The 118418-nt window shown below is 42.8% G+C and overlaps 1 protein-coding gene across 4 annotated transcripts; it reads right to left on the bottom strand.

The window, feature by feature from the left end:
• Positions 1-8356: 8356 nt before the first annotated feature.
• On the bottom strand, positions 8357-68889 carry sema3fb (sema domain, immunoglobulin domain (Ig), short basic domain, secreted, (semaphorin) 3Fb). 4 transcript variants are annotated; one of them, XM_056401318.1, is made up of 19 exons: positions 68407-68889; positions 66382-66559; positions 31670-31830; positions 31289-31351; positions 30658-30777; positions 29206-29295; positions 27422-27515; positions 24234-24353; positions 23895-24034; positions 22629-22743; positions 16959-17028; positions 16722-16866; positions 16275-16497; positions 15054-15142; positions 14840-14881; positions 13732-13889; positions 13279-13346; positions 12839-12972; positions 8357-11104 (listed from the first exon to the last, which is right to left on the bottom strand). In XM_056401318.1, exons 2-19 carry the CDS (start codon positions 66497-66499, stop codon positions 10652-10654), a joined length of 2403 nt encoding a protein of 800 aa, XP_056257293.1. In that variant the 5' UTR covers positions 66500-66559; positions 68407-68889; the 3' UTR covers positions 8357-10651. The 4 variants fall into 4 exon arrangements, with proteins under 4 accessions (XP_056257293.1, XP_056257285.1, XP_056257311.1 ...); XM_056401310.1 differs by having other exon boundaries at positions 13279-13362; positions 13733-13889; positions 68407-68888; XM_056401336.1 differs by lacking the exon at positions 29206-29295 and having other exon boundaries at positions 68407-68888.
• Between the last annotated feature and the right edge of the window lie 49529 nt (positions 68890-118418).

Genomic DNA, 118418 nt, shown 5'->3' with positions numbered 1-118418 from the left:
TGCAGAGAGCTCACTTTCTGGGCCCTCTGGGGTTTAAATAGGCTGCCTCTCGGGAGCCTCTCTCTTTTTCATGCCCATTGTACAGTCATATGCATCCATCCATACAGCCTCCAGGCCTCAGGAGGATCCTAACTCTGTCTCTGTGTCATTGGATGACTTCATTAAGAGTGGTAGGGTGAGGGAAGTGTCAGTTTCCTGTTTCTCTCAACCGGCAATGCAGAGATGAAAGACCACTGATCAGAGTCTGTCCTTGCCGAGAAGAAAAGAGGAGTTTACAAGGAATACCAAAATATTTCATCCTGTGGGCAAAACCAAACATACATACTAATAAACTAAGTGAGTTATGCAGTGCAATCAATACAGGAATGCTAAAGCAACAGCAAGCAAGAATGAATCTACTCACACAACTCACTGAGCTCTCCACAGCTCTGCTTATAAGAAGCGTTTCCACATCTCAGCTCTATCAGATTCACACTGACAACAACAATGTTCCAAGTGAGGAATTATGATAGTGATGAATGGCTGTGGTGTGTGGTATTGATTTATTAGCATTCTCAGGTCAGAAAGCAATCAATCACAACAACTCTGCTTATCAGTTTGCCACCTCATCTTACTGCACACTGAAGTCCCACAGAAAAAAAGCACACTTCTACAACGTTGCATTTTTTTCAGTAATTAACTGTAATCAGTGTCAGCAGCTGTGTACAACAAAGCCTCCCCATTAATAAAAAATGTCTAAAGCATCCATGGTAAAAATCGATCTGCAGTTCTTCACTTTTCTATTGTAAGGCAGCTTTATGTAGCAGAAGAAACAAACAGTCCACAAAAATGAATGCAGATTTGTGTTGCAGCACTTTGTTTTTCTTCTCTCCTCTCCCATTAACTCCCATTAACTCCTTTCTTGACCCTTCACATTTATCTTGTAGCACTGCGGAGGGGACTCAGCCGCAGACTGAGAACCACTGAACTAGACTAAACTCTAAAGTTGTTAAAAGTAGCTCCACCTGAACCAGCTACAACGGTAAATACCAGCACAGTGCTCGTCAGCGTTAACAACATAACAGCCTAATGTAAATTAGTCATAGCTGTCTTTTTTCTGCAGAACGAGATTTTGATGCTGTGTTGTACCTAAATAAAAAAGATATGAGTGCTTTTCCTCCACTGAGTATTTTCCAAGTGTTGTTAAGCAAACATGTTTAAAGCAACAATACATCATAAACTGTCTCACTTTTATAGTTATGGGTTACTTTATTGGGTACATTTTTTTAAATGGAGCTATTCAACGCTTTGTAGATGCTGTTCCATATGAACAGAACAGTGCACACTGTTGCATCCTGCCATCTGCTGACTGATAACATGTAGTACAGCTGTATACAGGATACTTGTGATGGCATGGGTGCAGCAGAGGGCAGTGTTGCTCCCTCTTTTCTCCACTTTTGAAAGGCATTGGTGGTCCTCAGTGATTATTTCACACTCCCCTCCCCTGAGTCTCCTCCTGCATATGGTTACTGCATGAGAGTATATGAGAAGTGGGAGTTCATCAAGGCCAGAACAGGGTGGAGCTAAAATCTTTAACCTAGTTTGTGACTGCTCCCAAGTTGAGGCTTTAAATTAAAGTCATCTCATCATCTCTTCAGTGGACTGAGTTTCATTTTTAACAGTGGCCAAGTCTGTAGGTCTTCAGAGGGATGCCTGTGAACAAAGACCCAGTTTCATGGCATGCCAGACTTCTGCCTCTCACTATCTGACTTCAGAGTTTCTGCCCCAACAAAGCAGTAAGTGTCCGACCGCTCTGACTGCATCCGTGAGACAGACAGAGCAGATACCCACAGAATGCCACCGCTGCCTCTGAGCCACCGAGCACCAGATCAGACTCAAAGATAAGAGCGAGCTGGATTCCACATGTGATGTCAATTGAATGATGTTGGTGGTACCACTGCCTGGCATTATATCATGTGATATGCCACTGTGGAGATAACGTCCCACAGTAATACATCTCTGTTGTGGTGCTGTGAAGAATGGAGCACAGAGATGTCTGACCAGATTTTGCATATCCAAAATGTGGATCAGCTTCTTGGTTTTTGAATCAGAGACAGAGGTGGCTGGATTAGAAGTGATGTGGTGATGATGCAGATATAATTGGTGCCCTCTGTTCGCAACTATCAAACTCCCACCCTGACGCCTCTCGTCTGCTCTGCTGCAGGGATCAGATAAGCAGAGGGAACAGAACTCTGTCTATGGGGAGGAATGAAGGGGACAACAGATGTCATCTGACGGCTGGAATGCCCTGTGATGCTTTTCCAAACCATTTGACCTACTGTCTCCTGTGTCCCGAAGCAAACCCATGCTGGGTTTAAAAGGTGCCTCCAGACATGCTCTCATCTCCACATTTTGAAATGTGTCATTGAGGCTGAACTGAGCAGATGAATGTCTGTTTGTAGGACGGCATTTGTGACATACAGTACACTTTACATGTAGAGTATATTCAGATCCATAAAGGAAAGTATGTTGTGTACTTATTTGTGAAGTCGCAGTCAAATACAAAAAAAAAACCCCACAAAGGAACAAATGTTATCTGCACTCAGATCTGTTTTTATTCATACTTTATGCAAATTGAAACCGTGCTTCAGTGCTTCTTCTACTTTGCTCATTATGTTTTAAACTTGTGATGTCACAGGGTTGGTTTGCCCCACTGTATTGAACAGATGCACTGGTAGAGACAATGAAAGACAGAGACAGTGAAAGATAGAGATGTGATAGATAGAGAGGGTGAAAGACAGAGAGTGAAAGATAGATATTGAAGAGACAGCGAAAGACGGAGGCTGACGAGCCACGGGATATCAGAAGACAAAAGGGAGGCCACTATTGTATTATTCCTGGATGTAAAAATGAGTTCTACAGGGGTAAAGCCAATGACAAAACTGTCCATTTTCATAAAGTGCTGCTGAAACTGAGAGCGGTACTGCTGCGGCGGCTAGCAGTGCTGTAGAGAAAGAAGGAAGAGGAAGATTACATTGAGAAAAAGACCTTTTAGTCAGGCAAGTTAGTTGTTCACTGGAACAACAGCCTAAAACCTGAAGTTGCTCCGTCTGTTTTCAATTTCACTGCGTGATCGTGTCCTCCACTGACCACCCAACATACTCTAACAACAGTGATAAAGAGGCATCAGTCCGCCACAGGGAGAGGGCAGTAACCAGGCAGGGAAGAGACAGGTAGAGCATTTAGACTGTGAGTAAAGATGGACAGAGCTGTGACATCACCCACAGGTTTGTGAAGAGCAGTTTTGAAGCTCAAAGATGGCTGCTCCATCATCTCCATCTTGCCAGTGCCTGACTCCGCCGAAATCCCGTCTAATCCAAAAATGGACAAAGAGGAGGGACACGAATGAGGCCAAGACTTTGGTGCATGCCGGCTTGTGGCAAGCATATGCTCTCCCAGTAGGGCTGAACGATTAATTGCTATTGCAATAATAATCATGGTTAAAATGTCGACAAGGAGTGTGTCAAGTAAGCCAAATACCACCGGCCAAGGATTACTGACAGAAATGTTTGAAAGCATACTTCCATATGAACGTAATTCAAAACGGCTCAGAGAAAGTACTCAGGCAATAACAGAGTTCATAGAGAAAGATATGATGCCTCTCAGCACGGTGACCAAGCCTGGGCTTACGGCTTTGATAAATATACTGGATAAGCAGTACAGCATGCCCTCCCGCTCATTTAGCCAGGTCGCCATGCCGGAGCTATATAAAAAATGCAAGCTGAGAGTCGCAGTGGAGCTGAAAACCATTGAGTTTTTCGCTACTACAACTGACCTGTGGTCAAGCCGTACAGCGGAGCCCTATCGGAGTCTTACGCCGCATTTCATTAATGAAGACTTCAACCAGCTGGGATCTCCATGAAGAGAACCATGTCTGCATCATGTTGGACAATTTTACATTCTCACAAGGCTGTAAGTTAAACAAATCAGTCAATATACTACTGTGATGGAAGTAGTTAAAAATATGTAATTCATATCAATTCATGCATCATCTAATTTCATCATGACATATAGGCCTGGCCTACAAGAAAGAACAGTTTATGTTTAATGTATCAAATATTGTGTTAGTCATAATATAGAATGATTTATTGCTTGTGTTTGTTGAATAATACAGAAGATAAGGAACTTATCGCATATTAAAATCACAATATTGGTAAAAAAAGAAAAAAAAAAGAAAAAGCAATTGCATTATTTTCCCAAATCGTTCAGCCCTATCACCCACCTGTCACTCAAAGCAGCACGCCCTCAACTATGCAGAACTTTAAGCCTTCAAAAATCAAAACGGTGAGGCTGTAAACAAGTTTATTTCTGCTGCGAAGTTGAACATTTTAACATGGGAGTCTAAGGGGATTGACTCGTTTTTGGGGCCAGCCTCAAGCGGCCATTCAAAGAACTGAAGTTTTTGGTACTTCCGTATTGGCTTCATTTTTCGGCCCTGGAGGTTGCCCCTTGTTAGCAACCCACAAAAGTCATCAATCACATCAATTATGCACATACCAAAGCAATCAGTATTCACCAACATGTCACAGAAACATACAGTAGTTGTTCAACATCACCACTGACTGCAATAAAGTTCATCATGAAAGTTTCTCTCATTAAACTAATTTGTCACTCCAAACAGCAGCACCTATAAACACCTGTGGCCCCCACTCCCATCCTGATTCTAAAAAGCCTAAAGATTTCCACAGCATCTCTGCAGCACAGGAGTGATGATGGAAGATCGGCTATACAATGTAGAAGCCAAAACGACTGTCAAAAATTCAAAGTGAGCCACAACTATCATAAACACCCGGGCCTTAAAGTATTCACCTAAAACTCATGTCATGATTCCTAAGCTATAAGTCACAGCTGATGCAAACCCCCGAAATATCCTAAATATTTCTTACCTTGACTCCTCGTTTTCCAAAGCAGTCAGCCAGGACTCCAAACGTCAGATAATCCAACCACGTTATCCCCAATTCAATTATGTTCCTCACCACCATCTTATTTCTTCCATTTGTAATGCGTGCAATAAAGTTTTTTTAGCTAGCTAGTAGCCCGACTACAGAAAAGCCGTCACACGTGTGGCAAATTAAAAATAAAACAAACATATCGTACACATCAGGAACCAATGTGAGGACCAGTTGGAACTATTATAACATATTGGAATAATATATCTTTTTCAAAGTGCTGACCGTCAATTCAGGAAGCCGCGGAGGCCTGACTCGGGATTGGCTCGCAACAAAAGCGTTTTTGATTGGCCGATGTTGCTAATGCACGTTTTGTTTATGACCGAAATGTCCGTTACACAATTAAATCACTGTTATGACAAGTGACAATTTGGAGTATTTCATTCTAACCTAGCCTTTCCATTTTACTTAACATACGTCTTAGATGAATAGCACTGAAGCCCTCTATTGCACCTGCACTGCAATAACTTATAACAGTCACTTCATGACAAATACCTAAGCCGGACATATTCTATATTTTTGGTATTGTCAACAAATTCTATGAAAAGAGCAAAACCAACAAAACCAACAATAAATCGCTAGTATTGTCTGTGTAGGCTTTTATATCTTATTCCTCTGTGAGGAATAGAGTTCCACAGCTGTCCAAAAACTATTAAAACACATAATTGAGTCATACTGTTGCACTGGGTAACAAACACTGCATAGTGCATATTCATTACACATTTTGAAGATTTACATCTTCAGCAAGAACAAACTGGTTATGGGCTGAGATCAACAAAACTGGGGAAGTCAGGATGTGTTAAGGATGAATAAATTATGGGTTTAGCTCTTTTCATAGGATTTATGGACAATAAGAAAAATACGGAATATCTACAGCATTATTAAATTGCATGTCACTTACTTGTAAGCTGTCCAATCAGAGTCAAATAAAACAAATGTCTATTGGCTTGAACAGTTAAAACTACATAATGTTTTGCAAGAAAAAAACAACAATTAGTCATAGTTACTAAGACAGCTGAAATCCACAGATGAACTGTGGAAAGTTCTTCAAGATGCTTGGAACAACCTACCGGCCAAGTAGCTTGAAAAACTTTGCACTGAGGAGAATTAGTGCTGTTTTAAAGGCAAAGGGTGTTCACAGCAAATAATGACTTCATATACATACTGTATATATATTATTATTATTATTTTTATTTTTTTTTTTCTGTTAACTGGACCTTATGTGACTTTAATTGATAAATAAAAACTATCTATGACATTACTTTTGAAATCATCGTTGCATGTACTGTATATCTACAGTATCAGTATACACATGGTGTGTATAGCACTGAATAAAATCACATAGGCTACTTAAACTAAATATATTATGTTCATTTTAACAACATAATGATGTTTTGTGTCTTAATCTCTTCAGTACAACATATGGTGCTGCCATGAGGTAAAATGCTTGTACTCTACATACTTCTCTCCTCTGCTCTTTTCCAACTGCCCATTTTCTTCTCTCTCACTCTTCTTCTCTGCCACTTTACTCCTGACCTAGATTGTTGTGGGAGAATGTGAGTCACTCTTGTGCTGATCTGGGGTCAGCTCTGCCATCAAGGCTTTTATGAGGTGCAGAAACTCTGATGAGCTTGACTGACAATGCTCTGACCTGACAACAGCCTTTTTCCCTCGGGTGCTGTGAACCAGATTGGCCTTTGTGAACTCCCATCACATATTGCATCATTAGTCATTATAGGATGGAAACAATACTGATGACTAAGGGATCTTGGGAGTGCAGAGCATCATGAAATATTGTACAACCAATGAACAGTAACATTGGTGGTCCATAATGCCCTCATATAGGCATACAAATTACTGTAAGATGCTGTAAGAAGGTGTGAAATTCTTGGGGGTACTCAACAAATATGTCTCAGACTCAGCATCAACATTTAGACTGCATTTCTGGCTGTCATGAAGTAACACAAGGTTGGACCACTTACTCTGAAAGAGCCAGTACCTGAAGTGAGAGGGGTAAACATGAGAAGCAGAGTCCTCTGGCGTCACCTCCGAGACATGAGGTGTGTTACTTTCATTGACCCAAATGTACAAAAGCAAATAAGTTTACTTTCATGGTTAATCTGACAATAACAATTTTGTAACTTCTGTGTAAAATATGCTAGAAGTGAAATAAAATCCCATTTGTAACAAACTAGAGACAGTTAAATGTTCAAGCCTTACTAGGCAAATGTAATTTAAGCTACAGTCTCTGTAGCACTAGCACTTAACATTAGCAAGGTGTAAGGTTCTAACTTAATGCTAACATAGAATATTAGTTAGCTAATGTAAAGCGTAATTTGTTGTATATGGTGATATTTGTTTGTCAGCGCAGTTACGTTACAGTTCTCATGCTCAGCATTTTATGTTTTATCTTTAAGTTCTGAAGACAGGCTGATTTTAATGTTTTAATAATGGACTAAAAGAAATATTAGCCTCTCCATGCTAATATCACCTGCACATTAGCCAATGTCAACCAGGTTGTTTACATAATTTTGGATACCTTGCTCATGCAGCTCACACAATGCAAGAAAAGAATATTTAGCTAGTGGTTTTTACTTGATAAAAAACTTTATGTTGCCATTATTAAGACCTGAGCTATTAAAAGTAAAAGTGAAAGGTTTCAAATCTGGTTACATTCATTTAGCAGGAAGACCGCTAATGGAGGGAACACACATTATGCCTGGGGACTCTACTAATCTTTTCCAATTGGGTGGGATCCCCCAGACGCAAGTAAGTGTAATTCATCCATCATTCAATTTTTTACACCTGATGTGTTTACTACATCTCCTACTGCCACATGTCAAAATGGCTTCCATAAAAAGTCTCATTGGCTGCCATTGACTTGTAAAAGAAGAAATAAATGAGATTCTAAGATGAAAAGTAAAACTAGTTATGTTAACAATTATGTTAATGCAGATAGAATACATCTTGTACAATCACTGTTTTCTCAATGGCTTGTTGTACTATACCTCATCACTGACCAGATAAAAATGTGGGATGGTCTGTTTATTGAGATTTGTTAAAGGTAGAATGTCTTTGGACATTTTGTTGAGAAATTAGTATTGTTTAACAATCCTAGATAAATCTCCTGCAGGTATATTCTGATTATCTACTTAAGTATAAAAATCTGTGTTAATGAACCTTTAAACTGATCAAGCCTCATCTGTCATTAACTGATGGGGGTTAGGTTCTAACATAATCCATATCTATTAGGCCCAGAGGTAGAGACAGAGACAAACAACAAATCTCTTCCTGTGTCCTTTCATAACCAGTAGATCCATTACAAACACAAATGCAATGTGTATGTTTTATACAAATGTGCATACATATCTCTTTAACAGGTACAACTTTATTCCAAGGATCCAGAGGGTTCTGGGCAGAACATGGAAAACATCCAGTATCAAGCCAATCACAATGAAGGGGGGGAGCATTCCATTCTTATAAAATATAGAGCTTTAATTTATTAGTCAGCAACAACAATGGAAAGGGAAGATAAAGTAATTTACACAAGTCATTACAATAACATCACCTCTGTGCATTTAGTGTTTTTTCTTTTTTTTCATAAAGTCTGATGATGCAAAAAATACAAAACAAACAAAAACACTCAAAAACTAAAGACACATTTTTAAAAATACCAACAAATTGTACAACCTCTCTTTGCATTTTTTTTTTTTTTTTTGCTGTAGAAACCCCTGTTCTCATTTGGAGGAGACAATCAGGAGCTGTGATTGATTCTGGGAATGCAGACAAATCCCAACTTGAGGAGCAGATACAGATACCCCTGTATGAATTATGGATGCAAACTTCCCAGAGGCGTTCATGCTGACTTTCATATGGCCTGAATAGAAGCTAGACCAGGTGTGCTAAAAGCCACTTTCCCAGTTGTATAGTCTTATACATGGAACTCCATTAATTCATGTCTTGGGGAACTGCTGTACTAATATTTTTAATAGAATAGTAGAACCTTTGCTCACTTCTTAATATCACCCTTCTAAAATTCTAACTGCCTTACTCCATGTAATGAATGTCATTATTGTGCTATTATGTGCTGTCCAAACACATAAGCAAGATTCACTTTGCCAGAACTAAATTTATGCCAATGAAAAAATGCATCATGCTTCATACAGGGGTGTATTTGAAATGAGGGCATCTTTAAAGCATTTGTTTTCCCCATGTTGCCGTTCTGAGAACGTCCCTCAGACCATACTGTACACCCGTAGAGATGAAGAACAGAAAAAAAAATAAAACGACCACACAGTATCTTATCAGAATTACAGTACAAATACAGGTTCATGCACACAATGAAAGCCAGCTTCCCAATATTTTGGTTAGTGTCACAACATTGTTACAATGCTCTGTTGTGTATATGGGCAATTATTTTTTTTCCACATATGAATGTCAAAGGAAGAAAGAACAAAATATGCCTTGTGTGCTCAAAGCTAACAACTGCTGCTTGATCTGGGCACCTCTTTCATTTTAAACTGGATTTGTTTTTACACAATAGTCAACTATACCTTGCCCGAGTGTGCTTGTTGCATTTGGCCCCAGCCAATGTCCCTTGAAAGTAAAAGAATAATGCCCTTTGTGCAAAACCTTGACCCCTTTTATTGCACCTCACTCTCAGTTCAAAGGATGTTTGCATTAGAAAAGAACCCAACCATTATAATGCCAGATAGATTTTATTAAAAAAAAAAAAAAAAAAACTGATCTGATGCTTGCTTCTTTCAGTTATGTCTCATTTTTAAACTCGAGTTCATTGAGCCACAGGTTACTCAGAGTAGAGTACAAGTGAGAAATTTGTCATTCTTTTGTTTTGCAAATGTTATTCTCCTCAATTAGATTTAGCATCTGGGCTGACATGTAGCAAAGATGCTGAATCATTTTGAAATCAATCCTCAAATCGAGATGGGAATAGAGGGAAAAAAACAAGCATCAGCTTTCTATTAAAAGGCCCAATTGCAACATAGGTTCCAGTGGAGAAAGCACTGTTTCCCCACAATAATTGGGACCATGTGTCGATGGTCCCCTTGCATTATTAAGTCTCTGTCTGCATGCAGCCACGAGGAGGTTGCACCACCGGCGTTCCTGAAGTGTCCAGAAATAAAAGAGTCCTGGCATCGAGTCAAAGCAAGCAAGAAACAAAAGAAATCCCATCACCCCTTTATCAACAACTCATTTCCCGTCACAGAGAGCCTCTCGTAGCTCACTCCTAACAGCTTACATGCCTGATAACACATTCCAAACAGTCGCCAAAGGTCATATGATGCTGACAAATGAGTTTTTGTAATGACAGTAACAGCAACAATAAAATTAACAACATCAATAATAACAATAATATTTGCCCCAAAGGTACCTATACACAAAGAGCATGTTTTTTCTATAAGTACAAAGAAATCCACAGAATGATGCTATATACAACCTACAATAAATACTGTGTATCATATATCTTACTGTTTGAGAGGATGTATGTGGGGTTTTGTTTGTAAGCCTCTTTTTTCTCAGTTTGCTTTTTTTTCCGGTTTGTGGATTTTTTTCACGTAGCTACTCTCAATGAGTCTCTCCCAGTTTTCACAGGGTGGTGGGGGAAGGTGGTTGAGGGTGTTTCAGACACAAAGCTGGGCTCCTCATGTCTCTACCTCCTCCTGCTCCTCATTCTCCTCCCCCTCCCCGTGATGCCGGCGGTTGCGGGGCTTCTTCTGCTCCTTGAGCTCCTTCAGGTCTTTGGCCTTGAGGGCTCCCAGCAGCGGGTCTCCGAACTGCCAGTAGTCTTGGCAGTACTGATTGATCAGGCTCATCTCTGGCTGGCTCAGGATGGTCAGCAGGTCCTTGTACTGGCCTGCGCTGGGGGTCCACTGGGTGCTGCTGGAGTGGAGAGCAGACGGCACCAGCCCTCCCCCGCCCTCCACCAGCACGCTGTTGACGGCCCGGCTCGACAGCACCACCAACTGCAGCTTCACCAGAGTGTGTTTGAAGTTCTTCTCCGTGGCTGTGCACTGGTACATGCCGGAGTCAGAGGGCTGCAGAGACCGCAGGAGCAGACCTTGCTCTGTCTTTAAAACCCGACCATCAGAACGCATCTGCAGAGAGACAAACAGCTGATCAAACACCTGAGGTGTGACGTATTCATTAAGGATGTAATGCAAAGCAACTATCTCTATGTGTACCAGTTTATTATAGCAGATGTGGGTGTTGACTCCACCAGAAGTTGTTAGAAATCATCTGCACAACTCATACGAAATGGAGTCAAAATAATAAACTAATATATATACAAAATAAAATTTGAAAGACAATATTTTAATCATATGGCAAAAGCCATTAAAAATAAAGGAAACAATAAAAGAAAAAAGTTACTTTTATGGTCGAGGTAGACACCAGGCAGGAAGTTTTAACAGTGGCAAAATACAAGTCAGGACTGGTGCTGGGCCATAATGCACAATATTTCTGTCAAATCTGGAGGTAGTGTATACAGTATGCATACTCTAACAGGAGGAGGTCCAAAAAAATAGAAATTTAGACAGCTATTAACAAAAATCTGAAAAGCTCTTTTGACCATTTTGCACTTTTGAGATGCTCCCTAACTTCATCTCAGTTTCCCATCATGCAAGGGGCCAGGCTTCAGTACTGGAAACCCATGGTAAAAATAGCACCTGTGCAAAATCATTCAAGCTTTATCCTTCACTACATAATGAATCTGGTGAACTATATACACACCTTGTGTTTATAGCCTCTAGACCGTTTACATTTTGGCATATCTGTATCTGTCATTGAAAGTCCTGTTACTTCAGCCATTAGCAGTTCCTGTTCACACTGTACAGCCAACTGGATTAATGAAGATTTAGGGGCATTTGCCCTCTGGGACATCAGAGATCCTATTTCCACAGTAAAAGAGTGGGTTACTAGTGTAAGTACCGTATAATGTTTCTGGGTTTTGATTTGACTGAGTTACGAAGAAGTAGTGCAATGTTTGGTGGCACATAAATCAATCATATGATAGGTCAGTGAGGGGAGGGGGGTAAAAGACTATTCTCGCAAAACCTTGGATCCTGTAGGTATCTGTTTAGAGTCCATATCTGAATAATGTTCTCATATTTGTTTCCATTCCTTCTACCTTGGGTTGTATGGTGGATTAATATCTTTTATTTAAAAAAAAGGGGGACAAAAACATCAATTTCGAATGTAGTCAGACAGTAAGCAGTGGTGTAACTCTATGATTTCATTCCTGTCTGTACATCTACACTCAGGAATCTGAATAGGTGACGACAGCTTTTTTTGCTCTGAATTTGATGTGCAAGGCAGCAGCAAAGTCGGTTTCTGCTGGTGGGAATAGAGACCATCCAACAGAATAGTCAATAAAAGACAGGCAGCAACACTACATAGCTTCACAATAAAACTTTAACTAGTGCCTCAGGGTTGTATATCATAGCAGAGGGCTTTTTCACAGCTCCCCTTTATGTGTCCTTCCCTTGGGACTGAGGACAGTGGAGGTCTGCGAGAGAAATCAGGCATCGCTCAATCAGAGCCTGAGACATTTAATCATGTTAACAAATAATCTTAAAAGAATTACACTGGACTCAATTTTCACGTGTGTCATACTGAGCATACATGGCCAGCTCCCCATGACAACAAAGTAACAAAATGAAATGAAATACTGTGGTGGATGTGTCCAAAAGAAATTATTCATGTTGATCTGTGGAAATACTCATCCATGTCAGAAAAGTTCAAGCTAATTCAATTGATATTAAACTACCCCATAATACAACAAGCTTAGATACCCATTAACTTTGAGAAATATAGACTGTGTGATGGCTCACCTCTTTCCTGCGGTCGCTGTTGTCTCTCTGCAGATGCCATTTGATGACAGCATGTGGAGAGCGGGCCTGACACTCCAGGAAGGTACTGCTTCCCTCCACCCCGTACTGCACCATCTCCAGAGTGTTCCTATTGGCTGCAGGGCAGAGAGAGACAGGGATTTCCATGGCAACCAAAACACTCATTACCATGAGCTCCTCAGGACCAAAATCTCAGTTGTGGTAAAAATCAAAGTCCTTCTAGCAACACGGCTTCCACAGATTACCATAAAGCTGCCAGTCATACAGTCATTACAGCCCATAACAGTGGAAACCTTGAACCGTTTGGAGGCAGCAACAATGAGCCTTGTCATTATTTCCAACCCTCTGAGTTCATTAATGAAGAAATAGAAGCAATAAAAGCGGAAAAGAAAACTCAAGAGGTTGAGGATCATGCGTCTTACCGTTGGAGTTGAAGCCTCGGCACTGGCGGATGGGGTTCCCGTACTTGACGTCCTGCCTCCGGCTACGTCTAAAGGGGTCAGACCAGTATTGCCGAATAAGGAGAGAAAACATCATAAAGCAACCGCAAGCCATTCAAAGCCATTCAACAATACATGAAGCCATTGAAGTGTTCAATTCAAACAGAGGTAACCACAAACCACCACCCCATCGTGTTATTATGTCACTGCAGTATGCAAATTTAAATAATTTACTGTTTATATAATCATTAGTGTATTGTTAACCACAGTTCAACCAAACATCATGATGAACATATCACTGACACAGATTGGAGTGCCATTTTAAACAGCCATTCAGCCGCAGTCTAATTCATCATTCAACACAGCAGTCCAGTCAGTCAGTTAGTTAGTTGTGAAGTTAGTGTAACTCGTGCTGTCACTGCTGTTGGTGCTCACCTCTTCTGCGAGGCGGAGTAACGGGAGCAGGACTTGCCATCCCAGGCGCAGTAGGGATCTCTGGCCAGGCAGCAGTCAGCACAGGCCTCGCCGTACACGTCGCACCGGTGGAGAGCCAGCTGTGTCAGGCCTACCACAGAGGACACATACAGCTGTTGCTGTTGAGGGAAAGAAAGGGCAGAAATGGCATTAAACACAACACTGGATAACACTTTGATACTGAAATTGAGCCAAATATATGAAGGAAAATAGTGGCCATTACTAAAATTCTCAATAGTCGATTTCAAAAACATTCATTCCCAGTGTATTTTTAGGGTTCACAAATTTAGACAGAAAATGACAGGGCCCAATATTCAAAATTTGCATTCAAGCTGCTATAATCCAGTGAGCTCAAGTTGGATCTAAAAATGCAAAGTCAAGCCAAAAAATATCTGGTTTCTGAAAAAGGCTTAGACACTTAAAGGCTGGCAATTTTCTATGTTTGCAAATTATAAATAAAATCAGGAAGTTTGGAAGTCTTTGAAATTGTACAACTTGAAATTGATAATTGAAGACCACTGCTTTTCAAAGTAAAACATATAAGTCCTATAAATTCAGTGTGATTAAATTAATCACAATTAAGTGTTTGCTTCCATTAGAAGACCTAATGAACCCATGTGGATGTAATGAGATGAGACCAAAACGTACTCCTGCGCTGTGCTGAAACAGCAGCAGGCTCTGGATCATCTGGGAGAATACTGAGCTCATCTCTATCAGGTTGCCATCAATTTTATGATCAGCTGTTCAAATTCATCAGTTTGGCAGGCTGTGTGTAATACTAACTCTCTGTCTGAAGACTGATGTCATTACATGAAGGAAAGGCCAAGTCTTTTATTCACTTTGAAAGACAACGCTAAACTTTAATGTCTTTCCCACATTTCTGTCCTCATTGTCTCCCTCTGTCGTGCGTGTATTATGAGAATTATGAAGCAACAGGGAAGCACAGCTGTATACATGGAGCTTGTGACCTTTCCAAATTGTGCCATTCATTTCCTTTCTTTAGAAGGTGGCTTCTTTTCTCTATATGTCGGCATAGGTTAAGAAAATCTGTTGCACAGATAATGCTTACCCTTTTGGATGAGATCTTCATTGTTGTGATTGGAGTAGGAACCTTGATGGAGAAAATAAATTATTGTGAGCACAGTGTGTTATCTTAATAGCAGGTAGACAGCACAAAAAATGTATTATGGAGGAGAAGGGATTGAAGGACATGCAAAATAGAGAACAAAGACGGAAGTGCAAGGAGGTAAGATAAAGTATGAAAGAAGAAGAGAAAGGCTTACCTTGAAAACCTCTACCTCCTCCAGGACCAGCTCCTCGGTCTGCAGATCGTCTCTGGGCAGCACGATGACTTTCTGAACCGTCCCCTTGTCTGCGGACGACAACACACACCTGTCAGCCACACACCTGCAACCTCTCACCCCTCCGACTGTCAACAGCCCCTTGGATTCCCATTTTATTCTCTCAGCAACCTCCAACAGGGGATAATCCTCACATCAACAGGCTCCACTGTACTCTTCACCTCTGTCATGTGGTTCTCTCCAGTTTAACCTTTCCTCAATGACGCGAGGCTCTGTTCCACTTAGTGTGTGTCACTGCCGCCACCATGACAAACCTCCTGTGTCATCCACAGCTTCATTCTTACCCTGATCTACTCATTTGGATGCCATAAGGCCCTCTCTGGCATGTTTCATTTCTGCAAAGAGTTCGGCATTCCTGTGAGCAGGACACCTGAGATTTATTATGGCTCCTGCATAGAGCCTCGACGCGGGGCTGAATGGCTGCCTCTGACAGCAGCTCAAAGGACGCACATTCCTCCACAGCGGCTGCCATCGCACACAAACCCATTAGTGTCCTCCCCGTAATGCACAGATGAACAAAAGAAGCGAGTTAAGAGGCGTCATGTGCAATTTGTGAGGGCTGCGCACTGTGCTGTGGCTGCTGCTGTCACCCTGAGGTCTTATTAAAGGTTCAAGCCATGCAGACAAACAGATAATCTTTCTTACACCAGTGGGCAAGATTAAGGTGATGGATATACTAACTGTAGCCCCCTCCTGCTCCTCTTCTCCTCTTCTGTTTCTTTTCTCTCCCTCCTGCTGTTGATCCACCCCTGCCCTCCAGGTACAAATCTCCTGTTGTTTACTTCATGTGAACAGAGCGAGGTACAAACCCTTTGATTGGTTAAATTTCCACTCGAGCACAAAAGGCAAGAATGCTTTTCTCTTGATGATAAATGATTGCAAACGAGACAAGCCCTCCACTTACATGGGATTTATTTCCATGGGGGGGATATTTCTTCTCCATTATTCAGCTTCCCACTGACACTGTCATTCACTGTTCTCACTCTGATCAAAGGGTTCACAGGTTCACGCTGACTTCATGTTCACATTAGTCACTTAAAAGTGGCCCCTAAAAAAAGCTATGACGATTTTATAAGCAGACAAAAAACAGAGATCTGACTCCTTCCCTCATTTTTATGAAATTTAAAGTTTATAAACACTCACCAGTTCCTAAGAAGAGCACTTCGTAGTTGCCGTCTGCTGCTGTCACCTGGTCCACAGTGATGGTTGTGAACTCATAGTCCACGTTGGTCCGAACCACCAGGGGGCGCTTGTGTACCGGGTACACGGCATTGTACATGGCTGGATGATTCCTCATAAAGTTAATCACCTCATCTGGATAGTCCTTAGTGGACTTCATGTTGGGGGTGAACGTACCTCCAGGGCACTGAGAGAGAAGCATTTAGAGTCTGAGTATCCATGAAATAAATGGATATAATCATATGAATAAAACATAATGAGAGCTTGCCCTGCAATAATATTTTTAGTTTAGTTTGTTCATATGGTTTCTATTTGAAGTCTAAGTCAGAGAGAAAACATTACGTTATGCCAGAAATTACTGTTATTGCTGTGGGATTTTCATGTGTAGGGTCAGTATGAGGTGAGGCTTACCGTGCCGGGGCGAGGGTAGGGGATCTTCCCAGTGTAGGCCACCCACTGGTAATTGGGACCCTCCTTGTGGGCAAAGGGTCCGTTGAAGACCATGCGGATGTCGGCCATGGAGTAGACACAAACTGCCGAGCCTTTGAAGACAGAACTGTGAAGCAGTAGAAGAGAAACGTCAGGAAAATTTATCTCAAGCCCATTATTACTGTTGTGCATATACAGCATATGTTATAGTACACTAACCCAGAGACAGAGAAGACTCCGTATATCACAGGATTTTTAGTGTCCTGTGTTGGCTGTATGTAAACATCTCCTGTAAGGGGAAAGAGAGAGACCATCTCAGTGTAAAGAACGAGTGAAGGAAACATCACGCTCTACAGCACAAGTGCTCGTCTTTACTAATATTTACACAGCTTTCAGTCAATCCAACCACTTTTAGCCAGATAGACCTTTAGGCTATACATCTCTGGAAGGAAAGGAGCGCTAACACAGAGGCTGAACCTTCTTTGTTGAAAACACATGGGACCCACTACTGGATTTGGATAATTAGCAAAGTGGGCTCTTGGGTTGTGTCTTTATGCTATTGTGAGATTCCCTGAAATTAATAATTGCACCATAAGAAAAAGGGTCAGGGTTCATGTGAGAATTTTCTCCGCTTCTTATTAAATGTTTGTGTGATTGTGGAGGACTATTTGCCTTTGGATTGGCTGTAATAGTTCATAATAAGAGTAAGCACAGCACAGTTTAGTACTTTGAGCTCAATGCTAATGACAGCATGCTAAAATGCTGATAATGACAGTGATCACATGTTGCTGCTTAGATGGTGTGATGCCATGGTAACCATCTTAGTTACATACAAAGTATTATAAAGAGGGAGGTGTTGGATGAACAAATAAACAAAAGCAAAGATACCAGCATGCTAACATACATACACATACACATAATGACAATGCTAATACGCTGCCGCTTAATACCATGCTAACCATCTTAGTTTAGCATATTAATTATTATAAAGAGGGATAGGATAGGATAACCAAATTAAAAGCAAAGATGGATGTGCAAAGAGGGTAAGGTTAAGTATAGTGCAACAAGACTTGTGTGGGTGTATTTACAGGCACATTGGTGGTTTGAGCTAAATACAAACAGAGTATAATGTTTAGCTTGTTAAATATCTTAGTTCAGTATGCTAACATGCTTACATTATACAACTAAACACAAAGTACAGCTGGAACTAATGGGAATCTATAATTATTTTTCAAATAATAAATAAAGTCTATAATTATTTTTCAAATAATTATAGACACATTTCACTAAAAACTGACTGACTGACAGGCCAACATTTGCTGTCCTATAGAGTCATGTTGCTAGTGTGCCTTAAAACTAAAAGGAAGAGAAACATTAAACAACAGCCTAACAGAACTAATAATAAGTAAAAACTCTTCCTCCTTCCAGAGAGCCCTGCTGCGTTTCCCATATCCTGCTGACAGAAACGGTAGATGTAAAACCACAGCAATCGACTGTGCAACAGGAAACTGAATCATTGCCTCGGGAAGGACATGTGAGGTGAAGGCTTTATTGACAAGAAAACACATTGAAACTAACCATCCTAAACGAAGCATTCAATACAAACATAAGACACAGAGCCATAATATTTAACAGTAGGCCTTTTAATTCAAACAGTCTGGCCCTCTACAGTCTAGACTGGAGCACTGTGATTGCTGAACCTCCTGAGACAGAAAATGTGAGAATGATGTTCCAGGATTCTCCTCTTCCTGCATCCATAGTTTATGTCTTCCACTTTGAGAGAAAGGAAATATCTCTTCGCTCCCAATGGAGAACTTCATCACAGACTCTTCTGGCCAATTGTGGAGGTCTGTAAATTATGATCGCTCACGTACTCTGTCCTACAGGGCTCTGACATCGGACACTGCCTGATTTAGATCATCCTTTTGTTGATACTCAAGGAAAGGTCCAAAGAAACAAATAACAAGGAGCCAAACACGTGATGGGTGACAAGTCTCTCTCCTGTTTGGTAGGTGACCTAAATACTAGTCCCAGTAGGTATGTTCATTGCCTACAATAGGACAAGGGCCTTTGAGGGAAACAGAGAGTGTTCTCTCAACCTAGTTGTGCAGGTACATGACAGAGGAGTAAAGACGCAATCAAGAAAGTCAAGAAGCAAGTGACGGAGAGAGAAAAACAAAAAAATATTACTATTAATGCCTTGAAAATGTGAAACAGAAGGAGAAGTAATTCAAATCCTGAAAAAAGTATACAAATTCAGATTTATGCACTCACAGTCCCTCATAGACCAGCATGAGAAATTAGCTGTCAGACTGCTGTGCAGATAGAATGACACATGGGGGGCAAGAGCATTGTCTTTTGAATCTGATCTACTCTGAAGTGCTGGGTTCTGCTCTTGTGGACATTAGAGAATCAGTCCAGCCTTCCTCCAGGGACTGTCTACAACTGCAAGCTGTTTCCTACAGAAAAGGATAAAAACTGAGAACCCAGCAGCCACATTGTCCCTTCTCCTCCAATTTAGCTACCAAATTCCCCAAAGTCACACCCACACGCACACGCATATGCACACGCACACCATCATGCCGTCTTCCACAGCTGTCACAGCTGGAGCAATGTAATGGTCATGGGTTAGCATGGACCCCGCACAAGGGTCTGTCATGGGTGTCACACAACAGATGATGACATGACATACAGCCGTTGTACTGCAGAAATTAGGGATTTGCACGCAGGAACACGCAAGTGCACGCATATGCAGAAAGATACCACCAAGGCCAACACAGAGCTATCACATACAATCGCTAAAAACAGCTCATGACTTCAAGAAAACATGGGGGGGGGGGGGGGGGGGGGGGGGGGGGGGGGTCGGCTACGTGATTTGCAATAAAAGCCATCCTGACAGGGCAGTGACGACTTAGCTCCGGGGGATCTTGCATGTTATTAACAGCCAGGAAAGGATCAAGATTCCTAAACCGTCTTTTCCACGCTTGCAAGGCCATAAAATCTCAGCGGCCGTACATCCCGTTTCCTCAAAGAAATTTTCTGCTTGATCAGCCTTCGGGTTTTGTCTGTTTTGTCTGTTTCTCTTTGCGCCTCTCCCTTTTTTCTCTATTTGACTCTTTTCTCTCTGAGTTTTCATCCCTCTAGCTATTGATCAGAGACCTCATCTAAAATGCATTTGTGTCTTCTATTCTTGTGATGATTATAGGAAAAAAAAAAACATTATTACACTGTTTCAAATCAATTTGTCTGATTCAGCCAATAAGTATTACATATTCCAACTGTAAAAACTCCCCAGGTCTCAGGCGTGCTTTGCCACAATGTCTTTCTACCTGAGACTACCAGGCCAGGAATACAGCTGGTCTGGACATTTCAACAAGCTTCTCAGTAATCACTTGTAAAGTCATTTTTAATAAAATTCTTAAAGAAAGGGGGAATGTTTAAGATTTTTTTTTAACTAAAATGTGGCGAACTTAACTTTCCAAAATTGTCCTGGCTTGAAACTGAGAGATCCAGCTAGCCAGGCTCTGTCCCCTACCAGCACCTCTAAAGCTCTCAAATGAACACAGTAGAGCTTGTTTGTTTAATCCATATGACTGAAGCATAAAACACACAATTTGTGATTTTACGGGAGGTTATGTTTGGAAATATTTGTTGGTCAGGCGCAGTGATTTCCTCTCCTGGTTGCAGGGAAACGTTTTGGTTTTTGAGCAGATTAAACAAACAAGACATGAAGGGTTAATCAATGAGCTTTGCAGATTTGGTTACCTCTGGACAGAGCCAGGCTTGCTGCTGCCCGAGTTTCCAGTCTCTTTGCTAAAAGCTAACTGGCTGCTGACCGTAGCGTCATGTTAAACTATGAGAGTGATATCAATCTTCTCATCTAGCTCTTGGCAAAAGAAAGCGAATAAGCGTGTTTCCCAAAATGTCAAACTAATCATTTAATGATCTACATTTAGTGCGCAGTAGTTAAAGACCCATTTGCCCTTGTGAAATCCTAAAATCTCTACTTTCCTCTGTAAAGACAAACCCTCCAGTGAGAGAGCTTTATAAACATTCAAACTAGACAGTAAATGTGAAGCCATTAGCATGAAACTCAATCATATCCAATTTACTGTCCCCTCTAGTAGTCCTTGGCAGGGGTGGCTGCTCCGCAAACTGGCGTGTGCATGTGTCTCTCCTTCTCATTGGACATGTCTACGCTGTCATGCCTGTCCTTCTTCATTCACCAGTCTGTTCCGCTACACATTTACAGCCTTATCCAGGCAATATCCTGACAATCCTCATCAGCTCCAACAGATGACGACTCTCCAGCGCTCACACAGAGCCGCTCCGCACCGCACGCCTGTGTCAACACTGACCTGACCGGTAAAGACACAACTCCCATTCGTAATGGCAAAGTGAGCCCATTCCCACTCAGAACCGCTTTCACGCCATTTGGGTGAAGTGGCCGCACACACGAAAAAGGCCACAGAGTTTTTCGAGTGTGTGTCACTTTTGGAGTTGCTGAACAAAACAAAACAGCTTTTAGAACGACAGGCAGGTTGAGTTAAAAGCAAGGAGTGCCTCAGCGAGATAAAGAGACAAAATTAACTATCATCAGATTCAACAGTCATGGCACTTTTCATTCTTGAGATTAGTTCAGAGTAACAGTAGCCTCACGCATCAGTCCCTTATCACTCTGTGCCTCTATTTTAAACCAGTGAGACAGAAAGAGATTCCTCTGGAGAGGCTCATAGTCTCACACAGTCACAGACATTCCTGCTCGGTGATCTGATCTCCCCGCCATCAGGCCACTCCCCCTCCCTCCCCTTACACACACACATAAAAAAAACAGACACTTTTGTTTAAGACATCTTGAAAGAAAATGACAACTACAGCAGTGGGACTGCGCGTGTGTCATTCACATTACAGCATGCCGTAATGCTGGGCCATGTGATGGGAGTGGGTTGCCATATGGGCGAAGAACTGAGCTCTGGTGTGTGTGTGTGTGTGTGTGTGTGTGAGTGTCTGTGTGTGTATAGTACACCCTTGGCAGGTGCTGTAGTAGAAACATCAGACCCTGCAGTGGACTGTTCTCTACTTAATATTTCAGATGTGATCATACATGACAGGAACCTGAAAATGAATATGTCTGAGATAAATCCAGTCGTGTCATTTTTGTACCTTTTCTTTGCCATTCGATACCGACTGTCAAAATGATTAACGACACAAAGAAGAGATTTGGTTTCTTTTAAAAAACAGGGTGGAACAAAAGGTCCTGGCTAAGGATGTATTAATAATACTAATAATAATATTAATCCTATAGAAAAAGTGGTATTTCTTTGTTAAAAAAATGTACTACTTCACTGATTGACATAATCATTTCCATTTATCCATTTATAACATAACATAATATTGATCTCATGAAATAAGGTGTTAAGAGCTGAAAAAAGTAGTCCATTAGTGGATATACAGAAAAAACAATTGGAAACTGGTTTGATAATCAATAGCATGTATAGGTATTTTATTTGCAAAAATACCAATGATTCTCTTGTTCTAGCTTCTCCAATGTCAGGATTTGAGGCTTCTCCTTGTATATGTTATATGATAGTAAACTAAATCTGTTTGGGTTTTGGACTTTTTTACCTTTTTCTGACATTTTATAGAAATCAATGTTTTTGAAATCAATTGTTTGTTGCAGCCCTTGATGTGTTTGATGTAATCTGTCAGAAGAAGAAAAATCCAAGAAAAAGACATCACAGTGCTGACAGCATGTCTGATTGACAAGGAAGTCAATACACACACACACACACACACACACCCACACCAGGTGACCCACCCATCACCCTTTCAGCTGAAAACAGTTAGAGGAACCACAGCATGATCTGGTCCGAAGGGTTTTGTACTCACGGAGCTCGTCGAAGTGCGTCTCCATGCCGTCGGCCCCGGGCACCGAGCAGATGAGCCTGGCCTTCAGGAAGGTGCTCCACTTGTTGACCAGACAGCAGTGGCCCCCGTCATCATTCTGTATTTGAAAGGGTGGAGTAGACACAGAACAGTTTCTCCATCACTCGCTCATACTCACATCCTCCTCTGTCCTCCTACTGAAAAAAAACCCAGGTGGAGCCACCCACACACACACACACACACGCACACACACTATACATGTTGGTTTGCAAAACCGGGAAGCTAAAAGGAGGGAGGGGGGATGAGATGGTAAACACTGTCTCCTCCTATTTAGACACATCCATCTGTGCTGGAGCGAGGCCAGAATCCATCCCAGTAAGAAAGAGCTGAGACCAGTATGTGCTTCCAGAGCCACCATCTTCAGAGAATGTCACACTTTGATGAGAAATCACATATATTTTTATATTTCAATTTAAAAGGGAGGGAGGTTGTGCACTTTTGGGAGTGGAAGTGTTTCCATACTTTGCAGTGTAATTACAGTACGGCTGAGTGTGTTTCAGGGTGCAGAGAATGGCAGTAAGAGTATCCAGATGTGTGGCGAAGTAAGAATGACGGGCCCGGGTCTCTGGAGGCCGAGGCCGAGCCCGCTGAGAGAGGGATGAGTGTTTGTGTGCCGGGTCAGCGCCTGACCCCCTCAAATAAATACAACGGTGAACAGCTGAGGCGACGAGCACACGTACGGCACATTTTCTCACTCATACCCGTACTCATATACCCACTGTAATGTTCACACATGCACGCACGCCTTCTCCTACAGCGCACACACGCTCGGCTCAGAAAGACGCCCCGCAAGCTTGAGCTCTGAGACATTTTGTTGCTCGCTTTGTATTCCTACGGCACACAGGCCTTTGTGGAGGGCGTCTACTTCAACAGGACTTAAAAAAGGGGCAGCGAGTTTTTCTCTTCTCTGTACACTAAAAGCTTCAAGTGTTTTAGGGCTACCAGGGAGAAGAGGTCAGGAGATCACGGGGTCAGAGCTCAGAGGGCAACCTCACAGACAGAGGGATGCATTGTAGACAGGAGGGTTAAAGACACATGTGGATTCCAGCACATCAGCGTTGGCCAAATACTTGTCCCGCGCCCCGTAAACATTCAAACGCAGTGGGTGACTCGCCTCAGGAGACTCCAGCCTGTTTTCCATATCGATGCAGGTTTTCTTTTCATTATGTTTACACCCTAAAATAAACACACTCCTCAATGTGTACACACCAGGCAGATGCGTCCTATGCGGGACTGGGTCACAGGACTCTGGCCCATCTCGGAGGACTTCTCCCGGAAGAAGAAATACAGCTTGTCGTCATTTCTCTCCGCGCTGTCGGGGATGAGGTGAACGCGGATGAAAGTGGGGTCTGTGGGGAGCAGAAATCATGAATAAACTGTCAGCACTTCCTGTTTTACTCTAAACACATGCGTGCACCAGGATCTTTCCTTGTCAGCTATGCATTTTGAGCCGTGTTTGGATTATATATTATAAAGTCATGCAAGAAAAATATGTATAAACTGGATGAAGGCCCTATGTATCGTTTACAGGCTAAATAGCACATTTACCATTCAGCCATCTGGAGTTATACTGATCTGTTCGCATGGCAGTCTTTGTCCCCAAAGTACGGAAAATGGCAGAGTCTGTTCCCATAAAGTCAACATAGACCCCAGCATACAGTTCACCATCTGAGAAAGAGAGAAAACAGCTCAGTTTAGCGAAATTCCTTGAGTCTGACATTTCTCCAACGCCACCCTTGACACTAAATACCAAAGGTTTTGTTTCAAAAAGTATATTTAGAGCCGAATATCACAGGACTCTTCATTCCATTAAAAAAACATCATCATTTACACATTAGCCTTCATTTAGACACGCAGTGGTCAGGATTATTATTTTCATCTCCTTATTCATAATTAACATTCTCATAATTTATAACACTTTAGTTTCCTTAAATTTCCTACAAAAGAACTGAGATTTAATTTTAATAACGTTTTCTGGAAAGGACCATGTTGGGAAACTACTGGGAAATTGGAAACTGTGTTTATTTGACTATTTGCTAAGGCCTGCTCCTGTTCATTACTGTTACTACACCTGTCCGTCTTTTCCTTCTTCCTATTCTACCACAGCGCATGATTAGTAAACTAATGCAAGCTCCTCATTTCAATCAAACAAATTATTACCTGTAAATAGCTAGCGGAGATGAAAAAAGTATGGAAGTCTGTTTCCTGCCAACATTTTAATGTTTCAATCTAACTCATTTTAAAACGAGAAGCCTGCACACAATGTGCAACATGTAATATGGAAGGTAAAAAGTCACTAAGTGATGATTCATGGAAATAAAGAACAACATTGTTCATGTATTTCATGATAGAAATACCACTGTTAGCACGGTACAAATAATAATAATAATAATAATAATAATAATAAATATAATCCTAATAAATTATAATAGTAAAGTTGTGATTTAACTGTTGTTCAAGCAATAATGTCAAACAGCGATTTACAAAATAAAGTATTTGATTATGAGGATTAACCAAGTCCAATATTCCAGTCCTGAACAAATAACTTTTATAATGTGACCTGTAACCTGTCCACATAATGTAGTTAACTAATAACATGCCCTTTACCTTAAATAAATAGAAATAACATTAAGTTACTTAAGTGCAGGAAGTAAGCCAGTTAGCCAGACAAGCTTACATTCATGGCTTCTGTAAGAGCAGATAAACACACTGCTTAATCATCCCTAACACTTCCTTAATTCCATTTAATAATGGCAGGACCTTCTTTTACTAAGTTTTACCTAAGTTTTAATCAGTGCACAGCAGGTGAGCTGAGTAAAACATTGACATTTTGTTGTAGTTGTCACTGCAGACAAGAATTAGGCCTCAATTTAACAAATACAGACAATTAAGTTTTCAATAATGAATGAATGTTTTCTGGGATTAAAGATGATCTCTGTTACTTTCTCCTGTCATTAAGAGTTTAGCATTTCTTTCAAGGAACTTCCTGTGGAAACTTTGACAACTGCTAGTAAACATCTGCTGACTATATAACCACTTAATCATTTTCTGGCTCTTCATTTGGTTCTAGCCTTAAAAAATAAAATAAGTGCAGTACGTTGACTGCCTCCCTTTATTTTCCTTGTACTCAGTCTCCTTTTACATTGTTCTTTCTTTGAAACTATCATTAAAAACTTAGAGGAGATGGAAAATATATCATTACAGAACCCAGCGGTCACACAGCCCTCACGTGCACTCCATAAACACATAAAATATGAGCACATCCATGTGTGCAGACTGACAAATGTACACAACAGCCTTGTTAAGCCACAGGAAGGCAAGGTGTTGGTGCTCCAGCTGCTGTCAGGGCCCCACTGGAGAGCAGGTGTGACTGTCAGAGCTCTTAGGATGGAGTACAGAGACAGCAGGAGGTAGAGCAGAGGAAACAAAAAACACTGTCCTACCACCATTATATTCAATGTCATGGTCCTCGGCAGAGCTACATGGAGATTGATGACACATCATTAAAATGTCCATGGATGATGGGATGTCTAATGTGGTGGAGAGCTGAGCAGTAAGTGGTCAGTGGTAAATCTATTGCTGTGGTACAGGGTTCTTAATCCCTATCAACACTAACAACAGCGTCCCTTGTACGATGCTAACTGGTGGAGGTGGGAGTTAAATCCATCTTGGATGACAGCACTGGTTCCATACTGGTCAGCTGGCACTGTGCTAATGTGGGAAAGCAGTGCCAGTGATTTACACCCGCTGTCTCACCCCGCAGAGAGATCGGCTTTCACTGGTGGCAACTGTGGGGTCTGGACCTGACTGAGTGACCTTGGGCAAAGGGACAGAGGACACTGACTTCATGAGTACTACAGCAGATGATAAGTTACAGTTTCCAGACTGGGCCTTGTTACATGTTATTTTACTGAGTCATGATGGATAGATACTGAGTGAAAATGGAGATATACAGAGGTGTTACTCAATTAAAGTAGATCACCTGAATTATTTTTGATATTTTGGTCCATTGACTTTCCTTGAATATCACAGGCTTCCAGAGAAGCTTCAGTGCTGCTTAGATTCTCCAAATCTGTGTAAGTGGTGGGATGACTGATGATGATGGTGGTGAGGAGTGTTGTCTAACACGTCAGTTCAAAATCTCAACTGGGTTGAGATATGGTAATGGCCTTTAATGGAACTATCTACATTTGTTATGTTTCTCTACTCATTTATTCAGGTTTTTCCTTTAATCATGATGATTCGTAAGTATGTGATTGACCATTAAAATGTGAAAATACTCAATACTCAATGGGAAATAAGACTGTGTGAACCCTGGTAAATATGGGAATAAAGAATTTTTGTTTTATCTATAAATAGTGACATAATCACTAAAAAGCTTTTCCCAAATATTTTGATTGCAAGCCATTAATTCCCCTGTGAATGATTCACATATTAATAGGCACATGTTATTCTGCTACACCCTAACAAGGAAGAATTCCTTAGGATTTAATGATTAGGCTGATTAGACTAAGCAGCTCACTGTGGGAAATCGGCGCAGAATGAAAGAGGACGCTTGGCTTGACCTTTCTGGACAAAAAAAATATAAATTATAAGCAGGGTGCAAGGGTCATATAAAAAAACGGGAGATAAAAGATGAAGAATCCATATGGGATGAGACCGCCGTTGCCTATGAAGACCTAAAATGAGCTGGGCTGGACTGTGTCCTCAAGTGACCAAACCCAGACGATACTCACTGATCAAAGCTGACACGCTGTTGAGCTTCGGGTCGTAGGAGCACTTTCCCTTCCCAGATTCCACTTTGCCTGGCTCCAGATGGAAGATTTCTTCCTAAAATGGAAAAATCATATGGAGATAGCAATAAATTCAGCACTCTTCATCTTGTCACTGTGATTCCCCTGTGTAGGCTAAATGAGCTGCCTCTGGCTCCTGTGGGACCTACACGGCCTGATGGGGGATGAAGTATTGGAATAATGAGCGTGCGTTCATACAGAAAAATACATGCGGGAAAAGCCAGGAATTCCTAATCCATCTCCATGCCACTCTACTGCGGAAAACAATGTGTTGTGGGCCGCTTCTCCTGGCATAATAAGCTGCATGCCAAATATCTCTCAGCTTCTTGGTGCCTATGGCTGTGTAGTCTTGCTGCTGACACCTGTAATCCAGCACAGTGAAAACAAGCCTGGGATGGAGGCTGGATGACTGATGCTCACAGCTCGTGGCATCGCTGCACGCAAGCACTGATAGGTGATAGGCAGGAATTTGTGCATGAGAGAAGGGGAAAATGAATCAGTGGCATGCGATGACATGTCCTGTAGCCCAGCCTCGCAGGCCGGAGCATGTCCGATCACCATTTTTCACTCCCAACGGGGACAGAGACGGAGACATCTCTGTCATTGTCCATCAGCACTAAATCGGGGGAGAGAATATGGCACTGTGCCAAACTCACCACAAAATTAAAATCACCACATGTGCAAATGCGAAGGTGCTGGCAGCTCACTCGCCAGATGTTGACGTGTAAAAAAAAGGTCACAAGCATTTATGTGTACCGGAGGGAAACTGTGCCCTGCACGTGTTTTTACAACCCTGCTGTTAAAATATGACCCTTCAGAAAAGTTGCAACATATTTAAAAAAAAAAAAAAAAATCAGTTAAAAAAAAATCAGAGAAGAAAAAAAGTTGCAACATTTTAAAAGTGTCCCACTTCACCTGAAGCTCTCACGCCCTTCAAAAGTCCCTTTCTGAGTTTCAAAGTGCTTGGAGTGATCAAACAGCGGAGACATGTTCAAGTATGTGGCTCTTTTATTTCCTTTGCTGCACAGCTAGTTGGCTACAGATGGCTGGTGTTTGCTCTGGGCTAACAGAGCCTGCTGTGGGAGTGGGTCAGATGCTGACTAGTCCTGCCGCCTCTGTGGGAGCGACTGCACCACATTCCTACAGAAGGTGGAGGGCTCGGTGGGGTGAGGGACTGATGGGTGGGACATCCTGCATTGTCTCAGATAAGCGGGATGAATGATTAGGCTGCTTTGTTGTTCATGTCCATTCAGATATATATGCTAAATAAATAATGAATATGCCATGCGTCAAACAGGAGTGAAAGCCTGTGTAATTAAATGTGTGCCCAGCAAAAGTCAACAGAATTTTGAGAAGCCATTTCCACTTGAAAATCCCGCTCTCATGCAAAATATGGCATTTAGCACAAACGCAAAAGCACAAAAAGGACAATGATGGATAAGAAAAGGTTTCTCAGACAATGAGGCTCACACAAAGAAAATATGAGTGAAACACGTGAGAAAATGACATGTAATTAAATGCATTTCCACATGACACAAAACTGAACAGATTGTGCACGGACTGGAAAGGATGCATGCTAAATGTTACGGAGATAAAACAAACGATGGTCAAGTTAAAGATGGTGTTGACAAAAATGAGCTGAGACACAAAGACAGGGAACATGCTGCTGGTGACCACGAGCCCAGGCAGTACGCAGGGCTGCGGTGCAGACAGGGCCCACATCGCACCTTTAGTCCGAGTGTCTCGTGCACCGCGCTGGGTTCGGCTGCGCGGCTAGCCCTTCCTCTGGCCTGGGCCATCTGTAGATACATGGACGTCTAAAACAGGAGACAGCAACACAGTCTGGATGTTACGCCACTGATGACGAAGGAGTAAGGACCTTCCTCCTGACCTCCCTGCAGATCGCATGAATCTGTCCTGACTTCTACACACGGTGAGAAACTCCCCGAACCAACACTACTGAAATTAATATAATGCATAAGTGCATGAGGGAAATGGTGTGTATGCATGTGTGTGTGCAAGATTGTGTGGGGAATGTGTGTAGCTTTATTTGACCAGATGGTGGAAAAGGCAACAATAATAGTTCTGTATCCTGTGGTTGAGTCACTAAAGGCTCTCACAGTATGCTACATACGTTCCCTTCAAAGCTGCTGCCAAAGTAAAACATTCAACTGTTACAGTTTACAAACGCTACAAGACTCATACTTGAGGCTCTTGAGAACGCACCCTGTGGATATACCCTGCAGCGGTTTAATCATATGACAACAATCCATGTGAATGTTGAATTAACTATGACAAAAAAAAAAAAAGAAACTCTCCTTATGTATGTCTGGGTGTGTCTTTACAGTTTATCATTTAAATCTTTTTTTTTGCAATCATGGTCCACCCCCCCCAGCCCAGCTGAGAGAGGTGCTCGCGGGGGGACGACTCAGACCTGTCTGTTCAATGTGACGGAGAAAATAACAGCCCTCTCATTAATGGACTAGAACTGGAACATTCCACTGGCACCCCATAATGGGAGCTCCCACTTCCAATTACCCAACGTCTCACATGGTAGCGGCTGGCGGGTGGCCTGGATGGATGCATGAAGGGGCGGATGGATAGGTGAGTGAATGGATGCAAGGCCTTCGTTAGTATGGGGTCATTTAGGATCCGTGCGCAACAAGGGGCTCGTGGAAGCCGCGCTTGTGGGCGCATGTTCTCTGCGCTGTTTTGTGATCTCGAGGGGAAAGTCCAGTGGGAAATTTACTTTTTATTTATCCCTTTTTTAAAAGTCCCCTGGTCATCATTAAGGAACAAGTGTGATATTTAAAGAAGAGTGAGGTGTTAAAGGGGAGTATGGCGAGGTAGTGATGCCTGGCTTGGTTTAGGAAATTCAAGAGGTCCCATTAGAGGCTGAGACTAAACAGAACAGCTTTAACAGCTCATTGGGGACGACAGCTGTGTGCTGGTGAGGCTGTGTTGGCTGATTTGCCAGACGCAGAGGCAAGGTACCATGAGCAGGCTTAATGATGGAGGGAAATCATTGTAAAGTGAACCAAATGTAAGGTGGATGGAGAGTAAGAGCTTGGGTAAGAGAAAGAAAAAAGGAGGCCGAGCTATGCTGTTCACGATGCAGATGGAGAAAGCCGCTGAGATATCACCTTCTCCTGTACAGTGTTCAGGTCTTTGGTCCTAACCTGAGGTTTGCGTCCACGGTTGACAAAGGTACAGACTGGATTGTAAGCTCCTGTCCCACAGACGTACAGCTGAGTCCGGTTCCAGGGCTCGATCAGACGGATGAAGTTTGCACACTCCTCCTGGAAGCACAAAGACTGGAGTAAATTAAGCTGCAATAAACATCTAATAGGCGCAGTCACGGCCTTATTTTACTGGTACACCTCCTGCAGATTTACCGAACGCTAAGGCTGAGTGACTCTCATTTAAAATACACCAGTAACACTGTGCTTCTAACTATATTTGGACAATATATCAAACTATCAGCCAGTGGTGTTGTGCTTCCCACCCTGGCCTGGCACAGAGGAGGATGGTGAGATTGGCTTCTCTGCTTCCATCCATTCCTGTCTATTTGGCTAGACAGAAGGGAACCAGCGTTTTTACTGGGCCAAGTCTGAGCCCCACAGGTGAGTGCCATTCAAGCAGGTTCCTTGCATTAAAACCTAAAGGCGCGATGGAGGTAGCTGTATGCTTTGAATGCAACGCTTTTGAAAAACTATATATTTTATTTTTTTCAAGCTATCAAGTTGATGGATATCATCTCAGCTGAACAACCCTGCTGAGGCTGCGCACGCTGTCAGCACGCGTACTTACATTGGCGTCCTTCCCACTCACAAGGCACTCCATCCTTCTTCGTTCGGACACTGGCCAGTGGATCTGCGAGGGCGGGAAACGTAGGACGTTTTATAGTTACAATCCAAACTCTATTTACCAGATTTAGGAGGTTAAATTGCAAATGGAAATCCACCCAGGCTAATATTAGTCCTGTTAGGATTGTCATAACCCAATTACACTTTTAATGACAACAAAAACTAAATGTGAGCTAACCAAAATGGCTGCTGTCTATGGGGCAAAAGAACAGAACATTTTGCCCTGGGGGCAGCTGCTGTAAGCACTGATCCCAGTGTAACAGCCCATTTAAGAGGCCAGAGGAGTTTGAGTTAAGAAGGGGGGGGAAGTGGGAATGGGTCTTACGATATGTGGGTCCTTGTTGATGTCATGGAGATCCAGGGACAGGATGTGGTCCTTGCTGCCAACATACATGCGGTCGTGGTCTTCGTCCATACGCAGGATCCGGTAGTCGGACGTGTTGAGGAGGTAGGCGAAGTGATGAGCGGTACCGGTGGATCTCAGCTCTGTTTGGAGACAGGAATATATCCATTAATGACAGCTGTGGTGCACACGCATATTTTCGCCCACATATGCATGCGCAACTGACACATTCCTCATGCCACTCCTGCATGCCCGTGTGGAGTTATCTGATGGTTTTCCACCAACACTGTTGTAACTTAACACCGCACATTAGAGACAAGTGCTACTGAGTGTCTGTCACGCTGTGTTGATGTCTTAATACCGCCTGAGTGGATCAGAAGATCTAGAGAGTCTCTCATCATCGTCTGTCTGTGACTTCCAGGCAGAAAAAAAGTTTGACAGTTAGATATGATGTTTACTGTTTTGGGTAAAGTGGATTTACTGAGGTAGACTTAAACTCTTGCATCCCTGTTTGGACGCCACTCTCTGAAGGTCAGAGGAGTACGCGCCTTTGGTATCACAATGCAGTCAACACGTCCCCTCATGTCGAGAGTAACCCTATCTTCCTCCTGCTCTGTGTTGGAGTGTTTGTTTGATATGTTCTTCTTGGTTCAGCGACTGTGTACAGGCAGGGCAGAGAGGCCACCGCTAAGACAGCACAGGCCCCATGCCACGCCATAGACAAACACACTCCCCCACTATCTATAGGGAAGAGGCATTAGAGGGTGGCATTCACATACACTGAGGTTTCAGCAGGAAAGTCCCTGTTTCACTGTTTAGCTTTATTCTACGACCAGCAGACCACCACAGAGAGCTGAAACAGGGAACCACACTTTGAGCTTTGTGTTGATTTAGCAGCCAAAATGTGGTGGAGAGAAACCAGAGGATAAACTGTCAGAAACAGTTTGTTTTGACTGTTTACATTTGACATATCAGAACAAAGGTGTGCCAGTGTATGATTAAAAGGAAGGAAGTGTGAAACGTCGTCAACGTGGGAGGTGTCGGGACTTCAAAATCAACACCCGAGACTTTTAAAAATAAGACGAAATGTTTCGGACGGTTGACAAACAGCCATATGTTTTGCAAGCTCTGCATGTGCGGTCATATTCAGTGTGTTTGAAGTGACTGGGAAACATTCCTGCGAGGTTGTCAGGTGGTTCTGAGGAAGAGGTCTGGACACCAAAGCATGCAAAGCCATCAACATGTCCACCATTGGGCCTTAAAATAGAGACCTTTTTAAACAGTCTCCCTATGGAATCTGATATTACCAGTCTTTCCAGCCAGATCTAAATTTAACGCGGGGTTACGTCAATAAGCAAAGATTAATAGCATTAGATTTGCTATATTTGTACAGTTTGATTTAATAACTGTGCCCACCGAAGGAATGTTTACAGGTCAGCAGAGTGATTGACAGCTGTCAGAGCCCAGCGCAGAGGAGCGGCAACATGTGGTCGGAGCCTGTGATTATTTTTGTTGGAGACTTAAGTTGAATGATGAGTCCCAATACACTCTAGCTGTGTTTATGTGTGTGTGGGGATAGAGTGAAACACACAGGACCGGATAAGAATGAGTTGTGCACACACACACACACACACACACACACACATTCCGAGGGCCGGTCAAAGCCCTTCCTGAAGCAGGTTGTCAGCGACTCCTCAGTGTGTGTTTGTTGTCGGAGAGAGAGGCTGGATGGGACCGTCTGTCAGCTGAGGAGGGAATGTGAACAGTGCATAGCAACAGCAAACCCCATACAGAGCTGCACGTTAAGAAACAAACATATGTAATCTAATCTCACAATCATCTGATAATGCACACACAGTCTGGTGTGGATGTACTCCACAGCTTGTCCAAATTCTACATCACCGCAAAAACATGGCTCACTGTAATGAACTCTTAATGGCACGTCTTTCCTCGCACTTATCCACCATATCTAATTGTGATGTAGGCTACATCACAAGAGAGCTACGCCTGTTAGATGATGGTGTGGTTGAAGAAATCACACCTGCAGAATTCCCCTTGCTCTTTCATTACGACTGGATGAATCAGAGCTCAAGTATCTTAAACCATTTAAGACTCTTCAGGGCTCTGTAGAGGCACTGCTGCACAGGATTTACATCTGGAGCCCAAGCCAAAGCCTAAATGCCACTGGGCCTTCTGACACCATAAGTATGAAACTGCTGAAATGAAAAATAAAAGACTTAAGGCGTTCCACCGTCTCTACATCATTCCCTATTCTGTCAGCCTTTCTCATCTCGGACCCAAAGTCAACCTTCGCCTCAGGCAGGGGCACATGGCTTTGTGCTCATATGAAATGTTGATGGAGGGATGTATAACAGCAGCAGACTGAGCTCTACGCTGCTCTGGAGGTCAGGCTGTCTGTGGAAAACAAGCCCAGCAGGTCCCTGGACTGAGGCTGCTGCCAGGCAAACACCGGGCCACAGTCAGAGAGACTGAGCTGCTCAAAGATGATGCTGAGGAGAGGCTCTTGTGGCATCTATGTAGAGAAGATAAAGAGCAATTTGTAGGATTGTGTTAAAGTGTTAAAGCAATTCCCAGAAGGAGGCTTTTGCTAAGCTACTTTTACTAAGTTTCAAATGAGCAAAAACAAAGGTTGGTTAAATTTGAAAAAGATCCCTACACTACATGCTACAAACTCGCTGCGGGAGATTACGTTTTCAAACAGGAAAGGCTCAGAGAGGCTGAGCTACTGTGCTCTTTGTGAGCCACATTAGGGCATGACAGCATTTTCTGCACACACAGTCTTATCCTGGAGATTTAGAGGCTGGGAGCAGTGTACAAGTGTGTGTATTAGAGCCAGACAAACTCTTAAAGTAGCCCATTACTGCGCGTACGGTTTAGGGTCACTCTGGGGGGTCTGCACACACACAGCGGCGGCTTTGTTTTCGGGACTGCACTGCACCCCGCACCCCCCCCCACCCCCCACCACAGTGGAATGGCAATGGCTCTATTAGAGGTGAAAGTAAGCCGGTGAGGGAACCTGATCCTCGCACTCAATGTCTCTGCCCTTACTCATACAGGTACTTTCATATGCGAGCACGCCCGCACTTGCACGGAAATAAGAGGCGGTCAGTGGTCAGCTTTGTCATTCATGTGCACAGCAGTGCACGTGTAAAAGTGCACAGAAAATAAAGTAATTACGTAGGAGTGGGAGCTCAGAACTCTAAGTCCACTAGTGAGAGGTGATCCGGTCCATTTTCCTCAGTCTGCTGAACTCAGACAATCCTCTCCTCTCTCCCAGCATCTCGAGGTGCTGCAGGCCGACACGGCCCGCTGCCGGTTCCCACAAGTCACCGCTCTGCTCAGGCCGCAAGGAAAGGTTTGGGCCGGTGTTTGAGGACAGGGGAGCTGAGTAAGATGAGTCCTGAACACAATCTAATTTAATGCTATTATCAGAGCCAACTGCTCAATGTTGTGTATAGCTACAGATGTTTCGGGACCTCATGAGAAACACACGAGTGGGGTTGCACTGACATGAGATCAGATTTATCGCATTACCATCAGAAGTGCCAACTGTTGCCCGAAAAAAATTTTTTACAGATAAGTTTGCTTTCGGAAATATCTCTAGTGTGTATAGTCGGGCCCACTGCCACCCTACTGACGTCAAGTGCTTTTTTTAGAAGCGGATCCTCCTTTGCTATGCTGCTATCTCACTTTGAATAGTTTTTCAATCACGTCACACATAAGAGATCCTCTGATAGAGACACGTGATATAAACTGGCTGATGAGCACAGCTGTCTAGTAGGAAGTCGGCTTGTGAACGTAGACCACGTACAGTACATCATGGACGTCTTCAAGATCCATCACAATATAAAATCAGATTGTCACATCGCCTGGCACACTTTTGGCGTACAGTACATGGCGCTTCCAGGGAATACTCACGAGACTCTCAACAGACTTAAACCGTTTAAAAAGCCCTTAATCCTCACACACACCACGCCTTAACGCATCCATCTAAAATGCTACCGGCTTGAGGTTGAGAGTTAGAGGTTAACTGTTTTATCTCTCTGCCTGCACAACTGCAAAATCTCAGCCACAAATACAGTGTCTGCATGAGAAAACACTGATTGTGTGAGCGGTGAAGTCTATCCAGTAGCACTGAGGCTGGGCCAACAGTAAAACGAGCAGCCAAATAGCAAAAAGTACACAGATGGTTTCTTTTATTTTATTGGCCTATACGTTTTTATTGCAGTGCATTCGATTCATTTCTTGAGACTGAGTTCTTCATTTGCTGTGTGAGGCTGCTTTGGTAAATGCAACACTGTCCTCGTGCAGATCTGTGCAGGAGTGTTTCATGCTTAAACCCTCAGCTGCTGCAGTGGAGCTGGTCACTGGCCTGCAGTACAATATAGTGTTTGTTCTGGGAAGTGCTGGATGTGGTCCACTATCCTATTGCAGCCCCTTCCTCAGACCATTATAAATAACAATGTATTCTTGTAAGCCTGCCTGGTTAAATGAGGTATAGTAACATGGAGGAGAAACATGCCTCACTGTCAGACTGAGCGTGCCCTCCTCCTCCTCCTGAGAGAATACTTGGCTGCTGACGGTGATCTCCGGGGCTGCAGGCCTGCATGTTATAGCATATCTCTCCATCTTAAATTAATAGCCAACGGGCCAAGTTTACTTTGGAAATATGTTTGGACAGGAAAAGTTCACTGGCACGCGGTGCACTCTCAAGATCACGTCTCCAGAAATAAGAAAGCCCGCTAGTTAATGCCGTCTTATACGCAATGGTTTCCCACCATCCTGTGACACAAGGGAAAGAGGAGACTGGATTTTATGTATCATATTCAGCTGTTAATGCATCCTCCCCTGCCGTGTGCTTCAGTAACATTAGAACTTCCTCTCATTAAGGAGCGATTACTGCAGTCAGCGTGACTTAACAGTACACAACCCACCCCGCTCATAACTTTTCCTGGCAAATTCACAAGAAGCATCGGCTGACGATTGGATCACGGAAAACTCCAGAGCGTGTGTGTGTGTTTAAACAGAACATCGTAGAGAAAAGAGAATTAAGAGGGAGTAAATATACACATCCTGGCACTTGACAGCGCAGCGCACACTCGCTACCTGACACTGATATGGGTGTTCCACCCCGTTGCATATTTCTCTGGTTTCAGATTGGGTAAATTAAAAGTGCAAGCCACTGCCAGTGACAGCGCAGAGCGTGTTGCTGCTTGAAGCCTGCATTGCTCCCTGTAGAGCACTGCTGAAGTTTAAGAGGAGGATGGGTGGGGGGGTGGTGATGGGAAGAGACAAAAGTTTGCAGTCTGTTGCTTTGACACAGAACAGGGAGGGAAGCGATGAGCAATGTGGAGCGAAGTGTGTAGCAATCACCTGCTCACTTCACGGGTCTGTGGTTTTCCCTTGTGGAACGTGCAGCTGATAATTAGAAACTGCAGCCACTGCATCAGCGCGTCCTCCTGTCAAAAGATCACAGTGAGATCAGAGTGAAGCGCCAGAGCTGCAGCACACAAGCTATGACCTATTTGACACTAAATTGAAAAATGTGGTGTTAATAGGGTTTGATTCAGTCTTCTGAGGTAGTGTAAGACGGTGACACAAATATCCCGTTAGCCCCTGGCACATTATACAAACAAGCTGCACAACCTGAGCAGTGTCCCCAGGCTGTTTCCAACCCGCCAGAAAGAGGTGTGTTAGTTCACACACACCGAAGTGGCAGGAGTGATAATTAGGGTGTTTAAGAGGGGGCGGGAGAGGTGGCATGCTCTCACACATCAAAGGCAGCACTTGTCAGGAATCCTGGCCAAATATTTTGAATGCTGTCAATGCAGGAGGAGGAAAACTCCAGTATTACTCTTCATAAGACAAACTTCATTTCAACTGCAGTGATGGAGCGCCGCACAAAACAGCCTCAGAGACTTTTCTGTGGAAAATTGCAAGGGTCGCCTAGTTGGGAGTTGGGTCAACTTTTAACAAGGTATAGTAATGAGTTGAGACACCGCAGGCGACAGAGCCGCAGGTCTAAGAGACTGACTCGACATGATAAGTCTCAGACACAAGTTTTAGTCAGTGAAATATTCAAGTGTCCATGTATGAAAGTTAGAGATTTTGTCCTTGTTGATACCTGAACCTGCGCATCAGCTGATACTGAGTACCGCTCCGATACCAGTGCGTTCAAAAAAATTAAATAAAATTACCAGCATACTACTAACCCTGTATGAGATACGGTTGCTGTCATTGTTGTCTGGCATGGCTCAGGTCAAATCTTTTGTAAAACATGAACAGATACATGAATACCATAGAATATTTATTTTATTATCTAATTTAACTGTACCATAAAAAAAAAAAATTAATAACACTTCCTACACTTTCTAACATTCCTGTCACCCCTTGAAATGAAAGCCTTGCATACTGAGCAAAATGTCCCACCAGTAAAAAGGCAATGTGCAAACAGCTGTCGTTACATTATTTATCTGAAACACCACTCTAAAACAGTGTTTGCTAGTGGCTGCACAGCGCAACTTCCTGCGTAGGCTACCGTTTTAGAGCAACAAAGAAGAATCGATTTCTTGGAAAACTGCTGCTTTGTCCGAGTGTGAAACTGTAAAGTTAACTAAAAATGATGTGGTGTTGGCTCGGCACATTGACTTGCATTCTCGCTGGTACCCGATAACGTATTTTAGCCAGTATCGGAGGCTTTTCTGACACTAGTATTGGTATCAGAACATGATGAAGGTGTATTTATTCTCTTGCCCACAGTTTCCCTTGTTGTTTATTAGGTTTGCCAAGAAAGGTGAGATGTTCCTGAGAATCAGGGTGAGCGTGAGCATACGGACAGCTGCTGTCTGCTGTGTGATCTGGGAGAAATGTGCCAATCTGTCTTCATCCTACTGTAATGTTGCTTCAGCAGATTTCTATTTACTTTGCTACTGCAAACATGCCAATCGCTGGCACTTAGAGAATATTCTTGGCTTATCTGTGGGTGATGCTTTGGTCTGATTGCAATAAGTCTGGAAAATTACTACTTAGTTACAGCTATTTTTTTTTTTTTTTTTACCAATCAGCTCTTTAAGTTGCAACTTAAATGTTTAAATATTGACTTTCTGTGTGGTATTTAACTGTTGGGTGTAAATGAGTTTGCACCTTCCTACAAAGTGTCCAGACAAAGCTGCAAAAAAGCCCCAAAAAGTACAAGTATCTTCTTGTACACCAGCTTTTTGTGTGTACATTTCACAAAACGCGACGATTTTTCAGATGAGTTCTTTGTATACAGTTAGTTTACGAGAAAAGTCAGAGGTTTCACTGAATCTACACAGTAGGAATGGAGTTGGCTTATATCCAGATGCCTCTATCTGAGAGCAGCTGTGGTTCTCCCTCTTATCTTAATCTAGCACAACTTTCTAACAGTGATTTCCTGTATCTGCAGGATAAGGAAGTGCCGGGTATAGGGGCAATCACTGAGCTCACAAACATGAAGATGGAGATTAAAGAACCCCGTCCTGCATTTGGACAAGTGTGTGGCCGCTGGAAGGCTGAACTGGCACCTGCGCTGCTATCTTGTTAGCAGAGTCACTCCTAATCAGTGCCTCTCCGGGCCCACAGTGCCTTCCCTCACCCTCCTTCAACAGCCTCTTTCAACACAACTTGTCTTCATGTCAAACATTTACATGAGTTATTTGGGTTTGTGTAAGCTGCACGCTTCAAAGCCAGCAGAGAAGTGACACAGTTGTTAAAGAATGCCTGTGTGATTACTGGATGGTGGGTATGAGGTTCGCTGTGCCGCTAAATGAGAAGGAACGATAACAGCATGCGAACGCAGCAGCTGCTCGCCTCGGCTTAGTCGCTCTGTGGGACGGAGGATAATAAAAGCGGTCAGCGGCTTGGGCCACTGTGTCACATCAGATAGGACGCGTCATTCAGCAGATAACAAATACGCAAGGGCGTTGGATCCAGAGATATGATCTGACCCAGTGCTAAACTTTTGTTATGTGCTCTCGGAGACGTGGTCAAGCTTCGCTGCGTCCTCTGTGTGTGTCTCTGCCTGTTGGCGGAGAGCTGGGCTCTGCAGCTTGCTGCTAGGAGAGAAAACACAGACATAACAGCACGCCTGTGCAAACACCTGCCTCATGCGCACAAAGCATCAACACAAGCAACTTCTTTCACTATTTCAAACTTTGAAAGTTAACCTGCCAGGGATCGTCACCTCTTGTAAGTACTAGTCATTATCATCTCTCTAAGTTGATTACTGTGAGTGCAGTCACAAATGTATGCTTGAAACAAACTATTACATGAGATGTGGCCGACTGAACCTCAAGGCAGAAGTTCTGAATGGCTGGATTTAAAGGTGGGGAGAAAAGCCTGTTGTCATGGAGATGTGATTCCTGTTTAAATGGGGATAACGCCGTACACTTATGGACATGGTCTGAGTTTAAATCTTGTGGGGTTTTTTTTTTTGTTCTTACCTCTGCAGCCAAGTCCGAGGTCACAATTTCTGAGCACTGGTTTTGGAGAGTTACAAAAATGTATTCAATTCCAGTGAGCGTGTGTGTGTGTGTGTGTGGGGGGGGGGTGGGGGGGTGGGGGGGGTTTAGACATTCTTTGACCATCCGACAGGGCGACACACACTGAAGCCTCCAGGCAAACACTGCACAGACTCTATCCTTGTTTGTGGTTTCTTCTCAGCCACGGCAGATGAAGGTCTACACTTCTAAAGACTCCCACTTGAGATTTTTCTGCTAAGTCATCTAATTTATGGTTGCAAACTGTGTTTTTATTTCGTAAATTAAAAGGCTGTGATAGGTCAGTCACACTGCATACCTTGCACTTTGCAAATAATAAATGAATCACTGATGAACAGGAGTACGATAACCATGATCAAATGTGCTTCCCCTGTGTGACACAACATCAAATTCAGATTGTGAAAAAAGAATGAAACCTCACAAACAGCCCTTCAGTGACTTTGATGGGTCTCCCTGCAGGGCTTCACCACAGGAAAGTGCAGCGACCTGGCTGGTCATGGTAAGATGTTTGTATTCTGTTTGCTGTGAGCAGCCTCATCGGGGAGAAGGCATGACCCTCTCTTGTCTCAACGTATGTTGAGTGTGATCCATCATAGTGGATACACAATAAAAGTGCTCCCATACCACACATCATTAAGCGCCACTCCTGATCTCATAGTATCCACAAGTTGCACCATGATGCCCCTGTGTCGGTGTGAGACCCGACACCTTACTGTTTACCGCCAACGCCACCTCGTTACCACAGGCACCCCCTCCCCGTGCACCGCCACTCCCCTGCCGACCTGGGGGGGGGGCTCAACCACTCTATAATTAGGAGCCGCTGTAGTGCCGTGCCACGCCCCCTCCTCCATCCACCCCCCCACCCCCCCTCGCTAATGGCACCAATTTGTATTCACTGTCAGCTCTGATGAGCTCTCATGCGGAGAGATGGCCTTATCACAGGGCCTCTGGCTCCCATCACCTAAGCTCCTCTCCTGATGCCTGCAGAGCCCAGCATGCTGATGGACAGGCAGAGAGGGTAAGGGGGCGGGGGTGAGGGGTAAGGGGTGAGGGGAGGAGGTGCACATTTGTCTTCTTTTTCATGTAAACTCTTGTAGCAGCAGACAGATGTGCTCTGGTACAGAATCGGTAGAACAACACGTACAAGGCGACGAAGAATCCCTTATACCATCACTGTGTCATCTTTTAACCTTCGCCTTGTTTGGACCTCAAACCAGAACCACTGATGCATTTCAAGTCAGTAATGTGTGCTGCTGAACCTGCACCTCATTCTCTCTCCAAACAAATGAACACCTTTCTCTCTCGATGCAGTGCAAATGTAGAGGAGCGAAGGTTCCAGCTGAGGAGGATGTGAAATGTGGAGAACTGGTAGGGAAGGAGATCCTCCCAAGAGAGTCTTGATCTAATCGCACACATCTGCACAAACACGGCTCTGTTTTAATGGACATGTGTTTTATGAACAGGCTCCTGCTCAACAGTGACACATCTTGCCTCGTTCTCATCCCACATGTCAGCTCCTGCATACATATTAACTGCAGTTGTGAATCACTTCCTCATTTTTTTTTTTTTTTCAATCACAGGAGACTCTACCGAAGAAGTTACAGGTTTCTGCCTCCATCCTGAGCAACCTGAGCTGGATTATTCTAAATTGTACAAATGCCCTGATCTGCTCTGGTCTGTGCTTGGATAAGACCTTCTGGTCAGCAGGGCTGCTGCAGCCTGAGCCAGGAGACATGAGGAGGTCAGAGGTCACCGGGCAGCAGTGGCAGTTCTTTACGTTCTGGTTTAATCTGGGATTAGCTCAGGGTCAGGGTTATCTCTCCTCAGCCTGAGTAGAATCAGGAAACAGGGATTGCCTGGGGTAAAGTGGCATTACTGGATGGCCTGTCCAGAATCGCAATGAGCCTGTGTTCAACAGGGATAAAAGAGAGAGCAGGAGAGTGTATGTAGAAAATGACTCACTGGGCTCAGGGTTACAACCTCTCTGCCATCACTCTAACACTTCCAAGCCCTGAGTTCCAGCTCAGCGGAGATCCACATGCACTACGACTATGAATTACTACACCCTGCGAAGCAATGAATCACGATTATATGGTATCTGTCTGGCCGCAGTTATGTGCATACCTCTGGTTTCCTGAATGCATTTAGCACGGTAAATTCATTTTAATGCTGATTTAGTGCCGAAACCAGAGGAGGTAGCAGAAAGCATGCGCTCCAGTGTTTGTACCAGAAGAAGAAAGACGCAGCGCTGTGCACGCTGAGGAGCAGCACCCACAGAGACAAACACAAAAGCTCTGACTGAAAGAGCCCTGTTACCTCCAGTCCTCCCTTATCTTAACCTGGCATGTCTCAGCTTCATGTCAGACCATAATCCCCACATGCTGGACGCACTCAGGAGGTACAGACACACTCTGCCGTCTCTGGTTCTGCTGTCTGGTTCCAGAGGGCGTGTGCACCTGGGAGAAACAGTCAGCCATGAGACCAGAACAGCCTTGTTGTAATGAAGATGGATCTCTCTCAGCCTCTCTCTCTCTGTTAAATGTTAAAGCCAGTGAAAGTGGAGAGGTCTTAAACACCGGCTCTATAGGAATGTTGAAGAATATACCGAGACCCTGCTGCTGTGCTTAACCAGAAACAGAACCAGGACCGATACGGGAATGGGAGGTAGATTGAAGATTGTTAATGGGCAGTAACTCATTAACCCTGTAACGTCTGACGCATGAAAGATTTTATGGATATTTATCTATCTTGTTTTTTCATATGTATATTTTCAACTGCTGTATAAAACAGGTTTCTCAGGTATGACTGATCTTGATGTTAGAGTTCTAGATAAATATTACACAAAAGGCATTATAGGGTTAAATCTGGATTAATCCACAGAATCACAGCACTTAATACCACACACTCAGCCTCCAGGTTCAGCTGCATTCAAACGTGCTGAAAGCTTGTTGTCAAATTTCAGCTAGAAAGTGATTTTTAATAGCTTGCACTACAGCGGAGCTGTCATCTTTGTACGAATCTGCTCAGGGGTTTCCATTAAAAAATATTTGCCTTTCACCATGAATGACACTGCATCTCATAAATATGATTAAATGGCGGGCTGTGTGATATTTCTGGTGTGACAGAGAACAACAAATGACACCAAAAGGAATCAAAAAGTCAGGTTGAAACTGCCACGGGCTGACTTCAAGCTGAGGCTTTTCATTTTTCTCTCTTTCTTGCCATTGACTTCACGTCAACTGTTTTCCATGCTGTGCTCTGGAAAAGTAAGTCGGCATCCTCTGCAGTCTCACCGTGAAGTATTTCCAAAGAGTTTCCACCCAAAGGAGGAAAGTAACCCGTAGTTTTATTTGTATCAATGGAGCAACATCTCCTTGAAAACGGCGCGTTTAAAGGAAAAGGGCTTTCTTGGCAGCGGGAATCCACCAGTGAGAAACTATGTCAGGCGGCGCTGAAAAATGTCTCAATGTGACAATACATCTCTGTGTCTCTCAGGTGCATCCTGACAGGCCGCTGGAGGATTTACATGTGAACAGACACAGGATAAGGCGTCCTAATGTATGTGACACCAGTGACCTACTATCATGCTCAGTGCTTATGAATGCCTTATTTGTTAAGCCAGTGTGGGGTCACAGTGTGGGAGGCCAGTTGTTCTAGCCCCTTCCTGAGAATGACAGGAAGGCAGGACAGATTGTGACAGCAGCCATTGTGGCTCTGCTCCAGGTCTCTTCCTCCCACCAGACTCCTGCTGCTCCTTCACCCTGGATAAGTGTATGCGGTGCCACCTCAGCGCTAATCTTCCTGTTTGTTGTTGGGGGAGTGGGGGGGTGGCAGGGTTAAGAATAGAAGTTGTGGGTTGGGGCAGGAAATACTTTTATTTGCCATTTTATTTCCCATTTGGAGCTTCTCTGGCCTTTCATCTGTCACACCTGACACAAGGCCGATGATGTTGATGGAAGCGGGAGGCTGATGGGACATGCCTCTTCTCCATATTCTCTTGGATCAGTTGACTTCCGATTTGCCCCCTGATTCCCAGGGCGTGAGGACAGGAAGTGGGATTAGAAGACAAATCCCATTTCTCCACATGTATGTCAGCAGCATCATTGCATTTTGCTTTATCACTTCCTTTCCCTTTTCAAAAGGCGCTCATCTGAAATGAAGGCGATTAGCCTTTTATAAACAGCTTTGTGTTTTCAGCCGCCGCTGCCTCACTGGGTCCATCAGCCAGGGTAAACTCCAAATGGGCTGCACCCCTAACACGTGCTCCCATGGGAACGGAGAGTCACAGGGCCGAAGCTGTTTCTTCGGTCACACTTGTCATATGGTTGAATTACTCCAGAATGCCCCTTCCCTCCCACACCTTTCCATTGTCGGATTAGAAGGGGGGGGGGGGCGTGTTTGACCATTTTCGTAACTTTCCAAAACAAAACGACATTGATGCTCACTTCACGCCGTGATTAGCCATATGTGCTGAGGTGAGAAAAGAGCCAGGGTTTGCACTTCTCTCCCCAGCTCTCTTTTCTTAATTCTTGACACAACCACTTCTGTCACTTTTCATGTGAACAACTGATGTTCAACACTACGAACGCCTTCCAGGAGGAAAATGTGCTGTTGTCGCAATGTTAAAATTATATTGTGCCTGTATTTGATTTCTAACACGTCATACAAACTAGTTCTGGTCTTTTCAAGCACATAACTTGACCCTAACCCCTCCTGAACCAGCATATTTATTGCAGCCACTGAAGAAGATCTAAGACAGCAGAGAGCAGGAGTCAGTGATTGCCTCCTGCTCTCTGATGCTATAAGCCTGCCGTTCGTAAACCATGGTAGTTTTAAGGGGCCTTCTATGGCTCTGCTCTCTTATCCTCTTTCTGAGTCAGAACGAGATAATAGGTTCCCTTAAGACGTGAGGAATCAATCTGGTGGGAGAGGTTGTCCCCAACTCACCACTTTATGTTTGTTTTTTTTTTCAGAAGTTCTGTTTCAGTAGTAAAAAACATTGCTTTAAAGTAGATATTAGTACCTCCCTTATCTCTCTTGCCCTTGTTTAGCAGCTATCAACTCTATTCAACAGATGAAATTTACTGGATTAGTGCCCGTGTACCTTGGCCTGATTCTGTTTTTTCTACCTTCATCTTTTAAATTTAGTTTCTACCTCGAAAGATCCTTAGAGCATTATCTGTGTTGAGACTGTTATTTTGGCAGACCACGCTCTATGCCCATGTAAGGTGGTGTTAAGAAGATAGTGGCTCGGGGGGTGGTGGTGGTGGTGGTTTGCAGGGTCAGCGAGTTTACCAAGCCGATTTAGCCATCCCAGTTTGTCACTGGTAATCTCCCTGCAGCTAACAGGGTGATAAAATCAGCCTGATAACCGCAGGAGATGGATAGAGAGGGAGGCGGACAGAGTGGGTGCGAGAGAGATGTGCGTGTGAGTGCATGTCTTCTCGGACCTCATCCCTCTGTCTCTCACACACATGTACAGATAATATGCATAGCGAGCGAAGCACCTCGCACACAACAAGCGTGACTCGTGATGGTTTAGACATGCGGCAGCTGGAGAAATGTAAACACAATGTAATTATGAACTGCAACAATGCTGTAATGGATACAAAACTGAAAGAGGTGCTTCACATGGATAAGCCAGCAAGCACCCTGAGTAGGAATGAGGTAACTCCAGATGGAAGGTACAGAAAGCAAGAAGTGTGTGAAAGGTTCATATTGTTTCCTATGAGGTGGAATATGGAGGTGTTTGCTTTGGCAACGCTGACCCAAACCTCAGCCCTCGGAGAGAATAAGAGAGACACGCAGCCAAAGCATCCTCGATTTCTTCCCTCTAACCCCCTCAGCACGGCCTCTTCTTACCCGACCCATAAACACTTAATTTCTCTCCAAACTCCCGGCAATATGCTTTCTAGATCAGGAGAGACTTCTCCTTTTTTTCTCACATTCCCAGCCAAACAGAATTAATTTGAGGAGGTGGGGCCTTCATGAACTGAACTGTGCCGCTCGCCTGCACCAGGAATAACACAGACCTGTAATCTTAAGCAAGGAGCTAAGTGGTGAACTTGACGGGTCTTACCTTTTGCTGACAGCCCAGCAGGACCTCATTTAGCGGCCGTCTTTTATTTAAACACGTTTGAAGGAAATGAGCTTGTCAAAATGTATTTAGTGACTTCAGGTGTAATCAGGTTAAACACCAGCATGTAGGAACTTCTGGGGGTGAAATTCAACTCTACAGGTTGTCTTGGCTTAGCTCTGACCGCAGGGGCGATACATCGTCTTTTCAACATGGCGTATATATTACAAGAATCAAATGGCTCAGAATAACACATTTAAAAGTGTGATTTACTCATTCACAGCGCTTTGACTGTGTCCCAGGCGAACTGCGGGAGCCGTAATGGCAGACTCCAGCAGCTCGTTCCAGCAGCATTATGTCTAGCTGGGTGCAGATATGCTTGTGGCACACAGATCGATTTTCCCTGCTTCTTCTTTCAGCCCTGTTCTGTCCTGCTCTTGGAGCTGGAGCACCACTGTGATTGAAAGTCATTCTCTCGGCTCAACCTCCCCCCCGGCGCGGCCAAATCTGAGGAGACAAAACAAACTCTCCTTCTCACTCATCACTTGATTTGCCCTGCAAGCTCTTCCACGCGCCGGAATTGGCAAAGTGACCTTGATGAGGGAAATACCAACTGTCAATCATTGATTACCGGGACTTTTTACACATTCACTTAAGGGCTCCCCTTTCAAGTTTGATCAATATCAGCCAAAATGTAGTCAGAGAGGAACACAGAGGAGTGGCTATTAAAGGCAAGCACTGAACCTCAGGGAAGATGGGACATTTTAAATGGGGCTGTGCAGGAGAGTGGTACGAGCGAGGGGTCACGGTACGCACCACACTAAACTGCACAAACAGATTTCTAAAATAAAGACACAGATATTCCCTAAACTGTCCATCTTTGTCCTACTTTTGTTCTGTACTTGTGTAAACCCACTATTTTCTATGCAATGAGGGATTATTACCAGTATTTTGGATGTGTTCACCTTCAGTTTCACCTTTCTTGCCCTGTCAGATGATGATGGAGCAAATATCATCCTTTCCCCAGATTTCTGCACTCCCTTGAGCACAATGGTATCATAACTTATAGGAATAATGGCCCAAACTATGGCAATAAGACTGAAGTTGTAATAAATCTTTTAACAGTGTTCTCGGTGGGATGAAAACACCTGTTAAGCATCTTTTAGCAGCAAGTTTTCTTTTCAGTAGAGGCTAAATCCTCCTTCCACATGACAGAACAGCTGAGACCACAGGGCAAAGACGAGAGCCCATCCTTGTGTGTAACCGCTGCATTCCACAGAAAAGCAGAATCCATAAATGGGATTTAAAGTAAACCACATCAAGGTGATATACCTACTGGCTGGCACTGGCTATCTGAAAAGTATCAGGTGAAAAGGTTGATGGCCTGTCTCATTATTCCTGGATAGCATATTCGACATGGAATCAACCGTTAATCCGGAGAAAATCCGGCCGGCTCTTTCTACCGGGATGGCCTCGCTGCAGGTTGGTGGGAAGCAGCTGAGGGATTGCTGGGCAGCGTTGCCGCTAAGCCACAACTGTAAGCATCTCGCTCTGGCAGCGTTTGCGTTTGCCAGAGCTCTGCACTCCCCATAATGACTCATTGATCTGAGCTTCTCAATCCCTGCCCGTCTTATCTCAGCTAATGGGGCGGCATCACGGTCTGTCACAGGCTGCAAGCTCTCAGAGAGACTGAGTGCACTTAGAGGTCAGCGCTGTTGCTCTCCAGTAGTGTTACACTGCAATCAGGTAGAGAAGAAGAAAAAAAAAGAGCTTTATGAATCTTTCTGAATCTCTCCGTCTCGTCTTATTTGACAGGTCCACACTCCCTCTAACAACCGTTCTGTTGTTTTTTCTGGAGTGGTGCGATATACTATCCCTCCAGGACTTCCTTTTATCATTTCAATAACAAACTCGCACTTCACACATCCATAATTCTTCTGGGTGCATGATAGCCTCGCTTTGACCCCAAACATTTGAAGCTTACAAAAGGACGCCCCTACACAAACCCATGAAAGGCTCTCAAATCCACAGTCATTTATAACTTTTGGGGCTGGCATGACAGCAGGTCGCAGCAGGGAGTGAGAGCGGAGGGGAGGGGAGGGGAGGGGAGGGGAGGGCTGCCAGCAGGAGAGGAGCAAATGAAAAGTCAAAACGGAGCAAACAAGTTCACTGTACTACAATACATGTCCCTCAGCAGACTCACTCAGCATGCTTTCCCCTGATGGCCAGTGCTACTGAGGTTACAGGTAGAAGGTATTTCGCCTCAGAGTGAAGGTTGTAAAGATTTTTTCAACCTTTTAAATGCCAATCACTGTCCTTTTACTTCATTCTTCATTTTCCACACTATATTCTTTCAGGGTCATTGGACTGGTAGGAAGGGTGGTGCAGTCCCAGCATGCATTTCCTTTATAACGAGCCTAAATCCTGTGGTGCATCTAGTCTGAGGGAAGAGACTGTTCATTTAATCAAATTCCTCTGCACCCATGCACCGGCCACAGTATTAATCCCATATGACCCGGGGGTCAGCACTCGAGGGGTCGAGAGTCGACTGAAAGGAAACACCTCTAGAAAAGAAGAGGTGATCACATCTCGCTCACCCCTCCTCATCTCTTCAATACCCTCCTCATCATCCCTCTTCCTCATTAACCCAGAGAAAACCTGTCTCTCTCGACTCGCTCGTGCCTGAGGAGACATCCACACATGGCAGCAGACATACAGACAGCTTGACAGCTGTGGAAATATACTGAGCTCCTGCAAAAAAAAATCTAAACTCGGCCTCCCTGCGAGATTTTAATGACCAGTCAGTCTTTTCTAAATCCGCCACACCTGACAGCCTTGACATTTGACTGACAGGCAGGATATCCTACTCTGTGACCCTGCAGCCCTCCTCTTGAGCAGCTCTGGCAGTAGGTAATGAGCTACGGGAGAGGTCGGAAGTATAGATTGCAAAGTGGCTAAAATACAGCTTTTGTTGAGAGTGAATTCCTAGATGGTAAAGACAAGAAACCAGCAGGGAGGAGGCATCCCAGGCCCAAACATCCTTTCAGCGAGAAGACTCTCTCACTGCTTTATAGACTGGAAATTACTTTTCCACACATGATGGACAAATAAGGGCCAGAAGAGGAAAATAAATAATGTACAAGAAAAGGAAAGCTTTTTTTCCCTTTTTTTTGGGGGGGGGGCTGTAACTGAGATAATTGCGGTTAGCTCAACATCTCGATGATCTTGACGATCATCTCTCCTTGATGGAGCTTGAGGGCCTTTCTTTGGAGCTAAGACCTCAGTGGGTGTTCTGACCAAAAATATCAAGATGCGCTTCTCCTGTAACATACTACTGTATCATACTTTAATTATATTCCGCACAGTAACTCTGTTCACATTCTTTCGTCAGCTTTCTAATACGAGTGACGGTGGCAGAGTCCCTATAGTTTCATTACTGAATATGAGAATATTCCATGTCGTATCTCTCTCTCTCCCTCCCTCCCTACCTTTCCAGTGTCTCTCTATACTGTCAACTGTCAAAAGCTAGAACTATCGGCTCTCAGTTTGATGCCTCCACCAACCAGTCCAGTTTAAGTTAAATGTGAATTCTTGAGTTACGGCCAAAAAAATATTTTGTGCAGTCACAGTGACCTTTGACCTTTGACCACCAAAATCTTTCATCGGTGCATCCAATTCAACATTTTTACCAAATCTGAAGAAATTTGTTACTGAGGTATCGCATTCACGAGGATGGGACAGATAGAAGGACCTGACTTCTGACATTCTGACCAATGACAGTCTGCGCAGTCCCCATGTGGCGTCCCGTATCCACTGTGTCTCCAGCATGTAGTCATATATTTGTCAGTCTATAGTATAGTTATGTGCGCAGGCTCTGTAGCAAACCCCTCCCAAACAAATTTAAATCTGGCCTTTGTCCGTGTTAAGAACCAGAGACTAGGCAAACTCCACAATGGAGGGAACTGCTTCGTTCTCACAGTCCTTCGTGGCCCTGAAGCACCCGGCAATTAACTGTCAATTTGGTATGTCTTCCTCGTCCCAAAGGAGACCACATTCACAGATTTGTTACACTTCGCCAAACAGAACAAAACTCAGCTCCAGCGTGTCAGCAGTTGATACGGCTTGTTATCGTTGGCCCCGTTGAGGCACAGTAGATACACAGAGAGGCAACAGAGATAACATTCACATTAATCCACCTCATTTTCAATAAGTAGGCTCAGAGTTAGCCTGTAAAGGAAACTGCCAAAGGATTTCCTTTCAAATTCAAGTGACGTTATCCGTTAATTTTTATTGTCAATTGGTTAAAAACGGACAAAATGGACAAGTCCATGTCGTTTGACAGTGGATCCACACTCCCTTACTCAACAAGACTTCCAGAAATAAGCTTTATCTCACACTTTGGATCTACATCTTGACAAGGGTGCGTCTCGGTAACTGCTCTCCCAGAGTAAAATGTTAATCTGATCTGGACAGGAACACACACCTAACGCCAGTGTTTTCCTGCTCCCCAACCTCACTCTCCCTGCATCGACACTGCAGGGGATGCACAGCTGTGAACAAGACAGAGCCTCTCTCTCGCCATTCTCCCGGCCCCTGCCCCGCCCCGCCCGCATGATGGCTCTGAAAAACATTTTAATTGACACAGCAATTAAGCAAGACAAGTCAAAACAGAGTTCTTGTGGAGCCTCCATGTGAGGACAGAGTAATCTGCTTCCCCAGGCAAGTTTATCTGGAGAATGTGGAGCATTCATCAGAGATGTATGGCTTGTATCTGAGCCAGAGAGAGTTCAGTGCAAAGAAAATATTTGGGAACAAAGTGTGATTAACTGCAGTATATCACCACTGGGAACAGTGGGAGATTAATTGATGTGCATTACCATTAAAAGATCATGCCAGAGCTTTTGCATATTTTAGCCCATTTACTACAAATCATGCATGTGTTGAATTACTGCCAACGTCTTTCCAAACCACACAACAGGATATTGTTTTATGTTTTTTGTCTACTTCTGAGCAGGTCCATCCATTTCTGTATGAAAATTGAAATGCATATGTTTGAAACGTGTTGAGACATTTACAGCAAACATCATGCTCAGTTTATTTTCATGTATGGAAACACAGTCACAGATGTGAATCAGGAATGAATTCATAACTCTCATCTGCATTTATATAACACAATAATAATAATGATGATCTCAAACAAAGTCTGCAAGTTAATACAAATTGGATTTCATTGGATCCAGGTGCAGCCTGACAAATACATTCAAAAATCTAAAAAATTGCATCATGGTTTGGATAATGGTCAGAGGTAGAGTGCATGCAATTTATAGTTAAAGGTCCATATTTTACACTTTCCCTGTGTTTTACTTTAAGTGTTGATCCATAAGAAGATATATTTGTGGTTTTAAGACCCAAAAACAAATCTCAGTGTAGTTTTATATGTCCTCTCTCAGGCTTCTCTTTGATGCTCTGGTAACAACATGTCAGAGAGCCAATCAGAAGAGAGGAGGCTCTGAGCCTCTCTTCTGATTGGCTGAGTGTTTTTTGAGAGAACGAATAAAAATAGGGCAGATTTCAGGTAAAAAATTAGAGAAACCAAATCCTGCAAGTTTGGATGGTGGGTCCAGGTGGGAGGGGCTTAGGGCACAGAGCAGTGACTGTTTTATTTTGACATCACAAAGTTACAGGAAGTCTCGACGGCTCATTTTAAGGCTCAGTTTGTGAATACAGGCTGTGTGCATTTCTCTGTGGATTGAGCGCTTTGATACTTACACAGTATTAATATAGAAGCTAGACCTGCTTTATAATCAAGGGAGTAAGACATACAATATTGGAATGATCCTTTAAAGACATGCAGGATTTTATCCATGTCACAGTTTGCATGAACCACATTTGGTTTAGGGTTGAGCTGCTATGCACAAGATCCAGGAACACTCAGTGTCGTGCTGCAATGCAAACAATAAATTAAAAGACATTTCTACATGTGCTCATTCGTATACATTCACTTTACCCTATGTTCCCCTGATACGATTTTATAGCAGCAGTTTTGCCAAGTGCTTTTCCTGACACGCAGGAGAGATAAGTCATAAATATTCCGACTCGCTGCACAGCCCGGTGAGGTTAACAATGATGTATTGCTGGCAAGGACTCTTTTTTTTCAGACCATATTTATCACAATCAACCTCAAGGCCTTTTTGTTCCTAACAAGCGTATGAGGGATGAAGTTGGAACCAAGGCTGCAGCTTCAAGTTCCACTGAAATGGAGCATGTAACAGTAGCACTCCCCTCTGTAACATTCATCTCCTTCCACTGCTAATTTCTGATAAAAATCAATTGTGTGCCACATTAAAGAGAGTGAGAACATGAAGGTTCATCTCTTGTGCAAATAGCATTTAATGAAATTGGATTGCGTTGTACGAGATTATTCACAGTGGGCTTCGTGTGAGAGACACAGACCATTAAGACAAAAGGAATGATAATGTCCTCAGGCGTCTCAACACAGACTCAATATCACATGAAAGTATCTGTCACTGTAAACTCACAAATTATAAAAGGAGAATTAAAAAGCAGAGGAAACCGTCTGACAGGTAAAGCATCAGGTTTGTCAGTGATTGTCCGCGGTCGTGACAGCTCTTTTCAGAGAGAGCTGCTTCAGACTTTCTCTCTGATTAACACATGAAAGTGAGTTTTCTTGACATCTCAAGTGGCAACCATTGCCAAGCAGCTGAGGCATGTTGCTAAGAGAGAGAACTGGGGACGTGTTAAAGTAGGTATGGTGAAGGCAGAAGGGGACTTGTCGCTGCATCTATCAGCCGTTCTGCTGTCTTTGTGTTAAAGCCACTATAGAGCGGTGTAGAACTTAGTAGAAATCCCTTTTTGATTTAATTTCACTGGGTTTTATTTTACTGTTGCTTCAGCTCCAACCAGAAGACACTCCTGTTTTTGCTTCAGCCATGCAAATCATTATAAATGGAGTCATCATATAATTACCTCTGAGTTTTCGATGCAGACAAAGTATTAAAACCTATCATGAAACAAAACAAAACACATGTTCTTTCTGGTGAAAGTATCAAAGTGCTCAGTCCGCAGAGAAATGCACACAGCCTGTATTCACAAACTGAGCCTTAAAACCAGCCGTCAGGACTTCTGTAACTTTGTGATGTCACAACAAAGCAGTCACCGCTCTCAGCCATGCCCCAAGCCCCGCCCAGCCGATCAGAAGAGAGGCTCAGAGCCTCCTCTCTTCTGATTGGCTCTTGGTTGTTACTAGATCTCCAGAGAGAAGCCTGAGCGAGGAGATGTAAAACTACATTGAGAGTTTTTAGTTCTTAACACTACAACAATATCTTCTTATGGATCAACACTTTGAAATAAAAACACCAGAAAAGTAAATATGGGACCTTTAAAACCAAAAGCACCTGCCGCATCCCTGCTAAATTCCAAGCAAAACAAGTGTTATTTTTCCCAATACAAGACTTCATCTAAGTAGAACTAATTGTAGCTCAAAAACAACTTAAAAGTCGTGTTGGAACATTTACTTGATTTACTAACAATTTCCACACACTCGGGCGCAGCCAAAGAGTCCTGAGGTGCCTTGGAGATTAACCCACAAACACAAACACATGACTGAGCTTTACAGTGGGCCCCGCAATGCAGCCTGAACACGGGCGCTGAAGAGTTAATTCCACAGTGCATTCCATCCCCTCAGCGTGTCATTAAAAGCGCCGCATCTCACCTAACCATCGTTTATCTCTCCACCGCTAATTAGTTCCGATCAATTACCTTTACTCAATGCTGCTTCCACATTTAAGAAAACAGGAAGAGCTGCTTATTCATTACTGCTCTTTTTGCTGGTCTTTTAAATATTCCCCCGGGTTGGTTCCACTAGCTTTTTTTTTTTTCTTTTTTCTGCTGGAAGGCCTCCATTAAAAAGCCATCGCTCACCACGGGGTTCAGCGCGTGACAGAAGGGGATGCTGGGACCCCCTGGAACCCCTCTCTGGTCGCGCACTATGACAGAAAAAAGGGGAGGTTAGCTGACTTAATTACAGGCTTTAAAATAGCAAACACTCGTCACAGTTGAGCTGCATTACTGAGCTACATCTGACAGAGTTATGAGGAGCAGAGGAGAAACACCAGCAAAGGTGGGTGATGATATCAGTCATTAGCCACCTGAGGAGGAGTTGGGAAGTTTGTTCTAGCAGTGAAGGCAGCAGAAACACAACCACAATGGTGACAAATGTATGGACGGCCGCCTGATTACACACCAGCGGAGCTGAACTCCAGTGAAGTGACAGAATACGGACGTGTCCAACAGTCTCCAGTTACTGACTTTCTGAATGCGCAACTTTCTGCCCTGGAAAGCTCATCCAACAAACTCCCTCCACACTTTCTGCAGCTCTATTCCTCAGTGTGCGCCCTGGCTGGCTGTCTTTTATTTCCACCCTGGAAGATAAAACATAAGCATGTCAAGACTGGGAAGGTGGGAGAAGACAAGTGGGGGTAAAACCTGATCCACACTGTAGCCCATGAGAAAGATTTTGGACTGATTCAGAGCTCGGAGGGAAAGAAGTAGGAGTGAAATCCTAGCCTGCCTCTCCGTCCTCTTTTCTCTGTCTCGCCCTCCCTCTGTCAGAGCGCTTCATCTTGGACTCTAGGCCCGCTTGTCTTCTCACAGAAAGGAAATGCAAAGTAGGCTGCTCCGAAACTCTGGGAAACGCCACAGGACGTCCCTGGGGGGGAAATTAAATAAGCCCACTAAGATCCACACAGTGTAAAGTGGCAATAAAGTATTCATTAACCCTCCATTGAAGGGCTAAGCAGGAAAAAAGCAACTGAGTTAAGAAGTCAAACAGGGACTTAGCGCACGCAGTAACACCACCCCCTCTCATCTGGAGATTTACAAAACAATGAGAGGACTCGCAGAGCTCAGGAGCATGTACGTCCCGCTCAGACAAGCAGGGAGATCAGAGAATCAAAGAAGGGGAGTGAGTGACTGAACAAAGGGAGCAACATTAGGGCATTACTAAATAGTTTCGCAAACATTTCCCCTGATACCCATAATCCTCCGTGCTTTCAAATTGCAACACTTCACCCACTATTGGTTTGGCAAAGTACCAGGCTGGAGATGAGGATGTAAACAATCCCCTCGGCTCCTCTTGACGTTCATTTTCCCTCCATGCGAGGACCTCATTTTTCACCTCCATTCTAAACCGCTGTCCTCCCTTCTTTGCGGCTCCACAGTGGCGCTCCTTGGACCTGGACTGAGGAATCTATAGGCAGCACAGAGAAAGGCCTGCGGGACGCTGCGCGCTGCATTCATTTACAAAAAAAAAAAAAAAAAGGTCTGATGCCAGTTTGACACCCACCCCCAGGTCTCCCAGAATGTGAATGAACTTCTGTGAATAAGAGGCAAACCTACACAAACGCCCCTGCAGCTATAGGACCTTCACAGGGGAGAAGAGTGTGTGGGCGACTCCAAACAACAACAACAACAAGGGGAGCTGCATGCCAGGGTTCCTCTTTTTACACTCCTTCACCAATCAAGAGGAGGCACTGCCGCAGCGGGAGGGGGGCCTGAAAGGATAGGTCGTTGACAAAAAACAGCCTGTCGGGGGGTCAACTCTGGCCCCCGCTCAGCCTCAATGGATGTGAACGATGAGTCCATCCCTACACATTGCAATTAACACCTACTCCACCAACAGGCAGGAGGCGGCAATAGGGAAATCTCTAAATCAGCATTTGAAAAACCACGCCACAACAAAGGCATCAAAGTGCATGCATTGTTTAATGCCTGAGTGCTGTTATGGCCCAAACTCTTCAGCGTGTCTTCCAAACAGCCTCATTTCCCCTCTTACCGAAGGGGAATAGAGGATGACCTCATCACTGACCAGATGAGGAGGAGGACGGGAGCAAACATAAGCATGGTATGGGAGGTTCGGGTGAAGTGCTAACTGCAGTTAACTTCTGAAAGAAACAATGATCAGAATCAAATCCAGGGCAAACTTCTTTCCCTCTGACTTTCTAACAAAGTCACTTGTGTATCTGTTGATACATGTTGGTTTATTGTAGCCTCTGAATTTTTTGGGGGGTTCATATTTTATTTCTTTATTATATAAAGCCAAATTACACCAGATCTGATACGCGATCCATCCAAGCTGCAGTTCGACTGTTTATTCATGCCTTCTGTTCTTGCACTCCCTACATTCATGGCTTTGGGTTCTGATCACTTAATCCACATGTCAGCAAATTACTTCACCATTGTTGGCATGACGTAATGTTTACGTAACTTTTGCAATCACTTGTTTTGCAACTAACAACTATCAAGCTTGTCTTTAGAGACAGATTAGGTGCGAGTGAACTGCAAACTATTTATTTACAAGCTCGTTTATACAACGCATTCCTTTGGTTGCCTAAAATCCTGTGCTTCTTTCATTTGTCAGCTTCTCCTGATATGATGGAAGTTACATTTTACATAGTATGATATTCACTGACCAAGAAATTAGTCATGGAAACGTGTAGAAAATGCAGGGCCTCATGCACAGGCCATTTAACATGTGCAATATTTCTGCCTTGGCTACCAACACAGCTGTACTTGCAACACGCAGTGGATATCAACTGCGCGTGATCTGTGAGTGACACACAATCATTTTCTCACCCAATTCTGAGGTTACAGTTCAGTGCAGCGTCTCAGCTGTGGCGTATTTATTGAGGGACTCGAGGAGAAGAGGTCGCATCACTGGTTACTAGTCTCAGCAGCGTAGGCAGCGAGACACGTCTGAAACTCAATCCCTCACTGACAGAGGGTGAGAAATTATGTTGAGGTTGTAGATCAGAGGGCGGACAGTGGCCTTGACCTCCCCAGTCAGAGTCATGCCCTTCCACTTGACCTCTCTGAGAAACTCCCATACACTTCATGTCTTCAGGGAGCTACACAAGCGTGGAGTCAGGCTTTAAGTAAACCTTCACAAGCACTCTATCTCGTGGAAACTGATCTTTAATCTAGAGCATTAATTGTCATTCAAAAACTGTGAGAAGACTTTTAAATGATCTGCATTTACATTAAAGTCTGACATCCTTACGTAAAGCGACATTCAATATGGGCAACAGTGTAACAACTTTTATTTCAAGAGAGACAAAATTGCAGCAAACAAGTCCAAGGACACGGAACAAAGTATTTCCAGAGAATGTGGATGTGATTCAGAGATTTGAGGGTGATATGAGGTACTTCCTGAGAGGATGACTTTAAAGCCTACAAGCACAAAAAAGGGAGTGACCATTTGGGAGCCGGAAGGAAGGAAAGAACAAGAGCGAACAAGTGATGACTTGGCCTTTTGTAGCAAAGAGCGAGCCTAGCGTCCTCTTGCAGAACGGGGGGGGGGGGGCTGGAGCCACAGGCCTGTATGTACAATGATGCAGATCCCTTCAAAGGCTGGTATTCCAGCGCTGGGCTTTGAATTTGATACGAGCAGCTACAGACAGACAGAGGAGAGAGTGGAGGTGATAGAGGAGAATTTGCAGAGGTTGAAGAGAAGGTGTTCAGGATGTTCACTGGCTACAGGGGAACTGCCCAAACTTGAATATCATCCACATTTTGATGAGATAAATATGAAAAGCTCATTGTCTTCTGATCTACGAAAACACAATTTGTCTGTGAGCAGCTGACTGATGATCGGGGTCTTAACACCTTTGAGTCCTAATTCACTCTGCTTCTTTATAAGTCACACATTTAGAAAAGGTGTCATTACATCCCATTGTAGAGCGTCAACCCTTTATAAAACTTGGGCGCAGCTTTGAGCTGGATCCATGAACGCGTCTTAATCCGTCTGGACCATTATTCTACCTGACACCTTAATCTGCCACAAGAGAAACACTAGCGCTAAGAATATACAGTGTTCAGCCCCAGCGGCAATGCAGAGACAAAGCCAGTCTGAGTCCTCAACCTGTTTATCCAGTCTCCACTAATGCCCTGTTTTCACAGGTGAGAAAAGACACCAAATCCCACAGGAAGTCTTAATTATGCCACCTAGAAAAAGGACCAACCTTGAAGCTTGGCAGGTGTGCTAGATACCCCGTCGCAGGCTCAAGATGAATCCGCTCGCCTGCGGTGTTTCGATCACTATGCCAAAGCCTGAGAACACTGTGTCATTATCTGTTCTGAACAAACGGGAAGTGCAATAACAAAAGATAGTGACTGACAGTTTTCTCCACATCCACTGAAAAGTTTCATAAAGTTTAATCACACCTGACAGGACCCCCACGATGTGGCTGACATGGTCTCCAGCTACCACACTGATAGAAAAACGTTACCCCGGCAGGAAATAACCAAGAGCTGTCTTATTGCTCCGTTTTAACATGTGGAACCGTTTACAGCTCCAATGTGTTTGCCCATATTCTGTTTGTAATGGCCGCTCTGATTCTGTAGTTCTGGCCATTTCATGTAAAGCTGGAAAAGACAAACAATCGTATTTCCATAAATACAAACACATGGAAGGAGATGCTGCACCGGTGGGGAGAAAGTGATTCACAGTATCTGGACAATTTGGCTGGTATTTTCCAGACTGGTGAGGAGGGATTCAAAGGGGGGGGGGGGGGGGGCGAGGGGTGTAACAGATGCATCAACATGCCCGTGAAAGACAAGACGGACAGACAACACTAGGTCCTCAGTCTTCTTGAGAGATGATCTCGGTTTCACCGGAGGCGAGGCACTGACAGAGACCGTAACCCGACTCAGGAGGCTGCCCCACAGGTGAAACCCTGACCAGAGAGGGAACACCACGCTCTCAACACAACATATCCCCCTCTTTCTGCAGATGCTAAAAGAGAGTGGTGCTGCCATGCCAGGAATCCCCAACACCCCCTTAGTCCCCGCACATTTACTGCTGTATCCTGTGCCGAGGGAAGAGAAATGAGAAGGAGAGGGGAGGCGGACTGAACTGCAGCAGGAGGAGCAGGCCTTCAAAGATGAGTTAGACTATATTTAGACGCCACTCTGTCACCTTCAGTTTCCCCTGCCGACTATAATCCCCTGGAGATGTGTAAGAACCTTGTTACCTGCTAACACTTCTGCACCTGTGCACTCAGTTTAGTTTATCCAGCCAACCATTGGTCAGATGTTGCAGAAAGAGAATCCAAGCAGTGATACTACTTCCTCCTTTATCAAACATTAGGACCACCCAGGCTGCCTGCGATACACTTTACAACCTTGCAGACATATGGCATGAGAATCAAGTCGAGCAAGGTGCCAAGCGGCTATATTCTGTAACACTCAAATACAATGACTCGGTTCATGGGCCATCATAAAGAAAGGCTTGTGTGCGTTTAACAGCCATGGGAAGGAAAGGATAAAAGATATTCGAGGAGCCACATCAGCATCAGCGGCGGGTGGGAGGCAGACAGTGCTAACCGTTGGCTGACACAGCGATGAGATGACACCCTGACCGCAATTTTATTTGGAGGGGGAAACTGGCAGCATCAGAGACAGATCACTGCTGGATTCAGGTGCCAACATACATATCACACGTCCGTCCCACACATAACATACCTGACGAGGAGAGAGAGAGAGAGAGAGAGAGAGAGAGAGAATGGGAGCAGCGGTGTCTTCTGTGATACTGGCTGCACATGGATGAGATTTAACAGCTTAGGTTAACTGCTAAAAGCTTTATGGAGATGAATCTGTGCCACATTTAAATGCAAACGTGGAATTCATACGTACTTTTAATCACTGGTGTGTGTGTGTGTGTGTGTGTGTGTGTGTTTGTATCTGTGTGTGTAAAAGGGCTTCAGCAGTTAGCCGATTAGTTGTTTGGCAGAAAATTAATCAATAACTATAATAATCGTTTAAGTTGTTGGTCAAACAGATGTGCCAAAAGAAAAATGGACAGTAAACGTAACGTGCTGAAATAAAACACATAACCCTCATTCTTTTATGCTGTTTAATCTTTGTACCAACCATCACAGAGTGGAGCTGTGCCTTTAAAAGCAGTGTACACAGAATTTGTGTCAGAGCTACATGAAACACTCAAATGCCATCCACACAGATTTATTGAATTCCATCAGACCCCCCCCCCCCCCCCCCCCCCCCCCCCCCAAAACAGCTGTCACAATCATCTTCATTGCTTCATTGCATCAACTGGTCCGGAAATAAAATGTAATCATGGTTCTATCAGTCATCCACCAAACAGGGGGCATGGTTAAGGTTACAGAGGCGCACACACAGGCAGCTAATCGATCGCTGATTCCCAACCTGTCAATCTGAGGCTACGTGACCATTTAACGATTACCTCTGACCAGATAATCATCCCGTGCCTCTGGCGTGGACGAGGACTGCGGCCGGCCACCAATCACATCTCATTTTAGCAACAATTTGCTGCGTGATTTTGATTGAACTGCAATGAAGAGTAGCGTGATATACAACTATGTGCTCAGAAATGCATTTCACTCTGATGTGAAATCAGCTTTTAGTCCTTTGAAAACAAATCCCAGATTACTGCTTTTCAGCAACGGGCTAAAGCAACATGATGTTTTCTGGTCAATTAAACTAATAAACAAGTGAACGCATGCATTTTAAATATGACACAAGCTCCTCTCCATGATACAAACACAGACAGACACACACACACACACACACACACACACACACACACACACACACACACACCTTAGGTTAAAAGGCCTCTGCAGCTCTTAAGCCATGTGCACCACAGTCAGACTAGACCACAGTCTCCTTTTGCTTCAACAGGCACCGACTTCTCTGCACCCACTGGATCAAATTTGTGTTGTGCTTTACACAGTTAAGGATGATGGCTTTTTGCCATGACAGGACCTAACAATCAAGTGACGCTCTTGACAGCTGGATCACAGCAGAGTGCAAGCTGCGCCGGACCAAGCTGCGTTTGCACTTAAACCACCATCACCACCCCGCCGACTGTGTTCAATGGTTAACCACAGTGCTGCAAATGACTGCTGTGTGCCAGCTGAGGGAGAGGAGAGTTTCTACACTAAATATAACCTGGCTTTGCTGCTGTGGAGACAAGCTGAGGTCTGGGACGTGGCCAAAGTAATAGCGGTTTTCAGTCATTACTTTGCTGCCATGGGGATATATGGACTCAGCCCCACCTCACAAACAGTAATTAGCCAAACATCAGCAGCGGTGCCTGACCACTGGGGCAGTGGTTTTGTGGCTTCTGCATGTGGTTCAACAACAACGCTGTAATAATACAGTGAGGTGGAAGGTGTGCCAATGTGCTCGAGGTATCCCTGCAGATTAGATTAGCGGCAGCAAACAGCAGAGCGCCATCAGCGATGGTAACAGCACGTTGCACCGAAAGAGCCTGGATGCAAATTTACCAAAGAAACCACATCATAGTCGCTCAATCAGAAAGTCAATAATTGGCTCCGGCCTCTAAAGTGCATGCTGTCGTAGCTAATCAGGTCAGCGATAAGAGCGTAAGGAAGCTCTGACTGCTAATGTACACCTCAGGAGCTCAAAGAAGAAAGTGACCACTGGAATGTATTGTGTGAGCGGCAGCAATAAGAGTTTAAACATTTACTAGTTTAAGTGACAGGGTGGCGGTGAAGGGGCAAGCACAGAGATGAACTGATAGCAAACTGTTGATTTATCAAAACAAAAACTTCACTGTATGGATCCTCTCCTGAGCTGCTGTTTACCTCACATTCAATCCTCATCTGTCGTCATTCTCACACATTAAAAGCCAAAACACAACCACTGCACAGCACATACCGCAATTAACCCCAAAACGGAGTTTTGCGCTGCCACCCACCCACCCACCCACACAAACACACCCGGCCGCACATATACACTCGCACCCGATATAGACTAAAGACTTTGCTGAGGAGTAAAAATAGGAGCCTGCCGTTAGCCGCTCACAGGAGGGCGTGCAGATGAGAAATATTTGGAAAAATGATGAGCCAGAGACACGTCCTTTCACCGCCACCTGCACTGCCAGCGGTGAGAGAGAGTGTGTGTGTGTGTGTGTGTGTGTGTGTGTGTGTGTGTGTGTGTGTGTGCGGTGGCAAAGCTGACCCACATTCTGGTGTCGTCCCTGTGGATTTGGCCTCATGTGCTCAGAGGGAGGAGGTGGGAGGGAGGGGGCGGGGGGTGGGGTGGGGTGGGGGGTGGGCATGCTGTAATCCTTATGATGTTATGGTATTTAAAAGGACTTTTCATTTGTACTCTCAGACCATAATTCCACTGCTGCAGTTGCCGGAGCAGCAGTCGTTTCAAATTTCATTAACACAGACAGAGAAAAAGGTGAGAGGTGCCCTGTGTTAATTCTCACATGCTCTTTGTAGCATGAGACACGTCTCCGCCCTCAGCTGTGGTTTACGTCTGCGTGGCTTTTCAAAGTGAAAATTTACAATTGTGCAGATTCTTGACCCTGTGGCTGTGTTTACTCTGAACCAGTGTTTACCTGTTGTCTGTTTATCTACGCAGGCTGAGAAGTGGGCTTGTTTAAAGATCACTAAAGATATCACTGAACAGGTTTAATCACCAGTCACATCTTCCGTGTAAACAAGTGCATATGAAGCATAGACAGTGACTTGCTTCGCACTGGAGCAAAGTGATGATTTGTGATTCATTTAAGTGATTGAAGTCGTGGCAGCTGAGACGAGGCTCATGTGTGGTATACGGCCTGAAACCGCGGAGCCATAAGCATGGATTTAGATTTGGATCTGCTTAATGCATGAACTCAAAGATGTCATGGAGGGAATGTGGGCCAACAGCAGTAATGTTACACTCTTTGCAAAACAGGACATGGCCAAAAACCGTCCCCCCGGAGTGCTTTGTCCATTCAGAAAATGTGATGTTTTCTGTACCTCGTGATCAAAAAAAAAAAAAAAAAACTGCACGTATAAATCAGTTGACCTTTTAATGGATTTACGGTACAAAGGCACTTGCATGACTTGGGAGTCTCACGGAGAGGCGACGCTCTCACACAATCCTTTCACATGGTAATTCAGTATTTCACTTCAGAGATGGACAGCTTTACAATTTGACTGCAGAGTCCTGAATGATGGCTTCGCTATACTACAGCTCCACCTCTATAAGTAAAGAACAATCACAGTCACTGAATGAAACACCTACAGGAGTCTGAGGAGTTACAGTGTCCATTATGACAAATAATAGGAGCTGAGCACATTCAGATTAACAGCTGGTGGTGCACATGTCAGTGCCGTTAAATCAAGATGATAATAAAAGATAAAACCTCAAACGACGGAAAACAAAGTAGAAAACGTTGTTTCATGTTTGTATTTGAGGAAGGTTACAGTCGACGTATTGCTCCACACAGCCGGAAGCTTCAGTGGACATTTAAGTCATGTGCTTCATCGACTTCAGAATTAGTCCCTATTCACTTTTCTATTAATCCACAAACTTCTCCAGCTCAGCTTCAATTAAATATATTGACATATTTAGTTTTTTTTTTTTTTTTTTTTGGGGGGGGGTTTCAGTGTTTCCACTCAGATTTTGTTTTTCATGCTCACATTAAAAGTTGAAAAAAAAAAAAAGAAAAAAACGTGGATAGAAACACACCTACGGTCAGAATGAAGGTTTCATTACAAAATGTTGTCATTTAAAAAAAAAAAAAAAAAAAAAACACTAAATGAAAAACTTAAAGAAGAGCATAAATGATTCTGTCTGAACTGAACTACTTTATATATATGATATATCCGTCTGATTTCCCTCTTTCCTTCACTACTATCAGACCGTATTCTTACGTTTCATGCCAGAAGAGTGTGTGTAAACTCAACAGTTTCTCAGCAGTTGCAGGTACAGTGTTTGATATGATATGAGGGTGTGTGTGTGTGTGTGTGTGTGCATGTGTGTGTGTGTGTGTGTGTGTGTGTGTGTGTGTGTGGGGTGGGTGGGGGCCAGACTTCTCAATTGACCTTACAATATCAACTTATTATCTATGGCAGATTTGCTTCGCTCCGTCTCGACATTCTACAAAACACTCCCTTTGCTCATCTGACACTGATTACACCTATTTGCCGTCTAAACCGAGTCAGACTTCTTTCTTCTTGCCAACCCCTTTCTCCTCAGCTCACTCGCACAGAGGACGTGATAAGCCCGGACAAAGTCTACGTCCAAGGTTTATCCCTCAGACTTTACAAACTCTAATCTTGCTGAAATGTGTATAAGTAGATAGAACTCTACCCTCAGAGCCTTATGAGAGTGTGTTGGCTTTTTTTTTTGTTGTTTTCAGTATCACAGAAGGTGTTGTCCCTGTCATAAAAGCTGTGCCAAAGCCAAAGAAAAGCAATTAGGTCCCATGATTTACTCTGCCTGCTTTAATAAGGAAGTGAGGGCCTCCCAGATGGAGGTCATGGTTCTTAACCTCGCTCCTCAGCTACCGAGTTAATCAGCTTGAAACGTGTGTTTAGTTCAGCACCGAGCAAGACTTCAGCTTTATAGCTGCAATTTGAGTTTTTCCTCACAGTGTGACGCGATGCCATAATGATCAATTATTATGAAGAGGGAACTGATAATTAACACATTCTTTCCCTCAGTCTCACATTAAAAAACCTGCAGATTGTCCACACTTGTCGTGGCGTTGTGTTCCATTAAAGTTGCTGATGAGAGGCAAACTGTCTTTCCCAGACAGCTCAAGCAAAAAACTTAACACATCACGATGCATCAGGGGAAGTGCAGCCGGCTTGCCAAGGTAAAGACTACATGGGCCTCTCAAAAAGCAATTAAGGGAGAGAGAGTCATAATATTGAATGGGGGGGGGGCACATTCCTCTGGGAGAGGCAGCAGCAGCAGACTGTGAAATTCATATTGACTGGAGAGGCAAACACACAGGTAAGCAGGAGAGCCGAGCTTTTTCCACCCTGCTTGTCAGCTATAGAATAGAGCCTGTAGTCGCTGCTTTCAAACAGATTTCGGGTGAGGTCAGCCATCCAAAGATGCACCAATATAAAAGCCAGTCTGCAGAAAACCTTACAGAGTACACACACACACACACACACACACATACAAAAAACATAATTTACACAGTTGTCTAAAAACAACACTGCCTTTGTGTTGAGAATGGACTAAAATGATATTTGCAGGATGAAAAAAAAAAAACTGCTGCGCTCTGTATGTGCGCTCACTGATGTGTTAAATCCCACTTGATTAAAGCAGGAAAACGCCTTCAACAATGAACTGTGCCAGTCCACTTAATTAAGTCAACTTGTACGAGGGAGCGCTGGGAAATGGAAAGCAAAGCAAACAGAGGCGCTGCTGCTGCTCGCTCCCTCGGCTTTTCTCTGGATGCTAATCAAAGGCTTGATCTCCGAGCAGGACAGGCCTCGGGGACGTCGCTCTGCTTGGCTGATCCTGGCAATTTGCTCCTTGATAATACGCACCCTCTCTCTCTCTCTCTCTCTCTCTCTCTCTCTCTCTGCACCCCTCAGAACCCGGCAACCCATCTCACCTAATCCGCACAGCAGCTGAAACGCACAAACACAGCCCCCTGAAGTACACGTCTGCCTCACCAGGGAATAATCACATAATGGCCATAGAGTTATTACATGCTCTTTATTATCCCGTCTCCCTTTGTGGCTCCAATTTAGGGATTCCATAATAAAGATGATTGAAGATAAAGACGCTGCGTTTGATTAACGAAAACAATAATCATGTATATTGTTTCTAAATGTGTATGAACAAGACATACATCTTCAATTTGTGCATCTGCTCTGTCATTGTTTGCGTTTTTTTAATTGTTTGCACAGTTTAAGCCAGTGGAAGCATCTGGTGATTATTACAATGCCTGGAGGTCTGAGGGGGGGGGGGGGGGGGCAGCGAATGAGAAGTGCATGATTTGTTTGTGGTCTGCTCTGCGGTGTAACACAAGAGTCTGGTGATGCTCTAAGTTCTTCCTCTGCGAAAACCTTCAGCACTTATCAAAGCCACAATCGCTCCAATTACACGTCTGTCACATCGTCAGTCATTCGCCGAGCAAACATGTGGCAGAGTTTCTGAAACCGGCAGAGAGTATGAGGAGTTTGAAATGTTGCAACACCAGTTGCAAAGCAGGAATCAGAGGCGGATGGGAAAAGGTTCAGGCCTCCTACCTTTGAAGGAGACGAAGACGCGAGGTGCGGCCAACGGGTCGTTGCTCACTGGGTTCCCGAGAGTGAAGCTGGACAGCGCCAGGAGGGCGTGGACCGTCCACAGACCGTCCAGCTGCATGGTCGACCAACCTCCAGGAGCACACAAAGACTGATTTTTTTTTTTTTTTTTTTTTAAACTCTGTAGAGACAAAAAGAAACATGTGAGAAGATGCGTTTTCAACTTTACACTGCAAAGAAAAAAAATAAAATCAGCCGCAATACGTCTGTTTTTATTTATTAATTAATGTGACGTGTCAAATAAGTGGCTCCCAGGGGCCCCCGTCACCACAGGTTTTGGTGAGGCAGCACTGCGGTGTATGGAGATTACAGCCAGACCTCTGGAAGATCCACAAAACTGATGAGTCCTGATGCAGAGGAGCCAAGCATTGAGAGATGTGCACACACTTGCATTTGGTAAAAATTACGTTTGTTTTTGAGAGTGTGACAAACTGATGGAAACATCACGCTGCTGACTCCAGAGAGAGGAGCTTTTCTTCTGCTCCCCTCCACACACCCAAAACACATTCCTGCTCCATGACACCATACGTGTGTGTGCGCTACTCTGTAATTATAGCTTCACCTAATGCCAGGTCATACCACGTCCTCACATGCCAAGGATTGGTGTAATCCAAAATAAAATATTAACTTCTTGCTAAAGGGGTTAGAAATGATGATTAATTCTAACAGGGGCCATTCAACAAGTCCTGGTCTGGGGCTTAATGAATGATAGACACCAGGGAGCGACCACAGTGATCCACACGTACATCACAGATGAGCACAGACACTCGTCTAACAGGTCACACCCCCCCCCAGCCTTGGCTCCTTCATATCCACCCTTGGTCCATCTAACCATGTCCACCATCGCTGCCACCTCCACAGTCCACTCTCCCCTCTGCATTTTCATGTCTGATCAAACTTCTTTTTTTTTTTTTTCACCACCCCACTCTATTCCCAGACCTCAGTGACTGAACATTCCCAGTAGGACCACTCAACAAAATCTTGCCTTTCCTCCCCCATTTCTACAAACTCCTCCACCTCAAACACACCTTCCGAGACGTCGGCGGAGCCAAAGAGTCCTCTGCCCGCTGGGCTGGAGTGGATTTATGGGCATAAGCAGCTGTTTAAACCTCGGCTGTTTACTCTCAATTTGTTACCCATCCAGCTGTTTATTCTGAGACAGAGGCCAAGTCCTTCACACAAGCAGATGAAATCAAACAAGACAGTGGGGATTGTGGAAGACTTTAACTCACATTATACTATAGAGCTAAACAGACCTGCTTTTATGGGAACATCTGAGTCTATCGCATGGCTTCAAATAGCTTTTTATCTTCAGAAGGAACAGCTTCATACAGCCACTGATGCTCTCACTGTGTAAAGTTGCAACATAACACTCCTCCTGAATCCTGCTGGTGCATTCAGTGGACTATAAAGGATCCACTCTGATAATCTATCACGTTTCACAATAATTGAGACAAATAAAAAGCCTCCTCCTGTGCTATAAAAGCTGATAATATGAACAATATGAAACTTTTATTAGTATATTATTATAATCAATATATGTTCTTCGCAAAGAGGAAGGAGGAACAAAATGTATGCACAAATGTTCAGTGTTGCTGAAACGCAACATAGACTGAAGTGTGTGTGTAACAGCCTGCCAGTCTTGGCCACACATGGACGACAGAACTGTAAACAGTCTGGTGCGGTATTAGAGCGCACGGTATACTGAATAGTAATTAAATAAATAGTAATAATGGTTCGCATAGGAATGAAGGCTGTGTTATATCAGTCATTTGATTTGTGGTTTATGTAAATGGTTCATGTTAATATTTATAAGAGGAAATAAAGCAGACACCGGGGCATGCTGCACATAATAAAATAAGAAATTAGACAGGATGCTAACAGATAGGTAACCTTTTGTTTCTGTAATAACAAAACAGATTTAACAGAAAATAATGAATAAAAAAGCAACAATACAAGCAGGCTTACCTTGTTCTTACTGATCTCCGAATATAACTTCAGATCCCACCTTGTAAGTCATTGAACAAACCAATTCCAACAGATCGCTCACTTTCGCCTCCAAGTTGAAATCAATAATAACAATAGAAAATCCCGGTGCGGCTTCTGCCTCTGGACGGTCCCTGTTCAGGAGAGCAGTCAGTCTACCTGCGCACGCTGCGCGGTTATTGGCCCCGGAGTTTGTCAGTGTGGAGGAAGAAACAAAAAAGGGAGAAAATGTTTCTCTAGTTCAATCTAGTGCGAGACCGCGCGGCGAGGAGATGTTGTGGTCGCGCGACCACGATCAACATCTCGTGGGAAAAAGCAGTTGGAAACAAAGTCCCTGTGGTGTACAGGGGTCCAGGCATGCGGCGTGTGCTCCTCAGGAAAGTTAGGCGCTCCTGACTGTAGGGAGGCAGGGCGCTAGCAGGTGGATGCAGAGGCCTATTTGCCATAAACACACCCACAGGGCGGGCAGCGCGGAGCCGAGCCGCCCATCAGCCAGCCGGGGGAGACATGATTTACTGCCGTGTATATCTTACAGCTACACAGCTACACACTGAATCTGTGCACTGTCAGGGAGTCTGTAAAGAATGGACACATTTCACTGAAGTTTTCTTCTTCTCGTTCTTTTTCTGCCCATTATTCTTATTATCATAACAAAGTTTCAATCTTTATAGGTTAATCAGTTGTTAATCACTGATTTACTTTATAGGCTATATCAGTAATAATAGGATAATGATAGGAAAAAATAAGGTTGCCAAGCTATTGGCTGTTGTTTTATTGTTCTGTCTGTTTGCTAATAATGAAGCCATACATGTACATGGGTTTCTCACTTCCTAATAAGTCAGGCCATGCTGTTATAAAAAGTGTAAGTATGTTTGTATGCATGTATGTATGCATATATATATATATATATATATATATATATACACACACATGTTAAAACATGATTTCTAGAGATCCATAGTCAAATAATCAACCAATCAAAGGGATTTTTCACAACCTGACAACCCAGAGGTTGATCTGATTTATGTCTTATAACTGATCTATAAAGTATAAGTTAATATGTTAATAACCATTATTGGAAAGTGCTAATTACATTTTTTTAAATGCTAAATTTACAAAAATACGACCGGTAAGAGCACAATCCAGATCCAATACTGATGCATATGTGGTTTATGTTGTATAACCAACATGTAACTAATTTTTGGGCCATTTATCTATGTTGGGAAATGATTTTCTATTTACAAATTGAGAAGCCATGGAGCAACACTAGTATTCTTCTGGAGTTGTGTACTGGCCATAATGTTATCCAGTGTTATCCAAAACCATATTATTCCTGCGGTTTGGGTTTGCGTAATTTATACTGTATAGAGCAATAAATCCTTCCCTAAATAAGGAAAAACGATCTGTTATGATATGAAAATATTGATTATAGCAGCTCTAATGGTTAGTGTGGCTGTATGTTGTGGAGATCCGATGATGATAGAAATAAAAGCAGTTGCACCAAAACATAGTATGAGCTATTATTAGTAGTAGTAGTGGTATTATTAGTATTAGTATTATTATTACCTTAACAACAGCTGATAAATAAGGGGAAAAACCTGCTGCTGTGTGAATGTATGGATGCATCAGCTGTGGGTCAGGTCTCCTCTTCCATCTGCAGCTGCTATAGCATTGGCCAAGTGTGTTTCACGAAGGAGGTGTTGGCTTGTTTTGGATCAGTCGACTGTATTTCCTTCTTCTATCACTGTGACAACCAGCGAGCCACCATCTGCCACCCACACATGAGGTGTGGAGGGGAATTGTTCAACAAGATTTGGCTTAAATGGTGCCTACATGTGTTCGTTTTCTCTCAATCAACAAGTGAGCGGCTTCAAAATAAACCCCTTTATATATATATATATATATATATATATATATATATATATATGTTCACTTACCTAATACATTTAAAACTGTCTATCACAAATGTAAAGTAACTTATATTAACTTTACAATTCACTAGGTAAAAGTTTTATCCATGCAAGTTTATTACAGCATTACATTGACTTCATTCTATTGAATATTTGACCTGCCAAGTCAATTTTAGTGACTTAGAGCACAGACAATGTAATGATTGTTGGCTAAAACTTATCAGAAATTAAAAGTCTTATCTTGGTTATGTACCCATTGATTTGAAAAAGGCTGAGAAATGTAATTCATTTGATGGTACACGAAAAATGATGATTAAAATGCTTAATTTGCTCCCCTATTCAAACACTGATTGGACGCTTCAAAGTCACTGAGTTACCGCCTGTGAAGATTTTCTAAAGCTCATTGAGAAAATTAAACATTTTCCCATTTTTAATCATATTCCATTCAGTGTCCTTTCACACCTGCATTATCTGCCCCTCATTCAATCTGGAGCTTTAAATTGCGTGCACTGGATTCACCATTAAGCCCGTCGGGGAGTTAGAGACAAAGTTTGTAAGGTGTTCAGCTGTCTGCTCAATGGGGTCAAAAGAAGCTGTCCCGCTCACCTCTTCTTCCATATGAAGCCATGACGTTGGCTCTGTAGCCTTCACTCTGCGCTCTGACCCAGCATAAAGGTTCTCTTTTAAAGTGACTTGGCAGAGGTCAAATAGAAAAGGATCAGTCTAATGAGTCCAAGTAGACTTCTTCCTCCTCCTCTGGACAACTTATCTATTCAGTGAAGACATGGCAGATTTTCTGAGAAGCGGTGCCTTCAGCTTCTCCATAGCCACATCACCACACATTCCTCACCCGGGACAGTTTTCTGAAAAGAACAAGACGATCAGCTGTCAGCCCTGACTGCATATACTCCATGCGTGCATATGCTTTTCTGCTTGATGGGGATCTGAGGTGAGTGTGTACATTACCCAGAAGGACTTGTTGCTCCTAAGTGGGCCTGAACTGTAATATTTGTGATAAAAATCTTGGCAGTGCATGACACCAGGCTGCTGTTGACATCTATCTAAGTGGTGTATGAAGTTGTTGTAATGTTCTGCAGAAGAACCTGCATTCCAGCTGAGGTGTGAACAGTGCTTTCCGTGGGGTTCTGCCTGCAGGGCATGAACGGATGCCAGGTGTTATATTAGCATTTGTGATTCTTGCACAGTGCAAGGGATCATCTGCAACACAATCCCAGTTTCAGTGTGTGTGTGGAGAGACGTGACACACTGCATGCTCTATAGACTTTGCTTTTTGGTTTCGTGTTGTGCTGAACCATCGAGGATCTCAGGTACTATCTGAGAAAAACAATGTAGTGATTAGATTTTTCTGTTGCTGCTGGAATATGTATCAGAAAGAGTGTTGGGCAAGTTAATGGAAAATCACCCAATTACTTATTATATATTCATTGAAAAAGAAATTACATTTCACTAATTACCACATGTACACACTGCGTTACTCACCTTAACTCCGTCCAAAACTTCCACATCTCCACAAGTCCTGCATGTATAACACACAAAACAGTGGTGAAACAAGTACTGTGGTCGTTAAGAGCAGCAATACAACAATTTAAAAATACTTCATTACAAGTAAACGTCTTGCACTCTAAAATTTACTTCGCTAAAAATACTGGATCAGCAGATTAATGTACTTTTTTACCTTTTGTACCTTTTAGAAATTTGACCAATTTCCTATATTGACATTCAGGTGTAGCCCATACAAATATGTATGTTTATACATTCATGATTATATTGTAGACATATAAATATATAGGCTATCGATCCCAAAGCCTGTCAATAAATATTTATATTATATAAAGTGGGGTCCAAAAGTCTGAGACCACTTTCCAAGGATGGAAAATACGTTGCAAATTACATTTCTGTATAGGGAAGAATTTAATATCACCCTGCCATCAAACTCTGTGTAAGACAGTGAAAAAGTCCAGCCCTAAACTGTCAAAATAACAGTTAATTACTGAGATTAGTATCTATAATGTAATTACTGAATTCCATTCAATTGTAATCCTTGTTGCTTAAAGAAAGTAATCACATTCGAAACGTCTTATTAAGTAACACTTATTCGATCACAACCTGCGGTGCTGTTTCCAGGACAGACTTTGGCTCACTTAAGAAACAACAGTGAATTTAAATCACAATGCACTCTTTGTTTTATATTGGCTTCAACCACCTCATTGCCAGGCAATCGAACATAATAGTGATTCTTGAAAGTATTATGCCTGTAGCTCACACAGTCTCTCTCACACACAAACACACCCACACACTTCAGTGCACGTACACATGCACAATGCCATCAAACAAAGCTAAAACCGCCTTGTCGCGCCAACAACCAGATTTAGTAATATTTCAAATTCAGCAGGCAGGTGCTCACCTTGTGCTGTGACCAGATAGGAGAAAAGCTTTGCTCCCAGCGCTTTCAGAAGATGATGTCCTCAAAGTTATTAGCATTTAAATGAGAAAAGAAAAGCATCATATCTAGATCACAGGAGAACTCAACAGTGCAAAACTTGTGCAACAATTCAAGAGTGTTTAGAGCAAACTTTTCTCATCTCCTGAGGTGAGCGACTGACTGTGAGTGAGTTAGTGACTTTGTTTAACAAGCAAGTCTCTTCCCTAAATAAGGTAAGAGATGAGGGAGGAAGGGGATTTCAGGCTCTGTGATCACACTGAATGAAAGTATGCGACTCCTCGGAGCAGAGATTACAATTCAGTGTTTCGACCACCTTCCTTTTCCCCCTACCTGTGGTTGGTGCTTTTGAGCAACAGTTTCCTCTGTTGTTTTTGGCAGTTTGCGGAGCTCCATACACTTCCCAGACTCCGCGGGCTCAACGATACTTTACAGCCAGTCTCGCCCCAGCTGCCCCAGGGAACCACAACCCACAGCGGCCAGAATGAAGGAAATGGCTTTGATTTCCTTCCACTTTTCACACATCAAATGGGGAGAGGAGCGAGGACCGTACGCTGGTCTTGACCGAGCTGAATAAACAAACTCATGCCACAGTGTGAGTGTGTTTGCGCATATATGTATTTCTGTGTCCTACAGATTGTGTGTGTGTGTGCGCGCGTGTGTATGTGTGTGTGTTGGACACAATATAATGTGTGTGTTGAGGAACAGGTGAGTTAAATTTCTACCCACCACTGCTCTACATCAGTGTTGACATTATGTGAAAGGTAAATACTCTGTAATTGAATAAAATCACAAACCACGACATCAGCCCAGGGAGAAACAGCCAGACCAATTTGAGATTTTCAATACAGCTCTGTTCTCCGAGGCCGGCTGCCTGGGGTCGTTTTTTGGCTGTCACTGTAAAGTTGAGTGGCAAAATTTGAACAAATAATCCATCTACCAAAGTTTGAATGGTGATTTCATTTAGTGGAAGACTGTGTCTGATTATAAAAACGAAACACAACCAAGTCCTCCATGATTCATGCTTGGTATGCGTCATTCTTCCTCTTCACACTAACTTTCTGGGAGGTACCAAACTAGGACAGGGTTTACGTTGTGCTGCTAGGACCCTTAGGAGAGGTAAAAAATATGGATTACATCAGTGACACACTGAAGTGTTTACATACGCGTGTAGTAGAAATCATTTTCACACACACATTGATGATGTATTAGAATCTGTAAAATGAAAAGAGCTTTAACAAGAAGGGTGGCACTTTTGGAAATGTGACAGCTTGATGAGAAGATTGATAAATATATAATTGAAGTGAGGAGCCTGTTAACATAGCTTAGTATAAAGACTGATAAAAGGGTGAAACAGCTAAGCCTGGATCTCTCTTCCAGCCTCTCTGAAGCTCACTGGTTAATCTTATGTCTGCTTTCTTTAATCCAGGCAAAAACCAAACTGTAAAAATGTAAATGTGTTGTTTCTGCGAGTCTACCTAAATGACTGTACGTACTGAAGGTACTGGAGATGTGATTCTTCTCGGACCGACAAGATCATTATAGTAATATAGTAAACGTTCCAGTATGGCATCAAACTGGAAGAGAAGAAGAAGAAGGCAGGCGCAGTAAACAACAACAACAACACAGGGAATAGCTGCAGCTAGTGTGGGTGCAGCAACAGGTCCGCCCTGAGTTGTGGGAAAAAACACGGCAGAACTGGTGTATGAAGAAATATATATATATATGTATAAGTTATTTTTTCAGGCTTTTTGTTATGCCTTTATTATAACTTCAGTGAGAGAGAGACAGGAAAGTTGGGGAGAAATAGAAAGAGGGTGACATGCAGCAAAGAGCCAGAGGTTGGATTCACTGTGGTAAAGGCTAAGTCTTCATGGTACTCGCTCCACCAGGTGAGCCACAGAGGCACCCAGACATATTTTCTACTTGACACAGAACAGCAGGCAGAAGTTATGGACGACCAAAAAGCCAGTATAAGAACAGTGCCACGGAGCATTTCAAACGAAATGCTTTGTGGCACCTTGAAGACAGCTATCTGGATCTGCACATGGAATTCAGGGTGAGTGAGTTTCAGTTCTTAACCATATATTAACAACATGTCGTCAAAATGTTCATATTGTTCATTGTTCATGTTCATGTGTTATTGTTCGCGACAGCCGGCATCTGCTGCATTCACAAAGGCGAATGTTAGCTTGTTCAGGCTAACCTGGCAACAGCTCAGAATATTAGGTGGGAGCTCACCACCACAACATGCTGCAGTCATTACAGTTCAGTCTGTCAAAATATAACACTGACTTTTGAAATGAATATTTTCACACCATTGTCACCTTGTCATCTGTCACCTTGTTAGTCAGTTTTAAATTACTGCTGGCACACTGAGTGTATGGAGGCGTGTGTGTGTGTGTGTAGCGGCCTCTATTGTTTTCTGTTTGTTTCTGATATTGGATTTGGCATCAACACTCATGGAATTTCACTGGTCAAATTTCCGGTACTGCGACGCCACGATAACCTTTCGTAAACCGCAACATGTCATTTTTACACTTTGGCTCCAGCTTCATATTTACCGTACACACATATATGAATTGAGATGAATAGCATATCAATTGTTATATATTTCATTTGTAACTCATATTTTTATTTCTAGCTTGTGTTATTTCACAGCATGGTCAGTTTATTCCATGTTTCTGCAGCTGCATCATCTTGTGCTGATCATATTAAAAAGCAGGCCACATGACACCAACTTTGTTCCTACAGTTGCAGTATAGCTGCTGCTACAACTCTCACACACTCACCATTACTCATCCACCACACTGATAACTACTACCTGTCTTTCTGCCTCCGTCAGCAGACCAAGAGCTGTGCCTCCTCTTCAGGTTGACAGTCTCACAGAGAAGCAGTCATAAGCTCTCCTCTGGAAAGATAAACTTTTCTGTGCTCTGCCATGACACTCACAGAGGTTTTCCAGTGGAGTGTGAATGTGCCGTCACTAAGGTGGAGACCAGTGATATGAAGAACAATCTGTGCACTCTCTCCCACTCTGCTTGTTATCTACTGTTGACTTGGCACCGCTTCGCTTCATGGATGCTTCCTGAGGATGTCATGGGACTCCTGGTGGGTAAGAGTGCAATTCTTCCTCTGGGGCTCTCGGGCACTTCCTGCTTTTTTTTGATGGGATGCAGAGGTCATGACCCCTCCAATCAATCCCATGTTAAGGGTCTACTGATCTGACTGGGCTCCTGTCTTGTTTGCGCTAGCGGTGAAAAAAACATGCTGTGATAATAACCGTTCGAACCTGCTCCGCCAGTTGCACCTTTTCAACATGTCATGATTTGATTCCAAATACGGATGAGTTCAAAGAAATGTCAACATTGTTAACACAGTACAACAGCTTGAAGGCCCAGTACCATGTTAAAATGCCTGATTAAGAACGAATAATTACAGTGTGAGTGGAGAATGAAGCACAACCTGAACCTTCAGCTCTATGTCTTCAGGTCATATTTCACTTCGATTAATTATTTTTAATTTCAAATTTACCACTCCTTGATGTGACTCAGTATCCAACCTCTGACATTAAATACCATTCATGTTTTGAGAGAGAATATAAGATGATATAGAGCATGTTGATGCTTTAGTTTATCTCTATGTCCACTAACGTCCTCCTAAAGGAAGTGAAGGAAAGGCGAAACTGTAAAATCTTTACAGATACTCAAGGCAACAAGCAACAACTGTGCGGAATGAACCCACCCAGTGTAACCACAAACACTGTGCCACCTTTGTTCTCCTGAGCTGATACTTGTCAGTGTGTCTCTTTCCATGCCAACCATGTAAACTCGCCTGGTTGAGGTGTTGGGAGTTGCCACTGCCAGAGCTAAAAGGTTATCTTGAGCTCTCTATGGGAACTAATCCTGCAAACTCTCAATACTGAGTTGCTCAGCTATTGTTTCTACAGGGACAGGATACTCCCTCCCTCTCCCACACCCTCACCCACCCCACCCATGAAGTCAAAAACTCCACCAGAATCTCTAACTATTTAAAATGACTTGGGCCAGACCAACTCATATAAATGCAACTTCAAACATGTCATTATTGTTAACCTTTCTGGACTAACTTTCTTCATCCGCCGTTTTATATAAATACACTTCCTCGCCAAGGGTACATAAACGTCAATAGAACAGAATGCAACGCAGCCTCAAATAAAGGGCTCAACTTTTCTCACAAGACGTAATCCTCTTGCTCTTTTGCTCTTAACATTGCCTAAATGAAGAGCCAACATCCGGCTGGAAGAGAGGTCAGACGTGTCCTCTGAGAGCTGGTGAGAGGCCTGAGGAAAACTCTAATTAAAGTAGAGGTAAACAAAAGAGTTTAAGGTGAAGTGGAGACACCAAAAAAAAGAAAAAGAAAAAATTTCATCACACAGTACACTGTACAGACCGACAATGACTGTGGCGGTGTAACAATAGAAAACCGTGCGGATAACAACTGTAATGCAGTGTGGGTCTGCGTAAAAGTCTAACAGTCCACTTTCAATAGCTTCCATTGGTTAGTTAGCCTAGCTTGCTAACATTAGCACCAATTTCTGGTAGATGTAACTTTTCATTTATAGTTCAACAATTGCTGCAGCAATGAATGAATGAAGGAAGGTAAAATAGGCAAATAGAAAAATAGTATAATATCTTTAGTGGTCTCAAAACTTTTGGACCCTCACTGTATACTGTGCATGTAGAACACTTTCATTTGTCCACTTTTATTCAAATTTACATAGTTTTTTGTCTCATTGTTTCTGAAATTAAAGCATAGAACAAATACACAATTAAACATTTTTAAAAAAGAATCATGTACTCCTTCAGCTAAACTAAATATAATGAAATCTATCTATCTATCTATCTATCTATCTATCTATCTATCTATCTATCTATCTATCTATCTATCTATCTATCATTCAGCAGGTGAACTCATGACGTTTTTTCTTCTTTCTGTTGCACTGTTGCAGAAGTTCCCACTAATGTATCTTGCTTTTCTTTCACCTTCTGTTCAGTTCATCCCAAACCAGCTCCATGTGCTTTAAGTCTGGAGACTGTGCTGCTCTTCCATCGTGTGAAGCCATCGTCTCATTCTTTTCCTATAATGTTGGATCATTATTTTACTGTGGGACGGACCCCTGATCAACCAGTCTGTCTTCAGTCTCAATCTCAGTCTCACTTTTCTGATAGCAATATGCAGCACTACTGCAGTACTGTCCTAATAATGATGGGGGGTGTAGAAACACAGTTTGCCTGCATTTTACAGACAGAGGGTTTGTAAGTGGGATTTGTAAGGCTTCATTTACTTCTTTGCTGTACATATTTAACCCATTAATCTGAAATTTACATTATTTTCACTTTGTTTTTGCTTTTTTACCTGTGACATTTTCCTGCTTTCCTTTGTACCATTTAAGGTTTTTCACAGGACTTGATTTGCTTGAATTTCAATAAAAACTGGAAACTGGAGGTTACACAATGGGTTTTACTCCTCCAGAAAGATGTTCAATAGAAACTTGTTTTATTCACAAGAATTGTTGAGGACATTTTATCAGATCACTCAGTGAAACCATAAAAGAAAGATGATAAAGTACCCTCCTTGTTTCCCCCTCCCTGCTGACGTTGGCCTCTTTCCTCTCTACCAGCTCACAGGATACCACCGCCATGGTTACAGTTCCAATATTCAAGGGTGTGCCTTACACACATTAGTGGGTGACACTATACTCACAGGCACACCACCCAATAACGATGGAAACTTTTTTTTACAAAGGGGATAAACCCTTACGACATGGCATCCTGAAACCAATTGCTCACCTCTGTGCCAAATCCACGTTTGCTGACTCATGTTATCTCTCTGTTGCTGTGCTACTGTGACTGAAATACCGTAGGTGTGAGCCTGGGGAAACAACAAAAACACACACATATTGGCACATCAGAATCATCCATAAATCTCTCCATTCCAATAAATGGTGGCAAGCAGGAAGGCTTTGTGCAGCCATTCACAAAATTATCTTCAGACCATCTCCCAGTGTAGCGTTTGAAGGGTGTACGTAACTTTGATCTCCTTCACCTTGAGCACAATTACCCCACATTGCCTGAAGTGTATAGGACATCTTAGATCCATGCCTGCATGGGAGTTCAGGGGGTGACAGGAGACTTAGTAACATTGTGCTTTAAGTACTGTGAAGAGTGCTGGTCTCTATGCGAGTTACTTGTGTTGTCTGCCATAGTGCTGCAGGGGCTGTGGGCCCTGCATGTCTGGGCTGCTCTGCTTCTCAGTATGTAGACTACACAGCGCCAGCAGCGCTAAAGGCCAAAGCCTGGATTGAATTAATTTCTTTGGGAACTGAGTAACACTGTCAACATCGCTAAACTGTAAAGGTTTCGAGTTAGGATTTATCTTTAATCACAACAATAGACTTTTGTGGACTTTACACAAACATGATCAATCGCTTTTAGTGCATTAATCCTCAGTTGTGTTTGGGTGTGAACTAAACCCAGTGGGAGTGAATGATGTCATGGGAGTGGCTGCTGGGCTGAACATTGTGTGCCCCTGGATGCCTTCAGTAACACTTCCTTACTTTTCTAAAAGCACATTGTGATGTAAGAAGTGATTATCAGTTATTATCATGCAATCAGACCAAAAACAGCACAGCGTTAAGAAACACAAGGGGCAGTGATGGTGTGGGAAAGTTGCTTCAAGTCCCAATGACACAATGAAATTCAGGAGGTGCCAGGAACAGAGTTTGAAAGTATCATCATAATACCATAAAACATGACATGGTAATTTGGTCACTACCATGATGGTACCATTCCATTGCAATGCTGCATACTACGGTTCTGTAGGGTTGTAACCGAACTACTGTGTGCACTTGCACCTATTTGATCGGCCGATGCTAAGTGTTGACTTTGCATTGCATTGTGAAAAAAAATGAGAGTACTTTGTTAGAAAATTACTGCTCTTTTGGCTTTTTGTCATTTGTGCTCTTACTTCTAGTGGTAACCAACCACTCCAATAGTTAATTTGTGTTAAGACATGCATCTCTGAGATTGTTTTGCTGCCAGCTAAATACAACGGAGGTGAACTGACTCTTATATGGGTTGTTCCTGGCACAGAAAACGTAACTGCAGTGTGTCTCTCAAGAGACAATGTTCCAGTTGCTCACAGTTTTTAATTGGAACTACTTCCTTCCTAAGAAATAGTCCCTAACTGTTGAAAGTGTGTTCTGTACTATTTCTGGAAAGACTTGTTGCTGTCGCATTGTTTACATATGAGTCAGGGCTATGAGTAATTCCATTCACCTCTTTGGTGTTGGAGCGGCAGCAGAAATCTCAGAGACAGATATCGGGTGTGAACGGATTAAACCAAAACTACCCGCATGCACTCAGTGTATGAATTTGGGTGAACTAACCCTTTAAATACATCCAAGTGCACTTTTTTTCCATCAGAGGGAAACTTTAATTCTTTTCCATTAGCAAACAACAATCAAGATCCACTGAGGGTTTGTTCAGATGCGAGTGGGAGACTCAGCAGACAGCTGGGAAAGACATCATGATCATATGTCATCTCATGCTCATATGCTACAGATGTTTTACCCAGGGCTCCAGGTGACAAACTCATTAGGTTTTATGCACTTCTAATTATTGATAGTGACGAGTGCCACAGAGGATCGCCCTCGACTAAGATGATATACGAGCAAGTTACGTGAAGGCCCGTGCCAAATACACCCCCCAACACTCTCCCCTGAACACCATCTGTCATGTCCTTTAATAGTTTTCAATTTAGCAATAACACAGCAATCCTGTCGGTAACGTGCTGTTTGAAATGACACCGGCTTTCATTACTTCATCGAACGGTACTCTGCATGAACCTTTTGAACCACCAACTGTTTTGGTTTCTAGGCTTGGCTGGGTTTCTATCCTTCCCTGAAAGCCTTTGTGCTCTCCTTATACGACCTATTGGCAGTGTCACCTCAAGAGGGTTTTCCAGCACGGCTCTGCTCCCTGGCACCAAACATTAGCCTGATGCACGAAATTTACTAAGACTTTTGGCACGTCAGCATGACTCACACTCGCAAAAACACCCTTTCACCCACAGTTAGAAAATACTTTCCTTGTAACTTCAAAGCGCTCTCTTTGGGTTTTTGCATAAGGAAAAACATATTTGTGCAGCTGCCTCAGGAGTTTATCTAATTATGGTGCACAGAGTGAAGGCAGTTTAAGGACAATACATGCATGTCGCCCTGTCAGACTGGTGCCAGGTCATTAAAACAGGCCTCAGAAACAGCACTCATTTGCAAGGGTGGATCTTTTTGCTATTAGTGCTTTCCAGGCGATATTGATGACAGGGTAATGACGCTTAATAAAACGCTTCATAAAAAGTAAAACAAAAAGGAAAAAATAAATCCACTGTAGAAAGATTGTCCTGATCCCGCATTTAAGTCATTATATGATTGATTTGAAGCTCACATCACAAACTGAAGCCAGTGGCTAAGCATGTTGGCCTGGTTCTCATTGAAGAGAGGGATCACTGTTTGCATGTGTTGGGGTGTTCCTTTGAGAGATCAGTCCTAACTTTGGCTGCAGTGCACAGAACATTACTTTGAGATATTTCACTTAGAAATAGAGGACAATGTAATAGTTTGCCATCTGGCTTAAATGTTTGTACCACTGATCTGTCTTTATTGGAAGCACTGCAGTGGGAAATGACCCACTTCAGGAACGTGTTAGCTATGTCTCCAGGGCATGCAGACTATCTCCCTCTCGTATAAGAAAGGATGAAAGGATCTTTTGTTGCCACGGAGAGTGGGCTCTAAGGTAACAGTTCTGGCCATGCAGGGACTCCTTAGCATCACAAGTTTTCTCGTGAGAAATACCTGCAGGGATGCATGCAAATTTATGGTGCCAATAGACCCTCAATGGTGAGTAATTGGAGGACTGGCCTTACTTAGCAGGTGAGAAAAGGTAATGAGATAATATACTATAAAACGGAGGGAGGGCTGAGGAAGGAAAACATTACCTGCAACTTAAACCTGCGGCTCTCCCGGATAGAGAGTGAGGGAATGCAGCATGGAACAGGTGATCAGATAATCCCCCTATCCCAGCAGGCGGCCTGGCAGCACACTCAAGTATTAGCAAGCACCTCTTTGATGGAGGTCGTCGCCTATCTCTGCTCTCCCAGCGATGAGAGGGGAGAGAGGAGATTAAAAATAATGTCTCACAACAAAAGAGGATGGAGAGATGGGTGTATGTTGTTTTGCTTTGCATTTTTCACCACATGGAAATGAATGCATGGTTGGTATTTGTGCATGACAAGTGTTTCATCTGCATGTTTAGTTTAGCTTCAGTTGTGTTTTTTTTTTTTTTTTTTTTTAATCAAAATGTGTAAAATCATGTATCCTGAAAGTCACATCCTAGAGAAGTATGTGTGTGTGTGTGTATGACAATAAAATCATTCTATGAACCAGGGTTAATGATTTATTACACTGAGTATTAGAATAAATACAAGACATAAGAGCCTCCAGCCGCAGGCCGTGCACTGCTCTTTGATGGAGGTGGGGTGGATTAACCAGACAAACTAGTCCTCATTCTTAAAGTCTTTTCTCCTGCAAAATCAAAAAATACTGTTTGAGAACTCTTGATAAAGCATAAACTCAACATTTGCGAGGTAATTACAGAGCAGAGCAGCGTCGTGCTGCTTCCTGGCACTTTTCTATGGAACCTTCCAGTACTGTGTCCCACACAGTCCCTGCTCAGACCTGGTATTAACATGCGTCTTCAGTGATCCGATCACAAGTGGACAGCTCTAAGCACGTAAATTCATACCTGGGATTAGACTGCATCTCCACATGCGTCTCGACTGACAACTTGATTGTGACGTGATTGTATCTCACTTCCTTGCAAATAAACACGTATGCATTGTTGTTTTTAGCCAGTCTGACTATGACAGATGAGTCTGTTTGTGTGTGTGTGAGTGAGAGACAGAGAGAGAAAGAGAGAGAGAGGCTGAGCGAATCAATGTGCGTCTTGGGTGCGTTCACACTTGGAGCTGTCCACTTGTGATCAGCCCACGTGAGACACACGTTAGTGTAAGATCTGACGGCCCCAGAGCACAACAGCACTTTGAATTGCTAACGTTAGCATGCTGACATGCTCACAATGACAATGCTAACATGCAGATGTTTAGCAGGTAATGTTTACCATACACACTATTGTATTTTAGCATTGCATGTTAACATTTGTTTAAGTAGCACTGACTACAAAGTTCAGCTGCTTTCATACAGTCTGATTTCATACAGTCAGGGGCCGTGTTCCTGGTGTAACAGCACAGTACTGGGCAGGTGACAGGTCCGTTTACAGTGTCTGTGCTCTGAAAGACGTTACAGCAGGGAAAAGGGTGCGTATTCACCCGCTGATCACAGCCGGAGCTGATAAATACCCGTGATTACTGCAGAGTCATTTGACCCGGGAGTGAATGCCAATTGTAACCTTTTCCATTTCTGACAAAAGCCAGACGTGAGCGGGTTTTTTGGCCAGTGGAAAAGGGGCTTTAGTTTGTTGGAAGTGTTTTAATTGTTGACATCAATTAAAACTCAGCAGTATATTCATTCAGCCCATCATTTCAAAAGACATTACAGCAGTAAGTTCTGAAATTGAGAACTACAAATCCTGAGTTGAATTAACTTGGCAATAATAAAACTGCATACTAAGTTAAACAATTAGTTGATCCCACTAAATTCCTGTATGATATTTAGGATCCATCCTCTGGGGACCATGGATGTCTGTGCAAAGTATCATGGCAACACATTCGGTATGTGTAAAGATATTTCAGTCTGGACCAAAGTCACAGAAAACCCACTCGGTGGCTGAAAAACATTTACACAGATTTAAACATATTGGTAACAAATGATGTTGAATGTGGACATTTGGATTTAGTAAATTATCTGTTGTTGCTCGTTCCTCACAAATCAAACTAATTACCACAACATTTCAAACGTTATTTACTTGAGGCCTATTACGTAACCCACCCCCCACCCCCCTGTCAGTGAAGAAAAATGGCCTACGGTTTACAGAAACAGGCCCATCCATCCATTTTCAGCCTGAGCAAACAAACACTTTCAATTATCAGCAGAGGTTGTAGTGAGCGTGCTGCTCAGTGAAGTCTGACCCAGCCTGATGTGACTGACACAACTCATGCTTGACAGATGTCCTGCCCTGTCTGTCTTGCCCCATTTCTTCTCTCACTGCTTCTTTCATATGTACATTCATGCAAACACACGCACACTCACAGCCTCACACAGACCACCTCCTGTCGCATACGCACACAAACACACACTCATTTGACCACTACCTGTATCTCACCCCTGGGGCTTCCTGCTGTGGGTATTTACATCACAAGCAGCTGGAGCACACTGGTGGTCCATTGACAGGGAAATGTGCCTGTCACAAGGAAATGGTGTATTATTTACAGCATCACACAGAGATCGGTTAAAGTGTCTGTCCAGGAACAATTGCTATCTGTGGCATGAGGCAGTTTTTCTTTTCTCTTACTTGCAAAGTTTCTGGCACCTGGTCTCCTCCTGCCTCTAGTTGTTTGGCTTGTTTTCTGACTTTTACATAATATATTCCATGTCTCCTGTCTCTTTTACTGCTGCTGCATGGTGAGTTTCCATTGAATAAAACAATAAAGTGAAGTGAAGTTAGCCCAGGAATGGGATGATCTTCTTATCAGCCACCAACTACCTAATGACAAAACTCAGTGTGCAACATGCAGCAGTCAGTTTAGAAAAATAAGCTGAATCCAAATGTCCACATCTCCCAGCACTTGCAAATTTGCAAACGTAGCGAGTGTCTACCCATGAAGACTGTGCTGAGGGCTGCTCAAATCCATAAAGAACTTCCTGTCTGTCTATGGTGCAGACTTCACCACACTTTATTCATAATCAAAATGACAGAACCAATTACCGAACCGCTGGACTAACAACTCTAGGGATTCCAATGTAGTTCTGTCGGTCGTACCACTTTGGTCCAGAATGAAATCTCCACAGCTATTGGATGGATAGCAGTGAAATATTTTACAGACATTCGTGATCCCTAGACGATGAATCCAAGTTACTTTGGTGATCACATTTCCTTTCCTTAAGCATCACCATAAGACTGACATTTTTGGTTTTAATCAAAACCCTCAGAAACTATTGGATGGACTGCCGTGAAATTTGGGAGAAACATTTATGTTCCCCTCAGGATGAATTGTAATAACTCTGACTTTTCATCAAACGCAACCATCACGTCAATCACTTCATCACAGAAAACATCACGATTCAGTGGCGCCTTTACATTTAAGGTGCGTCTACACTAGCAGTAACTTTCTACATTGAGTTTGCCATTGCTAATGGCCGTCAATAATAATATTAATCCATTGTCGATGAGTGAAGAGTTGTAACCAGAAAGCAGTCAGGTTTTTTTTTTTTTTTACCCTCGTTCAGAGCAAGAGTGAGCAAGAGAGAGAGAGAGAGAGAGAGAGAGAGAGGGGAAAACTACTGCCCTTCACCTCATGTTTTATTAACTTATTGACATGATTATAACCTACATGGGGTTTCTGCTATGACTACACAAGTAAACACGTATCCTCCTCTTTCTCCTGTGATAACATGCAATTGCTAAAATATTTCATATTTGTTATTCAGTCACAAATGTTTGTATTTTGTAATCTGGATAAATTTCCTCCTAGATGATCATAGTGGCCAAATTTATAAGTGGTACCCATTACATCAACAAATAGGGCCTCAGCCTGAATTGCTGTTTCAGTCCACCCATGTCACAGTTGTCTTCTTGACCTCCAAAGCAACACAAAAATCTCAGATACATCTGCTGCCAGCTCTTCAAAAAACTTAGGGAAGCCATAGCAGGTTAGGTGAGCTAGAGCTGACGAGATGCCACTGTTTGATCCAGACTGACATGGAGATGGAGGAGGGGGAAAATGAATAAACCAGACTGAAATTCTCCAGCCTTACACTGTTGCTCCCAGGAGAGCAACCAAGCAAAAGGAATATCTGATAAAAACAGAGAGGAGAAACAGGCAGAGAAACTTTGGGCTCTGAATTATTGAGGCTTTCTGAGGTTGTAGTGTATGCACAAGATTGTGTTTATGCACAGAGACCTCATGAATGAATGCACATACGCAGGATTGTAGTAACACACGGACTCTGATACTGAAGCTTCTGCTGCGGCATTAACAACGTGTCTGCTCGAATTATATTCAAATCCCTCATCATCCAGTTATACCTTCAATTTTCCATCTCATTCAAAGCCACACTCGTGGCTCATGCATGACGAGATGAAGTTAATAACAGTCAGTTTGATCATGACCTCCGTCCTGTGACAGTTCACCAGGCACGAGGAGCCGAAGCTTTCATTACTGATGCTTTGAGTTGGATTTCTGAGGTGGTGTGGCCTTCACATAGTGCCATGTTGGAAGTAATAGAAATTGGTGTTGAGTATGTGGTATCCATGGTGACCACCCCATAGTTAAAGGGAGGGATCCTCTGCCAGCATTGTGTGTCTAGACCATGTAAGTATCTCCAGTTGGGTGAAGCTGAAGCAAGTCTGGCGCTTCTCGCTTTCATGTGCTAGATCAGAGCCATGCTAATGTTACTTTCAGTGGTATTAGCAGCACTCAGCTCAGCCTCCATTTAATTGTCAAGTGCCCATAGCAACCGGTGATTGTGAAAAACACTGCTGGCTTTTTATTTGTTTTGTAAGAGCCATGCCAAAACCAGCAGGCCACTAAACCTGCAGCCTTTTTTTGTTGTGATTTTTAGACACAAATATAGAAATTGGAAGTTCATTATTTCAAACTGTTTTCCTGCTGTTTGACCACTAACATTGGCATTAACCCTAAACCTGACTACAGCTTATTAACCTTGCAAGAAAGCATATCCTCTTATTTGGGAAAACTTAAGTTTGTGTGTGAGAAGCAGCAATGTGTAATTTATTTATTTATTTCAATTATTTATTCATTTTCAGCAGCTATTTCACTCACCAGTGATCCAGGCATTGTTACACAGTTGTACATATAAGCCTACAGCAATTCACAAATTCTACAGCTGGCCGATGTTGGTTGCTGCAAGACTGCGCTTAAATGTGAATTATTAATGAATAGAACAGATTGAAATATATGTGTTAATGCAGAGAAGGTAGTAAAGGAGAAATAATCCATCTTCAGAAAGAGAAATCAAACTTTCACAGCTCCCATAAATAGCTGGAGCCTCTCTTTAAGCATCAGGGGCTATCGGAGTCGGGTTTATGGGTTTATGGGTATTTATAAACGTCCTCATGCACATTCCTGATCTGATACACACCAACAGACCTGCTCTGCTAATCACACTGTGCGCCCAGGGTTCAGTACATGTACCTGACATGAAACCACAGACTCAAAAAGAAAGGATACACTCCACTTCTAGCTCTTCAGTTCAACACATAATCTGTGGATTTCGTGGAACACTTTATACAACACACCAGAGTCCTCCTAATAATAATAATTTACTGCTTGTGTGTGATAAACAGTTATTATTCGCCACCCTGTCATCTAAGCAACCTGCCAAACACTCTGACCATGAGCGGACATGTCCAACACATGCGTAGGTACAGTGCAAGGTACTTACTTATGACATATTAGGATACATAAAGACACAATGACACAAAACAATAACTATGTTTTTTTTTTCTTTTAGTTTCTGTTGAGGATGAAGACATGAGAACTAAAATGAAATGATCCCAAAACAGTACAGGTAACATACTCCATCCATGATGTCCCAATTCAAACCTGGATTTAAAAAAAGAAACTTGTGCAAGACATGAGAACCTTGGAATATATAAATACATGAATGAACAGATAATAATAATAATAATAAAAAAAACGTTGGACATCATGTTTAACTGTAGGAAAGATATTACTTCTGTCACCTTTGCACCTTCACTTATGCTTTTGAACTGATCTAACATAAACTGCAACACCTTTTCTATCAGGTGGACAGTAACAGACAATTAATAAAAAAAAAACTGGAGATTAATTCAGTCTTTCTCCCAGGGTAGCATCGGTTCACAGAGTTCAAAAATAAGAGTTCAGCCAAAAGTCTCATATAATAAAATATAGTCTGTTTTGGTTACAGTTGCTTAATGTTGTGGGTTTTAGTCCAAAATATACATAAGCCTTATGCTGCCAAGAAAACTGACAGACCACAACTGCTTCTTGTCACATGAAACAAACTGTAAGTTACGACTCCCCCGGGGGTCTGAGGAAACAGAGGAAAGGGCCACAGTCCAAGTCGGAGCTGGATGTACGCTGGAGCACCTGTTCATGTCTGCAGGCTGAGCTGCTCATCTCTTGCAAACTTAAGCCATCAAAGAGAGTCAGCAGTGTGTTGTCACCTAGTTGGCTCCCGAGTGCTGAAAAAAGTTGATCTTTGCAACCTTGGTATAATGTGAACTTCAATTATTATTATTATCAACAAACAGGGTCTGGAGGTGACCTCATAGGGGTTAAGACCCCAATGAGGTCCAAATGTGGGGAGCTCTGTATCATCAATCTTCGGGTGCTATCTAGTAAATGAATAAAACCCCTTTTAATACTATGTGACTGTTAAATGTCTCATATTGTATAAAGTAAAATGTCCATGTGTTGTTTGATTATAAAGCAGGTTGAGGTTCTATATTAATACTGTGAAAGTATCAAAGCGCTCAGTCCACAGAGAAATGCACACAGCCTGTATTCACAAACTGAACCTTAAAACGAGTCATCAGGACATCTGTAACTTTGTGATGTCACAACAAAGCAGTCAACGCTCTCAGCAATGCCCCAAGCTCCGCCCAGCCGGACCCACCATTCAACTTTGCATTCACCGACCTGTTGTTACTAGAGCTCCAGAGAGAAGCCTGAGAGAGGAGATGAGATGGTTTTTGGTTCTTAAAGCCACAAATATATCTTCTTATCGATCAAAACCTAGAAATGAAATACAGGAGAGGTATGGGTATGGGTAAAATATGGGACCCTTAACACCTGGCTACCAACTACAAAATAATTCAGATATAGATAAATTTTCTAACAATAAATAAAGACAATTTTCATTGGCATACAATATGTGTTGGAAGGTTTTACGTCTGTCGTTTTCAGCATATCTTGTAGAAATGATGCATTAATTACATGTGCATGACATGTAAAAAATGATGAAGATTATGTGGATCCAGTGGACATATTTTTTTCCAAAGAACAAAACCAGACTCAGGACACAGTAAAGATATTATTTCATGGCCATTGGTTGAAGTTTGGAGTAATTCAAGGAAGTATTATCTTTGAACAAGGTCAGCTACTCATTCATAACTCAAATTCAAATGAAAAGACCCTGTACACCTGTGTTTCCTATAGCCACATTATGGCCCATAGCAGGGGTACTCTGTTAAGAGGTAGAAGTCCACCAAAGAATAAAACAGAGTAGTTACATATTATATGAGACAAGCATCTGTAGACAGGGGGGGGAGTCTCTCCTGATAAGCATTTACCACCTGTTCCCCAGAGCCACAGATCCTGGCATCTGATAGTAGCTCAATCAACATGGCAACATTGGTATTTGGCAGCAATATCGAGTGACAGATAATCACCTCATTGTGCTGCGTCCATGTCCTGCCACCACTCAATACCAGAGCTGGATGGGAATCAACCAACCAGCAGTGACCGTTAATGAAATACTGTATCCCTCTGCTAATCCAGTCAGGTATCTCATCAGCTATCTGGTCGTATGGCATTCGGAGCAGGTGGGCAGCCTTGTTTCGGATGCTGACTGACATCCCCTTTCATCTCAGGCCCAGACCTGCTTTTTCTTTTATGGGCCTCAGCCTCACATAGAGAGAGCTGCAGAAAAGGTGATGGAAAGTCACTAATGTCTGGTGCAGCACATCAGACAAGCACAAGATGTTTTTATTACAGCATTTTGGCTCAGACAGACGAACGCCTCATGCTTCAGAAAACATTTCATGATGACAGAACAGGACAAACTGTATTGTATTGATCTAACAATGATTTATGAATGTGCTAAAACGCTGTTCGCAATGGGGCTATTCATGGTATCTGGGGCAGTCCGGGGTTATGACCCATCACATGCATTCGCACACAGACTGACGTGCTTTCCCACACACTGACCTCGCGGTTGGCACACATGTTACAGTGTTTTATCATGGTGTCTTAAGGCCAGGAGACAGCTGTGGAGCAGCAGCAGCTCTGTCACACAGCGGGACAGTAACATGGACAACTGACAAGTAACAACAAGTAGCTCCACACAAAACATGAAGAAGACATAAATTACACTTTGTTTTTGGTATATTTGGAGGGAGCCAATTTCATCACTGCACTTGCATGATATATTGATGTAACTGTGAATGAAATCAAAGCTCCCACATTTTACTCTTTTTTTTGGTGTTTTATTTAAAGTGTTGATCCATAAGAAGATACATTTGTGGTTTTAAGAACCCAAAAAAATCTCAATGTAGTTTTACATCTCCTCTCTCAGGCTTCTCTCTGGAGCTCTAGTAACAACAAGTTCGGTGAGCCAATCAGAAGAGAGGAGGCTCTGAGCCTCTCTTCTGATTGGCTGACTGTTTCCTAAGTGATTGAATTAGAATATAGCAGATTAAAGGTAAACATTCAGGGAAACCAAGTCCTGCAAGATTGGACAGTGGGTCCAGGTGGACGGGGCTTGGGGCATGGCTGAGGGCCATGACTGCTCTGTTGTGACATCACAAAGTTACAGAAGTCTTGACGGCTCATTTTAATGCTCAGTTTCTGAATACAGAAACAGAAATGTGTGCATTTCTCTGTGGACTGAGCGCTTTGCACTTTCACAGTATTAATATAGAACCTAGAACCTAGCTTTATAATTGACAAAGACATGGAAATCTCACTTTATACAATAAGGGACCTTTAAAACCTTTAAATCATGTCAATGTTATGTTCTTCTAGGTTCATAGGTATTTGTGTGAAAGCTGCTTTTTCTGCAAGGTTACAGTGTTTTCATGTTAGTAGAAGTATTATGTAGCCATGATTAGGTGACAGTGACAATCAACACTTAAGACAATCTTGTCTTTTCACAGAGGGAGGACTGTGGCCTACTATGTAAAAGTAGATCCAGATCTTTAGATACCAACAACAGCCCTTTATGTTCAAATAAAACTATTGCCTCGTCTACATGATGTCGAAGTGAGACGTTGTGGTGAAAAAGCCTTTTAACAACACTCAAAAATGCATTAACAGTATTATCAGTAACCTCTGGAGGGCGGTCAGGCTGTAGCAGGTAGTAATCTAAGGCCAGAACAGCCACTTCTCTCTGACCTCTCTGGCCTCTCTCCTCAAACCGCTCTGTAATTACTTTGACCTGCGGATCCCGACTGGTTCCACCCTTCACACTTCAAAAGAGAGCATCCCTCACACCTTCACTCTGAAGATGAATACAGCTGTTATGATATCATCTGAGGCGAACACCTCAAAGAGGTCAAATTCCTACTTTTCACTGGACTTTGTGCTTTATCTGCCTTTTCACTTAGTACAATTTTTTCGGTCATTTTTCATCTGTTCAAGAGCTTAAAGAGAGACAGTGTGCAGCGAGAGCGGGTCATGACTGGGTTGACTTTTGTTGAGAATGAACAAACATCAGAAATCTGAACAGTCAGCCTGCAACCATGAATAGATATTTACCACCGCCACTGAAATTAACACAAACTAATATACAAAGATGTTTATTTTATCTAGGCTTGTTAACCTGCGGCCTAATCACAGGAGCTTTTACAGTTTTAACCACAGTAGCTACTGCACAGTACATGCCATGCCTTGGACAGATTAAACTGTAACCCCTCAACTACTTCAGCTACAGAAGTAGGATGTCATTCATTTACAAACACCTGTATTTAAAGACAAAGCTTCCATATCTGTTAAAGGTGCTACACCTTTAATGTCTGTATGCACAGTTGCATGGCTGTGTGACAAAGCAAGCAGGTACAGGTGTATATAAACATAAACAAGTTCAACTTCACACGCAGTAAAAATGCAGTAGGTGTAATATGTAAAAAAAAATTCAAAGAAAAAAGAAAAGGACAAAAGAAAACAAAGTAAAATGTGAAGATTTTGACCTGTTGCCCCATGATCCTGTCTAACACCTGCTGCTAAACTTGCTAAATTTTGCTATAATTAATACTAATAATTATTACTGTTATTAGCGTTCATTATTACTTTTATCAGTAGGAGCATTACAGTTGCCATTACATTACTACTGCTGTTACTGCCGCTACTATCACTATTATTAATATTGCTATCATTGCATGTTCATGTCCTTGTTCCTCTGCGCTCGCTCTTGCTCTCTCTCTCTTTCTCTCCTGCTTCCACGCACTCGCTCTCTCTTTCTCTCTCTCTCTCTATCTCTCCCAACCCAACCGGTCGAGGCAGATGGCCGCCCACCCTGAGTTCGGTTCTGCTAGAGGTTTCTGCCTCTTAGAAGGAAGTCTTTCCTTGCCACTGTCACCTAGCGCTTGCTCTTGGTGGGAATTGTTGGGTCTCTGTAAATAAGATTATAAAGAGAAGGTCTAGACCTGCTCTATTTGGAAAGTGCCTTGAGATAACTGGCGCTGTACAAATAAAAACTGATTTGACTTTACTTTTGTCAAAATGGTGTCATCAAAATGGTATCAACAACTGGGCTTAGAGCTGTCCTCAGAAGTTATGTCTGAATAAATGACTACCATTCAGTTGCATTTGCAACTATTGAGCTCCTGTTTATAACCTAATACAGAGGTTTTATCAGCAAGATGACATTAAGATTTCTAAATATTAAGACCTTGAAATTGGTCAGTTTTTAAAGTTGTAATCCTTAAGATGTTAATCATGACAAACCCAATTTTGATATTATCCATGGCTGTGATTTTCTGTATGTTGCTATTGCCATTAAATATATTGACACCCATTAGTTACCTCTCTATGCAGTGTTATAGTTTACATGGGCAGTAGCGGAGTCCGCCATTCTCACTCAGGATTCAAATGATGTTTGTGATGTGATACAAATTCGTAGGAAATGATGCACCCAAGTGGCACGTTGCACGTGTTTAATATGCATGCATGCACATATTCCTTTCGTCTTGTTGACTCAGTTGAGTCTGATGTAAACAGACACATGAGCTGCACCTCTTCAAGTGAGTAGCTGCTCAAAGTCTCCTGTCCCCAGTGATCAATAAACGTGTCATTTTAAATTCATTTTTAACTCTTTCACTTGTATTATTAAGATGTTTATAACATGCAGTATTCTATATGACGTTCAAAGAAAAATGACATATATTTATATTCTTAAATGACATCTGTATGAGTTATATAAGATTTAATAACTCGTTAACTGATTTTTCTTTGTTACTCTCACTCACTCAAAAAACAAGCTCAGAATTACTGAATCCACACGACTTGGTGGGAGCTGAAAAGAAAAAAAAAAAAGAGACCGCCCGCTTCCTCCCTGATTTTCCATTCTTCCTCAGCTGGTTGATTATCCCAACAAGCCCAAAAACCTTGTCTGCTTTCGCTTATGACAGCCCATTACTGCCAGGCTTAGTGTGAGCTTTGTTCAAAGCAGAGAGGATTAGAGGATAATTAAAACGAACAAGCTGATGTCATCTAAACTTACTTGTTTGGCAGAGGGCACCGGCTACCACTGCTCTATTGAATCCCCTTATTCACCCATATTCCTGCGTACAATTAGAAGCCACACTTGTTCCACAAGGGAAGTCGTACAGGATACTGTGGTGACTGGCATGAGTCCCTCTGCACTCAAATACTTAACATCCTCTGCTGAAACAATGTGGGCAGAGCAGCGGTTGGTTGAAATTAGCGTTTGGTTTCAGAGTGAAATATCTAATGGCCAATAAAAGATAATATCTGAGTGCAGGAATTCCACTTCCCTCTATGGAGGCCACGGCTGTAAGTCACTGTCTTCAGTTAAAATACCAGTTGTCGTTCAGTAATAAAAGGTAGAGACCTTTCTTGTAATTTGTAGTGACCTTACCTTGAACTCAGCTTGAAAGCATCATTAAATACAGATGTGCATGTGGTGGCGAGGCAACAACTGCTGAGTAAAATTATGAGCAATATGTAAGCAGTGTGATGCAGTGACATGCACGGCCTAATACCAGGATTGTGCTGCACAGGGGAACCTGTGAAAATGATTATATACAGTATGTGAAAATGATTCTGTTGATACCACCTTAGTTTATAATTCAATACTGCACAATATAAGGCAAAAATTCAATCTCCGTGGCCCACAAATAAATAAATCAATAGCAATAAGGTCATGGTTGTTCACAGTTATGTGTCAAGTTAAAGGTCAGTGACTTGAGAGGCATTGGAGCAGATCAAACAACAGTGGTGAAGGGAGGAGCCTCACTTTCAGTGTGTGACAACATTTCACCATCACTTTGGCTGATGCACCGCAGGGCCTGCAACAAACAGACCTCACTTTATTCCCGGTTTCCCTCGTACTGATTAAAGTCTAACGCCCGTGACCTCCATCATCTCTGGCCACACAAGGAAATGAGTCATGACTTATTTAAAAAAAGAGAAGTTGGACAAGATAAAGGCGTATATGGTCAAAGGTCTCCATATGGGAGTGGTACTATATATACAGTGTATGGCGTTATATTCATTCAAGTTAAAAAGCAGAACTCTTGTCATGGTGTCACTGGTTTCCATATCCTATGTGATGATATAATCATCTTTGCACGAGCAGTTAGCGTACATGTTAAAGGATGTGGTGAAACTCTGTATTTCTGTCACTTCACGACTAATCTCATGACAAGACCAAAACCAACAACCAATGGATCCCACTAACAAGTTCTGTGTGTATCCAAAGTGATATATCTTCTTCTTCTGTGCCATAGAGCTCTTTGTCATCCAAAAATTTGTGACCCATTTTTTAAAGATTAATGTTTAAAGCAGGAACCAATGAGCACAGGGCTGTGTTTCACAGACAGGGTAAGGAGGTCGGAAAGTGTGAGACGGACTAGCACATTATATTGCCAGTCTTAGCCATTAATTAACTAAATATAGAGCTATGATTACCTATAACTATTCATCTAATCATCATTATATGGCATTTATACACTAATTATAAAAACATAAACATAATCATCAATTTTCTGTATTGGAAGTAGTAGTAGTCCATTATTTTCTGTCCATTTTTTATCAATGTTCTAAAGACACATTTAGAAATATGTCGCTAATCATAATTAGAGCTAATCATTATTTTTTTATATTAATAATGGATTAAATGAGCTCTGCGGGACTCCCACCATCCTCATTTCCAGAAGCAGCAGGCAGCTGTTTTCATAAAAAATAAATTAATTAATTAGAAAAAACCTCTAATAACCCGACTGTTTGTCACCAGCCCAGCACCACTAGACAACAGACAGACAATTAGTTCGTTTTCTAACCCTGTCTCCTAGAAATCACGCTCACATACAATTCAACTGTTTAAGTTGTGGTGGCAACATAATCACCGGCTGGATTGAGCTGGAAGAAATAATATTTTTTGAATGAGTTAATGGCAGCATAGTCGCCAGTAGGTGGTTGAGGTGGGAGGTGGGTGAAGGAAGCGCACCACTGTTACACCAGAGATCGGGTTTCGTATCGACAGTCCTGTCCGTGCTCAGGTTTAGGCAACAAAGCACTTTGGTCAGGGTTAGGAAAAGATGAGAGTTTTGGTTAAATGTAAATAAACATGTTGTGTCTGAAGTCACTGTGAGCTTTTTCTGAAGGAAACCAGATCACAATCTTTCCCAACCCTCAAGTGCTGTGAGTCTTAACATCCCCATGAAAAAGTTTCATAATGCTGTTGTCCCTACAAGTGGATATCATACTGCAAGATCAGCTATTTTGGTGGAAAACAAATATGTTGTCCGTGCACATTTTACTGATACACTCAGCGTCAGTGTATTTGTGACTTGCCAAATACCTAAATTAACATTAATATAAAACATGAACTGGTCACGGGTTGACATGTTTCCTACAGAGCATCATTTCTAGGAGACAGGGTTCATTTTTCTCAGGAGTTGTTGGAGAAAAAAACAGGGCTACATGTTAAAACTTACATTTGCCAAGCAGACACAAACATGAGATTACAAATGAATGATAATAGCTCTTTTCCTGCTGAATGTGTGAAGAGACAGTTCTGAAATAAAGCAACTTTATGAGGTGAATAAAATACTCAGTGTTGTGTTTAGCACTGCCCCCAAGTGGTAAAAAAAACAATGGATGCAGCTTTAAAGTAATTAAACCATCCCACTTTGAATCTGATGCCATTTCTCACCGTTATGATAATACTAGTCGCTCTGTAATTGTCAACATAGAGTACTGAAAAGTAAAGCATGGGCACTAAATAAAATTAGCCTACCTACCACACTGAAAACTATGACTTTTTATGACTATGACATTATGTATTGGCTTCAATGACCAGTGTGCCAAAACCCTGAAAGACTAAAAAGTCCTATAAAGCCAGCAAAGGTTTGCAACAGTGCAGAGCAATGAGTGTTAAGTGTGGCAAAAAGCAACAGAAACAAAATGATTTGCAAATATGAGATCAAATACCTAAATCAAAATTAAGAGTTGAAGCAAGCCATTACTCTTTCTTGAAATAAACGCTTTTACAGGAGTAATATGATACCAAATCCCTTTATCTCAATTAGCCTTTCCCTCTAAATCTTTACTGATAGAGATGCATTTATTTTCCCGCTTCCCCCCACAAGGAATCAGAAGCAGATGTAGGGAAACACTACCGCTGGCAAAACAAGGCAGCGTGATTAGGAAGGGGGTGAATGACAAAATAAGGGGCCCCCAAAAACCTATAAATGGACACTTTGCATTCAGAGTCACTGATGAATGAAATAAAAAGGTGGAGAACAGGCGACATTGTGTGATCCAGAGCAGAGGTCCAACCGCTCCACGCCAGCAGAGGCTCAATGGAGCTTTTTAAAGGAGTGAACTCTGAGACAGTGCCAGGTCACGGTGAGGGGACGGGTGGAAAAACAGCTCTGATGGTGAAGGCCTGACCCAGCATTCAGATGAGTTAGCCTCTACGTTCTACTTTCAGCTGGGAATGAGAATGAATTCCACACCGTGCGACTGGAAAGATGAGCCAGCAGCAGCTCTCTGTGTTTTACATTCACGGAAAAGGTGGCTGCATTCTTTCTGCTTCATCATATTACTGCGCAGCGGATATCTGCCTTTTAGACTTTGACCTCTGGCTGCTGTCTTTAGCGTTAAACTCAGTGGACGTGGAGCAGAGCTTGGCTGACTTCAGTGTAACCTGGTGGCAAGCTGAATGCGCAGTGACAGCCCTCGGTCCCTGTTCTCCCGCCCCTCAGCTTCTGCAGACGAGAGCCTCCACTGGAGATTTGTCAAGCCCAAAGGTCTGGTTAATGCACTCACCTACTCACACACACACACACACACACACACATATGCAGAAAACACACACACAAAGACCTTTTCACTTCTCACAGAGGAAACTAAATCATTCACCATCTTTGTCAAGTTAAACAAATTGCCAAGTTTCCCATACCACCCTCGGAAATATTTGCAAAGGCTTACATATCAGGTGTTCTACTAAATAATGCATATTTCAATCAGGGACAAGTTAATAACATTCCCAGAACAAACTGAAACTGAGCAGTCTCAGTTTTTGTCCACAGTTAAGCATATGCAACACTTCATGGGTTTCAGGGTCATTCTGCTTTATTGGGTCTTACATATTTTCATAGGTTTGATGATAATAACTGTGATGAAACTTAGGCAACAGAAAGCGCAAGAAACCTGAGCGGTCAGACAATCAGACAATCAGGGAGGTAACAGCTGTTATGACAGCTACTGATTCCATGGGTGCTCTGGAGTTTGGGTGCCTGTGACCTTGTCCTGATCATTGTCTAATGAAGATAAATAGAGGCCTGGACACAATGTCAAAGCAGCTAAACCTTCCATGGTGGTCACTTTGCATTAACGTGTGAATCACAGTGGGGAATGCATTCTCAACAAACACAGGGTGACTCTCAGACTACAGCCACTGCAAAGTTAGATAACCAATAACACACACTCTCCATAACCCTTCTCAGAAATACGACTGGCTGAAAAGTCAGTGAATGCTCCCAGTTGGCCGAGATGAGCCTCTATGGCTCAGCTGCAGTTGCTGAACTCTCTTAAACTGGGAGAAGAGGACGATGCTATCCTACCCATCATCTCTCCATTCTTATCAGTCAGGCGTGCTCTTGAAACCAAAACAACTCTAGACTGAATCGGAGGCACGCTAGTGTATTTCTGATGCTCTGCTTGCACAGTTCACTTACCGCTTCAAATTCATACTATATATTGCAGTTGGGTCAGCCTATACATCCTGCCTGGCTATTTTTATATTATAATCCAATACAATATTATAACAATGTAGGATGTTTTATCAGTTCCTTTTGATAAATAAGATAAAGCTGTTAGAAAGTGGAGAAATTAACAGAAGAGCAGCACAAGTTATTCAAGGCTGTGTTTAAGCTTCCTGAGGCACAAATCTAACATTGGCTATTTTCTTAATGTAGATATTCATTGTTTGTAATTTCTTTATGATTGGCAGTTAAGAATTATGTTTGTATGAGGCCTAAACAAAGAAAAAATCAGCTTACTGATACAGATTTTACACAAAAATTAGCACATGTAAGCAGATTTTTTACACCTGGATAAACCCGCTAAAAAAGGCGATCGACTCCTTTCACACCGCCAGGCCAGTTTGCCCTTCTGTTCCGACTGAGAGGACGCAGACACACAACTGCAGGGAGAGACGTCATCACATGCAGTTACAGAGCACAAACACACAGACACAGGCGCAGGTGAGCTGCTAGCTGCGGTGCAGACTGGTAGAATCAATCTGTCGCGTCTCATGCCCAGGTTGATGCTCCTGTAGAGACACGTCGGTCAGTGAACGTGTGTTTTTGTGACAGGTCTGTTTACAGAGTTCGTCTGCTCTGAAAGACACTACAGAATGGACAAAGGTTCAAATAGGTGTCACGTGAAGCCGATAAATACCCGTGACTACTGCAGAGTCATTTGACCTGGGAGTGAATGCTGATGTTGCCAGATGTTAGCGGGTTTTTTATCTAATGTAAAAGGGGCTTCAGAGAGGCTGTTTGGCTAGATCCCCACAAAGTATCAGCTTTAGGCTTTAAGTCATTCTTTCATTATCATTGTGAAAGCAGGAGAAAATAAAATACATGCAACTTCTGCATTGCAACACAATGCATCAGTTACGCAAGAGCAACGAAACTAGCCTGTTTGTTTCCGTGAGCTTCACTTTAGAAACGTTAATCATAAACAGTGAAGGAATCAAATCTCCATATTCAGGGTTCTTGAACTTGTTCAGCCCACACTGAATGAATCCGGCCTCATCCTGGACTTTATTAAAACCAGTTGGTGCTGTCATGATACGGGGACTCCTAATAAGCTTGTCCTGTTTTAAAACAGGCCAGCAGACCCTATGGGTTTTATTAGTGGAGGTACTAGGAAAACAACCGAATGTTTTAAAGTTTAATTTTAATTGAAATGAGGTGAGCCCTAACCACATCCATATCTCTCTATAATTGGTTCAAACTGGGATTTGGAGAGTTTGGATGAGAGGTCCAGTGTAGGCAGCTAGGTAGGTAGGCACCGGACAATTCTGAAAACCCCTTGATAACTTTCCATGACTAATTTGCAGCTGCAGTGTGGTTCAGATTAGGGAGAGATCAGATTAAAACTAAATGTAAGGTAAAAGTTAGTCAGTAAATGTAAATGTTAGTTTCTGTTGCTATACATATCAAACTTTTGCCACTGGAAAATCCTCTTAGATATTTTTGAAGCAATGGCTCCTTGATTCCAGGTAGAGGCAGAGAACCGCCAGCTTTTCATTTCTAGTCAGCTATCGTCGATTTTGTCAGCTGAAATGACAACTCTCACTGGCAAGTAAGAGAAGTAAGATAAAATTTGTCCCATGGATTAAATGAAACCCCGTCCTCAGCTGACTCGTTTTTGAAAACAAAAGTAAACAAAACAAAAAAAAAAAGTTACTTGACGGCTTCTTAGATGATTATCGTAACAGGTTTTCTACCAGAAGCTGTCAAAATGTACTTTTTATCCAGTTTCAAGGCACATTGTCATGATACACTTTGGTGTATCTTGGTAGTTTTTCACGATATATTTAAGGATATTTGAAGGATGTCAGGATCTTAAATTATCAGAGAAACAAGCTGAAAAAATGTTAGCCACAGCTCAGCTCCCAGCCCCTCCAAGACTTCCTGTGTCTGCCGAACTGTGTTGAAGAAACACTGATTTTTAATATGAAATTACTTTATTCAGTGTTTCTACTGGTTTTAATCACCTGGTCCATTTGTTTTGGAGAGGAGGAGACCTAAACTCAGTTTGCATTCAGGACTGGCTTCTGCACTGTGGGAAAATACTTTACTAGTCATGAACTAGTATTTAACATAACATCCCCACGAACAAACGCAGTTAGTATTAGTTGACCGTGTATGTGGCACACTAACGGCGCCATGTTTCCTTCTGCACAAAGCACGCCAGGCTTCCTTGGCTGCACCAGCAGGGAATCTGTCTCACTGGCACCTTAACTGCCACTGCTTCATCACACAGTCTACAGTCGACTGAAAACAAGCTGAAGAACATTCCCTCCTGGCAGTTGAGAAAGCCCACTGCCACCGAATGCTAAAGTCTGCCCAACGTCTGGTTAACCCTTGTGTGGTGTTCGGGTCTGTGGGACCCGTTTTCATTTTTTATCAAAAGAAAAATTATATGATTAAGTATTTTTTCAAACCCAGACTCATTGGCCTTGGCTCATTTTCTGTGAAGAATATTTATCAGAACACATTTTCAATGACCACACATTGTACACCCCCCCTACACATTTCTATTACATACAAGATGTTCGGGTCCACTGGACCCGGGGCTAATAAAAGTATGGAAATTGTTGTACCTTCACTCTGTCCTCCACCAGTCTGGGCCAGCTGTTAGTGTGTGTGTGTGTCTGTGTGTGTGTGTGTGTGTGTGTGTGTGTGTGTGTGTGTGTGTGTGTGTGTGTGTGTGTGTGAGTGAGTGAGAGTGTGTGAATGTGAGTTTTGTGTTTCTGCCACTGCCATTCCCACACAAGGTTGCAACATTGTTGCAAAATTCAAGTACCAACACCTGTCTGCTCTCACATTCCCGTACATCTTACCCTCTGTATTGCGGGAACCAATCTTTATTTTCTCATAGTCTATCCCAGCTGCAAATTGGGGGCGGGACACTATAAATATAGCTTTGCCAGTGTGGTTCCTTATCACAACTGATCAAGATGGCCAAAAGATTCTCTGTTCAGAGGGCCTTGCAATTGGTTTTTGAAGAGAGTGAAGCTTTTGATGATGATGTAGGCCTGGAGGAAGAGGTTTCAGAATGTGAGGATCACATTACTGAAAATTCAGAGTCTGACAGTGACTTAGAAGAAGCGTATGAGATTGAGCATCAGCTAGCTCCAAAACAAAGATGCCATTTAGGGGCCACTGCCCCTTTAGGCAGTATATACCATCTACACCTGCAAAATATGGTATAAAGATCTGGGCTGCCTGTGATGCCACTTCCTCATATGCTTGGAACTTACAAGTCTACACAGGGAAACCTGATGGACCCTCATGTGTTGTATAGGCTGGTATGAAAAGGCAATGTGTTCAATGGGGCTGATGTGTTGTCTAAACTGACATGGTTACTATATGTGTTCCGCTTGTGTTGTGTAAACTGACCTGAATTTGTTAACCTCCTAAGACCCGAGCTCTATACTTTGCTATATAGGCTGATTGGGACCTGAGAAAAATGATGTCCACATATGAGGACATTAGTTTTAAATTTCGATTACTGAGTGGCAGCATAATATCCTCATATGTGGTCACCAGGCCTTTGTTGAGAAAAAGTTAGTATTGTGGTCTAGAGAACCAAAAATGTGAGGTCCACATATGTGGACGCCAGGTCCTAGGAGGTTAAATTTCAAATGGTGTTCAAATAAATGAAAATCAATAGTTACAAAAAACCTTGCTTCATTTGTAAATTTGTTGAATTTTTTCCAATCATATCTTGATTGTTATTGATTTTCTTTTTTTATTACATTTTATTAAAAAACAAACAAAATCGAGTAGCACTTTAATTTGTAAGTGTGATCTAAGAAAGGTAAAGGGCAAATATTAACCATAAAAGTAAATGCTGTTTACTGTATATTGCTTGTAATTGAGATGAAGTAAACATCTGTTAAGTATTTTAATAGAAAATTGTTTGATTGTGTTGAATTAAACCCCAACAAATGCAGCGGGTCCACCAGACCCGCCAACACTGGCTGAGTAACAAAAATATGAACATCACACAAGGGTTAAAGCAAATCAGCGATCCACTATACGTCTTAGGTCGACACTATGTTAAAAGCCTGGGATTCCAGTCTGTGTGAGTGAATGAGCAGAACACAGCTCCATCTGTGCGTGTCTCCTGTGTGACCGCTTGGAGTTTACACCCATCATGCCTTGTTAATTACCTGCATGTCTGCGGAGCCTCAAGTTACATCCCCAGCGATAACTGGCATTAAACAACCATACTTCATAAATTGATCTTATCTTTTAATCGCCTTAATTGCCTGTATTGCTTTGAGGATTACCTGGCTTGTGATGAGCCTTAATCTCTGGACTTCAAAACAAAAGACAGACATATGTAAAACAATGGCTGATATAAAAGAGGGGAGGCTTCACCCCCGCTGTGGGTCGAGGCATCTTCACGCAAGTTCTCCGCACGGAATGCCAAGTGGCTGCTGGGAAAACCTTTGTTGTGCCATGATGGGGAATAGGGGTATTTGACTTAGATCTCCTTGATTGCTTGTGGGCTGTGGCTACACACCATTTGCTGCAGCTCTCAATAGCTCTCTGCAGTGGAATGCATGGACCAGCATTTCTTTCAGCACAAGCATTAATAATTTCTCTGCTCCATAACTCCAAAATCACACAGTATAATATGGGAAGATTTAGAAGAAGATATTTCAGAGCGGTGATATTTATTCTCCGGATGGGTACATTGAAGTGAATCTTTATCTATTATACAAGATAAGCAAATCAGAAAAGGTATTTTCTAATGATTTTTTCATTCCCACAATAGTGGCTGTCTAACCGCTTGTGGTTCACTTGTGTATTCTGCTGCTGCGGTGGAGCTGACCCCAGTCTGTCAGACACTGGCGCAGGCACACAGGGGGCCCGGCCTTATCATTACTGTGAGAATGTGGAGGTCCTCGCAGATAGAGATGTCATCTCATGCGCCTTTTGTTTGGATGGTTTTACATTTTTATCACTCGCACATGGAGCCTGTCTGACCAACCCGCTCACGCACAGTCTGCAGGCCTCCCGCACCCTCACAGCCCCTCTGTTTTCTGCCCCAGAAGCCATAACTGTGTGTCATTCACACAGGTCATATGACCACAAGGGTTTTGCCACACAGTACATCATCTTTACAGCTCACTTTTTGTTTTGTTTCTGTACATCTGCTTTTCATCAGACAACTGTTTGCGCACGATTTTTCACAGACCTTTGTGGTATCAAGTCTCCATTCAAAATCTGCAAATGGCTTGTCATTTAACAGAATATCAGGTGAAAATAAAATTTGTATGGGGCTCATGATTGAAAATGTGCAGTTCATAACAAACTGCTGATGAGGTGTCACTTCTAAGCAAGAAGAACCATGAAAATGGTCCTGGAACATTGTGCTGGAGGTTGGGAGGATGTTAAATGTCTGGTTCTTATTTGCTATTAATACGCACATGGGTGGAGAGGCTTGTTGATATGCAAACACAACTGTAGGCTGCAGGTAACTTTAGGACAGGAAACATGGTGCTTAGACTGACATTGATCACCCATTTTAGAATATGGCACCAACTAAAGTGCTGTATGTACACACACACACACACACACATATATATATATATATATATATATATATATATACACACACACAACATTTTTGAAAGAATAAACATAATACTGAACAAGCTTTGGTTTATGGTGTTGCATATACATGTATCTAAATTGGCTAAAAGCTTTTTCACAATGTTTTCTATTTTAATTTAAATCTCATTAATACATTTCTTATAATCATTTTTTGTTGTTCCACAACAGAATCAAAACCAACAAGACTGAAGGTGTTCTTTGACTGTGTGACAGTAACTATGACATAGGTTTATGACACGCAGTACAATATGGGTCTTATCTGTGTCAGACTGTGTGATATCAGTTTGAGGGACGTCAGATTGCACGATGAATGTAGTGAATCGTAGCACTATGATGTAAATATAAAAAGTATGAGAGCAGAGGAACATCATCAGCTCTCTCTCCACCACTTTCAATGCAGCAAAACAATAAAGATTGTTTTCTTTGCCTAAAAAATTATTTTTGATTTAGAATCCATCTTTTTGGTTTGTGTGTTTTTCCCCCCAAACTGAGGGGGTAATTAAAAATCATTCTAACTGAGGTGAATGGTGGAGTCCACGCCACAACTGTGACGACGACAGTGGCGAACAATATCGTTGGGATCACTTTCAGAGTGAAACACTGACAGCCAATCAAAATACAACTGCATTTAAGGGGCATCACATCCAACACCTCATGTTCAGAAAGTAAAATAATTAACTAATGTATGAACCACAGCTCTCAGGAATACGCAGGTGTAATTGTTCCGCACAGGAGGAACTGGTGTTTGAACATATATGCTATCAGCAATAAAGTGTACCTACTGAAATAAACAGCATCTGTCTCTCTTTCTGTCTCTCCTCCTCTGTGCATCACAGCAGCTGCTACTTTTCAACAGTTTTCTCATTATTATTCATATTCTTAGTATAAAAAAATCAATGAAGAAAAGCGAAATCAAGTGCTTTTTCCATTAGAGACTGCCTCTTTTATGTAACACCCTTAAGTGCAGCATAACAATCATCAACAATTATCCATTTTGGAGCTCCGACACAGCTGGAGCATGCAGTGCGTGTTTGGCGCGACTGTTTACAGAATATAATGGTTCATCAGTGTGGACGCTCACACCACGCTATAGTTATTATTATAGTTATCTTCCTTGGTGTGCCCTTTCATCGAGGGGTGCTTTGAGCTTAACACTAGAACGCTAACATGATCACAATGATAGTGCTAACATGCTGATGTTTGGTAGATACAATATATACCATGACCATCATCTAAGTTAAGCGTGCTAAAATATGCTTATTGGCACCTAACACACAATGCAACTGAGGCTGATGGGAATGTCACCAGTTTGGGAACATTTACTCATAAACCACTGTACTGGGCGGATAGAAATTGTGACATGATGATGGCCCTAAACAAAAAGTGTCTACACCAACTTTCAAGGCAATCCATCCATTCGGCTGTAGGGGAGCACATGAGTGTCTGTACTAAAGGTTGACGAGATGTTTCAGCCTGAGCCAAAGCGGTGGACCAACCAACACTGCCATCTCTCCACATCCCTAACGTCCCTAAAGATGCCACAGTTTACTTTTCTTTCTGCTTTCATTTTCTTGCTTGACTTTAATGGATATATCTTTAACCATCACCAAGCCTGCCATTACAATTGCAAAGCAGATAGTAGCTCTCTTCATTTTAGGGCGCAACACCAAATACTGACGTATGTGTTTTTCACTCCACACACTGTAATATATCACAGATTATCTAGACCTGACAGTCTTGAAATAATACATCAGGTCACTGAACTTTTATTCTGGCCACCAGCTTTCATTGTAAAAGTCCATGTAGGGGTACCACTCACAGCCACGTCAGCAGCCCCGAGACTTGCAACATGCAGCGGCGATAACGCGGTGCTGATAAATGTAGCACTGATTGAAAACACTGAACCCTACACCTCTGGTTGTTGTCTGGAAATGGAGAGCCAGGGAGCTCGTCTGGCTGACCTTTCCCATCATTAATCAAGCAGGCCGGGCATGACTCTGTGTGTTCCTGACATGCCACCTCAAACAACACTATGCTACATGTAAGCCTTCAAATACTACACTGATAATTTCTAATCAATGTTAGCATGTTAATGAGATGTGGGTAAGCCAAAAGGTTATTCCTGTCCAGTGCTGTGGGTGATGGCTAACACTAGATCTGTTTCCACTTTGCAGTCCATGTTGTGTAATGGAAAACTGTATTTAGAGGTAGAACGAGATGTTTTGCTTTTTTTAAGCAATTATGTCATCATGCATCGATGTTGGCGATGTGACGGGTTTTGATATTGAATATTCAGTTAAGAGGTCAACTACATTAGTCTAAAATAGGACACAGAGATCATTTGGAAAACTATACCACATTTCTATGATGAGTGTGTTTAGTCGGCCAGAGTGTTACTCTGAGGAGCGTTGATTCTGCGGTCACATGTACACGATCTGGTTGCATCTGCTGAAACAGGTCCAGACTGCACATAGAACAGGAAGGTTCACCAGCGGCTCCCCTTTCTTTTGGAGTATTTTCAAACTGCCATACTTGGAAAGTAACCGATGGCCTTCCCCCACCCTCCCCGTACACCTTCACGTAGCGCTTTGCATCTGCCCTTGGGCCATCATTGACAGAGTACCCACCACCATCCCGTGTAACACGAGAACCGTCGACTTGGCCGCGGTAGAAAAGCTTGAGTGGTGTGGTTATAAGAGGCTTCCCACGTCACCTAACGGGGGACATCATGCAGGGAAAGACGGACAAGAGAGCGGGGAGACGCCATGAAGATCAGTGCGGTTCTTTCTGAAGAAGGAGCGAACGGCTGCCGGCAAGGAGATTGGGTTTCCCTACAACTTGTTGCCTGGTGCTAAATAAACGCTGGCATGTTGTGTGGAGACACCCTACACCCTGGCTGAAAGGGTTGCTCACCCAGAGTTGTTCACAGCACCCAATTTCTGACCCTCTCTGTGCCCTCTTAACCCCTTCTTTCGCTTTTCTCTTTGGGACCTATCATCCCTCTCTTGCCCGTTGCTGCTCCTGTCAGATCTGACCTCCCAACGATTGCGCGCTAACTGGTACAGCATGGTCGCCTGTCACTAACAACGCTGTAGCTCAGCAACGCGACGGTACTGTGTATGTGCTGGAATCGGCATCTCAGTCTTGATGATCCAACATTAAAATCCACCACAAAACTTCTGCCTACTGCGCACGAGCAAACTATTGACCCTCCTCCCTCCTGCTTCAAGACTCAAGGCCAACTCCAGACAGCACACACACAGGGGTATGCTAGATTCTCCTGATTCACAACTCCAAGGATATACTCCAATATTTTTTGCCTGCTTTTCCAAAACCATTTCACGGAGAGAAGGTCTGTCCAGTCGTACAGACCTCACTAACTGGCTTCCGTAGCACAAAGGGAATTTATCATTAAAGAAGCACAATCAATATCTCTCACCCCCTGCATGGCAAAGCAAAGCAAGGCCCCGATAGCGAAGCCCGGCACTGAGCTCCGAGAGGGGAATGCGGGGTACCAGAGGAGCTAATTAGAGAGTGAATGTCGGCTATCTTGTTAGCCCACATCCAGCTGTGGGAATGGTGCTAATGAGACGCGCTGTACCAACATAGACAGGCTGTTATTGCAACATGGAAGATCACTGCACTTCCTAATCTCGTATGCTTGTATAATCATTCAAATAATACATAATTAATGCTTTTATTCCCTTCTGGAGATTCGTGTTGGCAGGCAAAGGAATCTCTGCCAGCTACATGGAGACAACATGCGAGATCATGTCTGACACAGTGTATGTAGGCACTTCAGATACGCTCCGACAAGTTCCTGAGATGTGCAGAACGCTCTTATGAGAAAACAATATTCATGTGAGTCTATGTTTGTGTATTCAAGTGCTTGCAAGAGACGTTTTTTTTTTTTTTTTTGAACACATGATTAAAAGGCATTTTGGTTTGTTTGACCATTAACTTTCTATTGGCGTTGTGCGGAGACATTATTTTTTAAGCGTATCAAATAAGAGCAGGATGCATCGACGTGTTAACAACCAGCGATCAGAGTCCCGACTCAGCAAGTAGTTAATACTAAACTTCCACAAGTTGACTCTGGGTGACTCCTTGAAAAGTGCCTCTTTTGCTGATTAATCGAGTAATTACCAATTAACTGCGGTAATGGCTTGCATCCAGGCAGACTCCAGAGCAGCATGCCTGTTTTATCTTCATTAGAAAGAAGGGGGCTGCGAGCACCGAGGCACATTTTGACCCCTCTCTCCTGGGACACATCACTTGGCAGCAGAACAGGCTTCATATCAGACTAAAAGTAGTTCCTTTTTCCCTTCCTTTTCTTGTTCTTACAGAACATGCTTCTTGGATGTTCTCTTGGGAGAGGTTAAATTAAGGTTTTTCCCTCCATTTATTTAAATAAATAGTTGTAAACCAACATTAGCTGCTCAAATCAGCCTAATCAGCTGCATGGTTTATATAATAAAGTGTATATTTGTGTATGTCAACCATTCAGCAGGGAGGCTACCTCCACACTACTATGTTCTCATTTTAAAACAGGGTTTTAAAACGAAAACGATCTCTGTCCAGACGACAGTTTTAGCTCAGTATCGAAAACGATCTGCATCTATACTAACACACCTGAACCACACCATTCACGTTCACTGGGCATGCACGAGCCAGTGTAAACAGGAAACAGATTCTCTTCTACAGTTGAACAACAAAGACAGCTGTCATTAATGCAGAATTTAAGTGCAGGCCAGTAACGCTTGTAATTCGTTATCCATGTTGCATTTACACTAGTAGTTGAGGCTGATAAGACCCTTTCAGGGAGCGACTGTGGGTGTTTCCATCATCGTTTCCAAAAGTCTCCAGTCGTGTGGAAGTCAGCTGTAAACACAGCAAAAGAGATGTGTTTTAAAACTCCAATGTAGCAGTGTGGTTGTAGCCTTTGTACTCGCTCGCTTCACAGAATACTATTACCAGTTCTGAGACCAAATCTAATGGCTACGTCCCATGGTTTGGTTTTAAACTTCCTCAAAGCCCCTTCCCGTGAAACTGGAACGTGCCGTGTAACTGCAGCACCTTCACAACACGACCTCCGAGACTGAAAACACACAACCGATTCAGAGACCAATATCCGCCATTCTGTCAGTGTCACCATTGATTGTGCGCCTCCCTCACTTTCATAGGCTTCTCACCAGGGTAAATATTTACAAATGTGCACTCCATAACATCTGCTGCGGTTTGGGCTCAGCGGCGTGGTGGAGCAGGGGAGATGAGGCACATCATGAACTCATGGGAACGGCCGCAGCTTCAGGTTCCATCCGCTCGTAGAGAGACTTCAAATGCCACAAACAACCGGTCCCAGATGTGTGCCATGATGCAACACAGACGATTTAAAAGCTCAGGGGATATCTTTGATTGTTTAGCGTAAGGAATAGATAAGTGGCAGTTGGCAGCATTATCATAGTGTAGTATAGATCAGCAGATGGGACTCATGTGAAACGTCTGTGGAAACAAAGGCCTTTTCCTACACTCTAACAAATGAAGCATGTGTGTGGCAACTTAATAAAAGAATGAGCAGAACAAATGTGAGCAACTGATATTTGTTTCCAAAACATAAAATTGTTCAACTAAATGACTATATTACCCAACTTTCCTGGAACCATCAAGATATTACCCCTGTGAGAATAAAAGTTCTCCTGACAGAAATATGAAAACTGACAATAAATATCTTCAGATTAGCTGAGAAATGAAGTGTGTTTTTGACATAGGGCTTGTTTGCATACTATGTTTGTTTTTTCACTACAAAAATACAGGACAGTGGTGCTTAAAATCTACATTAAAACACCTAAACCATGTGCATTCAGCAGGACTGTACAAATGAACATACCACTTCCCCATTCACTTGAATGGTCTCACATTCCGACAGTACACACACAAACACTCCAGTGTACCCCCGACAGGTGCATAAACACACCCCGCTAAAGGCTTTTTCATGCTCTACCCTGGGAACCTAACTGCGTCTGGGCACTTCCATGATCACAGGGAAGCCCGGTCACATGTTCAGCTTTGATAGAGTGAACATATGGGACATTCGAGAAAGCTGGAAGACATAACACCTGCTAGGAGACAAGCGTGTCCTCTCTTCCCGTTCCAATAAAATCTCCCTTTTCTCATATAAATCACTCCTTAAACAGAGTGTGCCACTTTTAAGTGGTGTGTTCACTCATGAGTAAAAATGAGGTTGTGTTTTCTGTGTTCCACTCCAAGGTTTAGTACTGATGATTAAAATTACATTACACATGCCAACTGAGGCAAAATGATGACATGTTTTTTTTAAATATTGAAAATGAACTGAGAATTTACTCAGTGCTGTGTCACAGAGTTTTTTTTCTTTTATCAGTGTTCATTGAGTGGTAGAAATAAAATAAATAATAAATAGAAATAATGTGGTTACAGTCACATTTTGCAGTGCTGTTGCAGTTGACTATGATTTTGCTTTATAACTTGTTTTTGGGCCTCAATGTAAGACACTGCGTTTTGGTCTGTACAGGTCTGACAGCCCTGCAACAGTTTGCTAATATGAAAAACCTCTCAGGTGTGTGTGTGTGTGTGTGTGTGTGTGTGTATATATGAGAACAGCTCATGAAGTCAACCTCATTTATTCCATGAAGCACGACACTCACTTTGAATTACTGTTGAGTGCGTGTGGAAGACAAGAGGAAGGAGAGATCCATCTGTTAGATAGCAGAAAAGGAACCTTTTTTGTGAGTGAGTGGGTGTGGGAAGAACACAGCTCAAAAACATTGATAAATACCGTGTCACAAATCTGCTTCTCCTGGGTCTTTTGTCTCCTACACACATACACACACGTGCACAGCTTGCAGCTTACCAGTACATGTTGAACATTGTTCATTGTTTAGCCGTGCTAGCAGCACGGTTTCGTCCAGAGTGAAATATCTCAGCAACTATTGGATGCACTGCCAATGATTTTCAAATATGTACATTCATAGTCCTCAGAGGATGAGCCCAATGATTTTGGTGATCCCCTAACTCCCCCCTTGTGCTATATAATAATCTTTTGAGGACTATTGGATAGATGGACTGCCATGAAATTCGGTTCAGACAAATTCATGGTTCCCAGATGATGTGTATCCCTTCATTTTGACAAGCCCCTGAGTCTTCACAAACAGGTCCAAATTTTCAGTTATTTAGTAAAGTTTCATTCATGTTCCCTCATGCATGATGAATGTGGGGGTCACTTGACTTTTCCTCCAGCATGTCAACATTTGAGTAATACTTTGGTTTATGACTAAATATCTGCAAAATGAAGGGGATTCCCATCAGCCTCAGATGACTCAGCTGCTCAGTGAGGATGCTAACCTTATGTTTTAGCATAAAAGCATTGCTGTGCCTATGTGCAGCCTCACAAAGCCACTAACATGGCTGTAGACTCTAAGTTGGATTGAGGTTGGAAGATGAAATGTGGACTTCATTTCATGTAGGTTCTTTATTACACCTTCCACACATGGGAAATATATTGAAATGCTGTTAAAATGCCAAAGATGTGTAACTTCATATAACTGAAACCATAGCCAAAATTAGCCAAGTAGAGTCTTTACCAAACCCCAAACCCATTGCTTATTTATGATGTTAAACCAGTCTTTGGTCGTCATAGTGAAAATGCGGATATGAGGTTGTCATGATTCAATTTTGGTCACAGCTGACTCATTCACCATGAGAGGGCTGATTCAGTGGTGGAGTGGAGCAAATTTACAGAGGCTCTAAGATGTGGATTTGTCAGGCCCACTGATGCATTGCTCGCACCACAAACACACATAACATCCTGGCTGAATACATCCGATACAGGAGAGAGATGAGCAACAAAAGCTATGGCTTACGATCAAGAGGTCCCACACACATATAAATTACCGCCTTTGCTTATGTTACAATTAACAGGAAGAATTTACGTGTTTAAGTTTGTGGTTGTGAGCGATATATGGATATATCCTTTTTTTATATGTGTATGGAGCTTACAAAGGTCATGGTCTCTACCTTCTTTGGACAATGCACCATAAAAACCTCCACATAACCTGACGATTACCCTACTTTCCCACGCTGGTGTGAGCTGGGGCCCCTGGCACCAAAGGCTTATAAAAATGGAGCCCAGGTTAGACCCCTCCAGCAGCGTGACAGACAGGGCACCAAACCACTATTACCGCCACCCCCCTGCACAACCCCAGCATAAATAATGCCTGTGCAAAGTGAGCTACATAGCCCACTCAGCTGCTGTGGCCATGTTTTTTTATGAGTCATGCTATGACACTGTGCCCCATGCGAGCCGTAATGAGCCCTCCAACCACTGCTTGCTTACCGGATCAGGTAAGGGAGGAAATACTTTGTCTTTATTGGGTATGCTGCTTAGTGTTAAGTTACTCCACCATTAAAGTGATAGATGGCAATTGAGGTGTGGATGGTGCAGGCTGTCTGCCACCACGCTGCACTACTGCTGAACAAAGTTAAATTCAAATGAGCAAATGAAAATTATTCAGATGCACAAGGCAGAATGACGACCGAATTACAAAGTGTGAAGTTAACATTTCACACTTTTGTTAACCTCAATGTACAAGTGTGCAAAGTAAAGGTAGCGCGCAGTGTGAAGTGAAGGATGACATGTATTATGAAAAGGATTACCTACTATTCTGTACAACGCAGCTATGGAAGATATTGGAATGTAAACAATCACAATATTAATTTTCTATGGTATCCCCATCATCTCTGATATTTGATCCCCTGCTTGAAATTTAGCACCGTCATAACTTACTGAAGCTGGAATTTCCTTGGACACACATCGTGAAGGTCAGCATATTGTGGGTCAAAGGTCAATTAAGTTGAACTTTGGCTACAGAAGCAAAGCAGAAAATCAGCTCAGTAAGAGCGCTCCCCGCTATGGCTTGTGCAGTGCCGATGCACTCCCCATCGAACATAATAGCTTTGCTCTGTATATCATCCCGCTTGCATGCTTGGTGTGAATGCAGGGTAACAATCCTAATTCAATAAACTCAATAAATAACTCCCAAACCATCCAGGTTGAATAATGTCTCTCAATCAGTCAATGTCAGCTCCAAGCATTATCAACCGATGAGGGTGTTGACTTCTTGGCGATCAAGTAACTTGTTGTTTTTTTCAGAGCAATAAAAACAATATAAAATTCAGCATTCAGTTCCAACCGGCAGTGATGTGAACTTGAACCTCGGTGAGCAAGCAAATTTTTGCCCCTTGTCTGTGCTATGACGCCTTCCAGAGCACAGAAGAGAACACACAATCACACACCGAAGCGTCTCACACAGAGGCTCTGACAAATCCACCACAATGGATCCATTTGAGCAGCTAGCGGCTCACTCTTTGAATCTGTGAAGATATTCTCTCTGTGTGTCTGTGTGCTCTGTAACTACATGTGATGACGTTGCTCCCTGCAGCTGTGTGTCTGTGCCAAGTGGCTGAAAAAATGAAGCCAACACAAAGTGCAAAAAAAAAAAAAACTGCAGTTCCGTGAATGGCCACTTGAGGCTGGATCCAAAAGTGCATCAATCCCCATTTTCCCCTTCATAGCAACTGCACGGGGGGTAAATTTTTATATGCCTCACCATTTTCTAATTTCATTAAGGCTTCAAGTTGTGCATAATTGAGGGCGTGGCCACTTTGAGTGACAGTTGGGTGCTGCAACAGTTGGCTAGTCGCTCATGATCTAGCTGCTAGCTTTTTCATAGGCGTCACCTCAACTTCCACCCCAAAGTCCCTGAACGTGACCTCTCGGCCGTGTTTCTGGTGTTTGTGCGTTTCGGAGGATTTTTCATGCAAATATTGGCCACATGATATGGCTTTCTGTGGTTAATTGACTTACAGAATGAGTGAAACTCTAGGATCATTTTATTTATATGTTTGTTGTATATGTTTTATGTTATATGTAATTAGCAGGTGTCAGTGTCTGTGCTCACCATACCTGGCTTCTTAGTTTAGCTCGTTAACTAGCTAATTAGTGAGCAAATGAATTAGCCTTGGAGCAAGACGTCCAGCTGTGCTAATAATGCTAACGGGAGCGTATTACTTGCCACAGTTATTAAGCCTGCAACCAAAGTCTTGCCTCCACACACGCCCCACCTCTACGTAATATACATTAAACACATCCTTCCACAGTACATGACAGGCTGTAAAGCAAGAAAACTGAGGCTGCTCAGTTTGTAAACCAATGACCAACCAACGGCCTGACAAGTCTAATCTATAAAAGTCATTGTTAGCAGACACTGAGGGGAAATATATGTCTTTTGTAAGGCAGGAAGGAAAATGTTTGAACAGACTTGTTAGCCAACACACTGCAGAACTAGAGGCTCAGAGGTGGAAGCTCCACTCTCCCCCGTTTCCATTAAAGTCACACAAGCAGAGTTAATGCCCTCCAACTTCTGGTGTAGCATTACAGTGAACCCCATGAAACCATCCTGGCTGTGCATTAACCAATGTCATATGTTTACTGAGCGATGGGCCGTTCCCTGAGACGTCTTAAAACCCATTCATGACTTTAAGACAGCAGGAGAGCTTTTAAATGCTGATTCGAGGAGGCATTGAGAGACAGGTCATATGAGTCTGAGGAGTTATTGTATGTCTTTGTCAATCTGAGTTGAGCCAACAGTAAAAGCTGCTCTATAAGGTGAAAGTCTAACCTTTCTAAGTTTTGAATGTTAACATGAGTAAGCCTCTCTAGACACACTGTTCATCACTTTTATGAGGGTCAAGTGGCCATGGCTGTTCAGAGGAGGAAGTGGCTAATGACTCCTTGTTTACTCAGGGACACAAACAGCAAGACCTTTGGCTTATTTCATACCCTCTTTGCACCACCCTAACCCTTTGGCTCCGAACAGAAACCATTTATAGTGCTTAACCTGACTCACTATGTTACTCATACACTATGTTGCTACTTCTTCATGGTGAAGACTCAAGATAACTGTTGTAAAGGTCTTTGCTCAGCATTGTGTGTCTAAAACGTTACTTACTATTCCCTAAAACACCCTCCACACAGCTCAGCCGAAACTTTCGCTTTCTCCACATGGAGCTAGAGATTACCTTGTATAATCAACAATTTGTAGGGTTGTGTCTTCTCTAACCTTTCCAACAAAAACACACAAGAGCAAAATTGTAAAGAATTGGTTTTTAAAATGGATTTCTGCAGCGTATAACTACAAAAATTAACAGGCCTTGCTAACAAGCTTACCATGTGCATGTGGTAAACTAACCCAAAGTTACTTCCAAGGCCAAGGAACAAATCATTAGCTAACTACATTATTTTGTTTTGCATTATCAAAAGAAGAATATATGCCAGCTGTACTGTCCTGCACCTTGAGACTGTACAACAATAAACTACTGTACAACTACTGTACAACTAGGGATAACTAGCTGTAACTTGTAAGACAGAACCAGTGCTGTTTCTTTCATCTCTTCTACATGCATCGACTGGTTAGGCAGCTTTAGTTTATGAAGCAGATGAAGATCAGGTGGAGACAGACTTTCAACCAGCTGATTAGTTAACTTTATCTTGGTACGACTAACATTTTCCAGCCATCATCATTTCAGCCAACATCCAAGACAGGTCTGGTATCAAAGACTCATTGTTTTAAACATTACTATGTATTTCAAGTGGAACGTAGTTTATCATTATGAAGTACATATAGTGTGCAAGAATGGGGGAAAGAGCTGAACATTTTCTAATGCAAATCCTTTTGTTCAGTTCAGTTCAAAGAGCTGCAGTCATTGACTATGTAGCTGTGAGCTAAGCAGTTGCTTCACTATCCAAATTAACTTTAGTATGTGCATCAGTAAGTGAATGCATCACCATTCAAAATCTTCAGTACTTACAACATTAATTAAACACATCACCATGGACTGGTGATGTGCTGAATGTGACTGTAGTACATTCAGCCTGTTGCTAGTCCAAGCTGTGACATTCAGTTCAGTACGAGCTGTAGTAATCTACAGGAGCATGGCACATAAAGTTGATAGCTCAGCAGCCTATTATTTACAACTGAGCTATCAGATTACGATAGTTTCTGTGGTCTTTTAACATTCTTTAAACAAGGAAGTAACATGCTGTGAGTTGCTCTCAGTCACCAGTAAGCGGAGCTCCACTGGAAAACGCCAGTTCAGTACAAAGTATTCATATTTATCAATAAAGGTTTGTTCATATGTACTAAACACCTCTAGCACACATGTGCCACCGTAGGTGTGTTTGAATATGATTTGTAAATCCAAAACAACTTAAACACTTGATGGTTTGAAAAGGCTGCGAGGTCTGCTTTGTGTCGCCCAGGTGTTACTTTGTCATGTGTCAAACAAAGAGGAAATGATCGTTTTGATAGACAGCAGGCTAGTTTCTCCCATCCAGTTCATCTGAAAGCACCTCAGTGTGCTGTACGCAGTTTTAAACGAGCGACAGTTAAGTATTTAAAACATGCAGAGGGGGCCCCTTTGACAGACGTACATGTTGTAGGCGGGTATTCTGAGGTCATTCTCACTGACAATGTAAAGGAATAGAGGTCAGCAGGGACTGGGTACCTTTGCCTTCTTTTATTTCCTCCAGGGTAAAACGCCGGTCTTCTCCTGCCTCCTCGTCTCAGGCCGAGAGATGCCTGATGAGACCCAGAAAGAGGTCAAGCCACATCTCAGACACAGAAACTGCCGGACAAATTCTGCACATACCAAGATCTGTTCTTCCATAACAGGATCAATGCACTCTGTTCCCTCTCTTGTCTCACGGGACACGACATTAATGAAGCAATAGTCTGCACAGAGAAAGTGATACAGTATGTAATAATGTGTGGTCAGGTGCTGTTATTCTTTCCATGCTTAATCTGCGAGATGACAATGTGCGTGCCGAAGCGTAAAGGAAGTGTTCTGAAGCAGGAAGACTTAAGGATCTCCTGCGACATAAATGTTCACTGTCACAGTGCAAATCTGACACAGGATGTCTTTACGCTACTTTCCCTCACTTTGTTTCCGTAAAGCTGAAGGATTTCCTTCCATGCTGTCCCCTGAACAGTATCAGTTCCAGGTCAACCCACCAGAATGTCCTGCGGTGGGACCCAAACTGGTCCACTGGACTGTCGCTTCCTGTAATGAGAGATCTGTTGTGATTTTCACCGTCAGCAATGGCTCATTGAGCCCTCCGCCACATAATGACCTTCTTTCGGTGTCTGTCTCCTGTGAAGTGGGTGAGGGAGGAGCAAAGAGCGAGTGAAGATGAATAAAGTAGTTTGTTCTGTGAGTGCTGGGTCATACAGTGCATGTCTTTGTGTCTACCTGAGGGGCTGCACAGAGGTCAGAACAATGACAGACACACAGATGTGGCTGCTGTTGATGAGCAGTGCTGCCAGGTATGAAGAGGGAGATAAAACTTGACCTCTGGAGGGCTAACAGGTAGCAGCAGAGATAGCAGAGGCAGACTTGTGATGCAGGAAAATACCAACAACACAAAGGTTAGATAAAACTGATATGAAATATTTTTTCCAAAGTTCTGTCACAGAATGTTGCAAAGAGAATGTGAAGTGTGTTTATGTGTGTAGCAGGCAATCTGGAAAGGACTAACATTCGGTAAAATATCATGTCTACTAAAAAATGTTTTTACTTTAAACTAGGGCTGAACAATTAATCAACATATTATCAAAATCACAATGTCAAATGTAATATCCAAATCACAGGAGCTGCATTATTTTTTTTTTTTTGGTAAAGGTAAAACGTGTCACAACATACCATAAATGTAGCATTGTAGCTTAGAGATGCCCCGGCCTTCAAATGATATTCTCCAGACATGTTGTTTGCTTGGTGTGTGACCTAACATCATAACATCATTTTCATATTTCTTTTCAGTGAAAATGAAATGCCAAAATGACCATTTCAACTGAAATTGTGACAAATATCGCAATCACAATATCTGCCAAATTAATCGCTATATGTTTGTTTTTTGCATATCGTTCAGCCCTACTTTAAATCAGCTCTTTTGATGATGATAAGGAACTAACTCATTTATGTCAGCTGAGGCTAAAACAAGTTTGCTAACAGTCAACATTAGCCACCATAAGCTACTGGTCGTAACAGACCACATAAGGACGTGGCAACAAAACCAGAGCATAGGGTCTTTTAAAAGTCACACAGTGCCGCTTTCACAAATTATCAAATGACTACTTACTACAATAACTACATAACTTAGATGGTCCTTTTAACTTCTTTGTCGCAGAGGAAGCAACACGCTGCTTATCCAAGAACACATAGAACGCTCTACGTTATGAATTCATTGATGTTATAGAGGTGTGATTATCACTTACTGATCGGCACGGAGAAATGCAGAGTGAACAGCCAGGCTACTGCTCGCGCGAAAGTGTCTATTGAAAGTTTAGATTTATTTTTATTTTATTTTTTTGTCTGCTTTCCTCACCATTGTTAACCTGGTCATAAATAAAAGCATTT

The sequence above is a fragment of the Seriola aureovittata genome, chromosome 2 (assembly GCF_021018895.1).
Source record: "Seriola aureovittata isolate HTS-2021-v1 ecotype China chromosome 2, ASM2101889v1, whole genome shotgun sequence".
Taxonomy (NCBI): Eukaryota; Metazoa; Chordata; class Actinopteri; order Carangiformes; family Carangidae; genus Seriola; species Seriola aureovittata.
The sequence above is the reverse complement of the archived record's forward strand: the minus strand, read 5'-3'. Positions and strand labels throughout refer to the sequence as shown.

Bases quoted from the DNA above. Each gene is read 5' to 3' on its own strand.
- sema3fb (XM_056401310.1), bottom strand. From the start codon at position 66,499: ATGCAGCTGGACGGTCTGTGGACGGTCCACGCCCTCCTGGCGCTGTCC. The intron at 15,143-16,274 runs GTGAGTGTTTAT...TGTCGTCCGCAG, and splicing joins AGTGCTCTTCTTAGGAACTG to ACAAGGGGACGGTTCAGAAA. The intron at 11,105-12,838 runs GTGAGCCATCAC...GTCTCTCTGCAG, and splicing joins ACAGCGACCGCAGGAAAGAG to ATGCGTTCTGATGGTCGGGT.